At 38.4% G+C, this 111,143-nt stretch overlaps 6 protein-coding genes and 2 pseudogenes across 9 annotated transcripts; 3 read left to right on the top strand and 5 right to left on the bottom strand.

Annotated features, from left to right (window-relative positions):
- Positions 1 to 10,713: 10,713 nt before the first annotated feature.
- Positions 10,714 to 20,215, bottom strand: LOC142940125 (nuclear GTPase SLIP-GC-like). The gene is made up of 22 exons (XM_076083039.1): positions 20,088 to 20,215; positions 19,009 to 19,090; positions 18,672 to 18,784; positions 18,447 to 18,491; positions 18,271 to 18,304; positions 18,003 to 18,095; positions 17,618 to 17,708; positions 16,798 to 17,014; positions 16,474 to 16,701; positions 15,771 to 15,977; positions 15,474 to 15,658; positions 15,134 to 15,227; positions 14,959 to 15,046; positions 14,696 to 14,817; positions 14,219 to 14,392; positions 13,970 to 14,124; positions 13,645 to 13,768; positions 13,257 to 13,365; positions 13,002 to 13,135; positions 12,692 to 12,773; positions 12,471 to 12,549; positions 10,714 to 12,386 (listed from the first exon to the last, which is right to left on the bottom strand). Coding segments are annotated over exons 2-22 (2,442 nt in total). The 5' UTR covers positions 19,076 to 19,090; positions 20,088 to 20,215; the 3' UTR covers positions 10,714 to 12,385.
- On the top strand, positions 19,074 to 25,411 carry LOC142940127 (centriolar coiled-coil protein of 110 kDa-like; annotated as a pseudogene).
- A 2,535-nt stretch (positions 25,412 to 27,946) lies between these two features.
- Positions 27,947 to 36,995, bottom strand: LOC142940122 (nuclear GTPase SLIP-GC-like). Its single transcript, XM_076083032.1, has 21 exons — positions 36,991 to 36,995; positions 36,593 to 36,672; positions 35,381 to 35,468; positions 35,162 to 35,189; positions 35,014 to 35,047; positions 34,744 to 34,836; positions 34,197 to 34,287; positions 33,391 to 33,607; positions 33,066 to 33,293; positions 31,676 to 31,882; positions 31,382 to 31,557; positions 30,773 to 30,866; positions 30,604 to 30,691; positions 30,364 to 30,485; positions 29,882 to 30,055; positions 29,633 to 29,787; positions 29,308 to 29,431; positions 28,800 to 28,908; positions 28,545 to 28,678; positions 28,235 to 28,316; positions 27,947 to 28,093 (listed from the first exon to the last, which is right to left on the bottom strand). Exons 1-21 carry the CDS (start codon positions 36,993 to 36,995, stop codon positions 28,014 to 28,016), a joined length of 2,409 nt encoding a protein of 802 aa, XP_075939147.1. The 3' UTR covers positions 27,947 to 28,013.
- Positions 36,996 to 40,751: 3,756 nt separating this feature from the next.
- On the top strand, positions 40,752 to 49,109 carry LOC142940126 (centriolar coiled-coil protein of 110 kDa-like; annotated as a pseudogene).
- Positions 49,110 to 50,556: 1,447 nt separating this feature from the next.
- On the bottom strand, positions 50,557 to 70,771 carry LOC142940123 (nuclear GTPase SLIP-GC-like). 3 transcript variants are annotated; one of them, XM_076083036.1, is made up of 22 exons: positions 65,923 to 66,219; positions 64,812 to 64,893; positions 64,474 to 64,586; positions 64,244 to 64,291; positions 64,068 to 64,101; positions 63,801 to 63,893; positions 63,457 to 63,547; positions 61,780 to 61,993; positions 61,454 to 61,681; positions 59,861 to 60,067; positions 59,570 to 59,742; positions 58,972 to 59,065; positions 58,801 to 58,888; positions 58,538 to 58,659; positions 54,276 to 54,449; positions 54,036 to 54,190; positions 53,711 to 53,834; positions 53,086 to 53,194; positions 52,831 to 52,964; positions 52,521 to 52,602; positions 52,316 to 52,394; positions 50,557 to 52,231 (listed from the first exon to the last, which is right to left on the bottom strand). In XM_076083036.1, exons 2-22 carry the CDS (start codon positions 64,876 to 64,878, stop codon positions 52,186 to 52,188), a joined length of 2,475 nt encoding a protein of 824 aa, XP_075939151.1. In that variant the 5' UTR covers positions 64,879 to 64,893; positions 65,923 to 66,219; the 3' UTR covers positions 50,557 to 52,185. The 3 variants fall into 3 exon arrangements, with proteins under 3 accessions (XP_075939151.1, XP_075939148.1, XP_075939150.1); XM_076083033.1 differs by lacking the exons at positions 50,557 to 52,231; positions 52,316 to 52,394; positions 52,521 to 52,602; ... (2 more) ...; positions 53,711 to 53,834; positions 54,036 to 54,190 and adding exons at positions 55,622 to 55,938; positions 56,187 to 57,232 and having other exon boundaries at positions 54,440 to 55,397; positions 65,923 to 65,994; XM_076083035.1 differs by lacking the exons at positions 50,557 to 52,231; positions 52,316 to 52,394; positions 52,521 to 52,602; ... (4 more) ...; positions 54,276 to 54,449; positions 65,923 to 66,219 and adding exons at positions 54,896 to 55,397; positions 55,622 to 55,938; positions 56,187 to 57,232; positions 70,638 to 70,771.
- Positions 70,683 to 82,512, bottom strand: LOC142940124 (nuclear GTPase SLIP-GC-like). 2 transcript variants are annotated; one of them, XM_076083038.1, is made up of 22 exons: positions 82,409 to 82,512; positions 81,491 to 81,572; positions 81,153 to 81,265; positions 80,923 to 80,970; positions 80,756 to 80,789; positions 80,488 to 80,580; positions 78,304 to 78,394; positions 77,491 to 77,707; positions 77,178 to 77,393; positions 76,266 to 76,472; positions 76,008 to 76,183; positions 75,640 to 75,733; positions 74,549 to 74,636; positions 74,290 to 74,411; positions 73,805 to 73,978; positions 73,556 to 73,710; positions 73,239 to 73,362; positions 72,858 to 72,966; positions 72,603 to 72,736; positions 72,292 to 72,373; positions 72,096 to 72,174; positions 70,683 to 72,011 (listed from the first exon to the last, which is right to left on the bottom strand). In XM_076083038.1, exons 2-22 carry the CDS (start codon positions 81,555 to 81,557, stop codon positions 71,966 to 71,968), a joined length of 2,469 nt encoding a protein of 822 aa, XP_075939153.1. In that variant the 5' UTR covers positions 81,558 to 81,572; positions 82,409 to 82,512; the 3' UTR covers positions 70,683 to 71,965. The 2 variants fall into 2 exon arrangements, with proteins under 2 accessions (XP_075939153.1, XP_075939152.1); XM_076083037.1 differs by having other exon boundaries at positions 74,275 to 74,411.
- Positions 82,513 to 89,767: 7,255 nt separating this feature from the next.
- LOC142940128 (centriolar coiled-coil protein of 110 kDa-like) lies at positions 89,768 to 92,686 on the top strand. Its single transcript, XM_076083041.1, has 9 exons — positions 89,768 to 89,855; positions 90,183 to 90,292; positions 90,940 to 91,056; positions 91,221 to 91,322; positions 91,403 to 91,519; positions 91,700 to 91,773; positions 91,900 to 91,965; positions 92,049 to 92,108; positions 92,611 to 92,686. Exons 1-9 carry the CDS (start codon positions 89,768 to 89,770, stop codon positions 92,684 to 92,686), a joined length of 810 nt encoding a protein of 269 aa, XP_075939156.1.
- A 2,475-nt stretch (positions 92,687 to 95,161) lies between these two features.
- LOC142940129 (nuclear GTPase SLIP-GC-like) lies at positions 95,162 to 103,663 on the bottom strand. Its single transcript, XM_076083042.1, has 22 exons — positions 103,659 to 103,663; positions 103,261 to 103,340; positions 102,049 to 102,136; positions 101,830 to 101,857; positions 101,685 to 101,718; positions 101,419 to 101,511; positions 100,878 to 100,968; positions 100,062 to 100,278; positions 99,738 to 99,965; positions 99,035 to 99,241; positions 98,747 to 98,922; positions 98,137 to 98,230; positions 97,968 to 98,055; positions 97,728 to 97,849; positions 97,246 to 97,419; positions 96,997 to 97,151; positions 96,672 to 96,795; positions 96,164 to 96,272; positions 95,909 to 96,042; positions 95,599 to 95,680; positions 95,374 to 95,457; positions 95,162 to 95,289 (listed from the first exon to the last, which is right to left on the bottom strand). Exons 1-21 carry the CDS (start codon positions 103,661 to 103,663, stop codon positions 95,378 to 95,380), a joined length of 2,409 nt encoding a protein of 802 aa, XP_075939157.1. The 3' UTR covers positions 95,162 to 95,289; positions 95,374 to 95,377.
- Positions 103,664 to 111,143: the final 7,480 nt, after the last annotated feature.

Consider the following 111,143-nt stretch of genomic DNA (forward strand, 5'->3'; position numbering starts at 1 on the left):
TCTGAATCTTCCGTGAGGTCAGACTTGGTGCAGATAAAGTGAATGTGCTGACACTGGCCACCATTTCCCATGAAGCTAGAGGCACTTTCCAGGATCTCCCAGGCTTCTCGCTCTGATGCAACTCGATTCATTTCAGTCACGATCCACACAGTGGAACAACTTCCAACGACCTGAAGGGACATGACAGCAAGTTAATTATGATGGTCATCAGTACTTTGTAATATCATGATGTCACAGTTTAACACAGTAATACACTAAACAGCACTGCATGTGATGAATTACCGTTTTCCACATCTTGTCCCTGCTCTTGTTACGATCCCCATTTCCAGGAAGATCCACAAGTGTGACGTGCTTCAGAAGATCATTATTTGGCACCTTGATAGTCACACACTTCACTAGTGGCCAATACCAACTCTTTACTTCTTCACCTTCTCCATCTTTTGGGTCGCTTCTTGTGTATCTGACTAATTTTGCAGATAGCTCTTTAGCCTGCAATAAATAATAAAATGAGATTAATGCAACGTAAGAATATTTCATTCATATGCACAGACCCCAACTTCAAACTGCTTTACAAATTGTACAAAAGAATTAAAACAAGAAAATATATAAAATAAGAGCAATTAAATTACCCCATCATTGAAACAACAAAAGCAGTGTTGAGATTTAATAATACAAGATGTCATTTAATGCTAATGTAAAATGTTTGGGCACAAAGATGGAGGAAAAATCCTGATTGGATGTTGTTAAAACAGTTATATAAATATATTTATCTACCGGTAGACAAACTTCTTCATGATTTTTCTATAAAGGGGACATTTTCTATGGGTTTGTAGTTTTCGAGGACAGGTGCATCAAGGCTCTGTTTTTAAATTTCACATACTGATTTTACTTTTACATTTGTACATAAACCTCAATAACATTTCCCTCTGTCAGACAGACAAGAAGGCTTCTTATGAAGTGATACAAGATTTTTACTCTTACTCACTGTTTTTACTGTCAAAATCTTCCTCTTGGAAAGGAGAAATTCTGGGATCTCTTTGAAATATCTGTCATTCATGAGGTCATCAACAGATTTGATTTTCCAGTCTTCTCCATACAGCGCTGACAGCTTGTCATCTATGTCCCGACAATCATCGTCACTTTCCTGATCACTTTCCTGATCCGCATTATCCCCAAGGAAATTTTTAGAGAACCACAACTCATCTTTCCACTCCTAAATAGAATTTAAAAAATACCTTTAACTTCGTTAAATCATATGGCATACATTTGGCATAGTTTCACGTAAACAAACATATTCAGCTCATTTTACCTCTTTTGTAATGAACTCAATGTTTGCCTCATACTTTGAGTTCTGCATGTTAGCCTCCACTTTAATCATGACTGAGGTACATGCTCTGATGTCTCCAGAGGGCAGGAGATCCTTCTCTCCAATGACGGCATTTATCAAAGAGCTCTTTCCAGCCCCGGTTCTGCCAAAGACACCAACCACCTCCCTCTTGTCCGTCTTCAAATCACTGATTTTTTTCCTGTTGTATAAGAGTTTATGTGCGGGTTAATTAATTTGTTTCAAAACATAAAAACACTGATAGAATGTGTCAAAGTCAGAAAGAGATCCGTCTATGAACAGCCCTCTTCAGCATATTGTACTATCTTCAGTAGAAGTCATTTACTGTACATTTTGGGTAAATTAAGACTTTTTTTTCAAACAGAACTAGAATTAACGCCTCACGACTGAATCCCTCAGACAAACAGTCAAGTTGCAGTTTGCATCCATGTCTTTCCAAATTGTCATCACTTCATCATTTTATCCTATTAGACATTTGTGTGGAATTGTCATAATTAACTGAATTCTTCAGTTATGATCAAAAATGTGTTTTGTGAGGTCACAGTGACCTTGACCTGTGACCACCAAATTGTAATCAGTTCATCCTTGAGTCCAAAACAAATTCCTTCGAGACGTTGGTGAGAAATGGACATACGTACGTACGTACGGCCGGACAAACCCATGATGTCTGGCTCAACACTATCAGTCTTAAATCTCTTAGTGAAACTGGCCTCTGGTCAGCAGTGGAACCAGGCCCGTATAACATATTAATATGGAAACTTTAATAAACTTTATACTTACTTCAGGAAGTTGTTGAGCTTGTTGTCTTGGGGAGGTATTTTCAGACTGACACATCTCATGATGTTTTTCACATCAGACAGTATGATTTCTTCTGTCAGAGTGAAAGTAAAGAACTGTTCAGCAGGAACCATGAACCAGTGTATCAAGTAAGCGGTAATGCACAATGAGGAGAGCGTGAGAGGGACTTTCTCTGCCAGGTCCATGTAGGATAAGATTGATAAGATGACAAGATTGCATATGGCAGCAAATGAGAGTATTTTTTGTGGCCAAGCTATAGAAACACACATTTGCTATGTAAGTAAGCTAAGTAAAAATGTTATTACATAAAAAAGTTAACCCTATAGTAAGTTGTAGGTTGCCATTGTTTGTAAAGTATTATAAATACCTGAGTCTGATCCTGGTTTGATGACAAGTCGTTGTTTTCTAGTTGGTGATTGACGTTGGCTGGACTCATCCTGAAGATCTGACTTTCTCTTTACTTTTTGGATATTTTTAGTTGGAAAAAAAAAAGCAGAAAGAAAGGTTTGTTGCATCTGCCTCTCACAATATTAAAACATGGTCTCGATATCGTTTCTTAGTCAAAGTAAGATATTACCTCCTCAAAAAACTTCAATGAACACTACATGTAACCAATAAGATAAAGTGTGTCTCACCTTTATCACTTGTGTCACTGGTGGACGGACAAACCTGAGGGTGAACATGAACATTTGTGTCTTAAATCAATACTAAGTGTAACATGTAAAAGTTTGAATAGACAATGAAAACATGATCTATATAATTATAATAAATGCCTTATGATACCTGAGTGCTTAAACTTTATTCAACTTACTTGAGCAGATGAATCAACTGTTTCTGGATTTGCTGTGTTTTGTTCCTTTTAGACATGAAAGACAATAGTTGCAAATCCATAATAGTAAATAAATGCTAAAATTCTAGCACATGCTATTATTGTTAATGAGTTATTATTATCAATTATGTGTCATGAAAACAGAAGTCTGTGCTCTTGTAAATTGTAAATACAGTATTTGTGTAAATTGTGTTCACAGTACAGAACGTTACCTTCAACAACTTGAGTCTGTTCTTGAAAATTAACATTGGTCCCATTTTTGGGATCAACTTGTCAATTTGTTGATCATTCAGAAGGTAAAGACTTTCTGTGTTAAAGCCATGTTCTGCAATTAACAAGAAGAATTTCCAGGATTAGTCAGAACTGAGCTCCCCCATTTTCCTAAAACTATGTCTGTCAAGAATATGTCAGCATTGTACTGAAGAACAACATTGCAGCATTTTTCATAGTTCTTTTAGTTCTGTAGATGCTTATACGTTTCAGTATTGTTAGGTCATATAAACACTGTATAAAATCTGTGCCCATAAAAGAGTCATGGTAATACTTTACCTTCAAATATTGGTATCAACTGGCTGAGACCCCATTCAGTTAATTTATTACGAACAAAATCATCCATGACCACGAACGGCAACTGGAAGGTAAACAAATAATCATGTTTTAAATCAACCACTGCAACTTTGGAGAGTTACATTTCACTGAAGGAAAAGAAGTTATGAAACTTCTATTATCAGACTCAAGGAAAAAGCAAAGACTGAAAAAACGAGTCACGTCACAATGAACGGTACACCTCATATAGACATACATCAGTTCATACAACAACTGAAATGATTAATCAATTCATCAACTAGTCAATTGCCAGAAAAATAATTTGCAACTATTTTGATAAAGTCAATTTTCATGTTAAAACATTTTATGGCTCCAGGTTCTCTTTATCTTATTTTATATTTAATATGTTTAGCTTTGGCAACAGTCCTAATTTAAAAAATATTAAATAAAAATAATGCTTGTTGGACCATTGTGAAGGTGTCACTTTTGGCATCTGGGTAATTGTGACAGCATTTCTCACTATTTTCTCAATTTGTTTACAAACCAAACAAACAAACGATTAAAAGAGAAAATGTTCAGCAGATTAATCCATGATGAAAATGATAATAAATTGCCGTCCTACACCAATTAATTAACTACAACAATAAAATCCTGCTTCCTGCAGGAGTTATGAGAATCTAATGATATAATTGAATAACAGGCATACGGGCTATTGTTCTGCATTGAAATACATTCAGTACCTGTTCCTGAATAAACCACTGCAGCACCAGGCCTGTTTAAATACTCTAATGCAGGGTGCGTCGCTATCAGCATACGTTACGTTTACGCAATCTCCCATGTAGCGTTAGATATCTGGCAATATGTTGTTTGTCCCCAAGAGTACCAACTTTTCATCAAGTCGGGATAAGGGCACTTCATTATTTAAATTCTAGCGTGTAACTTTACAGCCTTTTGTTTGTTATTCACGGAGGAGATCTTCCGGCTTTCAAACGGTCAATAAGAGATTAAAAGACAAAATGTAAATAAGAATCACCCGCGGTGTTTGATTTCCTTAACATCATAATATTAATTCCAGCAGTTACTTGTAGCGTGTAGGCAATAGATGTAGATCGATGCCGGTCCTCCAAGGTGGAGCAGTCCTTTGTTCTCAATAGTTGTCCGACACCACACAGGAAAAAGAAACCTAAAGTGTTTTTGATTCCTGGTTGTGAAACTCCTCCCATGATGAATCTCCCTACTTATGTATTTCTTTTATTCGTTCTTATGAAAATTGTCGACACAAGACCGTGTTCTGCTACACAAATTTGTTTGTACTTTTCTCAAATAATGTGGGTAAAATGATGTATAATTTAGCTTTTTGAGCCTCAAACTGTAAATGACATGTTTGAACATACTGAACTAAATACTGACAACTGAAACATTAAAGGGAGGAACGGTTGTGTAAAGGGGACACAACCGTTGGAACAGGCTGGAACAGGTTGTAACAGGCTGGAAACCACTGTTTTAATCTTGAACATTACATTTTATGAGTTTATCAAATATTTTAATGTAAAATCTTACTCTGAAAAGCAACTAACTGCAGTTGTCAGTTAAGTGTGCTGGTGTATGAAGTATGTTTTATATGCGAACTACCTGAAAAGTACTATGACAAAGTCATAAACAGGTTAGACATGGTTCATAAATGGTAAATAGACTTGTATTTGTACAGGTGTCATTTGATCCATTATCATTCACACCCATTCATCACATTGATTTATTTAGGGTTATTTAGGACATGGACTGGAGGATCCGATCCAACCGCTGATCTTTTGATTGAAAGACAACCAGCTTTAACTCTGAGCCACAGCACCCAGGTTAGAAATGGTTACAAGTAAAAGTCAGCGCTTATTACAAAATTTGCAAATACATAATCAACTTCTGTGATTACAGTTGTTTTCAATGCTAACACACTAACATGACACATAAAGCACAATTACTGAGACTAACACTGTGAGAGCAAAACCTAAGGTCAAGTCTCCAAAACTCTAAACACATTTTCTGCTTTACATTTAATTTGCAATTCAAAGTGACACTTTTTGTAACACACTGCACACAGTTCACTACATGAGACACAGGACTCTCACATAAAGTCACTTGTCTTTCAAAACACTGCCAATCAAATGCCACAGCCATGGACCAATTGACCAATACATGTGTCACCTGGTCAAACACCTAATAGCTTGATTGTCAACTAATCAATCAGGATGTAAGCGCTATACAGTTATTTTATGATTGCTTAAGCACAGTATTAAAAACAGGACTCATTTTGTCAAAACATAATTGTTCAGTAAATAATGAGAAACCAGATAGGCTGGTTTATTACTATCATCTAGTTCTATCACATTTTTGATATGAATTAACACACTTAGAAAACATTATTTCGCAGTAAGAAAGTTTTGTCCTTGATTGTAAATAATCATCTTAATGATTATTATATACAGTATAGCTAAAAAAGTGAATCTGTTTGTGTACTGATATTGTTCCTATCGTGTGTACACATCATTTATAACTCCCTGGTATCAACAGCAGATTACTCACCAAAGCACACACCCAAAACAAACAAACTCATGCAAATAGTTTATCCTGAAGAGAAACTAACCTGAAGGCATACAAGGTCAGCCACTTGTTAAAAAGAAGGTTTACTGGTGGTCTGATATGATGACACTGATGTTATTGTCTCTGTGAGAAGTTGTTATTTTACTTGGACAGTAATTAGAAAGGAAGTTATAAGAGTTGTGATAAACCTCTGGACCAAAAAGCAGTATTAATGATGCCCGTCCCTACATGTGTCTGCATGTTCCATGTTCTTGCATCAATAAGTGGCAGTTTGAAGCATGAACAAGCATGAATCCTAAATGAATAACAACACACCTTTACTAAACCTGTTTGTACATGAAGAGCAATCATTATCAGGACAAACTGGTTTGGAGATTTACAGCATCTGGATTGTGGAGATAAGTTTTTTCTACATGTTTAAAATTAGGTGCAAAAACAACATGACTTTTCAATGACAATGTTAATGTCATATCAGTTTATAGACATAATCCTCATAGTTGCTGAGTAAATTAGCCACAAACATGCAGAATTACACATCTTTACACGTTGACACGTTCTGTTTCAAGAGCATTAGGCTCCTGTGTGAACACACCTACTAACAGGTCTTAACTACTATGTTATAATTGATCACACATTTATAATATATATATAGTATTTCTGGTGTGTGTTACTAAACATGCTTGGGAACTGCATGCTTGGGAACAGTGGGGCGACTGTGGATAGCAGGGCCGTCTTTCAGAGGGTCGGCGGTTCAATCCCCGGCTCTGCTAGTCGCATGTCGATGTGTCCTCGAGCAAGACACTTAACCCCAAAATTGCTCCCGTAGTTGTGCCTACGGTGTAGAAATGTGATCTGAATCTGAATTTTAAGTCGCTTTGGATAAAAGCGTCTGCTAAATGACTGTAATGTAATGTAGGTTTGTGTCAGGCAATTTAATTTTAGGGTCAAATCTAAGACGAGAAGTTTTAAGTAAGAAGAATTTGAAAAGAACAAAGTTGGAAAATCATTTGTTCATCTCACAATAAAAGCTGATGTTAGTGAGAACATAAAGAAGCTTTTAGATAATTTTACAACATAAACAACAAAGAAGCCAAAGTACATGTGGCACTTTAAAAGTGAACTTTATTGGTCAGTATACCATGTCAAATACATTCAATTAATTTAGAATCAGTGTAGATTAAGAAAAAAATATTTTTAAGTAAATAATGAGAAAACATAGAATGGTTTATTACTATCATCTAGTTCTATCCAATTTTTGATATATGAATTAACACACTTAGAAAACATTATTTTGCAGTAATAAAGTTTTGTCCTTGAACATGAAAGAAAAAAGGTCAGATCATTCTTTGAAAATTCAACATACAGTATGTACTGTGATCAAGGTTCAGGATTTATCACACATTTATAATATATATAGTATTTGTGGTGTGTGTTACTAAAAATGCTTGGGAACTGATGTAGATTTGTTTCAGGCAATTCAATTTTAGGTCAGATCTAAGATGAGAAGTTTTAAGTTTTAGATAATTTTACAACATAGGCTAGGCAAGTTTATTTGTATAGCACATTTCATCAACAAGGCAATTCAAAGTTCGTCACATAAAACCATTAAAAACATCAAAACATAAGGCAAAAGAAAAGGAGATTTAAAAACAATTAAGAACATTGATGAATGAAGAAAAAAATGTTAAATCATGAAATACATACATACAAAGTCTATGCACAGATGCAATGAGACTGCCGCGGCGCGAATTTGCAATGGCGCGACGCGATTGATGCGAATTCGCGTCAAACGGCAAATCGCCCCAAGCGTGTGAGTTGAAATTTTTCAACTTCAGCGAAATATTCGCGTTACGCCCCAGCGCGATAGCCTATCAGCGTTGAGATGCTCCTGTCATCACTGACTTCCTGCCGTTGTTGAATCAGGAAATAAATACTGTAGCCGTCTGTGTTCACCCAGAGCTCTACAATACCACATATCAATAGAGACCGGACCAAACTATGTGTATAAATATTTGTGTAAACCATCCGGTACAAACAATGAATAAATGCTGCCGTATTTACGCCTGTGTGACGTTATGTTGAGTGTTGATGGAGCTGCTACAATGTTAGCTTAGCCTAGCACCATCCGAGCTCCATTGAGAAGACAAGTAGCCTACAAATCGGCATCATTACGTAGTTGTTTCGGAGTCCCTTTTTGTCGGTTTATTGTCGTTAAATCACAGCCAAATCTGTTTATTTTGTGTTCATACAGCTGTAGTAAACAGCGACGTGTGGCTTGCTAGACACAGTGAATACAGCTCGATAAAATCCACGGAGCTCCTCTGGACAATATTATAAACCCAGACAAGACGGCATTTAGTTTCCCGGGATATCTGTGACTTCCACAACACGTACTAAGCAGAAATAGAGGTTATTTTTTCCATGGTTAATGGCGGACAGTTGAACGGCTTTCAGGGCAATAAGCCACGCCCCCTCTTCGGCACGTCCAGCGCGGTTCGCGCGAATGAACACAAATAGTCCCCGGCGAGACCGGTGGCGCGAATGACGCGAATGTGAACACGGCATTAGACCTGTACAGTGTAAACCACAATGTACCTGGTTTGAATCAGACTGGGGACCTTTGCTGCATGAAATCCCGCTCTCACCCCCCACACATTTTCTGTCTGCATCTGATCATTAATCATTCAAAAGCAAAAATGCCCAACAACACATATAATCTTTATGCATGTCTTTCACAACAAGCTAATTCAAAGTACATATTAAAACAACACTCAAAGAGAACCTGGATAAGATGAGTTGACAAAAATGGTTGAGACCAAATCCAGAGGCCTCACGTCTCTAACCAGCGTGCATGCAGGGCTCTTCAGTTGGTTGTCATCTGTGCAGCTGCCGGGCTGGGCGGACCAGCACTAGTGTAATAAAAAGCATCGTTAGCATTATTCAGAACAGCTCAATCTGGAGGCATTATGTAGATATTTTAACTACAGTTTTACCAAATTAGTGGTTCTTCGTCTGGGCTTCCCTTTAGTTCTTTGTAGTGTTTCTTCACCATCACAAGCTCCGATGTAACGTCTAAAAAAACATGTTAACATCAAGTTCACTATTAATCACACTATTGGAAATTTGTTGACATATTCATTTCAGTCAATATTTTTAATGATTATCATGTTATTATTTTGCAACGTTGCCTTTACCTGGGATTGAGTCACCATCTGTCTTGAGCGACAGCTCGATTGATTTCTGCACTGTTTTTTCCAGATTGACCAGGATGTATTTCTAAATTAGCATAAAAATCTTGATCACTCACACACAAAATGTGTCTTATAACAATAGCTGAATGTGTGTGAAAGGGCCTGCAGTGTGTTAGTAGCAATAGCAGCATTCAACAAGAGGCATATTCCACTTGATTATATATATGATGACCTAGAATTGTAGATAAAGATAAGCAGCACAACATGTTTTACAATATCCTCATCGTACGACTTATTATAAAATGTTACAAACCATCAAGTCCCTCAGCTGTTTCAACATATCAGCTTTAGCTTCCTGAAACATGACGTTTTTTAACCCAAGTACGTGCTTCACAATAGTGTCCCTCATATTACTCAGCATGCCGTCTCCTTTAATTTGTTTTGAAACTGCAATAAAACAGAAAACTTCTTCTTCTTTGTTTCTGTATTAAATGGTGCTGAGTTTACATTACTCTGAGGCATTTCAGTGTGTTTCAACATTGGTGATATTTCTTTTTACACAGTGGCGCACTGTTACATTAATGTAGCTTCACACAACAGGAGATGCACAGCAACACTGAGTGAAACTAAATTACTGAGACGATTGAGTCAAATTCTCTGTAAGTTTTCCCTCATTGTCGACTGCCATGTCAACACTGAGGGTCAGACTAAATATAAGAATATATTGTTGTTAAGGAATTGGTACACCCACTAGTTCACTGTGATACCACACAGACATCATTTCTACGTCAAAAGTATTCAGTGTCTTGATGTTGTTTGATGACATTGCTGTACTCTCTCTTTAAAAAAAAGAAAAGGTACTTTTTAATGTTTTTTATTACCAGAATAAATTCTGAAATTATTTTGAATTTTCTGGTCTCTGATTATAAAATTAAAATAAAATGTTTACAGTGAAACTGGATTGACCCAACGAGCATCGCAGGGGAGAAACTCTCATGATGCAGTGTGGTCGGTAGTTAAAGGTTTTAGTGGTGACCTGATGTAATGGCCTCTATGATCCCTCTTTTCTTTCTATTTTGTTCAATTATTATTGCATTATGTTATTATTTTTCTTGCACAGTAATAAGAAAGGAACTATAATTGTGCAAAATGATGCCCGTCCCTATTTAAGGCCCATCTGTGTGTCCGCATGTTCCATGTTCTTGCATCATTAAGTGGCACTTGCATGAACAATGCATGAACAAGCATAATACATTCCACTACCATCAATCGTTAATTAATAACAACACACCTTTACTAAACCTGTTTGTACATGAAGAGCAATCATTATCAGGACAGCCTATCCCAGGGGAAGAGCACTCTACCTTTAGGAGACTAGAGGACCCCACCAGAGATGAGCAACACTGGACTTTGGTTGGAATGCACAAAATACAAACCAGTTTTATTTGTTTTTTACAGAAAGGAAAAAAAGATTAACAAAAATGAATACCAAAAAATCGATGTAAAAGTTAATACAAAATGTCAAATGTTAAGAGTATGAACCCACCAGAAGTCATCCAAAAAAGGCCAAAAAGCCTCGATCCTTTGCTGTCTCCTATATATACGCTTCTCCTTGGCGCTTCCTGCAACCTCCAGGTCCATATATGGTAGACAACAGATCATTCTCAAATCATTGGACGAAACAGTCCTAATAGTCTTATCACTTCTGACAGACCTACTTTTTAGGGTAAACAACCCCCCCCTTTGTGGAAGGTGTGTAGTGGGAACTTGTGATCCATGCAGCTGACTGCCTGCACATATGTCCTCTTCTTCTGAGACGTTAAGAACTACTTATTGTATATTCTCATGTTCTACGCTTTAAGGATAAAATGTATATATCGGTGTGTCTGTTACACAGATAAAGCACTTCTTATGCTTCTCTAACTTTACGGCCTGAAGCAGGATGTTCCAGTACACAGGCCCCATTGAACAGGATGTCTCTCTACTAACTGATTAGTTTCCTGAGTTTACAGCCTTTCTCTCCTGGTGACTGTCAATCATCCTGTCAGAGTGAGTTCACTAAAAGTTCACTTATTTCATTAGTTTTAACAAACAGTCAACACTACAAGCACGTATGATTATATTTTGGTAAATGATAGAAAGTCACACATTAAATCAAAATCATTGAACCATCCCTAAACAATATGGGATTACATGTAACGAGTATATTGATATCTGAAAATACAACTCTTAGCTTGATAATAAACAATAGATCGTAACTCATCATAGACAATGGAAAGACAATAGAGGATAAACAACTTGTATGAAATACAAACAACACATTAAGATAGGACCTCCTGTCTGGCTCGAGGTCACAGGGGTCATGTTTCATACATGCCGGTTTAGGTGTGAATCTACAACACGCCTAGAAGACTAAATTGTGTAAGTGTCAGCCAGATGCTCAAACCACAGGATGCTGCCTTAACGCTTTTTGGGGTCTCGCCTCTCGCTCCTCAGGCAGAGAGGTGTTAATCATTTGGTGTATCAATTATTTTAATTGCAGAATAGAGAGATGGGTTTCTAGGGTGTAGTGTGTCTCGGACATTCTTGGTGGACACTTCAACAATAGAAAGAAGGTCAGATCATTCTTTGAAAATTAAACATACAGTACGTACTGTGATCAAGGTTCAGGATTTATGTTAAACACCCATAAAATCATTGGAATGTCAATTAAAATTGGACTAAAAACGTATAGAAATCAAGAAAAAAATGTTAAATCATTAAAACAAAATGTATCTGGGACATCATAGTGGACCAGTCTCTAAGACCTGTACCCCACACACATTTTCTGTCTGCATCTGATCATTAATCATTTAAAAGCAAAAATGTCCTACAAAAGATAGAAAATATAGAATTTCTATGTCTTTCACAACAAGCTAATTCAAAGTACATATCAAAACAACACTCAAAGAGAACCTGGATAAGATGAGTTGACAAAAATGGTTGAGACCAAATCCAGAGGCCTCACGTCTCTAACCAGCGTGCATGCAGGGCTCTTCAGTTGGTTGTCAGCTGTGCAGCTGCCGGGCTGGGCGGAACAGCTCTAGTGTAATAAAAAGCATTGTTAGCATTATCCAGAACAGCTCAATCTGGAGGCATTATGTAGATATTTTAACTACAGTTTTACCAAATTAGTGGTTCTTGATCTGGGCTTCCCTTCAGTTCTTTGTAGTGTTTCTTCACCATCACAAGTTCCAATTCAACGTCTTAAAACAACAACAACATAATGTTAACATCAAGTTCACTATTAATCACAATATTGGAAATTTGTTGACCTATTCATTTCAATCAAATATTTTGAGTAATTTTAGTGATCATCATGTTATTATTTTGTAACGTTGTCTTTACCTGGGATTGAGACACCATCTGTCTTGAGCGACAGCTCGATTGATTCCTGCATTGATTCTTCCAGATTTTTCAGGATGTCATTCTAAATTAGCATAAAAATCTTTATCACTCACAGACAAAATGTGTCTTATAACAATAGCTGAATGTTTGTGAAAGGGCCTGCAGTGTGTTAGTAGTAAAAGCTGCATTCAAAAAGAGGCATATTCCACTTGATTATATATATGATGACCTAGAATTGTAGATAAAGATAAGCAGCACAACATGTTTTACTATATCCTCATCGTACGACTTATTATAAAATGTTACAAACCATCAAGTCCCTCAGCTGTTTCAACATAACAGCTTTAGCTTTCTGAAACATGACGTTTTTTGGATCAAGTACGTGCTTCACCATAGTTTCTCTCATTTTATTCAGCATGTCCGTTCCCTCAATTTGTTTTGCTTCTACAATAAAACAGAAAACATTCGTCAATTAAATGTTATTATAATTACATTCTGCACAATTATGATGAATAATGTGCATCTTTACAGTGTCAGGTTTTATATGTGATGATCTTTATCGTACCGTCATAGCATTTCTGCATGTTTGTCTCAATTGTTGTCGTCAGACTGCTGTAGATTGTTTTCTTACGGTCACAGATGATTTTGTTGAGTTTTGTCTTAATCTGTTCTTCCTAAGAGAGAGAATATGAATCGTAGATCCACATATTTTAGATAAAATCAAGGTAATATACAAATAAGGCTCATCATTTTTCAAAGGGCGTCTCCAGTTGTAACTGACATTGACTGTATTGATAGACTTCTTCATATTCAGTGTATATATGTTAACAGCTAAAAACATCTATATTTCATTTATTCTCTAATGTCTAATGACATTCTTCATGTCTGCTGAAGCCTTTCTGACCTGGACTAATAGCTTAATAAAGATTAACGGTACTATTCTCCTCTTTTACCTCTGTAATGAGAAATATCAATTGCAGTTCGACATCTTTGTACTCTGTCTTCTCTTTCATCATCTTCGTGTCAAGTGAAAATGAATTGAGGACTCCGCTGAAAGGTCCACATTTTCCTTCATTTCTGAAACATGTTAACAAGTTGAAATGTTTCATAAATGCATCATTGACAAGTTTGTATTTCAATAATGTAATTTGTATGTATGCATTATATCTCATAACTTGTATAACTGTATAATGTACAATTTGTTATTTCTAGACATTCTCCATAGTTTGTACAATTAGCCTGCTCAGGGTTTTATGTCTTTATTAAGTCATTTCTTACGGGAAGGTCTTCTTGAATTCCTCATCAATGCTCTCAGTCAGGCATGAAGATAACTTCATATTGAGGTTTATTTGTTTCCCCTTTGTTGTCTTGTGTATGCCATCATGTTGTACTATACACTTCAGTGTCTTGTGGAAACCCCTACCTGACTTATTCTGAAACAAAACAGAAAAAACAGAAACATTTTTAAGACATTCATATAAAGTGCAAAATCCGTTGTAATGATGTTGTAATAATTCAAATACGTACAGGATGTATCACAGACTTCAAGGCTTTTTCACATGAACTTTTAGATTTTTCAACCCCCTCACTGAGGCACTTTTCAAAAGCCTGATTAGTCTCTTCCATTGGTTTCCTGACTTTATCAAGTTCATCCCTCATCTTTTGTTGAAGGACTGTGTACACAGCTGTCTTTGTGTCAGCCTGAAATCAACAACAACACATTCAGTATTCAAAGCAATGAAACCATTCTGTTACTTGACTGAGTTTTCTTGAGTTATTCACATTTATACAAACTGTTGTTGATTTTGAGTGAGACCACCCTTTAATTACTGTCGTTATGCAGCCTCTCTGAAGCAACACGAAATCAGGAAACTTTATTGATAAAATATATGTATGGATGACATTACATGTAAGTAGTCTGTCTTTGACTTTATGTTTTCACATTATTTTCTGTCAATATTAATGATTAAAGACAAAGAAAGAGATTTTATTTCTTGATCTTACCCCTCCTCTACGGCGGGCCCCTTGAATCAGAGAGAGAATCCCACGAGCTCCAGACACACAGTTTAACGTCTCTGAGTGACAGTCATTGAGATCCTGCAGAAATTTCTGAAGTTTGGGTATTTCTGTAAAAAAAATGTAGTTTGCATCTTACATAGTTACAAAACAGACGAACATTTTATTGCCATAATCCAAATAGTCATTCTTGTTTGTTTTGTTAAAGTAAAGTAAATCTAAATGTGCTCATATATGAAGACTTCACCTACCAGTGTCGTCTGGATCTAGACGTTTCTGTTTTAGAAACTCTTTGGAGCTCACTGTGAACACTTTTAGACTTCCATCACTGAAATGTTTCTGAAAAGAAAACGTTTTGGTTTTAAGGAATGCTTAGAGTCGTAGACAATCTTTATGTTATACTTTCTGTCAGTCTATAAAACTCACCTTAACCTCCTTTAGTTTGCTGAATTCTCCTCTCACTTCTTTCTTGGCTCGATCGTTTTTTTTCAATATCAAAGCACGAACACCAGCTGCTGAACTAAATGAAAATATTTGCATTATTTTGCACCTCAAACAGTTTTTGGAGAACTGAAACCTCAAATTCCAACTTTTTTTGCATCGAGAATAAAAGTCTAAATGATCTCTTTTAAACCTGCAGCTGTAACTATCGAATCCACCATTTATACTGAAACGTGCATCACTTTAATTTACAGGTCCGTGATCTAATAGGAAGTTTTCTTTTAACATATATGTATATGTACTGTTGGCATCTTAAATCACTTACTGCTCTTTTGAATCGTCTGAATCTTCCGTGAGGTCAGACTTGGTGCAGATAAAGTGAATGTGCTGACACTGGCCACCATTTCCCATGAAGCTAGAGGCACTTTCCAGGATCTCCCAGGCTTCTCGCTCTGATGCAACTCGATTCATTTCAGTCACGATCCACACAGTGGAACAACTTCCAACGACCTGAAGGGACATGACAGCAAGTTAATTATGATGGTCATCAGTACTTTGTAATATCATGATGTCACAGTTTAACACAGTAATACACTAAACAGCACTGCATGTGATGAATTACCGTTTTCCACATCTTGTCCCTGCTCTTGTTACGATCCCCATTTCCAGGAAGATCCACAAGTGTGACGTGCTTCAGAAGATCATTATTTGGCACCTTGATAGTCACACACTTCACTAGTGGCCAATACCAACTCTTTACTTCTTCACCTTCTCCATCTTTTGGGTCGCTTCTTGTGTATCTGACTAATTTTGCAGATAGCTCTTTAGCCTGCAATAAATAATAAAATGAGATTAATGCAACGTAAGAATATTTCATTCATATGCACAGACCCCAACTTCAAACTGCTTTACAAATTGTACAAAAGAATTAAAACAAGAAAATATATAAAATAAGAGCAATTAAATTACCCCATCATTGAAACAACAAAAGCAGTGTTGAGATTTAATAATACAAGATGTCATTTAATGCTAATGTAAAATGTTTGGGCACAAAGATGGAGGAAAAATCCTGATTGGATGTTGTTAAAACAGTTATATAAATATATTTATCTACCGGTAGACAAACTTCTTCATGATTTTTCTATAAAGGGGACATTTTCTATGGGTTTGTAGTTTTCGAGGACAGGTGCATCAAGGCTCTGTTTTTAAATTTCACATACTGATTTTACTTTTACATTTGTACATAAACCTCAATAACATTTCCCTCTGTCAGACAGACAAGAAGGCTTCTTATGAAGTGATACAAGATTTTTACTCTTACTCACTGTTTTTACTGTCAAAATCTTCCTCTTGGAAAGGAGAAATTCTGGGATCTCTTTGAAATATCTGTCATTCATGAGGTCATCAACAGATTTGATTTTCCAGTCTTCTCCATACAGCGCTGACAGCTTGTCATCTATGTCCCGACAATCATCGTCACTTTCCTGATCACTTTCCTGATCCGCATTATCCCCAAGGAAATTTTTAAAGAACCACAACTCATCTTTCCACTCCTAAATAGAATTTAAAAAATACCTTTAACTTCGTTAAATCATATGGCATACATTTGGCATAGTTTCACGTAAACAAACATATTCAGCTCATTTTACCTCTTTTGTAATGAACTCAATGTTTGCCTCATACTTTGAGTTCTGCATGTTAGCCTCCACTTTAATCATGACTGAGGTACATGCTCTGATGTCTCCAGAGGGCAGGAGATCCTTCTCTCCAATGACGGCATTTATCAAAGAGCTCTTTCCAGCCCCGGTTCTGCCAAAGACACCAACCACCTCCCTCTTGTCCGTCTTCAAATCACTGATTTTTTTCCTGTTGTATAAGAGTTTATGTGCGGGTTAATTAATTTGTTTCAAAACATAAAAACACTGATAGAATGTGTCAAAGTCAGAAAGAGATCCGTCTATGAACAGCCCTCTTCAGCATATTGTACTATCTTCAGTAGAAGTCATTTACTGTACATTTTGGGTAAATTAAGACTTTTTTTTCAAACAGAACTAGAATTAACGCCTCACGACTGAATCCCTCAGACAAACAGTCAAGTTGCAGTTTGCATCCATGTCTTTCCAAATTGTCATCACTTCATCATTTTATCCTATTAGACATTTGTGTGGAATTGTCATAATTAACTGAATTCTTCAGTTATGATCAAAAATGTGTTTTGTGAGGTCACAGTGACCTTGACCTGTGACCACCAAATTGTAATCAGTTCATCCTTGAGTCCAAAACAAATTCCTTCGAGACGTTGGTGAGAAATGGACATACGTACGTACGTACGTACGGCCGGACAAACCCATGATGTCTGGCTCAACACTATCAGTCTTAAATCTCTTAGTGAAACTGGCCTCTGGTCAGCAGTGGAACCAGGCCCGTATAACATATTAATATGGAAACTTTAATAAACTTTATACTTACTTCAGGAAGTTGTTGAGCTTGTTGTCTTGGGGAGGTATTTTCAGACTGACACATCTCATGATGTTTTTCACATCAGACAGTATGATTTCTTCTGTCAGAGTGAAAGTAAAGAACTGTTCAGCAGGAACCATGAACCAGTGTATCAAGTAAGCGGTAATGCACAATGAGGAGAGCGTGAGAGGGACTTTCTCTGCCAGGTCCATGTAGGATAAGATTGATAAGATGACAAGATTGCATATGGCAGCAAATGAGAGTATTTTTTGTGGCCAAGATATAGAAACACACATTTGCTATGTAAGTAAGCTAAGTAAAAATGTTATTACATAAAAAAGTTAACCCTATAGTAAGTTGTAGGTTGCCATTGTTCGTAAAGTATTATAAATACCTGAGTCTGATCCTGGTTTGATGACAAGTCGTTGTTTTCTAGTTGGTGATTGACGTTGGCTGGACTCATCCTGAAGATCTGACTCTCTCTTTACTTTTTGGATATTTTTATTTGGTAAAATAAAAGCAAAAAGAAAAGTTTGTTGCATCTGCCTCTCACAATATTAAAACATGTTCTCGATATAGTTTCTTAGTCAAAGTAAGATATTACCACCTTAAAAAACTTCAATGAACACTACATGTAACCAATAAGATAAAGTGTGTCTCACCTTTATCACTTGTGTCACTGGTGGACGGACGACCCTGAGGGTGAACATGAACATTTGTGTCTTAAATCAATACTAAGTGGCCAAATAAAAGTTTGAATAGACAATGAAAATATGATCTATATAATTATAATAAATGCTTTATGATATCTGAGTGCTTGAAACTTTATTCAACTTACTTCAGCTGATGATTCAACTGTTTCTGGATTTGCTGTGTTTTGTTCCTTTTAGACACGAAAGACAATAGTTGCAAATCCACAATAGTAAATAAATGTTTAAATTCTAGCTCATTACTGTTAATGAGATATTATTATCAATTATGTGTCATGAAAACAGAAGTCTGTGCTCCTGTAAATTATAAATACAGTATTTGTGTAAATTGTGTTCACAGTACAGAACGTTACCTTTAACATCTTGAGTCTCTCCTCTAATTTTGACCTTGGTCCCATTTTTGGGATCATCTCTGTGATTTTTCGATCATTCAGAAGGTAAAGACTTTCTTCGTCAATTTCATGTTCTGCAATTAACAAGAAGAATTGCCAGGATTAATCAACACTGATCTCTCCCATTTTCTTAAAACTATGTCTGTCAAGAATATGTCAGCATTGTACTGAAGAACAACATTGCAGCATTTTTCATAGTTCTTTTAGTTCTGTAGATGCTTATACGTTTCAGTATTGTTAGGTCATATAAACACTTTATAAAATCTGTGCCCATAAAAGAGTCATGGTAATACTTTACCTTCAAATATTGGTATCAACTGGCTGAGACCCCATTCAGTTAATTTATTACGAACAAAATCATCCATGACCACGAACGGCAACTGGAAGGTAAACAAATAATCATGTTTTAAATCAACCACTGCAACTTTGGAGAGTTACATTTCACTGAAGGAAAAGAAGTTATGAAACTTCTATTATCAGACTCAAGGAAAAAGCAAAGACTGAAAAAACGAGTCACGTCACAATGAACGGTACAGCTCATATAGACATACATCAGTTCATACAACAACTGAAATGATTAATCAATTCATCAACTAGTCAATTGCCAGAAAAATAATTTGCAACTATTTTGATAAAGTCAATTTTCATGTTAAAACATTTTATGGCTCCAGGTTCTCTTTATCTTATTTTATATTTAATATGTTTAGCTTTGGCAACAGTCCTAATTTAAAAAATATTAAATAAAAATAATGCTTGTTGGACCATTGTGAAGGTGTCACTTTTGGCATCTGGGTAATTGTGACAGCATTTCTCACTATTTTCTCAATTTGTTTACAAACCAAACAAACAAACGATTAAAAGAGAAAATGTTCAGCAGATTAATCCATGATGAAAATGATAATAAATTGCCGTCCTACACCAATTAATTAACTACAACAATAAAATCCTGCTTCCTGCAGGAGTTATGAGAATCTAATGATATAATTGAATAACAGGCATACGGGCTATTGTTCTGCATTGAAATACATTCAGTACCTTTTCCTGAATAACCCACTGCAGCACCAGGCCTGTTTAAATACTCTAATGCAGGGTGCGTCACTATCAGCATACGTTACGTTTACGCAATCTCCCATGTAGCGTTAGATATCTGGCAATATGTTGTTTGTCCCCAAGAGTACCAACTTTTCATCAAGTCGGGATAAGGGCACTTCATTATTTAAATTCTAGCGTGTAACTTTACAGCCTTTTGTTTGTTATTCACGGAGGAGATCTTCCGGCTTTCAAACGGTCAATAAGAGATTAAAAGAGAAAATGTAAATAAGAATCACCCGCGGTGTTTGATTTCCTTAATACCATAATATTAATTCCAACGGTTACCTGTAGCGTGTAGGCAATAGATGTAGATCAATGCCGGTCCTCCAAGGTGGAGCAGTCCTTTGTTCTCAATAGTTGTCCGACACCACACAGGAAAACGAAACCTAAAGTGTTTTTGATTCCTGGTTGTGAAACTCCTCCCATGATGAATCTCCCTACTTATGTATTTATTTTATTCGTTCTTATGAAAATTGTCGACACAAGACCGTGTTCTGCTACACAAATTTGTTTGTACTTTTCTCAAATAATGTGGGTAAAATGATGTATAATTTAGCTTTTTGAGCCTCAAACTGTAAATGACATGTTTGAACATACTGAACTAAATACTGACAACTGCAACATTAAAGGGAGGAACGGTTGTGTAAGGGGGACACAAGCCTAACAGGCTGGAAACCACTGTTTTAATCTTGAACATTACATTTTATGAGTTTATCAAATATTTTAATGTAAAATCTTACTCTGAAAAGCAACTAACTTCAGCTGACAGATAAGTGTGCTGGTGTATGAAGTGTAGTATTCCCCTCTGAGATGTAGTGGAGTTGGATGTACAAAGTAACTTAAAAAGGAAAACGTGCCTCAAAATAGTACTAAAAGTACTGTACTTGGGTTAAATGTTCTTAGTTGATTTTCACCAGTGTTAAAACTACAGGAAGATAGGATATATATACTGTATATATAGAGAGAGAACTACAATGCCAGGTCAGGCAATACCAGAAGTCCACTATTGTGCACTAAATCTTATAAAGTCCAGTTAGTGGATACTCACTTGTACTGTAAATATTATGTTTCTTCTGCATCTTGAATATGTTGCTCGAAATGTTTACAGTGAAAAATTCAGCCAAATGTTTGGCTAACTGTCTGTCTGCGGTTTGGTGCTGAGCAGGTAGTGCACAGTGGGTTTCAAGAGCTATTTATCTGAAAACAGCTCCTGCTGCAGCCGAAGATGATGCTCTGAGAGCGCTGAGAGTGAACCACAGCAGTAAAGTTGTGGCCGGACAGATGAACAATGAGCTGAAACTCACTGCAAAGCTCAAAGGATAAAAATCTGAAATACAAAATCCTTCAATTTGACTGTGACACTAGCCTGCGCCCACATACATTTAGTTGTTTATAGCTGGAGAGTTCTTGAATAAACCTATTTTGTTATATGATGTACGGTTTATTGTACTGTTAGTGCACATTTTGCAGTATGTATTTTATCATGAGTATGACTGTATCTGATACTGCTGTGACGCTTGTGTTTTAATATCTTAAGGAATTTGTGCTTTATCAATCACATTGCTCGATAAAATAAAATAATACAATCAGTTGTTTGTTGTGCATGCATGTGGACATAATACACCCACTATAAGTTGTTCTTGCTGTGAACACCAGAGGGCAGTAGAGTCTATGTTTTGCTGAACAGATGTTTTGATTTATCTCCACAGTATGCAAGTAGTATTGAACAATCTTACATTTAGTTTTAGTTTCTCTATGTATTCCACTCCTCTGGTGCTCTGGGTACTTTGGACTCTTTTATACTAACTGTCCCCTCACTGCACTGACAGAGATCACATGGTTTGGTGAGATTAACAGTTGCTGCAACAGAAAGACGAGAACAAATGACAAAGGCCTGAACGGGTTAAACAGATATTTGAATGTATATTTTTGTGTTGGAAATTTTCTCTTTCTTTGTAGGCCATTCACAAATTGACACTTTTACCAGTTAACACGTTTTGTTTCGCATTTGACATCAAATCTTGAAATAAATCATTTGTGCTGTATCGGTATACTCACTTAAATAAAAGAACAATCCGGTGTGTGTTTCTTGTGCATGCATGTGGGCAGCATGGTTGACACACATTGTTTACCCACACTAAGTTTTTCTTGCTGTGAACACCAGAGGGTAGTAGAGGCTCACCAGTAACTTCCTGTTGAGGTTGTCTGGCATCATTATAAACTGCTGCCTCTGCATTAAGATAAAGGGACTTCTGTAGCACTTATTATGACAGCTTGGTAATAAGGTAATGTTGGGTAATTACTAATAATGATGTGTTAGTTATGTTATTTATTGTGTCATGCCAGTATAAGCAAACGCCCAGCCGACATGGACATCCTGCAGTCCTTCTCTCACTGTTAACTCTCCTGCTCCCATCGGTTCCTACAGCTAATGGTCATTTACCTGAACGTAACTCTGCAGAGCTTTAAACAGTCCTTCAGCCCAGAAAACCACGCCCAGTTTCTACAGGGAACATCAATATTTCTTTTCCCATCGGCCCAGCAGACCTTATACCCCGAAGTCCAGTACGGTCAGGGGAAGTTGCTGGCATGGCAGATTGGGGAGAATCTCTCTCAGGGGCCATGATGTCCCCCAGTCACAGGGGCTCAGTGGGTAGTGAAAGTGGCAATCGTCGATCCAGCCACTGTGGTACCAGTCCAGTGCAGGAGCCCTGTAGCCCCATTAGTGCCTCAGGGTTTAGCCCAAAGGGACACCTTGACCATCTGGCTGCAGGATTTCGCCGGCGCTGCCACACTTTGAACAGCCAACTGCATAGCTGCCACTCTGGAGTTGAGCACATAGACTGTTGTAAAACAGAGTTGACATAAGACAAAAAGAGTGTTGTGATCTATTAACTCTTATTATTACTACTTCTATTCGGACAACTCTTCATTCACCATTTAATCAAGATAAATTGGAGAAAGAGCTGCATGTAAAGTGCAGACAGCTCAAAATAGAGAAGTTCAAACACCTAAATTGAAAGTATGTTTCTTTTTCCAGGTTTTCCCAGTCCTGTAAGTTCCAGTGTGTCCTCTCCCTCTGTCCAGCCTCCCGGTTATCTGTGGGGACCCACATTGGCAGTTAGCAAACCTCGAGCGAGGCTAAGTCTGGTAGGTATGCACAAGTAGACAAGAGGGTGTGTGTGATTGCATAAGTTACACATGTTGAGATCTGGCTGGAGAAGGTTTGGTTATTGGCAAATATACAAATAAATTATTGCTATTATTTAAAATGATTAATATCAATAGGATTATTAACAACGATTTATAATAACGGGGCACCACCCTGGGATCAGGGACCAGTAACCAAATTGTGGATTAAGTCAAAAAATTGGTGTTCACTCAAAAAATGTAAAAGTACTATTCCACATTCAGAGTGAACAGTGAAGGTTTGAATCAGCACTGACCATAAAAAACAGCTATTATCAATAACAATACTAATCAAAAATCAATAATATTATAAATCAACAAACATCTATTATACAACTGCAGGCATACTAAACCTAAAAGCAACAAACAAGCATGTGGCGAGGGGAATGTGGGTGTCTGTATGTCTGTGTGTGGGTGTATCAGGGGGGAGAGAGAGAGAGAGAGAGAGCAAGGTGGTGTAGGTGAGGGGTTTGGCGCGGTTTCATAGTTTAGGCTTTTCTTTTTACATGCGAAGTCGCAACACATATTAGATGGACGTTTATTTGTCAAACCCTCTCTGTGTTTTCTATCTTCACGTTCCCATCTTCTCGTATCTTCTTGTTGTCCAGGTTATGACAGCAGAGCAGCAGAGAGCCTTCTGTCGAATTGGCGCCATCATTCGTGGCTTCCTCACTCGCAGACTGCTCAAAACAGAGAAGGTCAAACATCTGCGACAGACCGTCCTGGTGAGATTACACGTTTAACACAAATAACACACAAATACAAATGAGCACAACTAATTGAAAACACCAATGTGATTTTAATAAGAGTTAATCAATAAATCTATCATCATGTTAGTGACTGGGAAAAACTGTGTTTAGGAATGTGTTCTGTATATATGTGTGCTTAGGATACACAGGAGTTCATCCGCTCCTTCCAGACAGAAGGTCCACAGAAGAGAGGCCCCTGCTCTGCACAAGATCGCTTCCTGTAGGAGAGAGTTAGAGCCCAGGTATGAACGTGTAGTTACTGTCTATAGACAGCAGAGGTCCATCTTACTCTGTGTTTATGTGTGCCTCTTTTGTCCCGCAGTTACGTGCAGCCCTTTATGACATCCATGACATCTTCTTTGAAATGCCTCTCTGGGATCGATTAGCATTGCTGCAGCAGGACAGGGAGCTCCGAGCAGAGAGGAAGCTGCGAGACATGGTAACCTGTCAACTTGAAAAGCTTATCATGATGAACTGTATTTATATTACACCTTGATTACCACACGGACAAAGTGACTTACAGGAAAGAAACACTGTTTGGTGGCTCGTCTTATACCGTCAGTGTCAGTGCTTCAGTCATACACTATGATCCTTACTGACTGTTTCAAAAGGAGAAAGCCAAGGGCCCCAAGGAGAGAGTGGTTCTGTCTGCTGCCACACAGAGGTCTCTGGACAGGAAAAAGAGGTACGATGGGAAAGAGGAACACAGCCTTACATTGTAGATGAGATCTGGTTTTAGACACTAATGTTTTTGATGATGGGCTCCAGGGATCAGCAGTGTTTTTATTGTATGTGTTTGGCGCTCCTCCAGGGTCGGTGAATCCCCATCAATGGCTAGAAAGAAGCAGCAGAAGCCAAAGAGCCCCACTACTAACAGGTGCTCTAGACTGAACTACAATTTCCTGTGTTTAATGTCCCCAGAAGATTAGTTCTCTAAATACATCCTTTCTTCATTCCCAGAGTCCTGAAGCCAAACCAAGGCCAAAACTCTCCTGTGCCAGGCCAGCTGAACCGCCAGGGGTGAGACTTGTTTCACCAAAATCACAAAGTGCCTTATCTTGATTTCATAAATCACATAAACTGCCGTATGTCATCTCTTAGGAGATACGTCACTCCACCTCACCCCCACTACTGAGAAAATGCTGATATGCTTTTTGGGTTGCTAGTGTCCTAATTAACAAGCATTACACTTTTTACTTTTTCTGACTCTGATGAAGACACACTTGGCTTCAGAACGGTAGTCTTCTAATAAAGTGTGTTGCCTTAAATCCATGTGCTCCAGTATACTTTGGACCTAAGCTCTGAAGTCTCTCCTGATTGCACATTTCATATTTTATATGCTGACCTAATCTATTTCGCATATCAGCAAAAATCCAGAAGTGGACGTCATGCTTGGCTAACCAATGAACTGTAATTCCAATACTTTATTTGCCTCTTGCTGAAGGCAACAGCGTACAGAAATGTTTGGATTTCAGCTTTTACAGATGACTTTAAAGTCAGCAAAGTATGACAGGGGCTTTTCCTTCTCAGGAGCTGGTACAGAAAGACCCCAGAGGAGAGAGTGAGGCGCTCAGACAGCCTGAAGAAGCAGCACTCTCTGGGTTAACAGATCACTCAACTTCCCCCGACCTGTGAACTTTGATTTTTTTAGTCTTTGAATACAAACCTTGCCCCACTGAAAGTCCAGTCTGTGCTGCTAATATGATTGTACCATCTGAAACTCAAATGATTGTATTCACTACCATACTTGAGCTCACTGGTATACATCATCACTATGTCATTGTGTTTTACTGTTGTAGCTGAAAAGAGCTGAACTGAGCACACATCTCACAGGGAGCTTGATATCGTCTGGTCGACACATTTTACACTTTAAAGAAGTGAAAAGAAAGTAAGTCTATTTAAATGCAAGCTAGAAGAAGGTCAGAGTTAAAGAAAAATAATTTGTATCCGTGCCGAAGAGCATTGCCTTTGCTATCTGCAGCATGTTAGCATGCATATATTTACCATGTTGTGTTCATAAACATCGAGTGCTTATAGCTGTAAGAGAATTTACAAAATGACTTTCATGCTGACAATCACATGAAAGTATTTAAGTGAGTATAATACATGAATTAGACTTGTTTTGTTCAAGGGCTTTAAGTACCTGTTTGTGCTTTGTTTCTGTATTAAATGGTGCTGAGTTTACATTACTCTGAGGCATTTCAGTGTGTTTCAACATTGGTGATATTTCTTTTTACACAGTGGCGCACTGTTACATTAATGCAGCTTCACACAACAGGAGATGCACAGCAACACTGAGTGAAACTAAATTACTGAGACGATTGAGTCAAATTCTCTGTAAGTTTTCCCTCATTGTCGACTGCCATGTCAACACTGAGGGTCAGACTAAATATAAGAATATATTGTTGTTAAGGAATTGGTACACCCACTAGTTCACTGTGATACCACACAGACATCATTTCTACGTCAAAAGTATTCAGTGTCTTGATGTTGTTTGATGACATTGCTGTACTCTCTCTTTAAAAAAAAGAAAAGGGACTTTTTAATGTTTTTTATTACCAGAATAAATTCTGAAATTATTTTGAATTTTCTGGTCTCTGATTATAAAATTAAAATAAAATGTTTACAGTGAAACTGGATTGACCCAATGAGCATCGCAGGGGAGAAACTCTCATGATGCAGTGTGGTCGGTAGTTAAAGGTTTTAGTGGTGACCTGATGTAATTGCCTCTATGATCCCTCTTTTCTTTCTATTTTGTTCAATTATTATTGCATTAAGTTATTATTTTTCTTGCACAGTAATAAGAAAGGAACTATAATTGTGCAAAATGATGCCCGTCCCTATTCATGGCCCATCTGTGTGTCCGCATGTTCCATGTTCTTGCATCATTAAGTGGCACTTGCATGAACAATGCATGAACAAGCATAATACATTCCACTACCATCAATCGTTAATTAATAACAACACACCTTTACTAAACTTTAGGACAGCCTATCCCAGGGGAAGAGCACTCTTACCTTTAGGAGACTAGAGGACCCCACCAGAGATGAGCAACACTGGACTTTGGTTGGAATGCACAAAATACAAACCAGTTTTATTTGTTTTTTACAGAAAGGAAAGAAAAAGATTAACAAAAATGAATACCAAAAAATCGATGTAAAAGTTAATACAAAATGTCAAATGTCAAGAGTATGAAAGCTCCAGAAGTCATCCAAAAAAGGCCAAAAAGCCTCGATCCTTTGCTGTCTCCTATATATACGCTTCTCCTTGGCGCTTCCTGCAACCTCCAGGTCCATATATGGTAGACAACAGATCATTCTCAAATCATTGGACGGAACAGTCCTAATAGTCTTATCACTTCTGACAGACCTACTTTTTAGGGTAAACAACCCCCCCTTTGTGGAAGGTGTGTAGTGGGAACTTGTGATCCATGCAGCTGACTGCCTGCACATATGTCCTCTTCTTCTGAGACGTTAAGAACTACTTATTGTATATTCCCATGTTCTACGCTTTAAGGATAAAATGTATATATCGGTGTGTCTGTTGTTACACAGATAAAGCACTTCTTATGGTTCTCTAACTTTACGGCCTGAAGCAGGATGTTCCAGTACACAGGCCCCATTGAACAGGATGTCTCTCTAACTAACTGATTAGTTTCCTGAGTTTACAGCCTTTCTCTCCTGGTGACTGTCAATCATCCTGTCAGAGTGGGTTCACTAAAAGTTCACTTATTTCATTAGCTTTAACAAACAGTCAACACTACAAGCACGTATGATTATATTTTGGTAAATAATAGAAAGTCACACATTAAATCAAAATCATTGAATCATCCCTAAACAATATGGGATTACATGTAACGAGTATATTGATATCTGAAAATACAACTCTTAGCTCGATAATAAACAATAGATCGTAACTCATCATAGACAATGGAAAGACAATAGAGGATAAACAACTTGTATGAAAAATGCCCGACAACACATAGAAAATATAGAATTTCTATGTCTTTCACAACAAGTTAATTCAAAGTACATATCAAAACAACACTCAAAGAGAACCTGGATAAGATGAGTTGACAAAAATGGTTGAGACCAAATCCAGAGGCCTCACGTCTCTAACCAGCGTGCATGCAGGGCTCTTCAGTTGGTTGTCAGCTGTGCAGCTGCCGGGCTGGGCGGACCAGCACTAGTGTAATAAAAAGCATCGTTAGCATTATTCAGAACAGCTCAATCTGGAGGCATTATGTAGATATTTTAACAACAGTTTTACCAAATTAGTGGTTATTCATCTGGGCTTCCCTTCTCTTCAGTTCTTTGTAGTGTTTATTCACCTTCACAAGCTCCGATGTAACGTCTAAATAAAAAAACCCATAATGTTAACATCAAGTTCACTATTAATCACACTCTTGGAAATTAGTTGACATATTCATTTCTATCAAATATTTTTAATATTTTTAGTGATCATTATGTTATTATTTTGTAACGTTGCCTTTACCTGGGATTGAGACACCATCTGTCTTGAGCGACAGCTCGATTGATTCCTGCATTGTTTTTTTCAGATTGTCCAGGATGTCATTCTAAATTAGCATAAAAATCTTTATCACTCACAGCCAAAATGTGTCTTATAACAATAGCTGAATGTTTGTGAAAGGGCCTGCAGTGTGTTAGTAGCAATAGCAGCATTCAAAAAGAGGCATATTCCACTTGATTATATATATGATGACCTAGAATTGTAGATAAAGATAAGCAGCACAACATGTTTTACTATATCCTCATCGTACGACTTATTATAAAATGTTACAAACCATCAAGTCATCCAGCTGTTTCAACATAACAGCTTTAGCTTCCTGAAACATGACGTTTTTTAACCTATGTACGTGCTTCACCATAGTTTCTCTCATATTATTCATGCTGCCGTCTCCTTTAATCTTTTTTGCATCTACAATAAAACAGAAAACTTTAGTCAATTAAATGTTATTATAATTACATTCTGCACAGTTCTGATGAATAATGTGCATTTTTACAGTGTCAGATTTTATATGTGATGATCTTTATCGTACCGTCATAGCATTTCTGCATGTTTCTCTCAATTGTTGTCGTCAGACTGCTGTAGATCGTTTTCTTACGGTCGTGGATGATTTTGTTGAGTTTTGTCTTAATCTGTTCTTCCTAAGAGAGAATATGAATCATAGATCCACATATTTTAAATAAAATTAAGGTAATATACAAATAAGGCTCATATTGCCCCCCCTTCCTCCAGACTTTACCTGAAAAAGGAATAAAATATATAATCAGATTTTCAGAGTAGGACCAGGTGAGGGTGCACATATATATATTTTTCCCACTGATGTCAGACCACCTCAGAATCTCCAGTACGTTGTCATGAATATAGTCAGGGTCATCAGCTTTGCAGCAGCAGACTTCTTCATATTCAGTGTATATATGTTAACAGCTAAAAACATCTATATTTCATTTATTCTCTAATGTTTAGTCTTCATGTCTGCTGAAGCCTTTCTGATCTGGACTAATAGCTTAATAAAGACTAATGGTACTATTCTCCTCTTTTACCTCTGTATTGAGAAATATCAGTTGCAGTTCGACATCTTTGTACTCTGTCTTCTCTTTCATCATCTTCGTGTCAAGTGAAAATGCATTGAGGACTCCGTTGAAAGGTTCACATTTTCCTTCATTTCTGAAACATGTTAACAAGTTGAAATGTTTCATGAATGCATCATTGACAAGTTTGTATTTCAATAATGTAATTTGTATGTATGCATTATATCACATAACTTGTATAACTGTATAATGTACAATCTGTTAATTCTAGACATTCTCCATAGTTTGTACAATTAGCCTACTCAGGGTTTTATGTCTTTATTAAGTCATTTCTTACGGGAAGGTCTTCTTGAATTCCTCATCAATGCTCTCAGTCAGACATGAAGATAACTTCATATTGAGGTTTATTTGTTTCCCCTTTTTTGGTTTGTGGATGCCGTCGTACTTTACAATACACTTCAATGTCCCATGGAAACCACTACCTGACTTATTCTGAAACAAAACAGACAAAACAGAAACATTTTTAAGACATTCATATAAAGTGCAAAATCCGTTGTAATGATGTTGTTATAATTCAAATACGTACAGGATGTGTCACCGACTGCAAGTCTTTTTCACATGAACTTTTCGATTTTTCAACCCCCTCACTGAGGCACTTTTCAAAAGCCCGATAAGTCTCTTCCATTGGTTTCCTGACTTTATCAAGTTCAACCCTCATCTTTTGTTGAAGGACTTTGTACACAGCTCTCTTTGTGTCAGCCTGAAATCAACAACAACACATTCAGTATTCAAAGCAGTGAAACCATTCTGCTACTTGACTGAGTTTTCTTGATTTATTCACATTTATTCAATATTTGGTTGATTTTGAGTGAGACCACCCTTTAATTACTGTCGTTATGCAGCCTCTCTGAAGCAACACAAAATCAGGAAAACTAACTTTATTGATAAAATGTATGTATGGATGACATTACATGTAAGTAGTCTGTCTTTGACTTTATGTTTTCACATTATTTTCTGTGAATATTAATGATAAAAGACAAAGAAAGAGATTATATTTCTTGATCTTACCCCTCCTCTAAGGCTGGCCCCTTGAATCAGAGAGAGAATCCCACGAGCTCCAGACACACAGTTTAACGTCTCTGAGTGACAGTCATTGAGATACTGCAGACATTCCTGAAGTTTTGGTATTTCTGTAAAAAAAATGTAGTTTGCAGCTTAAATAGTTACAAAACATACTTACATCATTATTGTTGGTTTTGTTAAAGTAAAGTAAATCTAAATGTGCTCATATATGAAGACTTCACCTACCAGTGTCGTCTAGATCTAGACGTTTCTGTTTTAGAAACTCTTTGGAGCTCACTGTGAAGACTTTGAAACTTCCATCACTGAAATATTTCTAAAAAGTTTTGGTTTTAAGGAATGCTTGCAGAAGTAGACAATCTTTGTGTTATACTTTCTGTCAGTCTATAAAACTCACCTTAACCTCCTTTAGTTTGCTGAATTTTTCTCTCACTTCTTTCTTGACTCGATCGTTTGTTTTCAATATCAAAGCACGAACACCAGCTGCTGAACTAAATCAAAATATTTGCATTCATTTGCACCTTATACAGTTTTTGGAGAACTGAAACCTCAAATTCCAACTTTCTTTGCATCCAGAATAAAAGTCTAAATGATCTCTTTTAAACCTGCAGCTGTAACTATCGAATCCACCATTTATACTGAAACGTGCATCACTTTATTTTACAGGTCCGTGATCTAATAGGAAGTTTTCTGGAAAGAACTGTCATTTTATAACCATAGAGACAAAGTTACAGACTACTATTTCAGTTTAGTTAGTTGTGATGAGTGTGTGAGCAGTTATTGATTTCTAAAGGAATTTCTTTGAAAGAACTGATAAAACCGATGACAAGCATTAAGAATGACTCTATAGAAATAGACAATCTACACGCTGGTGGTCCCGTTTTCTCATGTAGGTCATATAGAGACATCAGTATTATTATTGAGACTGTTTCATAATCACTTAAAAAGTCCTCACAGTTCCTTGAATATATATGTATATGTACTTTTGGCATCTTAAATCACTTACTGATCTTTTGGTGTTGTAATATCATCAGACTTGGTGCAGATAAAGTGAATACGCTGACACTGGCCACCATTTCCCATGAAGCTAGAGGCACTTTTCAGGATCTCCCAGGGTTCTGGCTCTGATGCAGCTCGATTCATTTCAGTCACGATCCACACAGTGGAACAACTTCCAACGAGCTGAAGGGACATGACAGCAAGTTAATTATGATGGTTAACAGTACTTTGTAATAACATGATGTCACACTTTGCAGATAACACAGCAATACACTAAACAGCATTGCATGTGATGAATTACCGGTTTCCACATCTTGTCCCTGTTCTTGTTACGATCCCCATTTCCAGGAAGATCCACAAGTGTGACATGCTTCAGAAGATCATTATTTGGCACCTTGATAGTCACACACTTCACTAGTGGCCAATTCCACCTGTTTACTTCTTCACCTTCTCCATCTTTTGTGTCACTTCTTGTGTATTTGACTAATTTTGCAGATAGCTCTTTAGCCTGCAATAAATAAAAAAATGAGATTAAGTCAACGTAAGGCGATTTCATTCATAAGCACAGACTCCAACTTCAAACTGCTTTACAAATTGCACAAAATAATTAAAACAGGAAAACATAAAAAAGAAGAGCAATTAAGTTACCCCATCATTGAAACAACAAAAGCAAAAAGCTACATTTGGATCAATAAATATTAAATACTTAACCGGAAGTGGACACAAAAGTTAAATTTTGGGTGACAATTAGGTTTTAAATTGATGACGATCAGATTTTGACAGTGCCTAAGATTATCTAGGTCATAGCAAGTATGTTTATCATCGTAGCATAATGCAGCTTCCCTGTGTTTCATGTTGACCTTTGACAGTCAGCAGACCCCGGTCTGATGATGACGGTTACATGAAGGTTCATATGGATAGAGCATGTTAGAAACATGTGGTCCACAAAAATATTTTAAAATCAATCAGACAAAGATTCAAGGTGTGCAATAATTCTATATATTTCATAAATGGCACCAAAGACAATCACCTCAGTTCTGTCTGTATTTAGCAAGACAACAATTTCAAGCCATTGATATTTTCAATGCAGTGACAAAGTGAGTCGATGGTACCACGGCCTACCAGTGAAAGAGAAATATAGATTTGAGCATCGTCTGCGTTAAGCGTCCCTGTATAAAAAGGGATCATGAATAGACTGAATAGAAGGGGGTCAAGTACTGATCCTTGTGGTACTCCAAAGGGGTGAAGTTGGGTTGCTGATTGAGATAAAATAATTACTATTACTATTACCAGCTGAACTAAAGTGTGAACAAAAGCAGTATTGATATTTAATAATACAAGATGTAATTTAATCTTAATGTAAAATGTTTGGGCACAAAGATGGAGGAAAAATCCTGATTGGATGTTATAACAGTTATATAAATGTATTTATCGACTGGTATACAAACTTCTTTATGATTTTTCTATAAAGGGGACATTTTCTATGGGTTTGTAGATATCGAGGACAGGTGCATCAAGGCCACTCTGTTTTTAAATTTTACATAGTGATTTTACTTTTACATTTGTTGAACTAAACCAACCTGGAATGGCTAGGCAGCATGCATATTACATAAACCTCAAAAACATTTCCCTCTGTCAGACAGACAAGAAGGCTTCTTATGAAGTGATTCAAGATTTTTACTCTTACTTACTGTTTTCACTGTCAAAATCTTCCCCTTGGAATTGTGAAATCCTGGGATCCCTTTGAAATATTTGTCATTCATGAGGTCTTCAGGAGATTTGTTTTTCCAGTCTTCTCCATACAGCGCTGACAGCTTGTCAACTATGTCCCGACAATCAACGTCAACTTTCTGATCACTTTCCTGGTCCGCATTATCCCCAAGGAAACTTTTAGAGAACCACAACTCATCTTTCCACTCCTAAATACAATTAAAAAAATACCTTTAACTTTGTTAAATTATGTGGCATACCTTTATAAATAGTTTCAAGTAAAGAAACATATTCAGCTCATTTTACCTCTTTTGTAATGAACTCAATGTTTGCCTCATACTTTGAGTTCTGCATGTTAGCCTCCACTTTAATCATGACTGAGGTACATGCTCTGATGTCTCCAGAGGGCAGGAGATCCTTCTCTCCAATGACGGCATTTATCAAAGAGCTCTTTCCAGCCCCAGTTCTGCCAAAGACACCGACCACCTCCTTCTTGTCCATCTTCAAATCACTGATTTTTTTCCTGTTGTACAAGAGTTTATGTGTGGGTTAATTCATTTGTTTCAAAGACATAAAAACACTGACAGAATGTGTCAAAGTCAGAAAGTGATCCGTCTATGAACAGCCCTCTTCAGCATATTGTACTATCTTCAGTAGAAGTAATTTGCTGTAAATTTTGGGTAAATCAAGATTTTTTTTTTCAAACAAAACTAATTAACGCCTCATGACTGACTCCCTCAGACAAACAGTCAAGTTGCAGTTTACATCCATGTCTTTCCAAAATGTCATCACTTCATCATTTTATCCTATTAGACATTTGTGTGAAATTGTCGTAAATTAGCTGAATTCTTCAGTTATGATCAAAAACGTGTTTTGTGAGGTCACAGTGACCTTCATCTGTGGCCACCAAATTCTAATCAGTTCATCCTTGAGTCAAAAAAAAATCCTTCAAGATGTTGGTGAGAAATGGACATACGTACGTACGAACGTACAAACCCATGATGCACTACCATGCAGTCTTAAATCTCTTAGTGAAACTGGCCTCTGGTCAGCAGTGGAACCAGGCCCGTATAACATATTAATATGGAACATTTAATAAACTTTAAACTTACGTCAGGAACTTGTTGAGCTTGTTGTCTTGGTGAGGTATTTTCTGAAGGACACAACTCATGATGTCTTTCACATCAGACAGTATGATGTCTTCTGTCAGAGTGAAAGTAAAGAACTGTTCAGCAGGAACCATGAACCAGTGTATCAAGTAAGCGGTAATGCACAATGAGGAGAGTGTGAGAGGAACTTTCTCTGCCAGGTCCATGTAGGATGCTTCAGAGTGTATCATCAGGCTTCTACTATGTCAGATTAGTAAAGGATAACCCATGGTCTGGATTTAAAACATCATACAGTTAAAGGCCACGGTTACGTTATTTACTTTGAAGCATACGCATTGTTGCTATGGATACCTGCATGTATGCTGTTGACTGATTGGGGTTGTCTGATAAGATTACATACGGCAGCAAATGAGAGTATTTTCTGTGGCCTTGATATAGAAAAAGACATTTTCTATGTACCGGTAAGTAAGCTAAGTAAACATGTTATTACATAAAAGTTAACCCTATAGTAAGCTGTAGGTTGCCATTGTTTGTAAAGTATTATAAATACCTGAGTCTGATCCTGGTTTGTTGACAAGTCGTTGTTTCTTAGTTGGTGATTGACATTGGCTGGATTCGCCCTGAAGATTTGACTTTCTTTTTCCTTTTTGGATATTTTTTGTTGAAAAAAAAAAAAAAGCGAAAAGAAAGGTTTGTTGCATCTGCCTCTCACAATATTAAACATGGTCTCGATATAGTTTCTTAGTCAAAGTAAGATATTACCACCTTAAAAAACTTCAATGAACACTACATGTAACCAATAAGATAAAGTGTGTCTCACCTTTATCACTTGTGTCACTGGTGGATGGACGACCCTGAGGGTGAACATGAACATTTGTGTCTTAAATCAATACTAAGTATAACATGTAAAAGTTTGAATAGACAATAAAAATATGATCTATATAATTATAATAAATGCCTTATGATGCCTGAGTGCTTGAAACTTTATTCAACTTACTTCAGCAGACGAATCAACAAGAAAATAGTTGCAAATCCATAATAGTAAATAAATGTTTAAATTCTAGCACATGCTATTATTGTTAATGAGTTATTATTATCAATTATGTGTCATGAAAACAGAAGTCTGTGCTCCTGTAAATTATAAATACAGTATTTGTGTAAATTGTCTTTACAGTACAGGACATTACCTTTGACATTTTGAGTCTGTTTTGGGGATCAAGTCGTCAATTTCTCGATCATTCAGAAAGTAAAGACTTTCTGTGTTAATTTCATGTTCTGCAATTAACAAGAAGAATTGCCAGCATTAGTCAGAACTGATCTCTCCCATTTTCTTAAAACTATGTCTGTCAAGAATATGTCAGCATTGTACTGAAGAACAACATTGCAGCATTTTTACCACTGCAACTTTGGAGAGTTACATTTCACTGAAAGAAAATAAGTTATGAAACTTCTATTATCAGACTCAAGGAAATAGCAACGACTAAGAAAACATGAGTCACATCACAATGAACGGTACACCTCATATAGACATACAACAGTTTATACAACAACTGAAACGATTAATCAATTCATCAACTAGTCAATTAGCAGAAAAATAATTTGCAACTATTCTGATAAAGTAAATTTCCATGTTCAAACATTTTATGGATCCAGCTTCTCGAATGTGAATATTTGGCTTTCATTGTTAAGGATCTAAATTAATTTTTTATTTAATATTTTTAGCTTTGGCAACAGTCCAAACTTAAAAATATTAAATTAACAAATAATGCTTGTTGGACCATTGTGAAGGTGTCACTTTTGGCATCTGGGTAATTGTGACAGCATTTCTCACTTTTTTCTGAATTTGTTTACAAACCAAACAATCAAACGATTAAAATAGAAAATGTTCAGCAGATTAATCCATAATGAAAATGATAATAAATTACCGTCCTACACCAATTAATTAACTACAACAGTAAAATCCTGCTTCCTGCAGGAGTTATAAGAATCTAATGATATAATTGAATAACAGGCATACGGGCTATTGTTCTGCATTGAAATACGTTCAGTACCTTTTCTGTGAATAAACCACTGCAGCACCAGGCCTGTTTAAATACTCTAATGCAGGGTGCGTCGACATCAGCATACGTTACGTTTACGCAATCTCCCATGTAGCGTTAGATACTGTATCTGGCAATATGTTGTTTGTCCCCAAGAGTACCAACTTTTCATCAAGTTGGGATAAGGGTACTTCATTATTTAAATTCTAGCGTGTAACTTTACAGCCTTTTGTTTGTTATTCACGGAGGAGATCTTCCGGCTTTCAAACGGTCAATAAGAGATTAAAAGAGAAAATGTAAATAAGAATCACCCGTGGTGTTTGATTTCCCTAATATCATAATATGAATTCCAACGGTTACCTGTAGCGTGTAGGCAATAGATGTAGATCAATGCCGGTCCTCCAAGGCGCAGGAGTCCTTTGTTCTCAATAGTTGTCCGACTGCACACAATACACGAAACCTAAAGTGTTTTTGATTCCTGATTCTGAAACTCCTCCCATGATGAATCTCCCTACTTAATTATGTATTCATTTTATTCCTTCTTATGAAGATTGTCAACACAAGATCTTGGTTTACTACACAAATTTGTATTTGTATGTAGCCTACTTTTCTCTAAACATGTGGGTATAATGATGTATAATTTAGCTTTTTGAGCCTCAAACTGTTGTTTAAACGTCTCTTCGGTTGAACTAACAACTGACAAATGAAACATTAAAGGGAGGGCACTAATGGTGCTGAGTGACAAACCCTCAATTTACCTCATGGCCAAGATAAACTCACAGAGGAGAAAAACAACCAGATTGATTACCCATCCTGACCATTTCAGCTAGTTTATTGATGCCTGACACCTGGTTTCTTTCAACAGACTCAGAGGGAAACACTGAACTCATGAAGACCACAAAAGAAACGTATTTGGTATTGAAATGTACATTAATTAAGAGGCCATGTTTTATATGCAAACTACCTGAAAAAAACTATCTCAAAGGCATAAACAGGTTAGACTGGTTCATATGAGGTTAAATGGTAAATGGACTTGTATTTGTACAGGTGTCACCTGAACCATTATCATTCACACCCCATGGTAGAAAATTTACATATTTGTTAGGGGGCAAATTTTGCCCCCACTGACTGAGATCCAGGGGCATTTAAAAGAAAATTGGGGGCACTTTTTGAAACTTGTGAAATAACATTTAACCTTTGTTCAAAATAATAAATATACTTAATTAGGCTTACAGTATATGAGCTTTTGTCATCAAATGGCAATAATAAGACTATTAGGCAGTAGTCTACAGATTCAAAGTGTTTTCTTCGATTTTTTTGAACAAAATTTCTTTGTTGTTATTTATTGTTATTATTATTATTATTATTATTTTAAACAACTATTAACAATTATTAAGTCAACGATGCCTTGATTACATCAGTCATTGTATGGAATTATTGAGAAAAAATATTTTTGTAGCACCTCAAATATTGTGATATTACCCATTTTTGTCCTGAACTTATGCATTAGTCATTGTGTGGAATTTTTGAGAAAAACATTTTTATAGAACCTTAAAATTTTAAAAAATGTGCCATTTGAAGGTACAAATTCAGTTCAGAGTTTTCACTTAGTAAAATATCTTAATTGATTTTCAGTCAGGTATTATTCATTTCCAGCAACCCTCAAATCAAAAAATAAAGACACTACTCACAATTTAGGTGTATTTTACCTTTAACTCACAAGATTTAGGTAGCATGATTTATACTAAATGTGAATATAATTCATTTAATCTAATTTCCATTATGCAATATGTGTACTTTGTTGGCATCTTATTCTGAAAATCGGATGTTCGTCTGAAGAAACCGGATGTTGTCTCACGTTAATCTTTCCGCTAACTTTCAAAGTCCTTCGCTCGCTCCCGATCTGTGCCATTTGAATGCGTTTACCGTGAATTTCAGCATATAGGTGCACTCAAATGTAAGTGTCTGCTGAGTTGACCGCAGTCTCGCAGTCACAGGTCTGATTAAGAAGCGCTCCATTTATTTATTTGTTTAGAAAGTTCGGTTCTTCACGCAACATCAGTCAAGGCGAAAATCAAAACCATTCTATGGCAACTGGACCGGGTCATATAGGCTACGATGTTTTTGACAAGTTCATTAAATTATCATTATTATTAGAGGAATTTATGGGGGCATTTTTTGCCCCCCTCCTAGTGATATCAGGGGCAAAATTATATTTCTTAGGGGCAGTTTTGCCCTTTGCCCTCGTGTATTTCCGATGCTGTCACACCCATTCATCACATTCATTTATTTAGGGTTATTTAGGACATGGACTGGAGGATCCGATCCAACCGCTGATCTTTTGATTGAAAGACAACCAGCCTTAACTCTGAGCAGGGGCGTCGCTGAAGCCCCCCTAAAATGTTCTTCAGCCCCCCTCCCCCCCCAAATAATTTGGCATTATTGGATTTAAAATGTTGATTTTTTTTTTTGGTGATGTCATTAAATTAAACTATTGTTTCTCACATGGACAAGTTATTTATAACATGCTACACATGTGCGTGCGTTCTGGTTTGTATGTTTTCTCCCCCTTCAAATTACAATCCAACAGCCTATCATCATACTTAACGATATAAAGTTGACACTGTCAGGTCCATTCTCCATCCATTGTGTGCGGCCCCTTTAAGAATTAGGATTTGGGAGTGACGCGGATATGAAAGCTTGTTTATCTGTCTTTCCTTTAAAAGCAGGAAAATTATTTCTCTTATTTGAGAAAAGTTCATATTTGTGTTGTCAAATTTCACTATGACCCGGAAATTCTGTCTCTTGTGTTTTATATATATATATATATATATATATACTGAATGTAAGCAAAACTACAGAGCAAAATCACACTCTTTCTGATTGAACCAATCGATGAACTGTCTGAAACAATGGATATCCGCGGCCCCAAATGGGCCCCAAAAAAAATTGCCGCAAACATGACCCTCGCCTTAGGGCTAAGCCCTTTCTTTCAATCCTAGAAACGCCCCTGACTCTGAGCCACAGCACCCAGGTTAGAAATGGTTACAGTTAATAAATAGTTGAAAGTTAAAGTCAGCGCTTATTACAAAATTTGCAAATACATAATCCACTTCTGTGATTACAGTTGTTTTCAATGCCAACACACTAACATGACACATGAAGCACAATTACTGAGACTAACACTGTGAGAGCAAAACCTAAGGTCAAGTCTCCAAAACTCTAAACACATTTTCTGCTTTACATTCAATTTGCAATTCAAAGTGACACTTTTTGTAACGCACTGCACACATGAGACACAGGACTCTCACATAAAGCCACATGTCATTTCAAAACACTGCCAATAAAAAAGCCACAGCCATGGACCAATTGGCCAATACATGTGTCACCTGGTCAAACACCTAATAGCTTGATTGTCAACTAATCAATCAGGATGTAAGCGCTAAACAGTTATTTTATGATTGCTTAAGCACAGTATTAAAAACAGGGCTCATTTTGTCAAAACATAATTGTTCAGTAAATAATGAGAAACCAGATAGGCTGGTTTATTACTATCATCTAGTTCTATCACATTTTTGATATATGAATTAACACACTTAGAAAACATTATTTTGTAGTAACAAAGTTTTGTCCTTGAACGTCAATAATAACCTTAATAATTATTCAGTGTGGCTTTGTAGCACAAAGGCAGTAAAACTGCCTGCGCCAAAGCACACTGACTGTAATCCTGCGGGCTTAATAATAATAATAATCTTTATCCAAAAGCTTGGTGCGCTTCTCCTCACACAGCATTGCCAACAGCGGCGTGAAAAATGCATCAAAACGTGCGGCCTGATCGCGAGAGCCTGATGAAGAGAGCTACAAAAAATACTTAACTTTGGGCCCATATTGACTAGCCGTACATTAACATAGAAACATGATTCAAAGTTTAAAACGTAGACAAAACGCTGCACTTTATTGAGCCAAATGGACATTTTGATAGCTAGCACAGTTTTCATGAAGTCACAGTTTAAGTTTCAGGAAAATTTTGGGTCTGTTTCAGATTTTATAATGGGTGTGTATTGCACGGAGCAGAGCTGTCAACTGATCACCACCTGGTGGTGAGTTGGATCAGATGGCAGGGGAACCGGTTGGAAAGACCCGGCAAGCCCAAACGTGTAGTGAGGGTGAACTGGTAACATCTGGCGGAGGACCCTGTCCGGGAGGTCTTTAACTCCCACCTCCGGAAGAACTTCTCACACATCCCGAGGGAGGTTGGGGACATGGAATCCGAATGGACCATGTTCAAAGCCTCTATTGTGGACGCGGCCGCTAGGAGCTGTGGCCGGAAGGTCATCGGTGCCTGTCGTGGCGGCAACCCGAGAACCCGGTGGTGGACAACGGAGGTGAGGGAAGCCGTCAAGCTGAAGAAGGAGACCTTCAAGGCCTGGTTGGCCCAGGGGTCTCCCGAAGCAGCTGACAGGTACCGGCAGGCCAGAAGGGCTGCAGCTGCAGTGGTCGCGAATGCTAAAACTCGGGCATGGGAGGAGTTCGGTGAGGCCATGAAGAAGGACTTTCGGTTGGCCTCAAGGAGGTTCTGGCAAACCATCCGACGACTCAGGAAGGGAAAGCAGGGCTTACCCCAGGCTGTTCTCAGCAGGGGGGGGGGACTGCTGACCCGGACAGGGGACATCGTCGGGCGGTGGAGAGAGCACTTTGAGGAACTCCTAAACCCGACCAACATGTCCTCTGCAGAGGAGGCAGCGCCTGAAGATCTAGGGGGAGGCTCACCCATAACACTGGCAGAGGCCGCTGAGGTAGTCAAAAAGTTCCTCGGTGGCAAGGCGCCGGGGGTGGATGAGATCCGCCCTGAGATGCTGAAAGGGCTGGACATAGTTGGGCTGTCCTGGCTGACACGCCTCTTCAATGTCGCATGGGGGTCGGGATCAGTGCCCATGGACTGGCAGACCGGGGTGGTGGATCCCATTTTCAAAAAGGGGTCCGGAGAGTGTGCTTGAATTACCGGGGTATCACACTACTCAGCCTCCCGGGGAAGGATTACGCCAGGGTGCTGGAAAGGAGGCTCCGACCGTTTGTCGAACCTCAGATTCAAGAGGAGCAATGCGGATTCCGTCCCGGCCGTGGAACAGTGGACCAGCTCTTTACCCTCGCAAGACTACTGGAGGGGTTCTGGGAGTTTGCCCAACCAGTCTACATGTGCTTTGTGGACTTGGAGAAGGCTTTCGACCGGGTCCCTCGGGGGTTCTTGTGGGGGGTGCTGCGGGAGTATGGGGTGCCGGACCCATTACAATGGGCGATCCGGTCTCTGTACGACTGCAGTAGGAGCTGTGTCCGCATTCTCGGCAATAAGTCAGACACGTTCCCGGTGGGTGTTGGCCTCCGCCAGGGCTGCCCTTTGTCTCCGGTCCTGTTCGTGACTTTCATGGACAGGATATCTAGGCGCAGCCTGGGGGTGGAGAACGTCAGGTTCGGGGGTCTCGGGATCGCCTCTCTGCTGTTTGCAGATGATGTGGTCCTGTTAGCCTCCTCGGATCGTGACCTCCAGCATTCACTGGGGCGGTTTGCAGCCGAGTGTGAAGCAGCGGGGATGAGAGTTAGCACCTCCAAATCTGAGGCCATGGTGCTCTGCCGGAAACCGGTGGATTGCTCCCTCCAGGTGGGGACGGAGTGCCTACCTCAAGCGAAGGAGTTCAAGTATCTCGGGGTCTTGTTCACAAGTGAGGGTAAGATGGAGCGGGAGATCGACAGACGGATCGGTGCGGCTGCAGCAGTAAAGCAGGCGCTGCACCGGACCGTCTTGGTGAAGAGGGAGCTGAGCCGGAAGGCAAAGCTCTCAATTTACCACTCGGTCTACGTTCCTACCCTCACCTATGGTCACGAGCTCTGGGTCGTGACCGAAAGGACAAGGTCGCGGCTACAAGCGGCCGAAATGAGCTTCCTCCGTAGGGTGGCCGGGCTCAGCCTTAGAGATAGGGTAAGGAGCTCGGTCATCAGGAGGGAGCTTGGAGTCGAGCCGCTACTCCTTCGCGTCGAAAGGAGTCAGCTGAGGTGGATCGGGCATCTAATTAGGATGCCTCCTGGACGCCTCCCACTGGAGGTTTTCCAGGCACGTCCAACTGGGAAGAGACCCCGGGGAAGACCCAGATCACGCTGGAGGGATTACATCTCCCAGCTGGCCTGGGAACGCCTCGGGATCCCCCAGAATGAGCTGGAACATGTTGCCGGTGAGAGGGAAGTCTGGGTCAGCCTGCTTGGCCTGTTGCCACCGCGACCCGACCCCGGATAAGCGGAGGAAAATGGATGGATGGATGGTGTATTGCACGGCTCGTTAAGAGCTAGAGTGAGGGCATAACTGTCAGAGTGGAGCAGAGCAGGAAAATATTCTGTGATTTTTCCAAACAAATTACTCCAGCTCCCACAATTTTTACTCCTTATACACCATTTATGGCCCAAAAGTTTGGAAATGTTGTGCTGCTCGCAGTAAAGTGTCTATGGAATCTAACGGACTTACACATTTGGCTCAAAGAGCCGCAGAGCGACATGAACTCCAACCAACTGCTACATTAGACTCCATGTTAAATCTCACCACTAATTTCTCAAAGAAAGCAAACGGTACCAGTTTTGTATATTGAACCTGAACGATACTACCGGTAACATCGGTGCGTGTATATATTGCGATATCTTCGGGCAGTAGAAGCCACACTGTCAAAATTTCTTGCGAAATGTTCTAGTTATATATAGTATAGCTCAAAAAGTTAATCTGTTGGTGCGCTGATATTCTTCCTATCGTGTGTACAAATAATTTATAACTCCCTGGGATCAACAGCAGATTACTCACCAAAGCACACACCCAAAACAAACAAACTCATGCAAATAGTTTATCCTGAAGAGAAACTAACCTTTAGGCAAACAAGGTCAGCTACTTGTTAAAAGAAGGTTTACTGGTGGCCTGATATAATGACACTGATGTTATTGTCTTTGTGATCCCTCTTTTTTTCTATTTTTTAAGTTCATATAGTGACTTAAGTTGTATTACGTTATTATTTTACTTGGACAGTAATTAGAAAGGAAGTGATGAGAGTTGTGATAAACTTCTGGACCAAAAGCAGTATTAATGATGCCCGTCCCTACATGAGTGTCTGCATGTTCCATGTTCTTGCATCAGTAAGTGGCACTTTGAAGCATTAACAAGCATAATACATTATATTACCATGAATCTTGAATGAATATCAACACACCTTTACTAAATCTGTAATAGTACTATCTCAAAGGCATAAACAGGTTAGACATGGTTCATATGAGGTTAAATGGTAAATAGACTTGTATTTGTACAGGTGTCACCTGACCTATTATCATTCACACCCATTCATCACATTGATTTATTTAGGGTTATTTAGGACATGGACTGGAGGATCCGATCCAACCGCTGATCTTTTGATTGAAAGACAACCAGCTTTAACTCTGAGCCACAGCACCCAGGTTAGAAATATTACAGTTAATAAATAGTTGAAAGTAAAAGTCAGCGCTTATTACAAAATTTGCAAATACATAATCCACTTCTGTGATTATGTGATTACAGTTGTTTATAATGCTAACACACTAACATGACACATAAAGCACAATTACTGAGACTAACACTGTGAGAGCAAAACCAAAGGTCAAGTCTCCAAAACTCTAAACACATTTTCTGCTTTACATTCAATTTGCAATTCAAAGTGACACTTTTTGTAACACACTGCACACAGTTTACTACATGAGACACAGGACTCTGACATAAAGTCACATGTCTTTTAAAAACACTGCCAATCAAATTATATGCAAACTACCTGAAAAGTAGGAGTTTTATGAGCCCGACCCTGCATTCCTCTAGTGTGCCTCTCAAAGTCTCACTCACGCACAGCCAACAGTAAACTTAAGTCTAAAAGAAATTAAATTTGTACTGTAATTGATACATATATATATATATATATATATATATATATATATATAATCTAGTAATAGGTAGGGTGCCTTGACCTGTTGACCTCCTCTCTCCCATCGACCGATTCCTTGATAATAATCCACAACTGTGATTAAGTTGGTTTTCTATTTCGGTCATTTTCAATCTACAGTATATGACTTTAATACCCTTGCTAATGAATAAATAATAATAAACTGTAGAGCAAGCCTTAAGAAGGCCTTTCTTTTTATTCTAGATCTTAAACAGATATTTGAATGTATATTTTTGTGTTGGAAATTTTCTCTTTCTTTGTAGGCCATTCACAAATTTACACTTTTACCAGTTAACACGTTTTGTTTCGCATTTGACATCAAATCTTGAAATAAATCATTTGTGCTGTATCGGTATACTCACTTAAATAAAAGAACAATCTGGTGTGTGTTTCTTGTGCATGCATGTGGGCAGCAAGGTTGACACACATTGTTTACCCACACTAAGTTTTTCTTGCTGTGAACACCAGAGGGTAGTAGAGGCTCACCAGTAACTTCCTGTTGAGGTTGTCTGGCATCATTATAAACTGCTGCCTCTGCATTGAGATAAAGGGACTTCTGTAGCACTTATTATGACAGCTTGGTAATAAGGTAATGTGGGGTAATAACTAATAATGACGTGTTAGTTATGTTATTTATTGTGTCATGCCAGTATAAGCAAACGCCCAGCCGACATGGACATCCTGCAGTCCTTGTCTCACTGTTAACTCTCCTGCTCCCATCGGTTCCTACAGCTAATGGTCATTTACCTGAACGTAACTCTGCAGAGCTTTAAACAGTCCTTCATCCCAGAAAACCACGCCCAGTTTTTACAGGGAACATCCGTATTTATTTTCCCATCGGCCCAGCCGACCTTATACCCCGAAGTCCAGTACGGTCAGGGGAAGTTGCTGGCATGGCAGATTGGGGAGAATCTCTCTCAGGGGCCATGATGTCCCCCAGTCACAGGGGCTCAGTGGATAGTGAAAGTGGCAATCGTCGATCCAGCCACTGTGGTACCAGCCAGTGCAGGAGCCCTGTAGTCCCATTAGTGCCTCAGGGTTTAGCCCAAAGGGACACCTTTACCATCTGGCTGCAGGATTTCGCCGGCGCTGCCACACTTTGGACAGCCAACTGCATAGCTGCCACTCTGGAGTTGAGCACATAGACCGCAGCCAGGAAAGGGTTCCTCGCTTCATGGCAGGAGTTACACGGATGGCTCCAAGTTGGCGCACCCCTGCAGCCCCCTTAAACCAGTCGTGTGAGGTAGATAATCCCTCACCATCTCTGCTGAGGCCCTGCATGACTTCTGACTTGGCTCAGGTCACACTCAGAATGGAGCCTGATGACCCTCAGGGGACAAACAATGGAAGGACCACACCAACTGTCCTCAGAAATGCAGCTGAGGCACAAGCCAACAAGACAGGCGAGTCTCTCTTGAACAGTTCCTGTAATGCACACTGTATCTACTAAACTCTACAGAGTGAAAATATGTCATTTCCACTGAGATCACAGTTTCTCCCATTGCACTTTTAAGGTAAAAAAGAGGAGACCCAGAGGCGAGCGCTGGCTCTGGAGGACATGCAAAGGTGTCTGGAGGAGGAGCATTCCTTGCAGATGTCTCTCCTCCTGGCTGAGCAGGAGAAAGAGCAACAGCACCTCTGTCTGGTCAGCACATGGAATCACACTTTATCTATTCTAAATAGAAGTAGATACCGAAAATGTATTTTTTGTGCGGTACTTTATCAGTTATTTTACAGATTGGCAAGAATTATTTAGTTTTTTAGTTGCAATGTTGAAGTGTAAATGTATTCTCTTTTGCTTAAGGTTAAAGCACTGAAGTGTTTGTCTCCCGTATACGCATGTGTTCAGGAGCTCGAGGAGACAGATAGAAGACTGAAGGAGCAGGGGTGTGTGCGGCCTTTGAGTGGGGATGCTTGTGGGTGGAATTGTAGGTCCGTGAGTGACAGCCGTCCTGTTGTGAGCCCTTCCTGCCCTGGACTAAGCCTTGAGCACACACCATCTGAGCTATCACCTATACACAGTATAGGTACCACTTCACCATGCTCACTTATTACTCTGTTGGAGTTTGTAAAACAGTGTTGACATAAGACAAAAAGAGTGTTGTGGCCTATTAACTCTTATTATTATTACTTCTATTCGGACAACTCTTCCATACATGCAGACAGCTCAAAATAGAGAAGTTCAAACACCTAAATTGAAAGTATGTTTCTTTTTCCAGGTTTTCCCAGTCCTGTAAGTTCCAGTGTGTCCTCTCCCTCTGTCCAGCCTCCCGGTTATCTGTGGGGACCCACATGGGCAGTTAGCAAACCTCGAGCGAGGCTAAGTCTGGTATGTATGCACAAGTAGACAAGAGGGTGTGTGTGATTGCATAAGTTACACATGTTGGGATCTGGCTGGAGCGGGTTTGGTTATTGGCAAATATACAAATAGATTATTGATATTAATACAATTATTAATATCAATAGGATTATTAACAAATATTTATAATAATGGGGCACCACCCTGGGATCAGGGACCAGTAACGAAATTGTGGATTAAGTCTTAAAATTGGTGTTCACTTAAAAAATGTAAAAGTACTATTCCACATTCAGAGTGAACAGTGATGGTTTGAATCAGCACTGACCATAAAAAACAGTTGTTATCAATAACAATACTAATCAAAAATCAATAATATTATAAATCAACAAACATCTATTATACAATTGCAAGCATACTAAACCTAAAAGCAACAAACAAGCATGTGGCGAAAGGAATCTGGGTGTCTGTATGTATGTGTGTGGGTGTAGGAGGGGAGAGAGAGAGAGAGAGAGAGCAAGGTGGTGTAGGTGAGGGGTTAGGCGCGGTTTCATAGTTTAGGCTTTTCTTTTTACATGCGAAGTCGCAACACACATTAGATGGACGTTTATTTCTCAAACCCTCTCTGTGTTTTATATCTTCACGTTCCCATCTTCACGTATCTTCTTGTTGTCCAGGTTATGGCAGCAGAGCAGCAGAGAGCCTTCTGTCGAATTGGCGCCATCATTCGTGGCTTCCTCACTCGCAGACTGCTCAAAACAGAGAAGGTCAAACACCTGCGACAGACCGTCCTGGTGAGATTACACGTTTAACACAAATAACACACAAATACAAATGAGCACAACTAATTGAAAACACCAATGTGATTTTAATAAGAGTTAATCAATAAATTATTCATCATGTTAGTGAAAAACTGTGTTTATGAATGTGTACTGTATATATGTGTGCTTAGGATACACAGGAGTTCATCCGCTCCTTCCAGACAGAAGGTCCACAGAAGAGAGGCCCCTGCTCTGCACAAGATCGCTCCCTGCAGGAGAGAGTTAGAGCCCAGGTATGAACGTGTAGTTACTGTCTATAGACAGCAGAGGTCCATCTTACTCCATGTTTATGTGTGCCTCTTTTGTCCCGCAGTTACGTGCAGCCCTTTATGACATCCATGACATCTTCTTTGAAATGCCTCTCTGGGATCGATTAGCATTGCTGCAGCAGGACAGGGAGCTCCGAGCAGAGAGGAAGCTGCGAGACATGGTAACCTGTCAACCAATCAATCACACATCCATGTGTTGCTCCTCTTTTAAAGGAAGAAGTGAAGGAAAAGTTCAGATATCTTTTCACTCTCAGTATGAACTTGGGAACTAACTTGAGTTTGTACTCGTGCTTGGTGAGCAGTGAAGCATTCGTCTGGACAATTTGTGTAATGTTTACCAAAGTATAAATCAAGACATGGCTTGTTGTTGTAGCTACATCTGCTAAGATGAATTATAATTGTTCTACCTGCTGATAGCTGGTGGTACTTGAAAAGCTTATCATGATGAACTGTATTTATATTACACCTTGATTACCACACGGACAAAGTGACTTACAGGAAAGAAACACTGTTTGGTGGCTCGTCTTATACCGTCAGTGTCAGTGCTTCAGTCATAAACTATGATCCTTACTGACTGTTTCAAAAGGAGAAAGCCAAGGGCCCCAAGGAGAGAGTGGTTCTGTCTGCTGCCACACAGAGGTCTCTGGACAGGAAAAAGAGGTACGATGGGAAAGAGGAACACAGCCTTACATTGTAGATGAGATCTGGTTTTAGACACTAATGTTTTTGATGATGGGCTCCAGGGATCAGCAGTGTTTTTATTGTATGTGTTTGGCGCTCCTCCAGGGTCGGTGAATCCCCATCAATGGCTAGAAAGAAGCAGCAGAAGCCAAAGAGCCCCACTACTAACAGGTGCTCTAGACTGAACTACAATTTCCTGTGTTTAATGTCCCCAGAAGATTAGTTCTCTAAATACATCCTTTCTTCATTCACAGAGTCCTGAAGCCAAACCAAGGCCAAAACTCTCCTGTGCCAGGCCAGCTGAACCGCCAGGGGTGAGACTTGTTTCACCAAAATCACAAAGTGCCTTATCTTGCTATCATAAACTGCCATATGTCATCTCTTAGGAGATACGTCACTCCACCTCACCCCCACTACTCAGAAAATGCTGATAAGCTTTTTGGGTTGCTAGTGTCCTAATTAACAAGCATTACACTTTTTCTGACTCTGATGAAGACACACTTGGCTTCAGAACGGTAGTCTTCTAATAAAGTGTGTTGCCTTAAATCCATGTGCTCCAGTATACTTTGGACCTAAGCTCTGAAGTCTCTGAAATGTAATTCCAATACTTTATTTGCCTCTTGCTGAAGGCAACAGCGTACAGAAATGTTTGGATTTCAGCTTTTACAGATGACTTTAAAGTCAGCAAAGTATGACAGGGGCTTTTTCTTCTCAGGAGCTGGTACAGAAAGACCCCAGAGGAGAGAGTGAGGCGCTCAGACAGCCTGAAGAAGCAGCACTCTCTGGGTTAACAGATCACTCAACTTCCCCCGACCTGTGAACTTTGATTTGTTTAGTCTTTGAATACAAACCTTGCCCCACTGAAAGTCCAGTCTGTGCTGCTAATGTGATTGTACCATCTGAAACTCAGATGATTGTATTCACTACCATACTTGAGCTCACTGGTATACATCATCACTATGTCATTGTGTTTTACTGTTGTAGCTGAAAAGAGCTGAACTGAGCACACATCTCACAGGGAGCTTGATATCGTCTGGTCGACACATTTTACACTTTAAAGAAGTGAAAAGAAAGTAAGTCTATTTAAATGCAAGCTAGAAGAAGGTCAGAGTTAAAGAAAAATAATTTGTATCCGTGCCGAAGAGCATTGCCTTTGCTATCTGCAGCATGTTAGCATGCATATATTTACCATGTTGTGTTCATAAACATCGAGTGCTTATAGCTGTAAGAGAATTTACAAAATTACTTTCATGCTGACAATCACATGAAAGTATTTAAGTGAGTATAATACATGAATTATAATTGTTTTGTTCAAGGGCTTTAAGTACCTGTTTGTGCTTTGTTTCTGTATTAAATGGTGCTGAGTTTACATTACTCTGAGGCATTTCAGTGTGTTTCAACATTGGTGATATTTCTTTTTACACAGTGGCGCACTGTTACATTAATGTAGCTTCACACAACAGGAGATGCACAGCAACACTGAGTGAAACTAAATTACTGAGACGATTGAGTCAAATTCTCTGTAAGTTTTCCCTCATTGTCGACTGCCATGTCAACACTGAGGGTCAGACTAAATATAAGAAAATATTGTTGTTAAGGAATTGGTACACCCACTAGTTCACTGTGATACCACACAGACATCATTTCTACGTCAAAAGTATTCAGTGTCTTGATGTTGTTTGATGACATTGCTGTACTCTCTCTTTAAAAAAAAGAAAAGGGACTTTTTAATGTTTTTTATTACCATTTATTTCTGGACTCTGATTATAAAATTAAAATAAAATGTTTACAGTGAAACTGGATTAACCCAACAAGCAATACAGGGGAGAAAATGACAGTTACAAATCTCATGATGCAGTGTGGTCGGTAGTTAAGTTCAGCCACCAGGTTTTAGTGGTGGCCTGATGTAATGCCACTGATGTAATGGCCTCTATGATCCCTCTTTTCTTTCTATTTTTTTTCAATTATTATTGCATTAAGTTATTATTTTTCTTGCACAGTAATAAGAAAGGAACTGATAATTGTGCAAAATGATGCCCGTCCCTATTTATGGCCCATCTGTGTGTCCGCATGTTCCATGTTCTTGCATCATTAAGTGGCACTTGCATTGAACAATGCATGAACAAGCATAATACATTCCACTACCATCAATCGTTAATTAATAACAACACACCTTTACTAAACTTTAGGACAGCCTATCCCAGGGGAAGAGCACTCTGACCTTTAGGAGACTAGAGGACCCCACCAGAGATGAGCAACACTGGACTTTGGTTGGAATGCACAAAATACAAACCAGTTTTATTTGTTTTTTACAGAAAGGAAAGAAAAAGATTAACAAAAATGAATACCAAAAAATCGATGTAAAAGTTAATACAAAATGTCAAATGTCAAGAGTATGAACCCTCCAGAAGTCATCCAAAAAAGGCCAAAAAGCCTCGATCCTTTGCTGTCTCCTATATATACGCTTCTCCTTGGTGCTTCCTGCAACCTCTAGGTCCATATATGGTAGACAACAGATCATTCTCAAATCATTGGACGGAACAGTCCTAATAGTCTTATCACTTCTGACAGACCTACTTTTTAGGGTAAACAACCCCCCCTTTGTGGAAGGTGTGTAGTGGGAACTTGTGATCCATGCAGCTGACTGCCTGCACCTATGTCCTCTTCTTCTGAGACATTAAGAACTACTTATTGTATATTCCCATGTTCTACGCTTTAAGGATAAAATGTATATATCGGTGTGTCTGTTACACAGATAAAGCACTTCTTATGCTTCTCTAACTTTACGGCCTGAAGCAGGATGTTCCAGTACACAGGCCCCATTGAACAGGATGTCTCTCTAACTAACTGATTAGTTTCCTGAGTTTACAGCCTTTCTCTCCTGGTGACTGTCAATCATCCTGTCAGAGTGGGTTCACTAAAAGTTCACTTATTTCATTAGTTTTAACAAACAGTCACCACTACAAGCACGTATGATTATATTTTGGTAAATGATAGAAAGTCACACATTAAATCAAAATCATTGAACCATCCCTAAACAATATGGGATTACATGTAACGAGTATATTGATATCTGAAAATACAACTCTTAGCTTGATAATAAACAATAGATCGTAACTCATCATAGACAATGGAAAGACAATAGAGGATAAACAACTTGTATGAAATACAAACAACACATTAAGATGGGACCTCCTGTCTGGCTCGAGGTCACAGGGGTCATGTTTCATACATGCCAGTTTAGGTGTGAATCTACAACACGCCTAGAAGACTAAATTGTGTAAGTGTCAGCCAGATGCTCAAACCACAGGATGCTGCCTTAACGCTTTTTGGGGTCTCGCCTCTCGCTCCTCAGGCAGAGAGGTGTTAATCATTTGGTGTATCAATTATTTTAATTGCAGAATAGAAAGATGGGTTTCTAGGGTGTAGTGTGTCTCGGACATTCTTGGTGGACACTTCAACAATAGAAAGACGGTCAGATCATTCTTTGAAAATTAAACATACAGTACGTACTGTGATCAAGGTTCAGGATTTATGTTAAACACCCATAAAATCATTGGAATGTCAATTAAAATTGGACTATAAACGTATAGAAATCAAGAAAAAAATGTTAAATCATTAAAACAAAATGTATCTGGGACATCATAGTGGACCGGTCTCTAAGACCTGTACCCCCCACACATTTTCTGTCTGCATCTGATCATTAATCATTTAAAAGCAAAAATGTCCTACAAAAGATAGAAAATATAGAATTTCTATGTCTTTCACAACAAGCTAATTCAAAGTACATATCAAAACAACACTCAAAGAGAACCTGGATAAGATGAGTTGACAAAAATGGTTGAGACCAAATCCAGAGGCCTCACGTCTCTAACCAGCGTGCATGCAGGGCTCTTCAGTTGGTTGTCAGCTGTGCAGCTGCCGGGCTGGGCGGATCAGCACTAGTGTAATAAAAAGCATCGTTAGCATTCTTCAGAGCAGCTCAATCTGGAGGCATTATGTAGATATTTTAACGACAGTTTTACCAAATTAGTGGTTCTTGATCTGGGCTTCCCTGCAGTTCTTTGTAGTGTTTATTCACCTTCAGAAGCTCCGATGTAACGTCTAAAAAACAAAAACATAATGTTAACATCAAGTTCACTTTTGAAATTTGTTGACCTATTAATTTCTATCAAATATTTTGAGTAATTTTAGTGTCATCATATTATTATTTTGTAACGTTGTCTTTACCTGGGATTGAGACACCATCTGTCTTGAGCGATAGCTCGATTGATTTCTGCATTGTATTTTCCAGATCTTTCAGGATGTCATTCTAAATTAGCATAAAAATCTTTATCACTCACACACAAAATGTGTCTTATAACAATAGCTGAATGTGTTTGAAAGGGCCTGCAGTGTGTTAGTAGCAAAAGCAGCATTCAACAAGAGGCATATTCCACTTGATTATATATATGATGACCTAGAATTGTAGATAAAGATAAGCAGCACAACATGTTTTACTATTTCCTCATCGTACGAAGCATTATAAAATGTTACAAACCATCAAGTCCCTCAGCTGTTTCAACATATCAGCTTTAGCTTCCTGAAACATGACGTTTTTTGGATCAAGAACGTGCTTCCTAATAGTGTCCCTCATATTATTCAGCATGCCCGTTCCATTCATTTGTTTTGCTTCTACAATAAAACAGAAAACTTTAGTTAATTCAATTTGGTTATAATTACATTCTGCACAATTATGATGAATAATGTGCATTTTTACAGTGTCAGGTTTTATATGTGATGATCTTTATCGTACCGTCATAGCATTTCTGCATGTTTGTCTCAATTGTTGTCGTCAGACTGCTGTAGATCGTTTTCTTACGTTCGCGGATGATTTTGTTGAGTTTTGTCTTAATCTGTTCTTCCTAAGAGAGAGAATATGAATCGTAGATCCACATATTTTAAATAAAATTAAGGTAATAATATACAAATATGAATCCCCCCCCCCCCCCCCACCCAGACTTTACCTGAAAAAGGAGTAAAATATATAATCAGATTTTCAGAGTAGGACCAGGTGAGGGTGCACATATACGTATATATTTTTCCTACTAATGTCAGACCACCTCAGAATCTCCAGTACGTTGTCATGAATATGGTCAGGGTCATCAGCTTTGCAGCAGCAGTTCATTTTTCAAAGGGCGTCTCCAGTTTGTACTGAATGAATTACCTTGTTGTTGAAATGTGCTATACAAATACATTTGCCTTGCCTTGCCTTGATTTTTACTGTATTGATAGACTTCTTCATAAACAGTGTATATATGTTAACAGCTAAAACATCTATTTAATTTATTCTCAAAAGTTTAGTCTTCATGTCTGCTGAAGCCTTTCTGATCTGGACTAATAGCTTAATAAAGACTAACGGTACTATTCTCCTCTTTTACCTCTGTATTGAGAAATATCAGTTGCAGTTCGACATCTTTGAACTCTGTCTTCTCTTTCATCATCTTCGTGTCAAGTAAAAATGAATTGAGGACTCCGTTGAAAGGTCCACATTTTTCTTCATTTCTGAAACATGTTAACAAGTTAAAATGTTTCATAAACGCATCATTGACAAGTTTGTATTTCAATAATGTAATTTGTATGTATGCATTAAATCACATAACTTGTATAACTGTATAATGTACAATCTGTTAATTCTAGACATTATCCATAGTTTGTACAATTAGCCTGCTCAGGGTTTTATGTCTTTATTAAGTAATTTCTTACGGGAAGGTCTTCTTGAATTCCTCATCAATGCTCTCAGTCAGACATGAAGATAACTTCATATTGAGGTTTATTTTTTCCCCCTTTGTTGTCTTGTGGATGCCATCGTGCTCTACTATACACTTCAGTGTCCCGTGGAAACCACTTCCTGACGTATCCTGAAAAAAAACAGAAACATTTTTAAGACATTCAAATGAAGTGCAAAATCCGTTGTAATGATGTTGTAATAATTCAAATACGTACAGGATCTATCACCGACTCCAAGATGTTTTCACATGAACTTTTCGATTTTTTAACCCCCTCACTGAGGCACTTTTCAAAAGCCCGATAAGTCGTTTTCATTGGTTTCCTGACTTTATCAAGTTCATTCCTCATCTTTTGTTGAAGGACTTTGTACATATCTGTCTTCATGTCATCCTGAAATCAACAACAACACATTCAGTATTCAAAGCAATGAAACCATTCTGCTACTTGACTGAGTTTTCTTGATTAATTCACATTCATACAAAATGTTGATTTTGAGTTAGACCATCCTTTAATTACTGTCATTATGCAGCCTCTCTGAAGCAACACAAAATCAGGAAAACAACTAACCTGATGATAAAATTGTATGTATGGATGACATAACATCAGTGGTGTATAAAGTACCCAAAAGCCATACTTGAGTAAAAGTAAAGATACCTTACTGGAAAACTACTCCAGTAAAAGTAAAAAGTCACCTATTAGAATACTACTTGAGTAAAAGTCTTAAAGTATCTGATATTTATTGTACTTAAGTATCAAAAGTAATTTTCTGATATTAAATGTACTTAAGTATTGAAAGTAAAAGTACAAGTAAATGCTGTTAATAAAAAAAGCAAAGGGTCAGAATTTTGAGAATTATGAAGTTTATTCTTTTAAGTGCTGTGGCACCATGAACAAGGACAAGAAGTTGTGTTGAAAATAAGGGTTGGCTGTGATCCATACTAAAGCAGCACCGAAAGTAACAACCCAGTCATTACTGGAAACTGAAAAATGTCTTGTTCATCTTCAAAAGAAGTTGGTTTTCAAAATTGCGAGAATTCAGTCTCGCTCTTCTTGGGCTGAAGACTAGTCCTGCGATGCTAAATAGGCTTTCACAGGCCGCTGAGGCAGGTAGAGGTGTGTTCAGCTACACAGACAGCTTGCACACAGCTGGGAAGGATTTCAGCAAGTGCATGTGATCTGCTGAACAGGCCAAGTATCCATCCAGTTGTTTGGTGCTGTCTTGTGCTTGAGACGACCGCAGGGCAGAGAAGAAGTCATCTTCATCAGATGAACTGGACCTGGTGGCATCACCTAGCTGCAGGGAAGGTTCTTCCATGTGCTGCTTGATGTAGTCCATTCCTGAAATATAGTGAGGGTGAAAATATAAATGATAGGATTAATACAACTTTCTAACATATCATGACCCAAACCTAAGGTTTTGTACAAAATAGTTTGTTTTAATTTGAGGTTTATACATTTAGTTTCATGCACTGTCCATGCATCCATAATTGATTTGTCAATATTACAAAGAGTCAAAATGTACACCCATACACTTATTTTTCACTATCCCCATGTTGTCTTACCCATTCTGATTGTGTCATCATCCTTTGTCCAAGTTGTTCGGAATTTTGGAAGAAGAATCGCAGCTGCGATCAACTCAGGGTCTCCTGACATGTGGCCAAAACGATTCTTTATTCCCACCTGTAGAGCATCCACCAAAGGCTTGCAGTACTTCAATGGCAACTTGACTCTGTCAAGTTTGGCGGTCAGCAGGTTGATTGTTGGAAGTAGCCACCCCATGTGGGCATTTGCCTCTGCTTGCAAGATGTTGGTTGCCTGGGCGACTGGGCTCATGACAGCGGCATACTCTGTGAGGAATGCGAGTTCAGCTGGATTGAACCTGTGATGAAAACAAAAACAACAACACCGTTTTATAACACTATATAACCATTTCATGAGATTCAAAAAAAAATTGCTGGATGAGTAATTAACTAAAATGGATCAATGATAAGTGGAAGTTGGGATACAATGTGAAACAGTTATTAGTGCCCAAGAAAGGGTGGGGAAACATATCCACAGTTCTAGAGATATTCAAGATATTATGTTCAATTATGATGAAATAATAAAACATGCATAATTCTTACTTACATCGGAACCTTTAGGTCTGTGCAGAGGACTCTGATGGTCCCCTCTCCCTTGTCTTTGATTATCCTCAGCAGTCTTTCCACTGCCAGGAACAAGGAGTTCCACCTGGTAGCATTCGGGCGCAGCAGTTGGAGGGAGCAAGCATCTTCAACAGTTTCGGCTGCAAGTGTTGATCTTCCACATTTGTTCCAAAGTGCATTACACTTGCCAAATGTTGAACGGTACACTTTCTTGTATGCCTCAGTGGATGTTGCTTTCTGGGCATCAACCGTAGCTATTAGGTTGAGTAGGTGACAAGCACAGCGCTGGTGCTTCGGGAGCTGGAACTCCAAACCATCATCTTCATTCAGAAGCGCTGACACATCAACGAACTCCACTTCTTCACCCCCCTCTTGATCCTCTTGATCCTCTCCTGGTTGAGATGCATCACCATCACTTCCGACTGCATTGTTGTTCTCATCTTCACCAAAAACTTGGAAAGCTTTTATGAAGTTAGAGCCGTTGTCTGTTGTTGTTCTCTGAATCTTCCCACGAATTTCGAACTCGGAATGGATGTCATTCAGGGCGTTTGCCAACACATCAAATGTGTGCGAACCTCTCAGTTGTTTACAGGCTAGGGCTGCTGAGCATCTTTTGAGACTGTCAGGGTCAATCCAATGGGCAGTAACACCAATGAAGCTCCGCCTTCTGACAGACCAGCAGTCAGTGGTGGTGGCGATATGGTCAACTCCCCTCATGGCCTCAGTCACCGCCTTCTTCATTCCCTTTGAGGCGTCATCAATCATGGAGCGCAGGGTCAGCCGTGTCATAATTTTTGCATTAGGCTGCAGTTGCTTCACAAAATCTCTAAATGGTTCTTGTTCAACAACACAGAATGGCTGGAGCCCTTGAACCACATACTTCACGACAGCTTTGTCAATGGACCTCTGAGACACAGTCAAGGTGTTCACTAATGTGGTCTGCTTGCTGGTGGAGGGAGTCTCAGGAGCCCTTTTTCTCTTTGTTGATGTCAGCTCTCCATATTTTTTAAGGTGGTGTACATGCTTTCTCTGAAACAGTGAGAGAAAGACATTTTGTAAGCATAACAACTTTAGCTAGCCCCACTTGCATGCATCTCCAACTCCGACTCGGTTCAAATCGTAATGCTGCGCTCTCGCGGCTCCGGTCAATCCTATGGTGTAGTGGCTAACGTTAACGCTAGCTAATTTAACGGTAGCTAACTTAATGTTAACGCCAACGCTAGCTAATTAAGTTAGCTAACGTTAGAGTTAACGCTAACGCTAGCTAGCTAGCTAACGTTAACGCTAACGTTAGCTAACTTAAAGCGCTGCAATGATTATAGCTGTTGACTCAAATCAACAAAATCTCACAACTGTCAACACTTCCTCAGCTCACTAACTCGCTAGCGATCTGTCTACTACACTAATTGTCTCATTTGATTTACGATAGCTAGGGAACTTTAGCCTAACATACACTATATATAGCTAAATTAGAAGATCAAACCCCCCCCCCGCCAAAGATATACTCCAATCCTGTGGGAAACACTGCTAGATATCTTAACAGGTCTATGCTAATTATGATAACTAAACATTAACGTTGCGGCTCATGGGATTCATCTTAATTTACCTCAATGTGTTTCCTGAGGTTGGATGGGGAGTTTTTGAATGCCAATATTTCGGTAGCTTTCGGTAAGCATAAGAGGGGCACTTCATCCGGTACGAAGAATCTTTCACTCCAACATAAGAAAACATTCCTCGCAAATATGGCCACGGGTGTTGGTCTTCGTCACCACTGCCGTTTGTTGCGGGAGTAGCAGGTGCTTCCATCATGAAATCAGTTATCGTCTACTCATGTAGCTAGTCGCTCGCTAGCTAGCATCCTGGGCATCACTGGGAATCAAAAAACCGCGGCTTTGAGAGCACTTGTTTACAATTGCACATTAACGTGATTAACCAATGATTTAACTCGCATCTAGGTCCACGTGATTCGCCAAAGCTGCTTGCTTGCAGTCTGTGTTCCACCACAGTCCCCGACGTTCGTCTCATGATTCATTTTTTTTCTAAAGATAGATTTGATTTTGTAGCGAGTAACTAAGGTTTCAGGGGAAATGTATCGGAGTAAAAGTATCCGTTTTCTTTGCAAAATGTAGTGAAGTAAAAGTAGAAGTCATCAGAAATATAAGTAGTAAAGTAAAGTACAGATATCCAAAAAAACGACTTAAGTACAGTAACGAAGTATTTCTACTTCGTTACTATACACCACTGCATAACATGTACGTAGTCTGTCTTTGACTTTACCATATTTTCACATGGATGATTGAAGACAAAGAAAGAGATTACATTTCTTGATCTTACCCCTCCTCTACGGCTGGCCCCTTGAATCAGAGAGAGAATCCCATGAGCTCCAGACACATAGTTTAACGTCTCTGAGTGACAGTCATTGAGATCCTGCAGAGTTTTCTGAAGTTTGGGTATTTCTGTAAAATAAATGTAGTTTGCATCTTAAATAGTTACAAAACATACTTACATTTTATTGCCATAATCCAATTAGTCATTCTTGTTTGTTTTATTAAAGTAAAGTAAATCTAAATGTGCTCATATATGAAGACTTCACCTACCAGTGTCGTCTGGATCTAGATAGGTTTTTTGTAGAAACTCGTGGGAGCTCACTGTGAACACTTTGAGACTTTGATCACTGAAATGTTTCTGAAAAGAAAAAGTTTTGGTTTTAAGGAATGCTTAGAGTTGTAGACAATCTTTATGTTATACTTTCTGTCTATAAAACTCACCTTAACCTTCTTTAGTTTGCTGAATTCTTCTCTCACTTCTTTCTTGGCTTGATCGTTTGTTTTCAATATCAAAGCACGAGCACCAGCTGCTGAACTAAATGAAAATATTTGCATTATTTTGCACCTCAAACAGTATTTGGAGAACTGAAACCTCAAATTATTTTTTTGCATCCACAATAAAAGTCTAAATGATCTCCTTTGAACCTGTAACTATCGAATCCACCATTTATACTGAAACGTGCATCACTTTATTTTACAGGTCCGTGATCTAATAGGAAGTTTTCTGGAAAGAACTGTCATTTATAACCATAGAGACAAAGTTACAGACTACTATTTCAGTTTAGTTAGTTGTGTTGAGTGTGTGAGCAGTTATTGATTTCTAAAGGAATTTCTTTGAAAGAACTGATAAAACCGATGACAAGCATTAAGAATGACTCTATAGAAATAGACAATCTACTCGCTGGTGGTCTTGTTTTCTCATGTAGGTCATATAGAGACATCAGTATTATTATTGACACTGTTTCATAAACACTTCAAAAGTCCTCACAGTTCCTTTAATATATATGTATATGTACTTTTGGCATCTTAAATCACTTACTGATCTTTTGGTTTTGTAACATCAGACTTGGTGCAGATAAAGTGAATGTGCTGACACTGGCCAGCATTTCCCATGAAGCTAGAGGCACTTTCCAGGATCTCCCAGGCTTCTCGCTCTGATGCAGCTCGATTCATTTCAGTTACGATCCACACAGTGGAACAACTTCCAACGAGCTGAAGGGACATGACAGCAAGTTAATTATGATGGTCATCAGTACTTTGTAATAACATGATGTCACAGTTTGCAAATAACACAGTAATACACTAAACAGCATTGCATGTGATGAATTACCTTTTTCCACATCTCGTTCCTGCTCTTGTTACGATCCCCATTTCCAGGAAGATCCACAAGTGTGACGTGCTTCAGAAGATCATTATTTGGCACCTTGATAGTCACACACTTCACTAGTGGCCAATACCACCTCTTTATGTCTTTACCTTCTCCATCTTTTAGGTTACTTCTTGTGTATCTGACTAATTCTGCAGATAGCTCTTCAGCCTGCAATAAATAATAAAATGAGATTAATGCAACGTAAGAATATTTCATTCATATGCACAGACTCCAACTTCAAACTGCTTTACAAATTGCACAAAATAATTAAAACAGGAAAATATATAAAAGAAGAGCAATTAAGTTACCCCATCATTGAAACAACAAAAGCAAAAAGCTAAATTTGGATCAATAAATATGAAATACTAAACCGGAAGTGGACACAAAAGAGCAATTTTGGGTGACAATTAGGTTTTAAATTGATGACGATCAGATTTTGACAGTGCCTAAGATTATCTAGGTCATAGCAAGTATGTTTATCATCGTAGCATAATGCAGCTTCCCTGTGTTTCATGTTGACCTTTGACAGTCAGCAGACCCCGGTCTGATGATTACGTGTACATGAAGGTTCATATGGATAGAGCATGTAAGAAACATAATGTGGTCCTAAAAATATATATTAAAATCAATCAGATAAAGATTCAAGATGTGCAATAATTCTATATCTTTCATTAATGGCACCAAAGACAATCACCTCAGTTCTGTCTGTATTTAACAAGAGAACAATTTCAAGCCATTGATTTTTTCAATGCAGTGACAAAGTGAGTCGATGGTACCACGGCCTACCAGTGAAAGAGATAAAAAGGGATCATAAATAGACGGGGGTCAAGTACTGATCCTTGTGTTTAAATTACATTACAATCATTTAGCAGACGCTTTCATCCAAAGCAACTTACAATTCAGATTCTATCACATTTCTACACCGTAGGCACAGCTACAGGAGTAATTTTGGGGTTAAGTGTCTTGCTCAAGGACACATCGACATGCGATGGAGTTCGAACCGTTGATCATCTGATTGAAGGACAGCCCCGCTATCCACTTGGGCCACAGTCACCCACTGTTTAGTTACTGGTTCTCCAAAAGTCATGCTAACCTGCTGGGAAGTTGGGTTGCTGATTGAGATAAAATAATTACTATTACTATTACCAGCTGAACTAAAGTGTGAACAAAAGCAGTGTTGAGATTTAATAATACAAGATGTCATTTAATCTTAATGTAAAATGTTTGGGCACAAAGACGGAGGAAAAATCCTGATTGGATGTTAAAACAGTTCTATAAATATATTTAGTTACTGGTATACAAACTTCTTTATGATTTTTCTATAAAGAGGACATTTTCTATGGGTTTGTAGTTATCGAGGACAGGTGCATCAAGGCCACTCTGTTTTAAAGTAGAAAGTTTCACATACTGATTTTACTTTTACATTCGTTGAACTAAACCAACCTGGAATGGCTAGGCAGCATGCATATTACATAAACCTCAATAACATTTCCCTCTGTCAGACAGACAAGAAGGCTTCTTATGAAGTGATACAAGATTTTTACTCTTACTTACTGTTTTGACTGTCAAAATCTTCCTCTTGGAAAAGAGAATTTCTGGGATCTCTTCGAAATATTTGCAATCTATGAGGTCATCAGGAGATTTCTTTTTCCAGTCTTCTCCATACAGCGCTGACAGCTTTTCAACTATGTCCGGACGATCATCGTCATCTTTCTGATTACTTTCCTGATCCACATTATTCCCAGGGAAATTTTTAGAGAAACACATCTCATCTTTCCACTCCTAAATAGAATTTAAAAAAATACCTTTAACTTGGTTAAATTACATGGCATACCTTTATAAATAGCTTCAAGTAAACAAACATATTCAACTCATTTTACCTCTTTTGTAATGAACTCAATGTTTGCCTCATATGAGTCCTCCATGTTAGCCTCCACTTTAATCATGACTGAGGTACATGCTCGGAAGTTTCCAGAGGGCAGGAGATCCTTCACTCCAATGACAGCATTTATCAAATAGCTCTTTCCAGCCCCGGTTTTGCCAAAGACACCGACCACCTCCCTCTTGTCTGTCTCCAAATCACTGATTTTTTTCCTGTTGTACAAGAGTTTATGTGTGGGTTAATTCACTGGTTTTAAAAACATAAAAACACTGAAAGAATGTGTTAAAATCAGAAAGAGATCCATCTTCAGTAGAAGTAATTTGTTGTAAATTAACTAAAATGTTCACCTCACGACTGTATCCCTTAGACCAGGGGTTGGCAACCTTTACTATTCAAAGAGACATTTTGCTCAATTTTCCACCAAATAAAATTTGTCTGGAGCCGCAAAAGCTATTTGATATCACAGCTTAAGTTGTATATATAGTTATATTATTTATACAAATACTATAGTTTGTTGTATTTATGAAAATATAGAACAAGAATAAAGGCAATTCTTGACATTGTGTTGCTATTTCACTTGTTAGAACAATATAAAACTCTTATGAAGAGGAGAGTTTGCTGCAGCAGTTGAGAAATCGCTCTTTGTCGCTCATCTCCAGCGTGACACTTTTCAGCAAATGCTGTGTGTTTGTTCTGGAAGTGTCTTTCAACATTACATTTTTTGCACATATCAAGCATACAGGTAAGCCAGCATCGTTGGCAGTGAAAGCAAATGAATACGTCCACGCAGAATTAAACTCTCTATTTTCCTCCGTGACTTTTCTTTTTTGGGATTTAGCCATTGATAGTTTACCGAGGGCGGGGGTCTGCAAATCATGATTAGCCACCTGCAGGGAAAGGCTCTTGACAGGTGTAATAGGATGTGACGCACATTTTAGTTGACAAAATATTAAAACATTTTTATTTACGGTCAGGTATTACTGACCTTGTTGTCTTTACTAGCAGCTGTTGTCCAGTTAAAGTCTGCATGTTTGCGGAGGAAGCAGCTGTTATTGGAGCGATTAGCGATTAGCGAGCAGCGTGTCCAGCGGCGTTATCAGACCTACGGAGCGGCCGTCTGAAGTCACGTTAGCGGCTTTGAGCAACCAATCCACTTCCTGTTTACACCGGCACCCACCCGCATGCCCACTGTACGTGAATAGTCACGTGTTATTCGATTTCAGGCGTTTATGTCTGGATGGAGATCATCTAGAAAACGATGCTGAAACGCCGTGTGGACGGAGATCGTTTTGAAACGTATTAGTGTGGATGTAGAGTCAGGGAGCCGCAACAGAGGGGCTGAAGAGCCGCATGCGGCTCCGGAGCCGCAGGTTGCCGACCCCTGCCTTAGACAAACAGTCAAGTTGCAGTTTACATCCATGTCTTTCCAAAATGTCATCACTTCATCATTTTATCCTATTAGACATTTGTGTGAAATTGGCTGAATTCTTCAGTTATGATCAAAAACGTGTTTTGTGAGGTCACAGTGACCTTGATCTGTGACCACCAAATTCACTGGATGTCTGGCTCAACACTATCAGTCTTAAATCTCTTAGTGAAACTGGCCTCTGGTCAGCAGTGGAACCAGGCCCGTATAACATATTAATATGGAAATTTTAATAAACTTTAAACTTACATCAGGAACTTGTTGAGCTTGTTGTCTTCGTGAGGTATTTTCTGACTGACACATCTCATGATGTTTTTCACATCAGACAGTATGATTTCTTCTGTCAGAGTGAAAGTAAAGAACTGTTCAGCAGGAACCATGAACCAGTGAATCAAGTAAGCGGTAATGCACAATGAGGAGAGCATGAGGGAACTTTCTCTGCCATACGGCAGCAAATGAGAGTATTTTCTGTGGCCAAGATATAGAAACACACATTTGCTATGTAAGTAAGCCAAGTAAAAATGTTATTACATTAAAACGTTAACCCTATAGTAAGTTGTAGGTTGCCATTATTTGTAAAGTATTATAAATACCTGAGTCTGATCCTGGTTTGTCTGCAAGTCTTTGTTTTTTAGTTGGTGGTTGACATTGGCTGGACTCGCCCTGAAGATCTGACTTTCTCTTTACTTTTTGGATATTTTTTGTTAGAAAAAAAAAGCAAAAACAAAAGTTTGTTGCATCTGTCTCTCACAATATTTAAACATGTTCTCGATATAGTTTCTTAGTCAAAGTAAGATATTACCACCTTAAAAAACTTCAATGAACACTACATGTAACCAATAAGATAAAGTGTGTCTCACCTTTATCACTTGTGTCACTGGTGGATGGACGACCCTGAGGGTGAACATGAACATTTGTGTCTTAAATCAATACTAAGTGGCCAAGTACAAGTTTGAGCATACATTGAAAATATGATCTATATAATTATAATAAATTCCTTATGATACCTGAGTGCTTGAAACTTTATTCAACTTACTTCAGCAGATGAATCAACTGTTTCTGGATTTGCTGTGTTTTGTTCCTTCTAGTGACGAATGACAATAGTTGCAAATCCACAATAGTAAATAAATCCTAAAATTCTAGCACATGCTATTATTGTTAATGAGATATTATTATCAATTATGTGTCAAGAAAACAGAAGTCTGTGCTCCTATAAATTATAAATACAGTATTTGTGTATATTGTGTTCACAGTACAGAACGTTACCTTTAACATCTTGAGTCTCTCCTCTAATTTTGACCTTGGTCCCATTTTTGGGATCAACTCTGTGATTTGTTGATCATTCAGAAGGTAAAGACTTTCTGTGTCAATTTCATGTTCTGGAATTAACAAGAAGAATTGCCAGGATTAGTCAGAACTGATCAATCCCATTTTCCTAAAACGATGTCTGTCAAGAATATGTCAGCATTGTACTGAAGAACAACATTGCAGCATTTTTCATAGTTATTTTAGTTCTGTAGATGCTTATACGTTTCAGTATTGTTAGGTCATATAAACACTGTATAAAATATGTGCCCAAAAAAAGAGGCATGGTAATACTTTACCTTCAAATATTGGTATCAACTGGCTGAGCTTCCATTCAGTTAATTTATTACGAACAAAATCATCCATGACCACGAACGGCAACTGGAAGGTAAACAAATAATCATGTTTTAAATCAACCACTGCAACTTGGGAGAGTTACATTTCACTGAAGGAAAAGAAGTTATGAAACTTCTATTATCAGACTCAAGGAAATAGCAAAGATTCAAAGTTATTGAATATTATTTCCAATAATAATTCACTCAAATGTATTAAAAACACATTTGTATCAAAACAACAGTTGTAGTACAACAAGGAGGAGCCCATTGTTGTATGAAGTGATTTTGGTCACACTACACTATAAGAGTGAATTTATTGAAAATATTTCCCAATAAAAATTCACCATAATTAATCAAAAGCATTTTTTTTATCAAAGTAACAATGGTAGTACAACAAGGAGAAGCCAATTGGTGAAATAAGTGATTTTGGTTACATTACATTGCATGACTGTGAAGCTATTGAATATTGTTGTAGTATGTATTTTCCGCATTGCACTTTGTAGACGGTCCCTGCGCACTCGTCTCGCATCCGGCCGCTCATTGAGACCAATGCCGTTTGTCCAGCTCGGAGGAGCCCGAAAGACGGACCGTTATAATTAAATTAAGGTTGTAGCTTGTTGTCTACCTCACTACGGTTACAGAGAGGTATCGTTTGTATTTTAGCAACGTTTCGATTTATTGAACCGGGAAGTCCAAATCTTTGAATATCTTTCCAACTTTACCTAACCCACCCGGTTCTGTGAATAAACCACTGCAGCACCAGGCCTGTTTAAATACTCGAATGCAGGGTGCGTCGCCGTCAGCATACGTTACGTTTACGCAATCTCCCATGTAGCGTTAGATATCTGGCAATATGTTGTTTGTCCCCAAGAGTACCAACTTTTCATCAAGTCGGGATAAGGGCACTTCATTCATTAAATTCTAGCGTGTAACTTTACAGCCTTTTGTTTGTTATTCACGGAGGAGATGTTCCGGCTTTCAAACGGTCAATAAGAGATTAAAAGAGAAAATGTCAATAAGAATCACCCGCGGTGTTTGATTTCCTTAACATCATAATATTAATTCCAACGGTTACCTGTAGCGTGTAGGCAATAGATGTAGATCGATGTGGGTGCTGCAGGTTTCAAGCGGGAGGAGGAGTCCTTTGTTGTCAAAAGTTGACCGACCCCAAGTTGATTTCTTGTTCTCAAACTCCTCCCATGATGAATCTCCCTACTTAATTATATATTTATTTTATTCGTTCTTATGAAAATTGTCGACACAAGATCGTGTGGGTAAAATTATGTATAATTTACCTTTTTGAGCCTCAAACTGTTAAACAACATGTTTGAAGAGAAATGCCTCTACGGTTGAACTAAATACTGACAACTGCAACATTAAAGGGAGGAACGGTTGTGTAAGAGGGACACAAGCCTAACAGGCTGGAAACCACTGTTTTAATATTGAACATTACATTTTATGAGTTTATCAAATATTTTAATGTAAAATCTTACTCTGAAAAGTAACTAACTTCAGCTGTCAGATAAGTGTGCTGGTGTATGAAGTATAGTATTCCCCTCTGAGATGTAGTGGAGTTGGATGTACGAAGTAACTTAAAAAGGAAACAGTGCCTCAAAATAGTACTGAAAGTACTGTACTTGGGTTAAATGTTCTTAGTTGATTTTCACCAGTGTTAAAACTACAGGAAGATAGGATATATATACTGTATATATATATATATATATTGAGAGAGAGAGAGAGAGAGAGAGAGAGAGAGAGAGACTACAATGCCAGGTCAGGCAATACCAGAAGTCCACTATCGTGCACTAAATCTTATAAAGTCCAGTTAGTGGATACTCACTTGTACTGTAAATATGTTTCTTCTACATCTTGGATATGTTGCTAGAAATGTTTACAGTGAAAAATGAAGCCAAATGTTTGGCTAACTGTCTGTCTGCTGTTTGGTGCTGAGCAGGTAGTGTACAGTGGGTTTCAAGAGCTATTTATCTGAAAACAGCTCCTGCTGCAGCCGAAGATGATGCTCTGAGAGCGCTGAGAGTGAACCACAGCAGTAAAGTTGTGGCCGGACAGATGAACAATGAGCTGAAACTCACTGCAAAGCTCAAAGGATAAAAATCTGAAATACAAAATCCTTCAATTTGACTGTGACACTAGCCTGCGCCCACATTTATTGTACTGCTAGTGCACATTTTGCAGTATGTATTTACCATGGGTATGACTGTATCTGATACTGCTGTGACGCTTGTGTTTTAATATCTTAAGGAATTTGTGCTTTATCAATCACATTGCTTGATACAATAAAATAATACAATCAGTTGTTTGTTGTGCATGCATGTGGACATAATACACCCACTATAAGTTGTTCTTGCTGTGAACACCAGAGGGCAGTAGAGTCTATGTTTTGCTGAACAGATGTTTTGATTTATCTCCACAGTATGAGAGTATTATTGAACAATCTTACATTTAGTTTTTCACTTTTGAACTCTATGTATTCCACTCCTCTGGTGCTCTGGGTACTTTGGACTCTTTTATACTAACTGTCCCCTCACTGCACTGACAGAGATCACATGGTTTGGTGAGATTAACAGTTGCTGCAACAGAAAGACGAGAACAAATGACAAAGGCCTGAACAGGTTCATATGAGGAAGTAAGAGTCGGTGCTTGTTTTAATATTTTAATATAATATATTTATATGTATGCTGCAATCACAATTTCCCAGAGGAGCGATCAGGAAGTTTTAGGGTCGTTGTTTTTTTCCAGAGGAGTCGTTTGTGTGTTAAAATAATTTTTATTGTGTGCACACATCATTTGTAACTTACTGGTGCTCGTACAGATAATCAACGAAAGATGAAGAATACTGATGCGTGACAATAACAATTATGATATAGAATTTGTAACCTTAAAATTTTAACTGATAAACTTCTTCCAGAAACTGTTTGCATGACCTCCAGGTCACTAATGGTGCTGAGTGACAAACCCTCAATTTACCTCATGGCCAAGATCAACTCAGAGGAGAAAAACAAGCAGATTAATTACCCATCCTGACCATTTGAGCTAGTTTATTGATGCCTGATACCTGGTTTCTTTCAACAGACTCAGAGGAAAACACTGAACTCATGAGAACCACAAAAGAAACGTATTTGCTATTGAAATGTAGATTCATTTAGAGGTCATGTTTTATATGCAAACTACCTGAAAAGTACTATCTCAAAGTTATAAACAGGTTAGACATGGTTCATAAATGGTAAATAGACTTGTATTTGTACAGGTGTCATTTGATCCATTATCATTCACACCCATTCATCACATTCATTTATTTAGGGTTATTTAGGACATGGACTGGAGGATCCGATCCAACCGCTGATCTTTTGATTGAAAGACAACCAGCTTTAACTCTGAGCCACAGCACCCAGGTTAGAAATGGTTACAAGTAAAAGTCAGTGTTTATTAATACATTTGCAAATACACAATCCACTTCTGTGATCACAGTTGTTTTCAATGCTAACACACTAACATGACACATAAAGCACAATTACTGAGACTAACACTGTGAGAGCAAAACCTAAGGTCAAGTCTCCAAAACTCTAAACACATTTTCTGCTTTTCAAAGTGACACTTTTTGTCACACACTGCACACAGTTCACTACATGAGACACAGGACTCTCACATAAAGTCACTTGTCCTTTTAAAACACTGCCAATCAAAAGCCACAGCCATGGACCAATTGGCCAATACATGTGCCACCTGGTCAAACACCTAATAGCTTGATTGTCAACTAATCAATCAGGATGTAAGCGCTATACAGTTATTTTATGATTGCGTAAGCACAGTTTTAAAAACAGGGCTCATTTTGTCAAAACATAATTGTTCAGTAAATAATGAGAAACCAGATAGGCTGGTTTATTACTATCATCTAGTTCTATCACATTTTTGATATGAATTAACACACTTAGAAAAAAATATTATTTCACAGTAAGAAAGTTTTGTACTTGAACGTCAATAATCACCTTAATAATTATTATATATAGTATAGCTAAAAAGTGAATCTGTTTGTGCGCTGATATTCCTCCTATCGTGTGTACACATCATTTATAACTCCCTTAGATCAACAGCAGATTACTCACCAAAGCACAAAAACAAACTCATGCAAATAGTTTATCCTGAAGAGAAACGAACCTGAAGGCAAACAAGGTCAGCTACTTGTTGAAAGGTTTACTGGTGGCCTGATATAATGATGCTGATGTTATTGTCTTTGTGATCCCTCTTTTTTTCTATTTTTTTAAGTTCATATAGTGACTTAAGTTGTATTAAGTTATTATTTTACTTGGACAGTAATTAGAAAGGAAGTGATAAGAGTTGTGATAAACCTCTGGACCAAAAGCAGTATCAATGATGCCCGTCCCTACATGTGTGTCTGCATGTTCCTTGTTCTTGCATCAGTAAGTGGCAGTTTGAAGCATGAACAATCATAATACATTATATTACCATTAATCCTAAATGAATAACAACACACCTTTACCTGTTTGTACATGAAGAGCAATCATTATCAGGACAAACTGACAAATGGTTTGGAAATTTCCTACTTGTTTAAAGTTTCAAGAACATAAGGCTCCTGTGTGAACACACTTAACAGGTCTTAACTACTATGTTATAATTTATCACAGCTTTATAATATGTATAGTATTTCTGGTGTGTGTTACTAAACATGCTTGGGAACTGTGATGTAGATTTGTTTCAGGCAATTTAATTTTAGGTCAAATCTAAGACGAGAAGTTTTAAGTAAGAAGAATTTGAAAAGAACAAAGTTGGAAAATCATTTGTTTATCTCACAATAAAAGCTGATGTTAGTGAGAACATAAAGAAGCTTTTAGATCATTTTACAACATAAACGACAAAGAAGCCAAAGTACATGTGGCACTTTAACAGTGAACTTTATTGGCCAGTATACCATGTCAAATACATTCAATTCATTTAGAATCAGTGTAGATGAAGAAAAAACAATTGTTCAGTAAATAATGAGAAACTAGATAGAATGGTTTATTACTATCATCTAGTTCTATCAAATTTTTGATATATGAATTAACAAACTTAGAAAAATTATTTTGCAGTAAGAAAGTTTTGTCCTTGAGCATGATAGTGTTAAGGTGTAAAGCCTAGCTGCGTAACCGATACCCCCTCCCAGCTCCGAGTGAAGCACTGGAAGACGTCTTGTTCAGAAACCTCTGACCTAGGGAACGAACGCACCCCCCAAAATATACACGCGAGACCGTCTTAGCCTGCTTAGGGGGGAGAAAACCAGGATAACTTAATATCACGAGCCACCGCCGTATCTCTTGTTTCAGGCTAAAAACGTCGGCCTTCCCGACTGCCGGATATCAACAGATTTAGGTGTTTGTGTGAGCAATAGGTGTGGGAGGACTGGATGTACTCCAGGATGGACCCGCTCTAAAGGGCCACCGCTGGAGGAGGAACCCCGTGTGGTTGGGAACCTCGCTCGGTTATTAAGGGCAGCTTCAGGACCCTAGCCCTAACTTCCCCAATTTAGATGCCAATCTGACCCCTATTGCTTCCTAATACACAACATCTAACGTCTAAACATGATAATCAACACTGCAGCGTCACATATGATACATTAGCAGAGCTTCAAAATCAATCTGAGACAACCAAGTTAGTAAATCACAACAATATTGAACACCATCTTAACCTTAGCTTGTAGCAGGAAAGTCATTCAAATTTCTTGTGTAATTAATTTACTATTGTCAGCCTATCCCAGGGGAAGAGCACTCTTACCTTTAGGAGACTAGAGGACCCCACCAGAGATGAGCAACACTGGACTTTGGTTGGAATGCACAAAATACAAACCAGTTTTATTTGTTTTTTACAGAAAGTAAAGAAAAAGATTAACAAAAATGAATACCAAAAAAATCGATGTAAAAGTTAAAACAAAATGTCAAATGTTAAGAGTATGAACGCTCCAGAAGTCATCCAAAAAAGGCCAAAAAGCCTCGATCCTTTGCTGTCTCCTATATATACGCTTCTCCTTGGCGCTTCCTGCAACCTCCAGGCCCATATATGGTAGACAACAGATCATTCTCAAATCATTGGACGGAACAGTCCTAATAGTCTTATCACTTCTGACAGACCTACTTTTTAGGGTAAACAACCCCCCCTTTGTGGAAGGTGTGTAGTGGGAACTTGTGATCCATGCAGCTGACTGCCTGCACCTATGTCCTCTTCTTCTGAGACGTTAAGAACTACTTATTGTATATTCTCATGTTCTACGCTTTAAGGATAAAAAGTATATATCGGTGTGTCTGTTGTTACACAGATAAAGCACTTCTTATGCTTCTCTAACTTTACGGCCTGAAGCAGGATGTTCCAGTACACAGGCCCCATTGAACAGGATGTCTCTCTACTAACTGATTAGTTTCCTGAGTTTACAGCCTTTCTCTCCTGGTGACTGTCAATCATCCTGTCAGAGTGGGTTCACTAAAAGTTCACTTATTTCATTAGCTTCAACATACAGTCAACACTACAAGCACGTATGATTATATTTTGGTAAATGATAGAAAGTCACACATTAAATCAAAATCATTGAATCATCCCTAAGCAATATGGGATTACATGTAACGAGTATATAAAATTAAACATACAGTACGTACTGTGATCAAGGTTCAGGATTTATGTTAAACACCCATAAAATCATTGGAATGTCAATTACAAATTGGATTAAAAAGGTATACATAGAAATCAAGAAGAAAAAAATGTTAAATCATTAAAACAAAATGTATCTGGGACATCATAGTGGACCGGTCTCTAAGACCTGTACAGTGTGTAAACCACAATGCACCTGGTTTGAATCAGACTGGGGACCTTTGCTGCATGAAATCCCGCTCTCACCCCCCACACATTTTCTGTCTGCATCTTATCATTAATCATTTAAAAGAAAAAATGCCCAACAACACATAGAATCTCTATGCATGTCTTTCACAACAAGCTAATTCAAAGTACATATCAAAACAACACTCAAAGAGAACCTGGATAAGATGAGTTGACAAAAATGGTTGAGACCAAATCCAGAGGCCTCACGTCTCTAACCAGCGTGCATGCAGGGCTCTTCAGTTGGTTGTCAGCTGTGCAGCTGCCGGGCTGGGCGGAACAGCACTAGTGTAATAAAAAGCATCATTAGCATTATTCAGAGCAGCTCAATCTGGAGGCATTATGTAGATATTTTAACAACAGTTTTACCAAATTAGTGGTTCTTGATCTGGGCTTCCCTGCAGTTCTTTGTAGTGGTTCTTCACCATCACAAGCTCCAATGTAACGTCTAAAAAACAAACATGTTAACATCAAGTTCACTATTAATCACACTATTGAAAATTTGTTGACCTATTCATTTCCATCAGAATTTTTAGTGATTGTTATTTTGTAACGTTGTCTTTACCTGGGATTGAGACACCATCTGTCTTGAGCGACAGCTCGATTGATTTCTGCACTGTTTTTTCCAGATTGACCAGGATGTATTTCTAAATTAGCATAAACATCTTTATCACTCACAGACAAAATGTGTCTTATAACAATAGCTGAATGTGTGTGAAAGGGCCTGCAGTGTGTTAGTAGCAAAAGCAGCATTCAACAAGAGGCATATTCCACTTGATTATATATATGATGACCTAGAATTGTAGATAAAGATAAGCAGCACAACATGTTTTACTATATCCTCACCGTACACACGTATTATAAAATGTTACAAACCATCAAGTCATCCAGCTGTTTCAACATAACAGCTTTAGCTTTCTGAAACATGACGTTTTTTGACCCAACTACGTGCTTCACCATAGTTTCTCTCACATCATTCAGCATGCCCGGTCCTTTAATTTGTTTTGCTTCTACAATAAAACAGAAAACTTTCGTCAATTAAATGTTATTATAATTACATTCTGCACAGTTCTGATGATTAATGTGCATCTTTACAGTGTCAGGTTTTATATGTCATGATCTTTATCGTACCGTCATAGCATTTCTGCATGTTTGTCTCAATTGTTGTCGTCAGACTGCTGTAGATCGTTTTCTTACGTTCGCGGATGATTTTGTTGAGTTTTGTCTTAATCTGTTCTTCCTAAGAGAGAGAATATGAATCATAGATCCACAAATTTTAGATAAAATCAAGGTCATTTACAAATAAGGCTCATCATTTTTCAAAGGGCATCTCCAGTTTTTACTGACATTTACTGTATTGATAGACTTCTTCATAACAGTGTATATATGTTAACAGCTAAAAACATCTATATTTCATTTATTCTCTAATGTTTAGTCTTCATGTCTGCTGAAGCCTTTCTGATCTGGACTAATAGCTTAATAAAGACTAACGGTACTATTCTCCTCTTTTACCTCTGTACTGAGAAATATCAGTTGCAGTTCGACATCTTTGTACTCTGTCTTCTCTTTCATCATCTTCGTGTCAAGTGAAAATGAATTGAGGACTCCGCTGAAAGGTCCACAGTTTCCTTCATTTCTGAAACAAGTTGAAATGTTTCATAAACGCATCATTGACAAGTTTGTATTTCAATAATGTAATTTGTATGTATGCATTATATCACATAACTTGTATAACTGTATAATGTACAATCTGTTATTTCTAGACATTCTCCATAGTTTGTACAATTAGCCTGCTCAGGGTTTTATGTCTTTATTGAGTCATTTCTTACGGGAAGGTCTTCTTGAATTCCTCATCAATGCTCTCAGTCAGGCATGAAGATAACTTCATATTGAGGTTTATTTGTTTCCCCTTTTTTGTCTTGTGGATGCCATCGTGCTCTACTATACACTTCAGTGTCCTGTGGAAACCCCTACCTGACTTATTCTGAAACAAAACAGAAAAAACAGAAACATTTTTAAGACATTCATATGAAGTGCAAAATCCGTTGTAATGATGTTGTAATAATTCAAATACGTACAGGATTTATCACCGACTTCAAGTCTTTTTCACATGAACTTTTAGATTTTTCAACCCCCTCACTGAGGCACTTTTCAAAACCCAGATAAGTCTCTTTCATTGGTTTCCTGACTTTATCAAGTTCATCCCTCATCTTTTGTTGAAGGACTGTGTACACAGCTGTCTTTGTGTCAGCCTGAAATCAACAACAACACATTCAGTATTCAAAGCAGTGAAACCATTCTGTTACTTGACTGAGTTTTCTTGATTTATTCACATTTATACAAAATGTTGTTGATTTTGAGTTAGACCACCCTTTAATTACTGTCGTTATGCAGCCTCTCTGAAGCAACACGAAATCAGGAAAACTAACTTTATTGATAAAATGTATGTATGGATGACATTACATGTAAGTAGTCTGTCTTTGACTTTATGTTTTCACATTATTTTCTGTGAATATTAATGATAATTAAAGACAAAGAAATAGATTACATTTCTTGATCTTACCCCTCCTCTACGGCTGGCCCCTTGAATCAGAGAGAGAATCCCATGAGCTCCAGACACATAGTTTAACGTCTCTGAGTGACAGTCATTGAGATCCTGCAGACATTCCTGAAGTTTGGGTATTTCTGTAAAAAACGTTTTGCATCTTGTATAGTTACAAAACATACTTACATTTTATTGCCATAATCCAATTAGTCATTCTTGTTTGTTTTGTTAAAGTAAAGTAAATCTAAATGTGCTCATATATGAAGACTTCACCTACCAGTGTCGTCTGGATCTAGATAGTTTTTTTCTAGAAACTCGTCGGAGCTCACTGTGAACACTTTGAAACTTTCATCACTGAAATGTTTCTGAAAAGAAAAAGTTTTGGTTTTAAGTAGTGCTGGGCAAGTTAACGCCTTAATTTCGTGTTAACGCATTCATTAATTAACGCCGACAATTATTTTATCGCGCGTTAATGCATTTTTAAAATGTATTATTATTATTATTATTTTTTAATTTTTTATTGAAAGACAAGAGACAATACATAGACATAACAACAAGAGGATGACAAGAACAGTGGGATAAAAGCCAGCAAACATCCTATAGTCGGTTGTGTATGTATGTGTGTGTGTGTGTGTGTGTGTGTGTGTGAACGTGTGTGTGTCCTTGAGCCTTTTGAGATGGAAAAAAAAAAATAACAACAATAATAAAACAACAACAAAAAAACAAAAAAAACAGGTAAGTATTTTTTATTTATTATTATTGTAACAGACTGTCTCATGTTTATCGTTTTGTATTGGAGATATGATGTCCCTTCAGGGTTGCCGTAGAGAAAAGGCGACTTCCGCTTCTGGTCGAGGGGGGGGGGGGCATAAATAAAGAGAGAAGCTGCACCAGCTTTTGCTCTCCCTGGAGACTACTGGACATCGCTGCGGTAAAGTCAGCAGACACTCAGATCTCCGTGGTCAACTCAGCAGACACTTACATTTTATATGCTGAAATTCACGGTAAACGCAGAGCGAAGGACTTTGAAAGTTAGCGGAAACATTAACGTGAGACAACATCCGGTTTCTTCAGACGAACATCCGGTTTTCAGAATAAGATGCCAACAAAGTATGAATTATATTCACATTAAGTATAAAACATGCTACCTGCATCTCGTGAACCAAATGATATTACACTTTTGTTCATATAGCAGTACTTGTAAAATAAAAGTGCGCAATACACTGCTTTTGAATTCATTATTGAACTTTGCCATAACAATGCGATTAATCGCGATTAAATATTTTAATCGTTGCCCAGCACTAGTTTTAAGACATGCTTAGAGTCGCCGACAATCTTTATGTTGTACTTTCTGTCTATAAAACTCACCTTAATCTCCTTTAGTTTGCTGAATTCTTCTTTCACTTCTTTCTTGGCTTGTTCGTTTCTTTTCAATATCAAAGCACGAACATCAGCTGTGGAACTAAATGAAAATATTTGCATTATTTTGTGTCACCTGTGTGAGCAGTTATTGATTTCTAAAGGAATTTCTTTGAAAGAACTGATAAAACAGATGACAAGCATTAAGAATGACTCTATAGAAATAGACAATCTACTCGCTGGTGGTCCCGTTTTCTCATGTAGGTCATATAGAGACATCAGTATTATTATTGAGACTGTTTCATGAACACTTCAAAAGTCCTCACAGTTCCTTTAATATATATGTATATGTACTGTTGGCATCTTAAATCACTTACTGATGTTTTGAGTTTTTAATAAGATCAGACTTGGTGCAGATAAAGTAAATGTGCTGACACTGGCCACCATTTCCCATGAAGCTAGAGGCACTTTCCAGGATCTCCCAGGCTTCTCGCTCTGATGCAGCTCGATTCATTTCAGTCACGATCCACACAGTGGAACAACTTCCAACAAGCTGAAGGGACATGACAGCAAGCATTATGATGGTTACCAGTACTACAGTAATACACTAAACAGCATTGCATGTGATGAATTACCTTTTTCCACATCTTGTCCCTGCTCTTGTTACGATCCCCATTTCCAGGAAGATCCACAAGTGTGACGTGCTTCAGAAGATCATTATTTGGCACCTTGATAGTCACACACTTCACTAGTGGCCAATACCACCTCTTTATGTCTTTACCTTCTTCATCTTTTGGGTCACTTCTTGTGTATCTGACTAATTTTGCAGATAGCTCTTTAGCCTGCAATAAATAATAAAACGAGATTAAGGCAACGTAAGTGATATCATTCATAAGCAGACTCCAACTTCAAACTGCTTTACAAATTGCACAAAATAATTAAAACAGGAAAATATACAAAAGAAGAGCAATTAAGTTACCCCATCATTGAAACAACAAAAGCAAAAAGCTACATTTGGATCAATAAATATTAAATACTAAACCGGAAGTGGACACAAAAGTGCTATTTTGGGTGACAATTAGGTTTTAAATTGATGATGATCAGATTTTAAGAGATACAATAATTACTATTACTATTACCAGCTGAACTAAAGTGTGAACAAAAGCAGTGTTGAGATTTAATAATACAAGATGTAATTTAATCTCAATGTAAAATGTTTGGGCACAAAGACGGAGGAAAAATCCTGTTTGGATGTTAAAACAGTTATATAAATATATTTAGTTACTGGTATACAAACTTCTTTATGATTTTTCTATAAAGGGGACATTTTCTATGGGTTTGTAGTTTTCGAGGACAGGTGCATCAAGGCCACTCTGTTTTTAAGTAGAAAGTTTCACATAATGATTTTACTTTTACATTTGTTGAACTAAACCAACCTGGAATGGCTAGGCAGCATGCATATTACATAAACCTCAATAACATTTCCCTCTGTCAGACAGACAAGAAGGCTTCTCATGAAGTGATTCAAGATTTTTACTCTTACTTACTGTTTTTACTGTCAAAATCTTCTCCTTGGGAAGGAGAAATTCTGGGATCTCTTTGAAATATCTGTCATTCATGAGGTCATCAGGAGATTTGTTTTTCCAGTCTTCTCCATACAGCGCTGACAGCTTTTCAACTATGTCCCGAGAATCATCGTCACTTTCCTGATCCGCATTATCCCCAAGGAAATTTTTAGAGAACCACAACTCATCTTTCCACTCCTAAATACAATTTAAAAAATACCTTTAACTTTGTTAAATTATATGGCATACCTTTTTAAATAGCTTCAAGTAAACAAACATATTCAGCTCATTTTACCTCTTTTGTAATGAACTCAATGTTTGCCTCATACTTTGAGTTCTGCATGTTAGCCTCCACTTCAATCATGACTGAGGTACATGCACGGAAGTCTCCAGAGGGCAGGAGATCCTTCTCTCCAATGACGGCATTTATCAAAGAGCTCTTTCCAGCCCCGGTTTTGCCAAAGACACCAACCCTCTCCTTCTTGTCTGTCTTCAAATCACTGATTCTTTCCCTGTTGTACAAGAGTTTATGTGTGGGTTAATTCATTTGTTTCAAAAACATAAAAACACTGACAGAATGTGTTAAAATCAGAAAGAGATCCGTCTATAAACAGCCCTCTTCAGCATATTGTACTATCTTCAGTAGAAGTCATTTGCTGTAAATTTGGATTATTAAAAGAATTATCGCCTCACAACTGAATCCCTCAGACAAACAGTCAAGTTGTAGTTTACATCCATGTCTTTCCAAATTGTCATCACTTCATCATTTTATCCGATTAGACATTTATGTGAAATTGTCATAATTAGCTGAATTCTTCAGTTATGATCAAAAATGTGTTTTGTGAGATCACAGTGACCTTCATCTGTGGCCACCAATTTCTAATCAGTTCATCCTTGAGTCCAAGCGGATGTTTGTGCAGAATTTGAAAAAAATTCCTTCAAGACTTTGGTGAGAAATGGACATACGTACGTACGGCCGGACAAACCCATGATGCCTGGCTCCACACTATCAGTCTTAAATCTCTTAGTGAAACTGGCCCCTGGTCAGCAGTGGAACCAGGCCCGTATAACATATTAATATGGAAAATGTAATAAACTTTATACTTACGTCAGGAACTTGTTGAGCTTGTTGTCTTGGGGAGGTATTTTCTGATGGACACATCTCATGATGTCTTTCACATCAGACAGTATGATTTCTTCTGTCAGAGTGAAAGTAAAGAACTGTTCAGCAGGAACCATGAACCAGTGTATCAAGTAAGCGGTAATGCACAATGAGGAGAGCGTGAGAGGAACTTTCTCTGCCAGGTCCATGTAGGATGCTTCAGAGTGAATCATCAGGCTTCTACTATGTCAGATTAGTAAAGGATAACCCATTTTCTGGATTTAAAACATCATACAGTTAAAGGCCACGGTTACGTTATTTACTTTGAAGCATACGCATTGTTGCCATGTATACCTGCATGCATGCTGTTGACTGATTGGGGTTGTCTGATAAGATTACATACGGCAGCAAATTGTCTGTATTGCAAGTATTGTCTGTGGCCAAGATATAGAAACAGACATTTGCTATGTAAGTAAGCTAAGTAAAAATGTTATTACTAGTGCTGGGCAATGATTACAATTTTTAATCGCGATTAATCGCATGATTTTTTTGCGATTAATCGCATTGTAATCCTCAAAATTCAATAAAAGTACTGCTATATGAACAAAAGTGCAATAACATTTGGTTTTGTTCGGGCCGCATCTTTTGAAACCGCCCCCCTTTCTGCAGATGTGCTCTCAATCGCCTCCAAAACACAACAGCAGGTTTAAATCATAATCAAATGGATTTATTATCCATACAATCATAAAAACAGTTACAAACCGAATCACACTAGTAATAACAAAACAAACATATATATCATGAAAGTGAGGCCCCGTCCGCACCACACGACAGACTGGTATGCCGAGGAGGTCTGAGGATCTCCGGGGATTCACATCTCCTTTGGGCCCCTGACCTGTTGTTCTGATCAGACATCTCATCCAGCCACTTTCTTCCAACCCCCCCCCCCCCCCCCCCCCCCCCGCTTCCAACACATTCCTCAACCCCCTCACACAGACACTCAACCACTCCTTTGTTAAAACTCCTACAAGTAAACACACTGTGACACATAATATCCAGCACTAGGAGCGCTTTCAACTTAAATTCCTCACAGTTTGTAAACACTTTAAACAAATAAGGTTATTTTTAACAACAGTATTCCATTTACACAGTAGCAGTTAAAATATTTCTTCTATATTATATATATTTTATGAAATCAACACAACAAAAAAAGCAATGTGTGTTGAAATAATATTCTATGAATAATTGAAGCCACTATAATTGAATCGAAAATCTTCCCCAGATTGGACTGCTTAGTACGTGTTGTGGAAGTCCCAGATATCAGGAAACTAAATGCCGTCTTGTCTGGTTCATAACAGTCCGGAGCAGCTCCGTGGATTTCATCGAGCTGTATTCACTGTGTCTAGTGAGCCACACGTCGGCTGTTTACTACAGCTGTATGAACACTAAATAAACTGATTTAACTGCAATAAACGGACAAAAAGAGACTCCGAAATATTTACGTAATGATTCCGATTTGTAAAAAGTCCGAATTCATGTTTTGTTAGTTCTCTCCACAAGACGACAAGAAAATAACTTTTAAAATACTTGTTTTCTCAATGGAGTCTGGATCGATCGGTGCTAGGCTAAGCTAACATTGTAGCAGCTCCATCAACACTCAACATAACGTCACACAGGCGTAAATACGGCAGCGTTTATTCATTGTTTGTACCGGATGGTTTACACAAACATTTATACACATAGTTTGGTCCGGTCTCTATTGATATGTGGTATCGTAGAGCTCTGGGTGAACACAGACGGCTACAGTATTTATTTCCCGATTCAACAACGGCAGGACGTCAGTGATGACGGGAGCATCTCAAAGCTGATAGGCTATCGCGCCACAGCGCCCACCCTAAATGCTCTCATTGGTTTAGACGCGTGATGACGCCCATCCCAAGCCAATCCTGATCAACATCCCGCCCTTCCTGTGACCAATGGTCTGTCTGTATGTGTATTCAGAGCCAGTGAGCAACGGACTTTCAAAATAATAATAATTAAAAAAAAAAACTGTGTTAACGCGCGATAAAATAATTGTCGGTGTGAATTAATGAATGCGTTAATGCGATAATAACGCGTTAACTTGCCCAGCACTAGTTATTACATACAAATATTAAAAGGTTGCCATTGTTTGGAAAGTATTATAAATACCTGAGTATGATCCTGGTTTGTTGGCAAGTCGTTGTTTTCTAGTTGGTGGTTGACGTTGGCTGGACTCATCCTGAAGATCTGACTTTCTCTTTACTTTTTGGATATTTTTTGTTGGAAAAAAAAAAGCAGAAAGAAAGGTTTGTTGCATCTGCCTCTCACAATATTTAAACATGTTCTCGATATAGTTTCTTAGTCAAAGTAAGATATTACCACCTTAAAAAACTTCAATGAACACTACATGTAACCAATAAGATAAAGTGTGTCTCACCTTTATCACTTGTGTCACTGGTGGACGGACGACCCTGAGGGTGAACATGAACATTTGTGTCTTAAATCAATACTAAGTGGCCAAGTAAAAGTTTGAATAGACAATGAAAATATGATCTATATAATTAATGCCTTATATCTGAGTGCTTGAAACTTTATTCAACTTACTTGAGCAGACGAATTAACCGTTTCTGGATTTGCTGTGTTTCGTTCATCCTAGTGACGAATGACAATAGTTGCAAATCCATGATAGCAAATAAATGTTTAAATTCTAGCACATGCTATTATTGTTAATGAGTTATTATTATCAATTATGTGTCAAGAAAACAGAAGTCTGTGCTCCTATAAATTATAAATACAGTATTTGTGTAAATTGTGTTCACAGTACAGAATGTTACCTTCAACAACTTGAGTTTCTCCTCGAATTTTGCCCTTGTTCCCACTTTTGGGATCAACTCGGTGATTTGTTGTTCATTCAGAAGGTAAAGACTTTCTGTGTCAATTTCATGTTCTGTAATTAACAATAATAATTGCCAGGATTAGTCAGACCTGATCTCTCCCATTTTCTTAAAACTATGTCTGTCAAGAATATGTCAGCATTGTACTGAAGAACAACATTGCAGCATTTTTCATTGTTCTTTTAGTTCTGTAGATGCTTAGACGTTTCAGTATTGTTAGGTCATATAAACACTGTATAAAATATGTGCCCAAAAAAAGAGTCATGGTAATACTTTACCTTCAAATATTGGTATCAACTTGCTGTGATTCCATTCAGTTAATTTATTACGAACAAAATCATCCATGACCACGAACGGCAACTGGAAGGTAAACAAATAATCATGTTTTAAATCAACCACTGCAACTTGGGAGAGTTACATTTCACTGAAGGAAAAGAAGTTATGAAACTTCTATTATCAGACTCAAGGAAATAGCAAATATTCAAAGTTATTGAATATTATTTCCAATAATAATTCACTAAAATGTATTAGAAACATATTTTTATCAAAATAACAAGTGTAGTACAACAAGGAGGAGCCCATTGATGTATGAAGTGATTTTGGTTACATTACATTGCATGACAGGGAAGCTATTGAATATTGTTGTAGTATGTATTTTCCGCATTGCACTTTGTAGACGGTCCCTGCGCACTCGTCTCGCATCCGGCCGCTCATTGAGACCAATGCCGTTTGTCCAGCTCGGAGGAGCCCGAAAGACGGACCGTTATAATTAAATTAAGGTTGTAGCTTGTTGTCTATCTCACTACGGTTACAGAGAGGTATCGTTTGTATTTTAGCAACGTTTCGCTAACGATTTATTTAACCAGGAAGTCCAAATCTTTGAATATCTTTCCAACTTTACCTAACCCACCCTACTCGAATGTAGGGTGCGTCGCCGTCAGCATACGTTACGTTTACGCAATCTCCCATGTAGCGTTAGATATCTGGCAATAAGTACCAACTTTTCATCAAGTCGGGATAAGGGCACTTCATTCATTAAATTCTAGCGTGTAACTTTACAGCCTTTTGTTTGTTATTCACGGAGGAGATCTTTCGGCTTTCAAACGGTCAATAAGAGATTAAAAGAGAAAATGTCAATAAGAATCACCCGCGGTGTTTGATTTCCTTAACATCATAATATTAATTCCAACGGTTACCTGTAGCGTGTAGGCAATAGATGCAGATCAATGTGGGTGCTGCAGGTTTCAAGCGGGCGGAGGAGTCCTTTGTTCTCAAAAGTTGTCCGACCCCAAGTTGATTTCTGGTTCTGAAACTCCTCCCATGATGAATCTCCCTACTTAATTATATATTTATTTTATTCGTTCTTATAAAAATTGTCGACACAAGATCGTGTGGGTAAAATTATGTATAATTTAGCTTTTTGAGCCTCAAACTGTTAAACAACATGTTTGAAGAGAAATGCCTCTACGGTTGAACTAAATACTGACAACTGCAACATTAAAGGGAGGAACGGTTGTGTAAGGGGGACACAAGCCTAACAGGCTGGAAACCACTGTTTTAATCTTGAACATCACATTTTATGAGTTTATCAAATATTTTAATGTAAAATCTTACTCTGAAAGAATAACTAACTTCAGTTGTCAGATAAGTGTGCTGGTGTATGAAGTATAGTATTCCCCTCTGAGATGTAGTGGAGTTGGATGTACGAAGTAACTTAAAAAGGAAAAAGTGCCTCAAAATAGTACTGAAAGTACTGTACTTGGGTTAAATGTTCTTAGTTGATTTTCACCAGTGTTAAAACTACAGGAAGATAGGATATATATACTGTATATATATATACTGTATACATATATATATGTATATATATATATGTACATATATATATATATATACATATGTACATATATATATATATGTACATATATATATATATATATATGTATCTTGAATATGTTGCTAGAAATGTTTACAGTGAAAAATGAATCCAAATGTTTGGCTAACTGCCAGTGCACATTTTGCAGTAAGTATTTTATCATGAGTATGACTGTATCTGATGCTGCTGCGACGCTTGTGTTTTAATATCTTAAGGAATTTGTGCTTTATCAATCACATTGCTCGATATAATAAAATAATACAATCAGTTGTTTGTTGTGCATGCATGTGGACATAATACACCCACTATAAGTTGTTCTTGCTGTGAACACCAGAGGGCAGTAGAGTCTATGTTTTGCTGAACAGATGTTTTGATTTATCTCCACAGTATGAGAGTATTATTGAACAATCTTACATTTAGTTTTTCACTTTTGAACTCTATGTATTCCACTCCTCTGGTGCTCTGGGTACTTTGGACTCTTTTATACTAACTGTCCCCTCACTGCACTGACAGAGATCACATGGTTTGGTGAGATTAACAGTTGCCGCAACAGAAAGACGAGAACAAACGACAAAGGCATGAACAGGTTCATATGAGGAAGTAAGAGTCGGTGCTTGTTTTAATATTTTAATATAGTATATTCATATGTATGCTGCAATCACAATTTCCCGGAGGAGCGATCAGGAAGTTTTAGGGTCGTTGTTTTTTTCCAGAGGAGTCGTTTGTGTGTTGAAATTATTCTTATGTGCACACATCATTTGTAACTGGTGCTCGTACAGATAATCCACGAAAGATGAAGAATACTGATGCGTGACAATAACAATTATGATATAGAAATTGTAACCTTAAAATTTGAACTGATGAACTTCTTCCAGAAACTGTTTGCATGACCTCCAGGGCACTAATGGTGCTGAGTGACAAACCCTCAATTTACCTCATGGCCAAGATCAACTCACAGAGGAGAAAAACAAGCAGATTAATTACCCATCCTGACCATTTGAGCTAGTTTATTGATGCCTGATACCTGGTTTCTTTCAACAGACTCAGAGGAAAACACTGAACTCATGAGAACCACAAAAGAAACGTATTTGCTATTGAAATGTAGATTAATTAAGAGGTCATGTTTTATATGCGAACTACCTGAAGTACTATCTCAAAGGCATGAACAGGTTAGACATGGTTCATAAATGGTAAATAGACTTGTATTTGTACAGGTATCATTTGATCCATTATCATTCACACCCATTCATCACATTCATTTATTTAGGACATGGACTGGAGGATCCGATCCAACCGCTGATCTTCTGTTTGAAAGACAACCAGCTTTAACTCTGAGCCACAGCACCCAGGTTAGAAATATTACAGTTAATAAATAGTTAAAAGTTAAAGTCAGCGCTTATTACAAAATTTGCAAACACATAATCCACTTCTGTGATCACAGTTGTTTTCAATGCTAACACACTAACATGACACATAAAGCACAATTACTGAGACCAACACTGTGAGAGCAAAACCTAAGGTCAAGTCTCCAAAACTCTAAACACATTTTCTGCTTTACATCCAATTTGCAATTCAAAGTGACACTTTTTGTAACACACTGCACACAGTTCACTACATGAGACACAGGACTCTCACATAAAGTCACTTGTCTTTCAAAACACTGCCAATCAAAAGCCACAGCCATGGACCAATTGGCCAATACATGTGTCACCTGGTCAAACACCTAATAGCTTGATTGTCAACTAATCAATCAGGATGTAAGCGCTATATAGTTATTTTATGATTGCTTAAGCACAGTATTAAAAACAGGACTCATTTTGTCAAAACATAATTGTTCAGTAAATAATGAGAAACCAGATAAGCTGGTTTATTACTATCATCTAGTTCTATCACATTTTTGATAGATGAATTAACACACTTAGAAAAAAAATATTATTTTGTAATAAGAAAGTTTTGTCCTTGAACGTAAATAATCACCTTAATAATTATTATATACAGTATAGCTAAAAAGTGAATCTGTTTGTGTGCTGATATTCTTCCTATCGTGTGTACACATCATTTATAACTCCCTGGTATCAACAGCAGATTACTCACCAAAGCACACACCCAAAACAAACAAACTCATGCAAATAGTTTATCCTGAAGAGAAACTAACCTTTAGGCATACAAGGTCAGCTACTTGTTAAAAAGAAGGTTTACTGGTGGCCTGATATAATGACACTGATGTTATTGTCTTTGTGATCCCTCTTTTTTTCTATTTTTTTAAGTTCATATAGTGACTTAAGTTGTATTCAGTTATTATTTTACTTGGACAGTAATTCGAAAGGAAGTGATGAGAGTTGTGATAAACCTCTGGACCAAAAGCAGTGTTAATGATGCCCGTCCCTACATGTGTCTCCATGTTCCATGTTCTTGCATCAGTAAGTGTCACTTTGAAGCATGAACAATCATAATACATAATATTACCATAAATCTTGAATGAATATCAACACACCTTTACTAAATCTGTAAAAGTACTATCTCAAAGTCGTAAACAGGTTAGACATGGTTCATATGAGGTTAAATGGTAAATAGATTTGTATTTGTACAGGTGCCACCTGATCCATTATCATTCACACCCATTCATCACATTGATTTATTTAGGGTTATTTAGGACATGGACTGGAGGATCCGATCCAACCGCTGATCTTTTGATTGAAAGACAACCAGCTTTAACTCTGAGCCACAGCACCCAGGTTAGAAATATTACAGTTAATAAATAGTTACAAGTTAAAGTCAGCGCTTATTACAAAATTTGCAAACACATAATCCACTTCTGTGATCACAGTTGTTTTCAATGCTAACACACTAACATGACACATAAAGCACAATTACTGAGACTAACACTGTGAGAGCAAAACCTAAGGTCAAGTCTCCAAAACTCTAAACACATTTTCTGCTTTACATTTAATTTGCAATTCAAAGTGACACTTTTTGTAACACACTGCACACAGTTCACTACATGAGACACAGGACTCTGACATAAAGTCACTTGTCTTTCAAAACACTGCCAATCAAAAGCCACAGCCATGGACCAATTGGCCAATACATGTGTCACCTGGTCAAACACCTAATAGCTTGATTGTCAACTAATCAATCAGGATGTAAGCGCTATATAGTTATTTTATGATTGCTTAAGCACAGTATTAAAAACAGGACTCATTTTGTCAAAACATAATTGTTCAGTAAATAATGAGAAACCAGATAGGCTGGTTTATTACTATCATCTAGTTCTATCACATTTTTGATAGATGAATTAACACACTTAGAAAAAAAATATTATTTTGTAATAAGAAAGTTTTGTCCTTGAACGTAAATAATCACCTTAATAATTATTATATACAGTATAGCTAAAAAGTTAATCTGTTTTTGTACTGATATTCTTCCTATCGTGTGTACACATCATTTATAACTCCCTGGTATCAACAGCAGATTACTCACCAAAGCACGCACCCAAAACAAACAAACTCATGCAACTAGTTTATCCTGAAGAGTAACTAACCTGAAGGCATACAAGGTCAGCTACTTGTTAAAAAGAAGGTTTACTGGTGGCCTGATATAATGACACTGATGTTATTGTCTTTGTGATCCCTCTTTTTTCTATTTTTTTAAGTTCATATAGTGACTTAAGTTGTATTAAGTTATTATTTTACTTGGACAGTAATTAGAAAGGAAGTGATAAGAGTTGTGATAAACCTCTGGACCAAAAGCAGTATTAATGATGCCCGTCCCTACATGAGTGTCTGCATGTTCCATGTTACTATGACACAGGACTCTCACATAAAGTCACATGTCTTTTAAAAACACTGCCAATCATATTATGTGAACTTCCTGAAAAGTACTGTAGTATAGGCTCAACATGTTGAGAGTTTTATGAGCCCGACCCTGCATTTCTCTAGTGTGCCTCTCAAAGTCTCACTCACGCACAGCCAACAGTAAACTTAAGTCTAAAATAAATTAATTTGTTACTGTAATATATATACACTGCTCAAAAAAATAAAGGGAACACTTAAGCAACACATCCTCGATCTGAATGAATGAAATAGTCTTATTAAATACTTTGTTCTTTACATAGTTGAATGTGCTGACAACAAAATCACACAAAAATGATCAATGAAAATGAAATGTATTAACCCATGGAGGTCTGGATTTGGAGTCACACTCAAAATTGAAGTGGAAAAACACACTACAGGCTGATCCAACTTTGATGTAATGTCCTTAAAACAAGTCCAAATGAGGCTCAGTAGTGTGTGTGGGCTCCACGTGCCTGTATGACCTCCCTACAACGCCTGGGCATGCTCCTGATGAGGTGGCGGATGGTCTCCTGAGGGATCTCCTCCCAGACCTGGACTAAAGCATCCGCCAACTCCTGGACAGTCTGTGGTGCAACGTGGCGTTGGTGGATGGAGCGAGACATGATGTCCCAGATGTGCTCAATTGGATTCAGGTCTGGGGAACGGGCGGGCCAGTCCATAGCATCAATGCCTTCGTCTTGCAGGAACTGCTGACACACTCCAGCCACATGAGGTCCAACATTGTCTTGCATTAGGAGGAACCCAGGGCCAACCGCACCGGCATATGGTGTCACAAGGGGTCTGAGGATCTCATCTCGGTACCTAATGGCAGTCAGGCTACCTCTGGCGAGCACATGGAGGGCTGTGCGGCCCTCCAAAGAAATGCCACCCCACACCATTACTGACCCACCGCCAAACCGGTCATGCTGGAGGATGTTGCAGGCAGCAGAACGTTCTCCACGGCGTCTCCAGACTCTGTCACGTCTGTCACATGTGCTCAGTGTGAACCTGCTTTCATCTGTGAAGAGCACAGGGCGCCAGTGGCGAAGTTGCCAATCTTGGTGTTCTCTGGCAAATGCCAAACGTCCTGCCCGGTGTTGGGCTGTAAGCACAACCCCCACCTGTGGACGTCGGGCCCTCATACCAGCCTCATGGAGTCTGTTTCTGACCGTTTGAGCAGACACATGCACATTTGTGGCCTGCTGGAGGTCATTTTGCAGGGCTCTGGCAGTGCTCCTGTTGTTCCTCCTTGCACAAAGGTGGAGGTAGCGGTCCTGCTGCTGGGTTGTTGCCCTCCTACGGCCTCCTCCACGTCTCCTGATGTACTGGCCTGTCTCCTGGTAGCGCCTCCATGCTCTGGACACTACGCTGACAGACACCGCAAACCTTCTTGCCACAGCTCGCATTGATGTGCCATCCTCGGTGAGCTGCACTACCTGAGCCACTTGTGTGGGTAGTAGACTCCGTCTCATGCTACCACTAGAGTGAAGGCACCGCCAGCATTCAAAAGTGACCAAAACTTCAGCCAGAAAGCATAGGAACTGAGAAGTGGTCTGTGGTCACCACCTGCAGAACCACTCCTTTATTGGAGGTGTCTTCTTCTTCTTTAAATTTCATTGGCGGGTCGCAACCAGCTTGCATAGGTGCATACCGCCACCTACTGTAGTGTGCAGTTTCAGGGTAACCTTTTATTGGGAGTGTCTGTCTTGCTAATTGCATATAATTTCCACCTGTTGTCTATTCCATTTGCACAACAGCATGTGAAATTGATTGTCAGTGTTGCTTCCAAAGTGGGCAGTTTGATTTCACAGAAGTGTGATTGACTTGGAGTTACATTGTGTTGTTTAAGTGTTCCCTTTATTTTTTTGAGCAGTGGTATATATATATATATATATATATATATGATTATTTAGTAATAGGTAGGGTGCCTTGACCTGTTGACCTCCTCTCTCCCATCGACCGATTCCTTGATAATAATCCACAACTGTGATTAAGTTGGTTTTCTATATCGGTCATTTTCAATCTACAGTATATGACTTTAATACCCTTGCTAATGAATAAATAATAATAAACTGTAGATCAAGCCTTAAGAAGGCCTTTCTTTTTATTCTAGATATTAAACAGATATTTGAATGTATATTTTTGTGTTGGAAATTTTCTCTTTCTTTGTAGGCCATTCACAAATTGACACTTTTACCAGTTAACACGTTATGTTTCGCATTTGACATCAAATCTTGAAATAAATCATTTGTGCTGTATCGGTATACTCACTTAAATAAAAGAACAATCCGGTGTGTGTTTCTTGTGCATGCATGTGGGCAGCAAGGTTGACACACATTGTTTACCCACACTAAGTTTTTCTTGCTGTGAACACCAGAGGGTAGTAGAAGCTCACCAGTAACTTCCTGTTGAGGTTGTCTGGCATCATTATAAACTGCTGCCTCTGCATTGAGATAAAGGGACTTCTGTAGCACTTATTATGACAGCTTGGTAATAAGGTAATGTTGGGTAATAACTAATAATGACGTGTTAGTTATGTTATTTATTGTGTCATGCCAGTACAAGCAAACGCCCAGCCGACATGGACATCCTGCAGTCCTTCTCTCACTGTTAACTCTCCTGCTCCCATCGGTTCCTACAGCTAATGGTCATTTACCTGAACGTAACTCTGCAGAGCTTTAAACAGTCTTTAAACAGTCCTTCAGCCCAGAAAACCACGCCCAGTTTCTACAGGGAACATCCGTATTTCTTTTCCCATCGGCCCAGCAGACCTTATACCCCGAAGTCCAGTACGGTCAGGGGAAGTTGCTGGCATGGCAGATTGGGGAGAATCTCTCTCAGGGGCCATGATGTCCCCCAGTCACAGGGGCTCAGTGGGTAGTGAAAGTGGCAATCGTCGATCCGGCCACTGTGGTACCAGTCCAGTGCAGGAGCCCTGTAGCCCCATTAGTGCCTCAGGGTTTAGCCCAAAGGGACACCTTGACCATCTGGCTGCAGGATTTCGCCGGTGCTGCCACACTTTGAACAGCCAACTGCATAGCTGCCACTCTGGAGTTGAGCACATAGACTGTTGTAAAACAGAGTTGACATAAGACAAAAAGAGTGTTGTGATCTATTAACTCTTATTATTACTACTTCTATTCGGACAACTCTTCATTCACCATTTAATCAAGATAAATTGGAGAAAGAGCTGCATGTAAAGTGCAGACAGCTCAAAATAGAGAAGTTCAAACACCTAAATTGAAAGTATGTTTCTTTTTCCAGGTTTTCCCAGTCCTGTAAGTTCCAGTGTGTCCTCTCCCTCTGTCCAGCCTCCCGTTTATCTGTGGGGACCCACATGGGCAGTTAGCAAACCTCGAGCGAGGCTAAGTCTGGTAGGTATGCACAAGTAGACAAGAGGGTGTGTGTGATTGCATAAGTTACACATGTTGGGATCTGGCTGGAGCGGGTTTGGTTATTGGAAAATATACAAATTAATTATTGCTATTATTTAAAATGATTAATATCAATAGGATTATTAACAACGATTTATAATAATGGGGCACCACCCTGGGATCAGGGACCAGTAACCAAATTGTGGATTAAGTCAAAAAATTGGTGTTCACTCAAAAAATGTAAAAGTACTATTCCACATTCAGAGTGAACAGTGAAGGTTTGAATCAGCACTGACCATAAAAAACAGCTATTATCAATAACAATACTGATCAAAAATCAATAATATTATAAATCAACAAACATCTATTATACAACTGCAGGCATACTAAACCTAAAAGCAACAAACAAGCATGTGGCGAGGGGAATGTGGGTGTCTGTATGTCTGTGTGTGGGTGTATCAGGGGGGAGAGAGAGAGAGAGAGAGAGCAAGGTGGTGTAGGTGAGGGGTTTGGCGCGGTTTCATAGTTTAGGCTTTTCTTTTTACATGCGAAGTCGCAACACATATTAGATGGACGTTTATTTGTCAAACCCTCTCTGTGTTTTCTATCTTCACGTTCCCATCTTCACGTATCTTCTTGTTGTCCAGGTTATGACAGCAGAGCAGCAGAGAGCCTTCTGTCGAATTGGCGCCATCATTCGTGGCTTCCTCACTCGCAGACTGCTCAAAACAGAGAAGGTCAAACACCTGCGACAGACCGTCCTGGTGAGATTACACGTTTAACACAAATAACACACAAATACAAATGAGCACAACTAATTGAAAACACCAATGTGATTTTAATAAGAGTTAATCAATAAATCTATCATCATGTTAGTGACTGGGAAAAACTGTGTTTAGGAATGTGTTCTGTATATATGTGTGCTTAGGATACACAGGAGTTCATCCGCTCCTTCCAGACAGAAGGTCCACAGAAGAGAGGCCCCTGCTCTGCACAAGATCGCTCCCTGCAGGAGAGAGTTAGAGCCCAGGTATGAACGTGTAGTTACTGTCTATAGACAGCAGAGGTCCATCTTACTCCATGTTTATGTGTGCCTCTTTTGTCCCGCAGTTACGTGCAGCCCTTTATGACATCCATGACATCTTCTTTGAAATGCCTCTCTGGGATCGATTAGCATTGCTGCAGCAGGACAGGGAGCTCCGAGCAGAGAGGAAGCTGCGAGACATGGTAACCTGTCAACTTGAAAAGCTTATCATGATGAACTGTATTTATATTACACCTTGATTACCACACGGACAAAGTGTCTTACAGGAAAGAAACACTGTTTGGTGGCAACGTGCCTCGTCTTATACCGTCAGTGTCAGTGCTTCAGTCATAAACTATGATTCTTACTGACTGTTTCAAAAGGAGAAAGCCAAGGGCCCCAAGGAGAGAGTGGTTCTGTCTGCTGCCACACAGAGGTCTCTGGACAGGAAAAAGAGGTACGATGGGAAAGAGGAACACAGCCTTACATTGTAGATGAGATCTGGTTTTAGACACTAATGTTTTTGATGATGGGCTCCAGGGATCAGCAGTGTTTTTATTGTATGTGTTTGGCGCTCCTCCAGGGTCGGTGAATCCCCATCAATGGCTAGAAAGAAGCAGCAGAAGCCAAAGAGCCCCACTACTAACAGGTGCTCTAGACTGAACTACAATTTCCTGTGTTTAATGTCCCCAGAAGATTAGTTATCTAAATACATCCTTTCTTCATTCACAGAGTCCTGAAGCCAAACCAAGGCCAAAACTCTCCTGTGCCAGGCCAGCTGAACCGCCAGGGGTGAGACTTGTTTCACCAAAATCACAAAGTGCCTTATCTTGATTTCATAAATCACATAAACTGCCGTATGTCATCTCTTAGGAGATATGTCACTCCACCTCACCCCACTACTGAGAAAATGCTGATAAGCTTTTTGGGTTGCTAGTGTCCTAATTAACAAGCATTACACTTTTTCTGACTCTGATGAAGACACACTTGGCTTCAGAACGGTAGTCTTCTAATAAAGTGTGTTGCCTTAAATCCATGTGCTCCAGTATACTTTGGACCTAAGCTCTGAAGTCTCTCCTGATTGCACATTTCATATTTTATATGCTGACCTAATCTATTTCGCATATCAGCAAAAATCCAGAAGTGGACGTCATGCTTGGCTAACCAATGAACTGTAATTCCAATACTTTATTTGCCTCTTGCTGAAGGCAACAGCGTACAGAAATGTTTGGATTTCAGCTTTTACAGATGACTTTAAAGTCAGCAAAGTATGACAGGGGCTTTTTCTTCTCAGGAGCTGGTACAGAAAGACCCCAGAGGAGAGAGTGAGGCGCTCAGACAGCCTGAAGAAGCAACACTCTCTGGGTTAACAGATCACTCAACTTCCCCCGACCTGTGAACTTTGATTTTTTTAGTCTTTGAATACAAACCTTGCCCCACTGAAAGTCCAGTCTGTGCTGCTAATATGATTGTACCATCTGAAACTCAAATGATTGTATTCACTACCATACTTGAGCTCACTGGTATACATCATCACTATGTCATTGTGTTTTACTGTTGTAGCTGAAAAGAGCTGAACTGAGCACACATCTCACAGGGAGCTTGATATCGTCTGGTCGACACATTTTACACTTTAAAGAAGTGAAAAGAAAGTAAGTCTATTTAAATGCAAGCTAGAAGAAGGTCAGAGTTAAAGGAAAATAATTTGTATCCGTGCCGAAGAGCATTGCCTTTGCTATCTGCAGCATGTTAGCATGCATATATTTACCATGTTGTGTTCATAAACATCTAGTGCTTATAGCTGTAAGAGAATTTACAAAATGACTTTCATGCTGACAATCACATGAAAGTATTTAGGTGAGTATAATACATGAATTAGACTTGTTTTGTTCAAGGGCTTTAAGTACCTGTTTGTGCTTTGTTTCTGTATTAAATGGTGCTGAGTTTACATTACTCTGAGGCATTTCAGTGTGTTTCAACATTGGTGATATTTCTTTTTACACAGTGGCGCACTGTTACATTAATGCAGCTTCACACAACAGGAGATGCACAGCAACACTGAGTGAAACTAAATTACTGAGACGATTGAGTCAAATTCTCTGTAAGTTTTCCCTCATTGTCGACTGCCATGTCAACACTGAGGGTCAGACTAAATATAAGAATATATTGTTGTTAAGGAATTGGTACACCCACTAGTTCACTGTGATACCACACAGACATCATTTCTACGTCAAAAGTATTCAGTGTCTTGATGTTGTTTGATGACATTGCTGTACTCTCTCTTTAAAAAAAAGAAAAGGGACTTTTTAATGTTTTTTATTACCAGAATAAATTCTGAAATTATTTTGAATTTTCTGGTCTCTGATTATAAAATTAAAATAAAATGTTTACAGTGAAACTGGATTGACCCAATGAGCATCGCAGGGGAGAAACTCTCATGATGCAGTGTGGTCGGTAGTGAAAGGTTTTAGTGGTGACCTGATGTAATGGCCTCTATGATCCCTCTTTTCTTTCTATTTTGTTCAATTATTATTGCATTAAGTTATTATTTTTCTTGCACAGTAATAAGAAAGGAACTATAATTGTGCAAAATGATGCCCGTCCCTATTTATGGCCCATCTGTGTGTCCGCATGTTCCATGTTCTTGCATCATTAAGTGGCACTTGCATGAACAATGCATGAACAAGCATAATACATTCCACTACCATCAATCGTTAATTAATAACAACACACCTACTAAACCTGTTTGTACATGAAGAGCAATCATTATCAGGACAGCCTATCCCAGGGGAAGAGCACTCTTACCTTTAGGAGACTAGAGGACCCCACCAGAGATGAGCAACACTGGACTTTGGTTGGAATGCACAAAATACAAACCAGTTTTATTTGTTTTTTACAGAAAGGAAAGAAAAAGATTAACAAAAATGAATACCAAAAAATCGATGTAAAAGTTAAAACAAAATGTCAAATGTCAAGAGTATGAAAGCTCCAGAAGTCATCAAAAAAAGGCCAAAAAGCCTCGATCCTTTGCTGTCTCCTATATATACGCTTCTCCTTGGCGCTTCCTGCAACCTCCAGGTCCATATATGGTAGACAACAGATCATTCTCAAATCATTGGACGGAACAGTCCTAATAGTCTTATCACTTCTGACAGACCTACTTTTTAGGGTAAACAACCCCCCCTTTGTGGAAGGTGTGTAGTGGGAACTTGTGATCCATGCAGCTGACTGCCTGCACCTATGTCCTCTTCTTCTGAGACGTTAAGAACTACTTATTGTATATTCCCATGTTCTACGCTTTAAGGATAAAATGTATATATCGGTGTGTCTGTTGTTACACAGATAAAGCACTTCTTATGGTTCTCTAACTTTACGGCCTGAAGCAGGATGTTCCAGTACACAGGCCCCATTGAACAGGATGTCTCTCTAACTAACTGATTAGTTTCCTGAGTTTACAGCCTTTCTCTCCTGGTGACTGTCAATCATCCTGTCAGAGTGGGTTCACTAAAAGTTCACTTATTTCATTAGCTTTAACAAACAGTCAACACTACAAGCACGTATGATTATATTTTGGTAAATAATAGAAAGTCACACATTAAATCAAAATCATTGAATCATCCCTAAACAATATGGGATTACATGTAACGAGTATATTGATATCTGAAAATACAACTCTTAGCTCGATAATAAACAATAGATCGTAACTCATCATAGACAATGGAAAGACAATAGAGGATAAACAACTTGTATGAAAAATGCCCGACAACACATAGAAAATATAGAATTTCTATGTCTTTCACAACAAGTTAATTCAAAGTACATATCAAAACAACACTTAAAGAGAACCTGGATAAGATGAGTTGACAAAAATGGTTGAGACCAAATCCAGAGGCCTCACGTCTCTAACCAGCGTGCATGCAGGGCTCTTCAGTTGGTTGTCATCTGTGCAGCTGCCGGGCTGGGCGGACCAGCACTAGTGTAATAAAAAGCATCGTTAGCATTATTCAGAACAGCTCAATCTGGAGGCATTATGTAGATATTTTAACAACAGTTTTACCAAATTAGTGGTTATTCATCTGGGCTTCCCTTCTCTTCAGTTCTTTGTAGTGTTTATTCACCTTCACAAGCTCCGATGTAACGTCTAAATAAAAAAACCCATAATGTTAACATCAAGTTCACTATTAATCACACTCTTGGAAATTAGTTGACATATTCATTTCTATCAAATATTTTTAATATTTTTAGTGATCATTATGTTATTATTTTGTAACGTTGCCTTTACCTGGGATTGAGACACCATCTGTCTTGAGCGACAGCTCGATTGATTCCTGCATTGTTTTTTCCAGATTGACCAGGATGTATTTCTAAATTAGCATAAAAATCTTTATCACTCACAGCCAAAATGTGTCTTATAACAATAGCTGAATGTTTGTGAAAGGGCCTGCAGTGTGTTAGTAGCAATAGCAGCATTCAAAAAGAGGCATATTCCACTTGATTATATATATGATGACCTAGAATTGTAGATAAAGATAAGCAGCACAACATGTTTTACTATATCCTCATCGTACGACTTATTATAAAATGTTACAAACCATCAAGTCATCCAGCTGTTTCAACATAACAGCTTTAGCTTCCTGAAACATGACGTTTTTTAACCTATGTACGTGCTTCACCATAGTTTCTCTCATATTATTCATGCTGCCGTCTCCTTTAATCTTTTTTGCATCTACAATAAAACAGAAAACTTTAGTCAATTAAATGTTATTATAATTACATTCTGCACAGTTCTGATGAATAATGTGCATTTTTACAGTGTCAGATTTTATATGTGATGATCTTTATCGTACCGTCATAGCATTTCTGCATGTTTCTCTCAATTGTTGTCGTCAGACTGCTGTAGATCGTTTTCTTACGGTCGTGGATGATTTTGTTGAGTTTTGTCTTAATCTGTTCTTCCTAAGAGAGAATATGAATCATAGATCCACATATTTTAAATAAAATTAAGGTAATATACAAATAAGGCTCATATTGCCCCCCCTTCCTCCAGACTTTACCTGAAAAAGGAGTAAAATATATAATCAGATTTTCAGAGTAGGACCAGGTGAGGGTGCACATATATATATTTTTCCCACTGATGTCAGACCACCTCAGAATCTCCAGTACGTTGTCATGAATATAGTCAGGGTCATCAGCTTTGCAGCAGCAGACTTCTTCATATTCAGTGTATATATGTTAACAGCTAAAAACATCTATATTTCATTTATTCTCTAATGTTTAGTCTTCATGTCTGCTGAAGCCTTTCTGATCTGGACTAATAGCTTAATAAAGACTAATGGTACTATTCTCCTCTTTTACCTCTGTATTGAGAAATATCAGTTGCAGTTCGACATCTTTGTACTCTGTCTTCTCTTTCATCATCTTCGTGTCAAGTGAAAATGCATTGAGGACTCCGTTGAAAGGTTCACATTTTCCTTCATTTCTGAAACATGTTAACAAGTTGAAATGTTTCATGAATGCATCATTGACAAGTTTGTATTTCAATAATGTAATTTGTATGTATGCATTATATCTCATAACTTGTATAACTGTATAATGTACAATCTGTTAATTCTAGACATTCTCCATAGTTTGTACAATTAGCCTACTCAGGGTTTTATGTCTTTATTAAGTCATTTCTTACGGGAAGGTCTTCTTGAATTCCTCATCAATGCTCTCAGTCAGACGTGAAGATAACTTCATATTGAGGTTTATTTGTTTCCCCTTTTTTGGTTTGTGGATGCCGTCGTACTTTACAATACACTTCAATGTCCCATGGAAACCACTACCTGACTTATTCTGAAACAAAACAGACAAAACAGAAACATTTTTAAGACATTCATATAAAGTGCAAAATCCGTTGTAATGATGTTGTTATAATTCAAATACGTACAGAATGTATCACCGACTTCAAGTCTTTTTCACATGAACTTTTCGATTTTTCAACCCCCTCACTGAGGCACTTTTCAAAAGCCCGATAAGTCTCTTCCATTGGTTTCCTGACTTTATCAAGTTCAACCCTCATCTTTTGTTGAAGGACTTTGTACACAGCTCTCTTTGTGTCAGCCTGAAATCAACAACAACACATTCAGTATTCAAAGCAGTGAAACCATTCTGCTACTTGACTGAGTTTTCTTGATTTATTCACATTTATTCAATATTTGGTTGATTTTGAGTGAGACCACCCTTTAATTACTGTCGTTATGCAGCCTCTCTGAAGCAACACAAAATCAGGAAAACTAACTTTATTGATAAAATGTATGTATGGATGACATTACATGTAAGTAGTCTGTCTTTGACTTTATGTTTTCACATTATTTTCTGTGAATATTAATGATAAAAGACAAAGAAAGAGATTATATTTCTTGATCTTACCCCTCCTCTAAGGCTGGCCCCTTGAATCAGAGAGAGAATCCCACGAGCTCCAGACACACAGTTTAACGTCTCTGAGTGACAGTCATTGAGATACTGCAGACATTCCTGAAGTTTTGGTATTTCTGTAAAAAAAATGTAGTTTGCAGCTTAAATAGTTACAAAACATACTTACATCATTATTGTTGGTTTTGTTAAAGTAAAGTAAATCTAAATGTGCTCATATATGAAGACTTCACCTACCAGTGTCGTCTAGATCTAGACGTTTCTGTTTTAGAAACTCTTTGGAGCTCACTGTGAAGACTTTGAAACTTCCATCACTGAAATATTTCTAAAAAGTTTTGGTTTTAAGGAATGCTTGCAGAAGTAGACAATCTTTGTGTTATACTTTCTGTCAGTCTATAAAACTCACCTTAACCTCCTTTAGTTTGCTGAATTTTTCTCTCACTTCTTTCTTGACTCGATCGTTTGTTTTCAATATCAAAGCACGAACACCAGCTGCTGAACTAAATCAAAATATTTGCATTCATTTGCACCTTATACAGTTTTTGGAGAACTGAAACCTCAAATTCCAACTTTCTTTGCATCCAGAATAAAAGTCTAAATGATCTCTTTTAAACCTGCAGCTGTAACTATCGAATCCACCATTTATACTGAAACGTGCATCACTTTATTTTACAGGTCCGTGATCTAATAGGAAGTTTTCTGGAAAGAACTGTCATTTTATAACCATAGAGACAAAGTTACAGACTACTATTTCAGTTTAGTTGTGTTGTGTTGAGTGTGTGAGCAGTTATTGATTTCTAAAGGAATTTCTTTGAAAGAACTGATAAAACCGATGACAAGCATTAAGAATGACTCTATAGAAATAGACAATCTACACGCTGGTGGTCCCGTTTTCTCATGTAGGTCATATAGAGACATCAGTATTATTATTGAGACTGTTTCATAATCACTTAAAAAGTCCTCACAGTTCCTTGAATATATATGTATATGTACTTTTGGCATCTTAAATCACTTACTGATCTTTTGGTGTTGTAATATCATCAGACTTGGTGCAGATAAAGTGAATACGCTGACACTGGCCACCATTTCCCATGAAGCTAGAGGCACTTTCCAGGATCTCCCAGGCTTCTGGCTCTGATGCAGCTCGATTCATTTCAGTCACGATCCACACAGTGGAACAACTTCCAACGACCTGAAGGGACATGACAGCAAGTTAATTATGATGGTCATCAGTACTTTGTAATATCATGATGTCACAGTTTAACACAGTAATACACTAAACAGCACTGCATGTGATGAATTACCGTTTTCCACATCTTGTCCCTGCTCTTGTTACGATCCCCATTTCCAGGAAGATCCACAAGTGTGACGTGCTTCAGAAGATCATTATTTGGCACCTTGATAGTCACACACTTCACTAGTGGCCAATACCACCTCTTTACGTCTTTACCTTCTTCATCTTTTGGGTCGCTTCTTGTGTATCTGACTAATTTTGCAGATAGCTCTTTAGCCTGCAATAAATAATAAAATGAGATTAATGCAACGTAAGAATATTTCATTCATATGCACAGACCCCAACTTCAAACTGCTTTACAAATTGTACAAAATAATTAAAACAAGAAAATATATAAAATAAGAGCAATTAAGTTACCCCATCATTGAAACAACAAAAGCAGTGTTGAGATTTAATAACACAAGATGTCATTTAATGCTAATGTAAAATGTTTGGGCACAAAGATGGAGGAAAAATCCTGATTGGATGTTGTTAAAACAGTTATATAAATATATTTATCTACCGGTAGACAAACTTCTTCATGATTTTTCTATAAAGGGGACATTTTCTATGGGTTTGTAGTTTTCGAGGACAGGTGCATCAAGGCTCTGTTTTTAAATTTCACATACTGATTTTACTTTTACATTTGTACATAAACCTCAATAACATTTCCCTCTGTCAGACAGACAAGAAGGCTTCTTATGAAGTGATACAAGATTTTTACTCTTACTCACTGTTTTTACTGTCAAAATCTTCTCATTGGAAAGGAGAAATTCTGGGATCTCTTTGAAATATCTGTCATTCATGAGGTCATCAACAGATTTGATTTTCCAGTCTTCTCCATACAGCGCTGACAGCTTTTCAACTATGTCCCGACGATCATCGTCACTTTCCTGATCACTTTCCTGATCCGCATTATCCCCAAGGAAATTTTTAGAGAACCACAACTCATCTTTCCACTCCTAAATAGAATTAAAAAAATACCTTTAACTTCGTTAAATCATATGGCATACATTTGGCATAGTTTCACGTAAACAAACATATTCAGCTCATTTTACCTCTTTTGTAATGAACTCAATGTTTGCCTCATACTTTGAGTTCTGCATGTTAGCCTCCACTTTAATCATGACTGAGGTACATGCTCTGATGTCTCCAGAGGGCAGGAGATCCTTCTCTCCAATGACGGCATTTATCAAAGAGCTCTTTCCAGCCCCGGTTCTGCCAAAGACACCAACCACCTCCCTCTTGTCTGTCTCCAAATCACTGATTTTTTTCCTGTTGTATAAGAGTTCATGTGCGGGTTAATTAATTTGTTTCAAAACATAAAAACACTGATAGAATGTGTCAAAGTCAGAAAGAGATCCGTCTATGAACAGCCCTCTTCAGCATATTGTACTATCTTCAGTAGAAGTCATTTACTGTACATTTTGGGTAAATTAAGACTTTTTTTTCAAACAGAACTAGAATTAACGCCTCACGACTGAATCCCTCAGACAAACAGTCAAGTTGCAGTTTGCATCCATGTCTTTCCAAATTGTCATCACTTCATCATTTTATCCTATTAGACATTTGTGTGGAATTGTCATAATTAACTGAATTCTTCAGTTATGATCAAAAATGTGTTTTGTGAGGTCACAGTGACCTTGATCTGTGACCACCAAATTCCAATCAGTTCATCCTTGAGTCCAAAAAAAATTCCTTCAAGACGTTGGTGAGAAATGGACATACGTACGTACGTACGTACGGACAAACCCATGATGCCTGGCTCCACACTATCAGTCTTAAATCTCTTAGTGAAACTGGCCCCTGGTCAGCAGTGGAACCAGGCCCGTATAACATATTAATATGGAAAATGTAATAAACTTTATACTTACCTCAGGAAGTTGTTGAGCTTGTTGTCTTCGTGAGGTATTTTCTGATGGACACGTCTCATGATGTCTTTCACATCAGACAGTATGATTTCTTCTGTCAGAGTGAAAGTAAAGAACTGTTCAGCAGGAACCATGAACCAGTGTATCAAGTAAGCGGTAATGAACAATGAGGAGAGCGTGAGAGGAACTTTCTCTGCCAGGTCCATGTAGGATGCTTCAGAGTGTATCATCAGGCTTCTACTATGTCAGATTAGTAAAGGATAACCCATGGTCTGGCTTTAAAACATCATACAGTTAAAGGCCACGGTTACGTTATTTACTTTGAAGCATACGCATTGTTGCCATGTATACCTGCATGCATGCTGTTGACTGATTGGGGTTGTCTGATAAGATTACAAACGGCAGCAAATGAGAGTATTGTCTGTGGCCAAGATATAGAAACAGACATTTGCTATGTAAGTAAGATAAGTAAAAATGTTATTACATAAATGTTAACCTTATAGTAAGTTGTAGGTCGCCATTGTTTGGAAAGTATTATAAATACCTGAGTCTGATCCTGGTTTGTCGGCATGTCGTTGTTTCTTAGTTGGTGGTTGACGTTGGCTGGACTCACCCTGATGATCTGACTTTCTCTTTACTTTTGGATATTTTTAGTTGGAAAAAAAAAAAAGCAAGAATAAAAGTTTGTTGCTTCTGCCTCTCAGAATATTAAAACATGGTCTCGATATAGTTTCTTCGTCAAAGTAAGATATTACCTCCTTAAACTTCAGTGAACACTACATGTAACCAATAAGATAAAGTGTGTCTCACCTTTATCACTTGTGTCACTGGTGGACGGACGACCCTGAGGGTGAACATGAACATTTGTGTCTTAAATCAATACTAAGTGGCCAAATAAGTTTGAATAGACATTAAAAATATGATCTATATAATTATAATAAATGCCTTATGATACCTGAGTGCTTGAAACTTTATTCAACTTACTTCAGCAGACGAATCAACAAGAAAATAGTTGCAAATCCATAATAGTAAATAAATGTTTAAATTCTAGCACATGCTATTATTGTTAATGAGTTATTATTATCAATTATGTGTCATGAAAACAGAAGTCTGTGCTCCTGTAAATTATAAATACAGTATTTGTGTAAATTGTCTTTACAGTACAGGACATTACCTTTGACATTTTGAGTCTGTTTTGGGGATCAAGTCGTCAATTTCTCGATCATTCAGAAAGTAAAGACTTTCTGTGTTAATTTCATGTTCTGCAATTAACAAGAAGAATTGCCAGCATTAGTCAGAACTGATCTCTCCCATTTTCTTAAAACTATGTCTGTCAAGAATATGTCAGCATTGTACTGAAGAACAACATTGCAGCATTTTTACCACTGCAACTTTGGAGAGTTACATTTCACTGAAAGAAAATAAGTTATGAAACTTCTATTATCAGACTCAAGGAAATAGCAACGACTAAGAAAACATGAGTCACATCACAATGAACGGTACACCTCATATAGACATACAACAGTTTATACAACAACTGAAACGATTAATCAATTCATCAACTAGTCAATTAGCAGAAAAATAATTTGCAACTATTCTGATAAAGTAAATTTCCATGTTCAAACATTTTATGGATCCAGCTTCTCGAATGTGAATATTTGGCTTTCATTGTTAAGGATCTAAATTAATTTTTTATTTAATATTTTTAGCTTTGGCAACAGTCCAAACTTAAAAATATTAAATTAACAAATAATGCTTGTTGGACCATTGTGAAGGTGTCACTTTTGGCATCTGGGTAATTGTGACAGCATTTCTCACTTTTTTCTGAATTTGTTTACAAACCAAACAATCAAACGATTAAAATAGAAAATGTTCAGCAGATTAATCCATAATGAAAATGATAATAAATTACCGTCCTACACCAATTAATTAACTACAACAGTAAAATCCTGCTTCCTGCAGGAGTTATAAGAATCTAATGATATAATTGAATAACAGGCATACGGGCTATTGTTCTGCATTGAAATACGTTCAGTACCTTTTCTGTGAATAAACCACTGCAGCACCAGGCCTGTTTAAATACTCTAATGCAGGGTGCGTCGACATCAGCATACGTTACGTTTACGCAATCTCCCATGTAGCGTTAGATACTGTATCTGGCAATATGTTGTTTGTCCCCAAGAGTACAAACTTTTCATCAAGTTGGGATAAGGGCACTTCATTATTTAAATTCTAGCGTGTAACTTTACAGCCTTTTGTTTGTTATTCACGGAGGAGATCTTCCGGCTTTCAAACGGTCAATAAGAGATTAAAAGAGAAAATGTAAATAAGAATCACCCGTGGTGTTTGATTTCCCTAATATCATAATATGAATTCCAACGGTTACCTGTAGCGTGTAGGCAATAGATGTAGATCAATGCCGGTCCTCCAAGGCGCAGGAGTCCTTTGTTCTCAATAGTTGTCCGACTGCACACAATACACGAAACCTAAAGTGTTTTTGATTCCTGATTCTGAAACTCCTCCCATGATGAATCTCCCTACTTAATTATGTATTCATTTTATTCCTTCTTATGAAGATTGTCAACACAAGATCTTGGTTTACTACACAAATTTGTATTTGTATGTAGCCTACTTTTCTCTAAACATGTGGGTATAATGATGTATAATTTAGCTTTTTGAGCCTCAAACTGTTGTTTAAACGTCTCTTCGGTTGAACTAACAACTGACAAATGAAACATTAAAGGGAGGGCACTAATGGTGCTGAGTGACAAACCCTCAATTTACCTCATGGCCAAGATAAACTCACAGAGGAGAAAAACAACCAGATTGATTACCCATCCTGACCATTTCAGCTAGTTTATTGATGCCTGACACCTGGTTTCTTTCAACAGACTCAGAGGGAAACACTGAACTCATGAAGACCACAAAAGAAACGTATTTGGTATTGAAATGTACATTAATTAAGAGGCCATGTTTTATATGCAAACTACCTGAAAAAAACTATCTCAAAGGCATAAACAGGTTAGACTGGTTCATATGAGGTTAAATGGTAAATGGACTTGTATTTGTACAGGTGTCACCTGAACCATTATCATTCACACCCCATGGTAGAAAATTTACATATTTGTTAGGGGGCAAATTTTGCCCCCACTGACTGAGATCCAGGGGCATTTAAAAGAAAATTGGGGGCACTTTTTGAAACTTGTGAAATAACATTTAACCTTTGTTCAAAATAATAAATATACTTAATTAGGCTTACAGTATATGAGCTTTTGTCATCAAATGGCAATAATAAGACTATTAGGCAGTAGTCTACAGATTCAAAGTGTTTTCTTCGATTTTTTTGAACAAAATTTCTTTGTTGTTATTTATTGTTATTATTATTATTATTATTATTTTAAACAACTATTAACAATTATTAAGTCAACGATGCCTTGATTACATCAGTCATTGTATGGAATTATTGAGAAAAAATATTTTTGTAGCACCTCAAATATTGTGATATTACCCATTTTTGTCCTGAACTTATGCATTAGTCATTGTGTGGAATTTTTGAGAAAAACATTTTTATAGAACCTTAAAATTTTAAAAAATGTGCCATTTGAAGGTACAAATTCAGTTCAGAGTTTTCACTTAGTAAAATATCTTAATTGATTTTCAGTCAGGTATTATTCATTTCCAGCAACCCTCAAATCAAAAAATAAAGACACTACTCACAATTTAGGTGTATTTTACCTTTAACTCACAAGATTTAGGTAGCATGATTTATACTAAATGTGAATATAATTCATTTAATCTAATTTCCATTATGCAATATGTGTACTTTGTTGGCATCTTATTCTGAAAATCGGATGTTCGTCTGAAGAAACCGGATGTTGTCTCACGTTAATCTTTCCGCTAACTTTCAAAGTCCTTCGCTCGCTCCCGATCTGTGCCATTTGAATGCGTTTACCGTGAATTTCAGCATATAGGTGCACTCAAATGTAAGTGTCTGCTGAGTTGACCGCAGTCTCGCAGTCACAGGTCTGATTAAGAAGCGCTCCATTTATTTATTTGTTTAGAAAGTTCGGTTCTTCACGCAACATCAGTCAAGGCGAAAATCAAAACCATTCTATGGCAACTGGACCGGGTCATATAGGCTACGATGTTTTTGACAAGTTCATTAAATTATCATTATTATTAGAGGAATTTATGGGGGCATTTTTTGCCCCCCTCCTAGTGATATCAGGGGCAAAATTATATTTCTTAGGGGCAGTTTTGCCCTTTGCCCTCGTGTATTTCCGATGCTGTCACACCCATTCATCACATTCATTTATTTAGGGTTATTTAGGACATGGACTGGAGGATCCGATCCAACCGCTGATCTTTTGATTGAAAGACAACCAGCCTTAACTCTGAGCAGGGGCGTCGCTGAAGCCCCCCTAAAATGTTCTTCAGCCCCCCCCCCCCCCAAATAATTTGGCATTATTGGATTTAAAATGGTGATTTTTTTTTTTGGTGATGTCATTAAATTAAACTATTGTTTCTCACATGGACAAGTTATTTATAACATGCTACACATGTGCGTGCGTTCTGGTTTGTATGTTTTCTCCCCCTTCAAATTACAATCCAACAGCCTATCATCATACTTAACGATATAAAGTTGACACTGTCAGGTCCATTCTCCATCCATTGTGTGCGGCCCCTTTAAGAATTAGGATTTGGGAGTGACGCGGATATGAAAGCTTGTTTATCTGTCTTTCCTTTAAAAGCAGGAAAATTATTTCTCTTATTTGAGAAAAGTTCATATTTGTGTTGTCAAATTTCACTATGACCCGGAAATTCTGTCTCTTGTGTTTTATATATATATATATATATATATATATACTGAATGTAAGCAAAACTACAGAGCAAAATCACACTCTTTCTGATTGAACCAATCGATGAACTGTCTGAAACAATGGATATCCGCGGCCCCAAATGGGCCCCAAAAAAAATTGCCGCAAACATGACCCTCGCCTTAGGGCTAAGCCCTTTCTTTCAATCCTAGAAACGCCCCTGACTCTGAGCCACAGCACCCAGGTTAGAAATGGTTACAGTTAATAAATAGTTGAAAGTTAAAGTCAGCGCTTATTACAAAATTTGCAAATACATAATCCACTTCTGTGATTACAGTTGTTTTCAATGCCAACACACTAACATGACACATGAAGCACAATTACTGAGACTAACACTGTGAGAGCAAAACCTAAGGTCAAGTCTCCAAAACTCTAAACACATTTTCTGCTTTACATTCAATTTGCAATTCAAAGTGACACTTTTTGTAACGCACTGCACACATGAGACACAGGACTCTCACATAAAGCCACATGTCATTTCAAAACACTGCCAATAAAAAAGCCACAGCCATGGACCAATTGGCCAATACATGTGTCACCTGGTCAAACACCTAATAGCTTGATTGTCAACTAATCAATCAGGATGTAAGCGCTAAACAGTTATTTTATGATTGCTTAAGCACAGTATTAAAAACAGGGCTCATTTTGTCAAAACATAATTGTTCAGTAAATAATGAGAAACCAGATAGGCTGGTTTATTACTATCATCTAGTTCTATCACATTTTTGATATATGAATTAACACACTTAGAAAACATTATTTTGTAGTAACAAAGTTTTGTCCTTGAACGTCAATAATAACCTTAATAATTATTCAGTGTGGCTTTGTAGCACAAAGGCAGTAAAACTGCCTGCGCCAAAGCACACTGACTGTAATCCTGCGGGCTTAATAATAATAATAATCTTTATCCAAAAGCTTGGTGCGCTTCTCCTCACACAGCATTGCCAACAGCGGCGTGAAAAATGCATCAAAACGTGCGGCCTGATCGCGAGAGCCTGATGAAGAGAGCTACAAAAAATACTTAACTTTGGGCCCATATTGACTAGCCGTACATTAACATAGAAACATGATTCAAAGTTTAAAACGTAGACAAAACGCTGCACTTTATTGAGCCAAATGGACATTTTGATAGCTAGCACAGTTTTCATGAAGTCACAGTTTAAGTTTCAGGAAAATTTTGGGTCTGTTTCAGATTTTATAATGGGTGTGTATTGCACGGAGCAGAGCTGTCAACTGATCACCACCTGGTGGTGAGTTGGATCAGATGGCAGGGGAACCGGTTGGAAAGACCCGGCAAGCCCAAACGTGTAGTGAGGGTGAACTGGTAACATCTGGCGGAGGACCCTGTCCGGGAGGTCTTTAACTCCCACCTCCGGAAGAACTTCTCACACATCCCGAGGGAGGTTGGGGACATGGAATCCGAATGGACCATGTTCAAAGCCTCTATTGTGGACGCGGCCGCTAGGAGCTGTGGCCGGAAGGTCATCGGTGCCTGTCGTGGCGGCAACCCGAGAACCCGGTGGTGGACAACGGAGGTGAGGGAAGCCGTCAAGCTGAAGAAGGAGACCTTCAAGGCCTGGTTGGCCCAGGGGTCTCCCGAAGCAGCTGACAGGTACCGGCAGGCCAGAAGGGCTGCAGCTGCAGTGGTCGCGAATGCTAAAACTCGGGCATGGGAGGAGTTCGGTGAGGCCATGAAGAAGGACTTTCGGTTGGCCTCAAGGAGGTTCTGGCAAACCATCCGACGACTCAGGAAGGGAAAGCAGGGCTTACCCCAGGCTGTTCTCAGCAGGGGGGGGGACTGCTGACCCGGACAGGGGACATCGTCGGGCGGTGGAGAGAGCACTTTGAGGAACTCCTAAACCCGACCAACATGTCCTCTGCAGAGGAGGCAGCGCCTGAAGATCTAGGGGGAGGCTCACCCATAACACTGGCAGAGGCCGCTGAGGTAGTCAAAAAGTTCCTCGGTGGCAAGTTGCCGGGGGTGGATGAGATCCGCCCTGAGATGCTGAAAGGGCTGGACATAGTTGGGCTGTCCTGGCTGACACGCCTCTTCAATGTCGCATGGGGGTCGGGATCAGTGCCCATGGACTGGCAGACCGGGGTGGTGGATCCCATTTTCAAAAAGGGGTCCGGAGAGTGTGCTTGAATTACCGGGGTATCACACTACTCAGCCTCCCGGGGAAGGATTACGCCAGGGTGCTGGAAAGGAGGCTCCGACCGTTTGTCGAACCTCAGATTCAAGAGGAGCAATGTGGATTCCGTCCCGGCCGTGGAACAGTGGACCAGCTCTTTACCCTCGCAAGACTACTGGAGGGGTTCTGGGAGTTTGCCCAACCAGTCTACATGTGCTTTGTGGACTTGGAGAAGGCTTTCGACCGGGTCCCTCGGGGGTTCTTGTGGGGGGTGCTGCGGGAGTATGGGGTGCCGGACCCATTACAATGGGCGATCCGGTCTCTGTACGACTGCAGTAGGAGCTGTGTCCGCATTCTCGGCAATAAGTCAGACACGTTCCCGGTGGGTGTTGGCCTCCGCCAGGGCTGCCCTTTGTCTCCGGTCCTGTTCGTGACTTTCATGGACAGGATATCTAGGCGCAGCCTGGGGGTGGAGAACGTCAGGTTCGGGGGTCTCGGGATCGCCTCTCTGCTGTTTGCAGATGATGTGGTCCTGTTAGCCTCCTCGGATCGTGACCTCCAGCATTCACTGGGGCGGTTTGCAGCCGAGTGTGAAGCAGCGGGGATGAGAGTTAGCACCTCCAAATCTGAGGCCATGGTGCTCTGCCGGAAACCGGTGGATTGCTCCCTCCAGGTGGGGACGGAGTGCCTACCTCAAGCGAAGGAGTTCAAGTATCTCGGGGTCTTGTTCACAAGTGAGGGTAAGATGGAGCGGGAGATCGACAGACGGATCGGTGCGGCTGCAGCAGTAAAGCAGGCGCTGCACCGGACCGTCTTGGTGAAGAGGGAGCTGAGCCGGAAGGCAAAGCTCTCAATTTACCACTCGGTCTACGTTCCTACCCTCACCTATGGTCACGAGCTCTGGGTCGTGACCGAAAGGACAAGGTCGCGGCTACAAGCGGCCGAAATGAGCTTCCTCCGTAGGGTGGCCGGGCTCAGCCTTAGAGATAGGGTAAGGAGCTCGGTCATCAGGAGGGAGCTTGGAGTCGAGCCGCTACTCCTTCGCGTCGAAAGGAGTCAGCTGAGGTGGATCGGGCATCTAATTAGGATGCCTCCTGGACGCCTCCCACTGGAGGTTTTCCAGGCACGTCCAACTGGGAAGAGACCCCGGGGAAGACCCAGATCACGCTGGAGGGATTACATCTCCCAGCTGGCCTGGGAACGCCTCGGGATCCCCCAGAATGAGCTGGAACATGTTGCCGGTGAGAGGGAAGTCTGGGTCAGCCTGCTTGGCCTGTTGCCACCGCGACCCGACCCCGGATAAGCGGAGGAAAATGGATGGATGGATGGTGTATTGCACGGCTCGTTAAGAGCTAGAGTGAGGGCATAACTGTCAGAGTGGAGCAGAGCAGGAAAATATTCTGTGATTTTTCCAAACAAATTACTCCAGCTCCCACAATTTTTACTCCTTATACACCATTTATGGCCCAAAAGTTTGGAAATGTTGTGCTGCTCGCAGTAAAGTGTCTATGGAATCTAACGGACTTACACATTTGGCTCAAAGAGCCGCAGAGCGACATGAACTCCAACCAACTGCTACATTAGACTCCATGTTAAATCTCACCACTAATTTCTCAAAGAAAGCAAACGGTACCAGTTTTGTATATTGAACCTGAACGATACTACCGGTAACATCGGTGCGTGTATATATTGCGATATCTTCGGGCAGTAGAAGCCACACTGTCAAAATTTCTTGCGAAATTTTCTAGTTATATATAGTATAGCTCAAAAAGTTAATCTGTTGGTGCGCTGATATTCTTCCTATCGTGTGTACAAATAATTTATAACTCCCTGGGATCAACAGCAGATTACTCACCAAAGCACACACCCAAAACAAACAAACTCATGCAAATAGTTTATCCTGAAGAGAAACTAACCTTTAGGCAAACAAGGTCAGCTACTTGTTAAAAGAAGGTTTACTGGTGGCCTGATATAATGACACTGATGTTATTGTCTTTGTGATCCCTCTTTTTTTCTATTTTTTAAGTTCATATAGTGACTTAAGTTGTATTACGTTATTATTTTACTTGGACAGTAATTAGAAAGGAAGTGATGAGAGTTGTGATAAACTTCTGGACCAAAAGCAGTATTAATGATGCCCGTCCCTACATGAGTGTCTGCATGTTCCATGTTCTTGCATCAGTAAGTGGCACTTTGAAGCATTAACAAGCATAATACATTATATTACCATGAATCTTGAATGAATATCAACACACCTTTACTAAATCTGTAATAGTACTATCTCAAAGGCATAAACAGGTTAGACATGGTTCATATGAGGTTAAATGGTAAATAGACTTGTATTTGTACAGGTGTCACCTGACCTATTATCATTCACACCCATTCATCACATTGATTTATTTAGGGTTATTTAGGACATGGACTGGAGGATCCGATCCAACCGCTGATCTTTTGATTGAAAGACAACCAGCTTTAACTCTGAGCCACAGCACCCAGGTTAGAAATATTACAGTTAATAAATAGTTGAAAGTAAAAGTCAGCGCTTATTACAAAATTTGCAAATACATAATCCACTTCTGTGATTATGTGATTACAGTTGTTTATAATGCTAACACACTAACATGACACATAAAGCACAATTACTGAGACTAACACTGTGAGAGCAAAACCAAAGGTCAAGTCTCCAAAACTCTAAACACATTTTCTGCTTTACATTCAATTTGCAATTCAAAGTGACACTTTTTGTAACACACTGCACACAGTTTACTACATGAGACACAGGACTCTGACATAAAGTCACATGTCTTTTAAAAACACTGCCAATCAAATTATATGCAAACTACCTGAAAAGTAGGAGTTTTATGAGCCCGACCCTGCATTCCTCTAGTGTGCCTCTCAAAGTCTCACTCACGCACAGCCAACAGTAAACTTAAGTCTAAAAGAAATTAAATTTGTACTGTAATTGATACATATATATATATATATATATATATATATATATATATATATAATCTAGTAATAGGTAGGGTGCCTTGACCTGTTGACCTCCTCTCTCCCATCGACCGATTCCTTGATAATAATCCACAACTGTGATTAAGTTGGTTTTCTATTTCGGTCATTTTCAATCTACAGTATATGACTTTAATACCCTTGCTAATGAATAAATAATAATAAACTGTAGATCAAGCCTTAAGAAGGCCTTTCTTTTTATTCTAGATCTTAAACAGATATTTGAATGTATATTTTTGTGTTGGAAATTT

Source organism: Anarhichas minor, unplaced genomic scaffold, assembly GCF_050575085.1.
Source record: "Anarhichas minor isolate MPS153535 unplaced genomic scaffold, ASM5057508v1 ptg000115l, whole genome shotgun sequence".
NCBI classification, from domain to species: domain Eukaryota; kingdom Metazoa; phylum Chordata; class Actinopteri; order Perciformes; family Anarhichadidae; genus Anarhichas; species Anarhichas minor.

Bases quoted from the DNA above. Each gene is read 5' to 3' on its own strand.
- LOC142940124 (XM_076083037.1), bottom strand. From the start codon at position 81,557: ATGGATGATTTTGTTCGTAATAAATTAACTGAATGGAATCACAGCAAG. The intron at 72,374-72,602 runs GTTTGTAACATT...ATGCTAATTTAG, and splicing joins AACAGCTGGATGACTTGATG to AAATACATCCTGGTCAATCT. The intron at 72,175-72,291 runs GTAAAGACAACG...TTTGTTTTTTAG, and splicing joins AGATGGTGTCTCAATCCCAG to ACGTTACATTGGAGCTTGTG.
- LOC142940125 (XM_076083039.1), bottom strand. From the start codon at position 19,075: ATGGATGATTTTGTTCGTAATAAATTAACTGAATGGGGTCTCAGCCAG. The intron at 18,785-19,008 runs GTAAAGTATTAC...TGTTAATTGCAG, and splicing joins GTTGATACCAATATTTGAAG to AACATGAAATTGACGAAGAA. The intron at 15,228-15,473 runs GTAAGTGATTTA...ATTTTCATTTAG, and splicing joins TCAGACGATTCAAAAGAGCA to TTCAGCAGCTGGTGTTCGTG.
- LOC142940128 (XM_076083041.1), top strand. From the start codon at position 89,768: ATGTCCCCCAGTCACAGGGGCTCAGTGGGTAGTGAAAGTGGCAATCGT. The intron at 89,856-90,182 runs GTAGCCCCATTA...TTCTTTTTCCAG, and splicing joins CAGTCCAGTGCAGGAGCCCT to GTTTTCCCAGTCCTGTAAGT. The intron at 92,109-92,610 runs GTGAGACTTGTT...TTTTCTTCTCAG, and splicing joins GGCCAGCTGAACCGCCAGGG to GAGCTGGTACAGAAAGACCC.
- LOC142940123 (XM_076083033.1), bottom strand. From the start codon at position 64,878: ATGGATGATTTTGTTCGTAATAAATTAACTGAATGGAAGCTCAGCCAG. The intron at 63,894-64,067 runs GTGAGACACACT...ATATCCAAAAAG, and splicing joins CAGTGACACAAGTGATAAAG to TAAAGAGAAAGTCAGATCTT. The intron at 59,743-59,860 runs GTAATTCATCAC...ATGTCCCTTCAG, and splicing joins GGAACGAGATGTGGAAAAAG to CTCGTTGGAAGTTGTTCCAC.
- LOC142940129 (XM_076083042.1), bottom strand. The intron at 97,850-97,967 runs GTAGGTGAAGTC...TTTTTTTTACAG, and splicing joins TCTAGATCTAGACGACACTG to AAATACCAAAACTTCAGGAA. The intron at 97,420-97,727 runs GTAAGATCAAGA...TGTTGATTTCAG, and splicing joins GGGCCAGCCTTAGAGGAGGG to GCTGACACAAAGAGAGCTGT.
- LOC142940122 (XM_076083032.1), bottom strand. The intron at 29,788-29,881 runs GTACGTATTTGA...GTTTTGTTTCAG, and splicing joins TGCAGTCGGTGACACATCCT to AATAAGTCAGGTAGTGGTTT. The intron at 28,909-29,307 runs GTAAAAGAGGAG...ATTCTCTCTTAG, and splicing joins TGATATTTCTCAATACAGAG to GAAGAACAGATTAAGACAAA.